At 41.4% G+C, this 144179-nt stretch overlaps 3 protein-coding genes across 7 annotated transcripts; 2 read left to right on the top strand and 1 right to left on the bottom strand.

Annotated features, from left to right (window-relative positions):
• Positions 1-75079: 75079 nt before the first annotated feature.
• Positions 75080-120092, bottom strand: BICRAL (BICRA like chromatin remodeling complex associated protein). 5 transcript variants are annotated; one of them, XM_058020460.1, is made up of 12 exons: positions 120077-120092; positions 95259-95307; positions 92397-92445; positions 92247-92315; positions 86617-88320; positions 84751-84850; positions 83407-83504; positions 81550-81611; positions 81295-81440; positions 81048-81142; positions 79764-79866; positions 75080-78968 (listed from the first exon to the last, which is right to left on the bottom strand). In XM_058020460.1, the coding sequence occupies exons 2-12, from the start codon at positions 95300-95302 to the stop codon at positions 78166-78168; spliced, it is 3273 nt and encodes a 1090-aa protein (XP_057876443.1). In that variant the 5' UTR covers positions 95303-95307; positions 120077-120092; the 3' UTR covers positions 75080-78165. The 5 variants fall into 5 exon arrangements, with proteins under 5 accessions (XP_057876443.1, XP_057876445.1, XP_057876441.1 ...); XM_058020462.1 differs by lacking the exon at positions 120077-120092 and adding an exon at positions 119563-119582; XM_058020458.1 differs by lacking the exon at positions 120077-120092 and adding an exon at positions 110374-110464.
• A 162-nt stretch (positions 120093-120254) lies between these two features.
• On the top strand, positions 120255-122829 carry TBCC (tubulin folding cofactor C). The gene has a single exon (XM_058020613.1). It carries the CDS (start codon positions 120255-120257, stop codon positions 121287-121289), a length of 1035 nt encoding a protein of 344 aa, XP_057876596.1. The 3' UTR covers positions 121290-122829.
• Positions 122830-129238: 6409 nt separating this feature from the next.
• PRPH2 (peripherin 2) lies at positions 129239-138129 on the top strand. Its single transcript, XM_058021228.1, has 3 exons — positions 129239-129819; positions 132527-132773; positions 137893-138129. The coding sequence occupies exons 1-3, from the start codon at positions 129239-129241 to the stop codon at positions 138127-138129; spliced, it is 1065 nt and encodes a 354-aa protein (XP_057877211.1).
• Positions 138130-144179: the final 6050 nt, after the last annotated feature.

Raw genomic sequence — 144179 nt, 5'->3', positions numbered from 1 at the left:
TTAACACAACTGGCACAATTCCAGAAAATCTATTCAATATGAAAATTCCCAGTCTTTTTACCCCCTTGTTTTCATTCTCCCCCACTCCAACATCCTAGGTGGAACATACACTGTAAGGATGCTCCTCAAACAGCAGGACTCCCTTGCCCACATCTTGCACATCAGGGGAAATTAATTTCAATGCAGCCAAATTCAAGGGCAGGCCACAATCCACAGATACCCTTAATAAGTGCAGAGGACAAACACAGCCCTGAGGTCCCTGATAACCCCAATCTGCAGGGCCTTTGCTGGCCACACCACCAGTCTTATTCACCACCAGAATAAAGACTATGAATTCTTCCTGCCAAGGACAAGGATGTGAATACTCAATACACAAATCAGCAACTCCCATCTCTGCTCTTTTCTGTCTTCTCATTAGATATCTCAGCAGGACTTTTCCGAAGCACTCAGAGAAGTTTCCAAATTTTTTTTCAATACACTGTATTCTAATAACTGGGTTCTAATAACTTTTTTCCTCTTAAAAAAAAGAAAAAAAAAAAACAAAAAACCACCTTAATTCTGATTTCTGGGTGGTAAAAGAGAATACGTAAATTTAAAATGTTTTGGAGATCCTATGGGAAAACTCTTTATATTTGTGTGTGGTCCTGCACTTTTGTCAGTTGTCTGACATTTTAATTTCCTGTTCTTCTCTTATGGTGAGATTCTGATTTCTGCTCTCTCTTTCTCCTTTCTCCATTACAGAAACCTAACAAGCATCTCCAGTTCTGCCATCTGTTTCCTATTCACTTTTATAAATATTGAAACAAATAATTAATTTGGTGAACAGGCATGATGTAGCCTGGCTCATCTTCAGTCAATATATAACTTCTAGCAGCCCTTTGCAGTCTTTGAATCTCTTATAGATATTAGCTCCTTTGGACAGGACTATTCATGGTCTAACTGCTCAATGAAACAGGTCCAGCTTTAAATGCTCCAAGTTTTTGCATTAGAAAGAGCCATTCTAGGTACTGTGTGTCCCCACAAAATGTTGTGCCAACACAGACCACTTGCAAACCACTCTTTATAAACTTTCTCTATTTAGATAACATAAAATATGAAAGAACTATCCACTGAGTCTGATAAAACAGCCATGCTGAGCAAGGCACACTCTGTCCTCAGTGACCAAGTACACCCTCTGGCAGCAGGACTAGGATGCTACTAGGATGGGAAAAGAAAGATTGGGTCAATGTTTAAAGCAATCCAAGCTGATCAAACTGGTATCACCCACTGCCTGTCTATTCCTCTTCCACATGCCAATACAATTCCCTGTGTACTCAGGGAATCTCAACCTAGGAGATTCCTGCTGAATGTCCAATTGCCATTCCCACAGGGCAGAGATTATCCTTTCCTTCTGTGGGTGGCTATGGCTTGTGTCAGTGCGATGGTAAACTGTGACACAGCTGTTCAGTGTCCGTGCATCAAGTACAAGCCCTAGCACAGTACCCAGGAGTACTCCTATTGCTGCAGGAGCACACATGTCCTTCATGCCATTTTAATAGGTTTTGATTTTTCTTTACCCCTCTGAAATGCTAAATCCTGCCTCTCAATCTACCAGAAAAGATTTCCTGTGAAAGATCATGCTAAACCTTGCTAGTCAGAGATATTACAAAAAAACAAACCCCAAACCTCCTTTGTGTTGCAAAATACCAAAATCCCTTGAGGATGATTCACTTAATCCTCCATGTCCAAACCTGAGGAGGAATTATGGTAGCCCCAGGAGCTCAGGGCCCAGCTGTCCTTTTGGCAGTCAGTCCATCCTGGCTGGCACTCCCCTGGATCAGGGCTGTGTTGCCTTGTCCCCCAGTGCTACCAGGCATTGTGTCCCTCCTCTGCTTCTACAAACAGCCATGTGGAGAAGCCAGACTAAGTCAGGCACTCACCTTTATCTCAGTGGCCACCAAGGAGCTCAGCAAACCTTGCCCAGACCAACCTTTCTCTCCTCAGACTTGTGACCATGACTCTGAATTAATCTTCTGGATGTTTTCTCAGATGAACATGCCTGTAACTTCTCCTTGGGGCTTAGAAAAACACTTTCCAATGCATTTTTCCATATCATCACACTCTGCCCCAGAGATGTCTCTCAGGAATATACATGGTGAGGTTACACATTCCTAGTCCTCACTGGGAATGGGGCTGCATAAGAACATTCCAATTATTTTAGGTTATGGAAAAAGTAATCAAGTATTTCACTCACCACTAAAATGTCATCATTTTATGCATTTCACAAAGAATTCTCTCATTATGTTAGATAGGCCTGGAGAGACTCCAGTCTCTGTGAGTTGCACGCATTCCCCCATTCTGTTCGGAAATTAAAAGCCTTACTCTGTTTTTCAAGAAAAAAAGTCACTTGGTGCCCTGCTACTGACCCAAAACTTGATGGCAACATACCTGATTTCTCTTTCAAACTGATCCGGCCCTTTCTGAATTCGCTCCTAACACAGCCGTGTGCACAGCATTTCCTCACATGCTTTGTTAAAAAAAATATTTGCACATGAAGAAAAAGAAAGCCCATGATAATAACAACATCAGCAAACACTTGAGAAATATTAATGAGTGCTACCAACAGCACAGCCATTCACTGGCACTGAATAAAGACAGTGAGTCTATAAGGCCATTAATGTTCCAATTTTTAATTTAACTAAATATTTTTATTATTATTTTGTCACAACGATGCAACAGTACATAAGCATTATACAAACATTTTAGCAACAGCAAGAAAGCCCAGCCTTTGAGCAAAAGAGTGTGTTAACAGCACAGACTTCATGAATGCAAGTAATTCTCACTGTAGGAGAGAGGCAAAGTGTTTCCTTACCTCTGACTCTCTTCCACATCGCCACAGACCCTGCAAGGCCAGAGAGTGACTGGTCCTGGGACTGGGCACTGGGCAAGCACATGAAAGGATGGTTCCAAACCCATATGTTATAGAAATACAGCTCCAGGGCTTCAACAGCTGCTTGAAATCCAGTGGCATGGCAGAGAAAGTTTGAGTAAGAAATGCCTGCACTGAGAAACACAATGGTTGTGCAGTCCAGTTGCTTTAATGTGAGCTCCTACTTTACTGGGTTTTATGTAGCAGAAGGCATCTACTGCAAAGCTGCTCATATTCAGCAGGATTTTTATAAAATATCTTTCTTCAAAATCAGGAAAGCTGAAGAGAAAATCTATTCCAGGAACAAGCAGAGCACATGTTCTACATTACCTGAAGGGCCAGGGTAAGGACTGACCTGATTGCATCTTAGTAAAAAATGTCAGAGATTTCTTTTGAAATGCCATAATTTCTTTTGAAAATACATACATATTGTTGGGACAACACACTTTGGGGAGCACTAAAGTTCCCCTTCAGGATGGATAACTGTAAGCAGTTCTTAGTGCAGGCACTGGTGCTTTGTTCCAGTGAACCCAGGATGACAAGAGAAAGTAACAGATATTACATCTGGTCCTACAGACTCCTCTCATATGAGCAAATCTCACTGCACTGGCAGGTCACACCCCTGTGCATAACTCCCAGAACAAAAGGTGTGCATAACTGAGAGCAGTTTCTGAGCCCCTCTAAAGCTGCTTTTGCTGGGAAGGAGAGGAGGGAAGAAATTGTGAATTATTCACAATTTTCAGTTTATCCCTAATCCCTTAATTCTGTCATTCTGAGGGTAGAGACTTTTGCTTAATGGCAGTGCCAGAAACAACAAGCTAGAATTGCATGTTTATGAAATGGGGCCTTAGTTACTTATTAGGATCAACTGAGCTTGAATTAATGTTGGCTCACATTCAAGAGCACTGAGTGGACTGAATAAGCATCACAGTTTTAAAACTCATTAATGGTTGTTTGTTGTATATATTTAACATACTAGAAACATCAAGCACTATAAGAACTATACTTTTCTTATAAACATACAGATGTAGAAAAGTATGGTTAATACAGAATTACATTCTTTGGGCTTGTAGCTCTATTTACACCAGTGGTTGATATGTGAAAGACATGCTGAATTTAATAGGACATGTTATGCTCCCAAATCTGAGTTGGGCTGTGGTGGATAGACACATCACCCTGTTACCAACTGTGCTTTGATCTCAAAAGATAAGTGTATATTTTACAGGTGATAAGGCAAAACAGGGAAAAGGTATATGTAGAAATACAGGTGTAATGCAGGTGGAAAAGAATCCAGGCCAGGTAAAGACAGTTGCTGACACTGTAGATAGCATGGGGATGTGAAAAATTACTGCTGAAGGCTACTGAATATGGAAAAATAAATCCACATTTTGAACTGATGAAAATGCAAGATACTTGCTCCAGGTGACCTGAATGTGATCTGAAACATGGGGTGGACAACCATTCACATAGTTTTAATGTACTTTGAACATGAATTCTTAAAGTACTTAGGTTTTGATTTTGAGGGGGATTTTTTGTTTTGTTGGGGTTTTTTTGGGTTTTTTGTTTGTCTGGTTTTTTGGTTTTTTGTGGGTTTTTTTGGTTTTTCAGGGTTTTTTTGTTGTTTTTTTTAGATGTATAAAGGTCAAAAATGTGTAAGTTTGCCTGAGACCACAGGTACATTTCTGAAGATTTAAACATGCAAGGGATATTCACATAGAGGCCAATGTGTCAGATATCACTGACCACAAGAAATAAAGTGCAGTTCTACTAATTTTCTGTTTCAAATCAGGAGCAAGCTTTTGAAGCAAATGCCACCATCATCCCACTTACCATCCTTTGGTTTACAGAAGGGCAGTATTTTACCAAATCTGACCACCAAAAAAAAAAAAATTCAAATTATGGTCTCAAGGCAAAACATGCTTCTGAAAATAAAACCTAAACAAACTGAGAGATTTAACTGAAAACATTAGCACTAGCAACAACACATGGCAATAATAATAAAATAAACATTACAGGATATGATTTTTCATCAAAATATTCTAAACAATTTAAAACACTAATCTTGTCTGAGAAGAATTTTTTTCCAATTTTGCTTCGTTGGTTGGTTTTTGTGGGGTTTTTTTGTTAGGTCATGTTTCTTGTTAGGGTTTTAGAGGGTTTTTTTGAGAAAAAGAAGTCCCATTCTTTCATCCCCAAAGTAAAGGTAGGTAAGGCCAGACTTACCTCAAGATGAGACACATGTAGAATTAATGTGTCCATATAGGACACAGCCCTGTCATGCATACTCTTGACTATTTCCTACCAGAAGCAGAGGAAATTCTGCTTATTCCAGGCTGCATGGCCAGAAGCTTCAGAGAAAGCAGTGTCATCTTCCTCCTCTTCTGCAAAGAAGGGAAACTTGCTACCAAAGATGGTTTCATTAGCAAAAGCTATCAGTCAGCATCAAAAATCAGAAAAGGAGAGAAAGAACTAGTTTAAAACATCAAATAGATTTACTCCTATTCTATAAAAAACACTGATATGCAATGAAAATCAGGAGTCTGTGGTACCTTCCCAAACACAAATAATATTATGATTTGAAGGCTGTGCTGTCCCATTTTTCAGCTCAATGATTTTTCTTTTCTTCAAAGAAAACAAAAGTTTCTTGTTCTCCCCGCTATTCTTCTGCGTGCTTCAGAACTGTCACCTGAAGAGAACTGCAGAATGAAGACATTGAGAAGGATGGGGAAATGGGAAAAGCATCAAATTGCAAATATGAAAGAGTATAGTAGCTTTTAAACTAAAGCAGGTCTATCAAACCAAGTAAAATAAATGTTGCTGAAAAATCTGAAAAAGGTGATTTGGGTTGTTTTACGCAGCCAAAAAAAAACCCCAGCATCATTCAGATTTCTCATCAATTAAGAGACATGAAAACAACATAGAAGTGCATGCAGAAGATTGCACAGAACAATAAAAAAAAGCAAACATTGCCATCCTGAAAATCATTTAGAGACCTTAGGCTTTTTGGAATCAGAGTGGATGACTTATCCACTCTGCAACATCTGAGCAAAGAAGCAGATTTCTTGTGGTTTAAGGGTTTCAGAAAGGATTCGTCAGACCCGGCATCATTTTGCAATCCCCCATAACATTGATTTCTTCATAAACTCATTTTGATTCCCTCGTGGTTCTGGCAGTAATAAATCACAGCAGTTTAAAAGAAGGTCATGTACACATTTTCATATTTCATACATGATCCTGTTGCACAAAACAAATGATCTGGGGTAATTTGCTTGAGGGTTGTAAAGTCATCAGTTCACTTTGGATTGACTTTAATATGTCTCCTTGGAATACTCTCATCCTTTTCTCCTTCAGAAGGACTCTGTATACTCATTTGTTCCCTAACTACTTTCAGTAAGGCCCAAAACTTATCCAAAATTTCACAGACCACAAAACTTTCTCTTACAGGCAAGCATTTTACATGAGATCGCAGGGTCCCCCTCACTGCTCACTCTCAAGTGACATCTCTAAGCCTCCTTTTTCAGGTACCTCAGGTACCCATGTAGTTTGTGAGGAGGTAAAAGCACCCAGGTATAGGACACAAATGCCTAGTACCTGCATCTAGCTGGAATCCTTCTGATCTCCAGCATTATCCCCTGGGGTTTTCATCCCACTGCTTCAGCATGATACAGCCCAGCAAATCCAGCCCTTGGGTGCTCAAAAAGGCTGCTCGGGTTATTATTATTTTGTAAGACCAGCACAAGGCAGAGAAACAGGAAATAGGGTGAGCAGGGACCTCATAATCTCAAAGTGACCAGGTTATGCTCAGCAGGGCTCATGTTGGACAAGAGTGAAGAGTTTCAGCTGTGTCAGACCTGGCTCCACGCTAAGTCAGCTCAATACTTTTGCTCCCCTTGTGCCCTAGGGAATCTCTGTTATTCTGGTTTTCCCATCAACCGTGGCACATCAGTGCTTTATTAGGGAGAGCTATGTCTGGTACTGCACACACAGAAATATGTCAGGTGTTGTAAGGCAGCTACACAAGACCACTCCAGCATAGAGCCTGAACGTTAGCATTCTGCCCCTGAAGTATTTTCATTCCTTTTTGAGTTTAGATTTAGCTTTTGATCTCCAGGTGTCGGGATCTCTCGCTGGTCAGAGTGACCCCAAGATGCATTAGAAAGTCTCTTTTCCCAGCCCAGTGCTTGAAAAAGGAGTCAGAGTTCTTCAGTTCTCGGTCTCAGGGTTGTTTATTGTTCCTTATCTATAAAATTCTTTCTCCCGCCCTGCCAAGGCCTGCTCAGCAGGACAGTCAGAGGCACTCTCTGCCTGCCTTCAGGGCGGTGTTATCTTTTTATCTAAAAACTACATGTACAATATTTACAATAACTTTCCAATAACCATCACCTATGTTAGACAGTGAGCTTCTAGTCTAAACCAGTCTGTAAGTGCCAACATCACAGCAGAGGATGGAGGCCAAGAAGAAGAAGGAGAAAGGCTGGACATGTCCAGATCCCTCCATCTTGCCCCCTGAACCCCCATTCTAGAAACCCCAAAATCTGCCTTCTCACCTTGTGATAAATTCACTATCACTCCACTTAATTTGTCATGGCTTGCAGGTCTTTATACAAGGTTGGTAATTTGCTCCATGGGTCATAATCAAAACCACAGGCATCTTGGGCTCTGTGCCAGGGTCTCTGAGCCCCCTGGCAGGGGTCTTGGCTGCTCAGGACAGCCAGAGGGATCCTGACAGCCTGGGTCCTGACATCCAGGTTCTGTAATTGATAATCAGAGGATATTACTCTGTGACTTGCCATTTACTAAAAATTTTGTACAATCTCTTACAATTATTACTGGTTTTGTTTGGAAATATGGATACTTATAAATTATCAACTTCTGCATAATATAAAATACAAAACCAATTTCTGCATTTCAGGAGCTTTTTTTGTGTGTGTTTGTGTTATCATATAAACACATCTGCTTATATTTTTATTACATTTTTAGGTCCACAAGAAAATCAAACTCAAAACAATACCAAAAATGAACACCAGTACATAGGATAGATACCATTTTAAAAAAGAGGTTTGGATTTCATAATTCAAGTGCTTTTTTTTTTCTTTTTTGCCAGACCAAAATACTTTACATGCTACTAACTTGAGCTACAACTTTTATTGTGGTTGAAATCCTGACCCCTCCTTGCAGCAAAACTGTCACGGTCCATGCTATAAGCCCCAGAGCTAGCAAGAGATTAGGGGCCAAGGGGATTGCTCCAGACCCCATTTTCATGCTCCAGAGAGGAGTTATTGTACTATTTCTGCTACTGCTGTCTCCCTGCTTCACACATGGTCGAGAACCCTCGCTGCTCCCACTCTCTCACGCCTCCAGCCAGTCAACAACTTGTAATAAAAAGCTGATGCCAAAAATTAGAATCATAACCATATATTGAAACACTCCTCTGAAGTGCTTACATCCCCAAACCCATATGGACCCAGCAAAGGATCTCAGAGAGAGACAGAGAGGGGAGGAGAGAGAGACGAGAGCGTCTAGCTGAGAAGCACGTGGATTCATGCTAGCAGCAGCCCAGCAAGCTGCTGGAACTGATTTACCACTAAAGCTGTTAAGCAATGACTGACTTCTTCCAATTATTGGTTTCACAAACAATAATCAGGTTAAAATTAGTCATCTGGATGTAAAACTTTGCTTGAAGGATAGGGAGTGCTGTCCTGTGGGAGTAAGGGGAGAGGGAAAGCTCAGAAAGGGGAGACATGAGAAAGCATCCTAGAGGTGGGAAATGTGTTTTGCATCAGGACAGAGCTGCAGGACACCGTACAGCACACTTTCAGCTCACTCTCTCACCTCAGGGACTGCCAAATGCCACTGTGGTGACAGCAGGGATGAGCTGGATGCCAGAGTATGAGGTCTGGGGGACATGTGCACACAAGAGAGGGAGAGAAAGAGACACACAGAGATGGAAATTTAAAGGCAGACATTAAAGTCTCAAACATATACTCCTGTTTTGCATGACTTTTCCTACTCCAGTCTCAGTTTGCAATTACAGACCAAAATTAACGACCTCCTTTACCATCTGCACATTTATTTCTTTAGATTTAACCACTGCACTGCAAGCAGCCAGTCTGTTTTAAGAAATATAGCATTATTGAGAGCTGATGGATCAAGGAACAGAGGTACAGAGGTATGGGATAACATTTTCAATAGCAAGGGGGGCAGGTCCTGATTCTGGGGTGACCATCTAGTTTATCACAAACCAGACACTTTTTTGTCAAAGCTTTGGTTTTCGTGACTGTAGCCAAATAACAAGAGAGAAAACTGGAGCCTGAGCACAAATTTCTGGCTCCTATCCTTTTCTTGGACCACCATGCTGGATTACCACCACTGCTAACAGCACTTCCACTGAGAATTGGCAGCTGGGCCCCCTGACAAAATATGGAGATATGCCGATGGGCTTTGAGCTGAAAACACTGAAGTATTTGCTCCATTTAATAAAGAAAAGCATCTAAATCTTTTAAGTTGAAAGTTCTACTGGGAAATAAGCAATAGGCATTGCTGTGTTCCAAATGTCAAGACTTCCATCCTTCTATAAATCGTAGTCAGGGCTCAAGCACGAGGGGGGAAATTCCCAGCACAATCCTGCACACTGCACATACCACAGCTCTGGAAAAGGACAGCACTGAGCAACTGCATTATCCATACAGTTTTCCAGCATTTTCACATGCCCAAAGAGAAGAAAGCCCACCCCGGGAAAGGAAGTGAGATACGAATTATGGAGAATAATTGTACAAGAAGAGTTCAGCTTCCTACCCAATTGGAAATATGACCGAGTAGGAAACAATAATAGTAGCTGTTCAGAGACTGCACCACCCCTCCCTAATAACTCTGTGTTTCTTTCAGTCTGCATGATTCTGTATAATTTTGAAGCCTATTAGAGGTGAAGGAAGTGAGGACCACTGGCTATAAAACACAAAGGTCAAGACACAACCCCTGCCCTGGGAAGTCCCTCCACTGCAGATTAACAGCTGTTTTGACAGTTTAACAATTAAAGCATTACTCGAACAGTACTCTGATTTTACACATCTTCTCAGCACATCCACAATGGAGCATTGCATCCTGGACCAAAATAAAGGGGGTGTTGGTATTTGTCTCAGCCATTCTTGAAATTTTGAGTCATACATATTTTTGCTTTTAGTCATATTTTCTTCCTTTTTCAGCAAGTAAAAACTTCTAAGCAGGCAAGAAACAAGAATTTTACAGCCATTATTTTAAAAAGGATATAGGAAATGAGGTTCTAAAATCCACATTTATGTAATGAATGACTCCTAAACAGAGGAAGTCCTAGTAAGATTCCCTGACTCCTAAACAGAGGAAGTGCTAGTAAGATTCCCTGATGTGCTGAAAGACAAAGATAAGCAGCACCAGGACTGCCAGGCTGACTTATACTGATCTCAGACAAGAGATTTTCACATGAGGCTTCTTGCCCACAGTGTCACCACTTCCTGCTCCTCTTCGTTCCACAATATAGGAGACTTCATTAGATTTACAACCTCAAACTCATTTCCATGGCAACTCACGGCACAACAAAACACAAGACATTAAGCACAATACTCCGATTTCATCAGGAGAGAAGGAACCGGGCTGACAGAATTGTACAACTCAAAATAAATAAGTGCAGCAAAAGAAATCAAGTGTCGCAGCATGCTAAAGCGCCCTGGGGATAAAGGGGATCCAAACCATGCTGCACAGATCCCCATCCAGATCAGGATCTTAGGATCTTCAAGAGTCAGTGCTTCAACCTGCGGCATTGGGTCTCAGGGAAGAATCTGTTCTCCAGAGAGAGGATCAGACCTAAGTCACAATGAGGCTCAGGGTCAACTCACTCAGAGTTCAACCAACCCAATTATTTCTCCTAATTGCACCTCTACTGGAAATGTTTCCTTATCTGAAGCCCCTGCTGAAAGATGTATTTTGAGGGCATGTGAAAGAAACTGCTTATTCTTATGCTTCACTCCTTTGAATGTTTTCATTTCCACTGATAATACCATTTTTATTACCTGGCCTTTCTCTCCCTCTGAGAGAAATCTGCATCAGCACTAGAATCTTACTGATGATGGTGTCCTACTTTCATGTTGGACTTCTCTTTACAACATTTTCAGAGTAAAAGACATTGCAAGACTCACATCTAAGTATTTTTTGCAAGGATTCAGGTTTGTAAACTTGCCTCCAATGTTCTGGTTTCAAAAGAAAATCATAACCATTTTTTGGATGGCAAAACAAATATCTATATAAGACAGAAGTAGAGGAACAATACCTATTTAGATAAACCAGAAAGGTTTCAGACACTGAACATTTGAATCAATTTTACACCTACGGCTTGAGCTAAGACTAAGAATTCAATCTGTGGGAAAAGCCCCAAAGCAGTCTTTAATCACAAAAAATTCACTGTGCTATATTGTTCAAGTAAGTATAATTCCCCTGGTTCAGATCTCCTCGGACCTCGTGTATAGAAGCTCATTTTCTTTGATCTGCCGTAAAAACACAGTTGCACATTTGGGGTTAAATACATCTAGGAGGTATTCCTGCATCCTGCTGGCATGGACATTTCTAAGCCATTCCCTACAGAGGATTTGTTCATTAACACATTTCTCTCACTTGTGTTCCACTGCATTGGCTTCAATGGGAGGAAAAAAATCCCAATTTTTTCTGATAGGATGTTCCTAGAAGCTGAATGAGGTTTAGACAGTTTTTTTTTCAAGCATACTCTCCAGAAGGCATTCTTTTAGAAAGGATGAGTGCAATGTAAACCAAGGTAAGCCAGGCTGGAAGACTCCATTCACAAGGACTGCTGAAAATCAGTCCTTAAGTACCGCTTTCAGAACTTTATATCTATGAACCTTATGCCTGCATACTCAGAAAAAAACAGAGAGATAGCAAAATTTCAAAAATCTGGGAATCCCATAAAATCATTGAATCCTGCACAGCTTCTGTTCAAAAGTATAAAGTTACTGCAATTTGTTTGAGAGTCCTGTCAAAATCTGTGAACAAGTCTAGTCTGAACTTAGCAAGAGATACTTCCTGTGCCTGAAGGACCTTTGAAGTTTGGAAACAGGAACCCTTGAAGTTTGGAAAATGCCTCAGCATGCAGCTGCTCCGTGGAGAGGAGCTGATGAGAGCAGCATAGCCCTGCTGAATGCCAAGTCCTGTGGAAAACCCGGGAGCTCAAACACAGCTCTGATGATTTCCAAATTCCCTTGAAAAATAAAATGAGATCTTCTGAATTTCCCCTGCAGTGACAGGCAGCTCCAGAGCCACAAATGGTTGCTGATGTGGTAAGAAAGTCACAGTGATTTCACAAATGCTAGAGGCATGGCTTGAGAATGCATTTGGGAAGCAAGCTTTAGCATAAAGCACACTGCCTCTCCAGACTTCCATCCAGAGCACCTGCCTGCCAGCTCCCCACATGAAAATTGCACTTTTCTAGCAATTCATTCTCTTGCATCTGGAAGGACACTGTAATACTATATACACCCTGTTTTTATCACATCTGTGTGTCAGTGTGTGCAAGAGCACTGTTATTCCTGACACAGTCTCACAAGGACAGAAGACATGAGAGCTAGAGCAGTGCAGCAACTTCTGTGTCTTTTCAGACTGGACATGTAACACAAGCGTACAAATTTGACCCAGTGGTAATTGTTGAGGATGATGGGATATGTGTGGATAGTTTGACAAAGTGGAGGGAAATCCTGACTCCATTCCTCACTCTGCTGTGGGCTTCCTACATTAACTTCTACTAGAAAAATCATGCAGCAAGAAAAATCAGCTGGTGCCTTGCCTTTGACATCAAGAAAGGTATGGTGTTATCTTTGGTATTATAGAAAATTCTTTTCTGTAGAATAGAGATTATAATAACGTGCTCCTCTGTTTCCCAGAGGTCTCCACAGATAAATATCCAGAACTCAGATACTGGGATTATGCAGTCAGACAAGGAAAATGTAACTATAGACACTTCTTAAAACTTGACAGAATGAACACTACACATTAACCTACGTTTTTTTTTAATTTTTTTTTCTTTTTATGGTTTTGCCTATTGTAGTTCAGTAATTTTGTTTCCAGTGCATTTTCCCTAAGTTATCTTCATGTGGCACGAAAGATATCACTAAAGACAATGCCAGGCTGGAAACAGTCATCTGTTTTCTAGCTAAATCCTCCTACAAAGACTGCAACCAGGGTGTATAGCAGCTGAAACCCTAATGGTGCATACAATGTTTAATTGTGCATATGTGATACACACTATTTAGCTTTCTCATTGTTCCATGCAGCACAAGGAAATTCTCAGGAGGCTGAGAAGGGTCATATCCATGGCTGAATGAGAAAATAATCATTTAAAATTATCATTATAGGCCTTCCTCCCTCTGACTTAGCTGGGTGAACCCTAGGAGATTTAGAGTTCAGGTTCAGTTCAGATAAACATCCAAAAGTTCACAGGTTTACCCAAACTATCTGAATCTCTAGAGCCCTGAAATAAGCTGGAAATCTCCAGAACTGCCTTTCTTGAGGGATTTCCTGCACTTCCAGTTTTGGACAAAAATCAGAAATGAAAAAAAATAAAAACCACAATGTGAACCAAATATTGCAGAATCTCAGCAAAACTCAGGTTACACTTTGAAAATCATTGTCTATTCACATCGATCTATTACGTGTTTTGATGAATTTTTTTTAATATCAGTTTATATGGCTAGATCAGAGCATATTTACTTTTTTGCTTGACTTCTCCCAGTCTATGCTACTCATTTTTACCATCAGATTTTTGTGAGTGGAATCCAGAGCAAGTTGTAAAGGGAGGTTCTATTCTTCCACACATTTATGGTACATCTACACAGCACATTTAGGTTTTTCACAGACTATCTCTCCATCTAAAATATTTATTAAAGCAGAGACTAAGAGGTAAAGAGAAGAGACAAGAGACAAGGAGTATAGTGAAGCAGTTTACAAAGTACTGACATTGGTAACAGATATCCCTGCCACTGGCACATGAGCTTCTGGTTTCCCTCTTTGACACCGATATGGAAAAAACATCAGCAGCCCCACTATCAGAAAGAACATGACCCTCTGATCAGCTGCTGTACACTTTCCCAGAGCAGACTTCTGTCTCCCAAATTAGCTGTGGCCAGTCATTTTCTCTGGTGTAAAGATGTGGTTTGGATCACCTAAGACAGATCATCTGTATCAAACAAAGAGCACATTGCTTGGCAGCACTTTCCATCATCCTCTCCAATGGCCCGCCAGAGAGGAACATGGGCACCCTTGCCACACACCTGGTGCCCCTGGCAGGCTGTGCAGAGCCTTCCTCCCCACCCAGCATCCTCCCCATTCACTCAGTGATGTGTTGTATCACTTGTACCAGGCCAACAAGAAGCAATTTCTAATCCTACCTAGTAGGGAAAAAACATCTCTCATAATTTGGCACTACCATCTGAGCCAATCAAAGGCCTACAGAGTTCGGTCTAAAAATGCCTATAAGACAAAGGGGGATGTACAGAGCAATTCTTTCCCTGCTGTATCCATCCAGCTCCCAGGAAGGTACCAGCCTAGAGACTTCCTGAACTGAGAGTTGGCACCTGCACCATCATGTTGGGTAGGAACTCACAAACCCATCCTCCCATAATTTGCCTGATCCCTTTCTGAACCTGCTGATGCTTTTGTCCAGGACAAGATGTGCCACAACTTCATTGCACTTCTTTTTGCTTGTTCATAGTCCTTGTTTAGTGAGGAACAATGAATATATAAATAGTTCCTTATTTAATTTCTCTATCCTTCATTCACTCATAGCTTTTAAAAATAACTATCATCTTTCCCCCACAGTCACTCTTTTCCAGCCTAGAAAATCCATCAAGCCCTTTGTCATGTAGAAGTCATTCCATACCATCTTTATGATCCATATTTTTGGGGCTTTTTTTCTGAAAATGCTTAGGATTTTTAAATTAAATATTTTCAAAGTTTCACATAGAAGATCAGGTGTGAATGTGGCAGGATGCTCTTGTTCTATACTTTGATTTCCATTCCCCTTCTACCAAATTCTAGCATTCTAGATGACTCTGCCATCATTTTGAGGTGACGTTCTCAGAGACAGCCATAATGACACGTGAGATGTGGGAGTAGCTATTTCCTGTTAGTCATGGCATATGTATAGCTTATGCTTGTTTCATCACTCTTCATTTATTCATATTAGAAAATAAGCTGAGAAAAGAGATTCAGTCATTCAGCATCCTAGTAGTATCTATAGTTCTCCAGAGTTGGTTTGAGTTTAAGTTTTCCTGAATAGTTTTGTAAAATTTGCAAATCTTGTCCTTTTACTGCTTGTCCCCATTTTTAGATCAGGAATAATTTTATTAACATGGAACGGATTTTTGTCACTAACCTTCCACTCCTGTGGTTGCCATTCCTTCTATTGCATCATTGTGATGTTCTAGATAATTGGGGAAGTGTTGTCTACATTGTTTTCACCCATTTATTGGAGACTTTCCACATCCATCCCCATGAAAGCATGAAATACCTCTTAACTGACATAAGTTTTGAGTTAGAAGAGCAATTTCTTTCTCCTTCTTACCTCTTGCTTGGTGTCCATCAATGCTATGATAAATCAGCTCTTTTAAAAAGGACCTGTTATAGGAAGCTCAGCTTCCTATACATATTTTGTTTATCTTGGTTGTTTATTTTTGTTTGGGTTTGGTTTTGGATGTTTGTTTTTTTTTCCAGACAAGTTCAGTGTTGATCTCAGGCCTGCCTCCTACCAGTATTAGCTCAAATGCCTGAAATTATCCAACATCCCAAAAATGTTCTTGGGTTTTTGGTCCTGTCTCTCTGCCTGCACAACAAACCTTGAGGCTGCTAAAACTTCACACCCTCCTGAGAAAACCTCCCAGTCAATCAGGCAGCTGAAGGTGCTGTGTGCTCTGGAGACACATCGCTCCAGAGCAATGTGTCTCACGGGGTGTGTGCAGCCCCTGATGGAAGGAAGGCAGCGGGTTTAAGCATGAAATCAATCCCCGGCGGCCGTGGCAGCAGGTGGGAGTGGCTGTGCCGGTGTGCTGGTGCTGGGGAGCGGGGGGGGGCACACCACACATGAATAGCCAGGCACACACGGGACATCTTCTCACCAGATGGTGCATCAGACCTGCTGGAGCTCAGCTCCTAATTAAACTGAGAACTAAGGGCCCCACTCAGTCACAGCATCGGTTTCCTCCCAACCAGATGTCGGCAAGACACCACAAAAATTGCATTCAGTGCAAGCCCAAGCCCAGGCTGAGGGTGGCCACTGCCCAGGCCTCACGTACCATCTCCGTCAGGATAAGAGGTTTTCTCCAGCAGCACAATGACAGCCCCTTTGTTCTGGGTCATCAGGCCCTGAAAGCCCCCTCTCTCCTCCATGGCAAACCTGAAACCAACACTCCTGCAGCACAGCACTCTTGCTAAGCAGGAAAACAGCCTGAAGTAGAGCAGGAAATTGTCCGTAGGGTTTACTCAAAGCTTCCCAAAGCACCCAGCTACATTAATTTTTCCTAGTAGATCATCACATTGACCAAGATAACCTCTGAGCTGAAATCCCAGAGGTGCACCTGGCTAAGGGCAAACTGGCAGCAGGTGTCACAACGGATAACCTTCCTAGGCATTTGGAAAATACGGATAAATCTGTGAAGCCTTCAAAACCTCTGGATAGCATTTTCAGTAATCAATGGACAGAAATTAAAGGAGAGACCCAGGCCAAGCTGCATGTCAGCCCTACATCTTTGCCTCTGGATTGCCTTCAATGCAATACAATGATTTTAGGGAAGGGAGGTCCATAAGGCCCCAAAGAAGCAATAATGATTTAATTTATTTGGGTAAGACCTGAAGCCAGCAGCCTATCTGCAATTTTATTTGTTAAGCAATGGTTACAGAGTAGTACAGATTTTTATATCCCGGGCATTGACTCAGTATCAAATATTTAATGAAAAAAAACCCAATAAAAATAAAAAGTAACTGATCCAAGGACTGGCAGTGACTGTACTCAAGGATCCAATCCCTCTCTTACCTCCAGTCCCCTCCTCTCACTTCACCCCAACTTTTCCCTCCCCCTCTGCCTTTCTCACTTGGAAGATGTTATTGTTTAACATGGCACATTCCCAAGCTGCTAGACCAGGACAGTAAAATTATTCACTGACTTTACTGTACTCTTCCACCAGTCACTCATTTTTTAAGCTTTCAGCTCTCCTTCCCTCCACCCCCACCTCCTCCATTCCCCAATGAAATTTGCTTTTTCGCTTCTCTCCCTCCCTTTTTGCTAGGCAGAATCTGGAAAAAAGAAATCAAGGCCAAACTCAACAAAACTACTGCTGCGTAAGAGCAGTCCTTTTTCACACACAGATGGTCGCTCCGAAGAATGAGCGCTTTATGAGACAGACATCGTGCTGCTCTTTGCAATCCTGTTCCCCTGGACCTCAGCAGGAGTTTTTCATCACCAAAGTGGATAATAACTCTGTCAGACACCTCATACACACAGGTATTAATAAAAAAAAGAGAAAAAAAAAGAAAATACTGCAGTGATTGATTTTACAAGAAACTGGGAATCTTAACGCGATGGCCAAAAATCGCGCACCATGATTACGCACAACCAATAGCTGTGTCAACAGGGGTTTATTGCAGGTTGCTAATCAGCATCCTGATTAATCAGCAGGGAATGCCCTTATGCATACAGCCATGGTTTTGCACTTTATGGACAGCATTTCTGTGGCCAAAGTCCATGTACCGTTGCACGGCCATAAACATGCAGACGTTGTGTGCTTGTAAACACCCAAGTGTCCATAAGTTTCTCTGTGTTTGCATGTGGAAACCCCATTTTCATGGGTAACAGCAGCTTACAGCATCACTGCTGGGTGCCCTACAAGGTGCCAGAAGGTAGTCATGCCTTAATTTCTCAAATTTGGCTTAATCTAAAAATGAGTTTAAACATATTATTTTAAAGAAAAATTTATTTTTCCCCAGACTAAGATTTGATGACAAACAAGGTAGATTCCCATCATTGTTACTCAGATTCCAGACCCTCAGCTTTTCTTGTGATAGATCCAGAGTGTCAAGACCACATCTGAAAGAAACAGACAGCATCAGCATTGGCTAGCTCAGAAAAACAGCTCCCTTTGTTTAAAACAGAAAAATATTTTCAGAATCTCTATATTTCATTACAACAAAAGAAGCAACACTAGAGAAAATCCCTGCAGGAAGCTTGAAGTAGGAACTCTGTTCTAACAGTTATCTTTCTTCCACAAATGGAAATTCATAACACTTTTGTAACCCAGCATTTCCAAATTCAAATAGAATGAAATTATGCGTGAACTCTTGCCCTCTTGCTTCATTAGTCATCTCTTTCATTAGTCAAATGAGAAGGGGCAGCAGTTCATGCTTCTGCTCATGACAGAAGTTCTCACAACAACATATTTGAGAGCTATTCTGACATTAAAGTTAAAAAATGTGCTCTGCATTTTGTCTGATTCAATGAAGGCAGAGAAGAGAAATGCTGTCATCTCAGAAGCTTTAAGGTGGTTGCGTTCCCAAACAGGAGTTAATGTGTGACATCCTTGTGTCACCAGCAGACCACTGCTCAGGAAGCACTGAACAGTCATAGTGCACATGGAAGCACAAATCCCTGCTAAGGATCTGTGCTTTCCACAGGTTAACCAGCACCCAGTCTTCAAGCTCCCATCTCCATTCTTCCTTGAACACAGTGGTGGGAAATACCCTCTTTTCCTACTCTGACTACCCTATTTTTCCCATTCCTCCCTTCACCAGTCTCTGTTTCAGAACCATTTCTTTGCACTACTAAAGTTTCTGAGAAATAAACACCATGAACAACAACATGCTGATGATTTGTACTCTCCCCTGGGTGCAAAATTAATTCAGGATTTTGTTCAGGAGCTGCCAAAGATCAGCACATTACTTACCATTAGAGAGATGCACAGACAAAGCTACGAGTGAAGATAGCCAAGAAATGGGCTTTGCTCTGCCCACCTCAGTTTGCTGCTGTCAAGCCTTCAGATTTGTTTCCCAAACATAATGAAACAAATTAAGTCAGCCTTTTCAGTATCAATCTCATCCATCATAAATTAATTTTTAGGGGCATTTTCCCATGGATTCAATCCAAGTGACCTGGATTCCATGCTTCTCTTCTACACCAATCATAAAAATTAACAATAAGTGTTCAAAATGAGATCTCATACCTATGGAGCATAGAATAAGATTTAGAAAAGTAAGGTTAAAAGTGTTGAGAGACTTGGGGAAAAAGTTTAAACAGCAAGTCTTTCAAAGTAACAAAATTGTTTGAAACAATTTTTTATTAACACAGCACAAATAGATTAGCTATTAACTCTGAATGCACACAAATCACAAATAGTCCTGTTTTCAATCAGTCTTTTCAAACATGTAGACACTATTTTTTAATTATTATTAATGACAAGTGCTCAGACTGCACCGCAACAGCAAAACTTTTATTAAAGAGGGTGAGAGGAAAGGAGAAACCATAAAGACAGGTTTTTCAGCGACACATATCTCAGTCACTCCCAGTACCTTCTCTGGCATGGATGGTGCTGACCTCTGTGAAATAGAAGATAGGATTGGTCTGGGGAGGAGGTTAACAGGCCAGTTCCTACAGTAAACAAACTTTTTAATTGAGGATCTTAAACAGGGCAAGAAAAAAATAAAAATCAAACAAACAAAAACCCAATAACAATTTTTCCTCTACAGGAAAACACATGGTGCAAAGGAAAATGTGTATTTCAATGTATTTTCTCACTTTCTTTCTCCACATGCCTCAGTCTGACAATCTGAGTTTCCCTTCCTAAGAGCATCAGCTGCAGTGATTATCACGACCGCAATTTGTTGATGGCTAAAGGGGAGGAAAGCCTAAAAACAGATAGGGTGATCCATCCTCAATCTACCACATTTATCAAGCCAACTTTAGAGAATTTTGTAATGCAAGATGAGCTCCAGAGTATTCAACAGGGACTTCTGTGTTTTCTTTGAGAATTTCACTTTTGCCGGGTTGGGTTTCAAAATGTTTCCATCTTAGCATGAAAACAGGGGAGGGTATAAACCAGCCCTGCAGTGCCCTGGCAACCTTGTGCAAGTCAGAAATGTTCATCTGTGAATGATCTGACAGGGGCTGAAACCCCAGGCTTGTAAAACCAACCAACAGACTTCAGTGCTCTCAGTGGAGGCAGGATTGATCCCTGGCAATCCAGGATTATCAGGGCTGTGTTTTTTCAAGCAGAACAGGGAATGTATTTCAGCTGGATTTTAACTCAAGAAAACTCTCTGATTGTAATGGCATTACTACCTTTCTAGCTTCCCCCTTGCTCCCTCCCTGCTTAGTTCCCCTGCCAGCAGCTCCCCACCTTGTCCTCCAGCACACAAAGCTGTTTCTCCATCTCAGCCTCAGTCACATAAATTGCTCTGAAAGGCAGAATCCCCAGGCTCTCACGAAGCTCCTGCTGAAATTAATGAGACTTGGCACCAGATCATCTTATAGAGAATTATTTGCAAGAGCAACACCTTACTTACTATTGGAGACAACACAAAAATCACTTCTCCACTGACAGTTTTCATCCTCAGCTTTAACTTCTACCCAAGTCAGGAATATTTTTTGCTTTATATCTGACTTGACAGTTACTAATACTACTGTGAGAACACACCACCTGACTTTATATGATTTAGGAAGAGGAGAGAGCAAAGATAATAGTTTCATTATAAGTTTTAAGTCTCTGTAAATCTCTCTACATTGAACCATTCCTGATCTCCCAAGAGGGACTTTCCAAACACTGAAGCCATGCCTATTTGGCAAGAACTACAGACAGGGATTTCTTTTTTAGTCTCCTTCGTCTCTACAGAGGGCAAAAATCTTGGACAGAAAACTTTGGCCCAGAAGCCTTTTTCTTTACTTGCAGCAGTTAGAGGCACAGTGATGGTTTTAATAGAGTCCTGTAATGACTCTATTGCTACTTTTTATGACTATTTTTTGGAGCAATAAAGTGGCAGAGGCAATGATATTGAATGACTAACTTTTCTACAGTGAAGAAGAGAGCATAATTAGTTCATGAAGTCATTTTCATTCAAAGAGCAAATGCATTTCTAACTCCCTCAAAACACAGTAAAAATTCTTTTTCACCTGTGTGCTCCCCTAGCCAATATCAGAAGGTGAACTTATGTTGCCCAGGTACTTTAGGAGTAACTTGAAATGTCCCCTTGACTTCTATTTTGTGATATTCCTGCAACTGTTCCTCAGAGGGCCTGGGACAGAGCCTAGCAATGCTCCCTGGACCACCCCAGGATCTCATACCCTCCAGAGAACCACAGCATTAATGGGCAGCTCCACAGCCCTGCTTCTCCCACCTGGGCAAGTACAAGGCAGCTCCGTCCTGAACCACATCCAGAGATAAATCAGGTCCCAGGTGGGATAAATTGCCCCCTCTCTCTTCACTGGCCTTGGAAAGGGTTAAGGCTACTGACATAGGTGCTTTGATTTGGTGACAAAAGCAGGAGAGGATGTTCTGCTCATGCAGTAGTTTTTCTAATGACATGGACTTTGCAACATAAAGGGAATACTTTTTCACCATGAATCCTTATAAAGATGCAGTCTGAGACTGAGAGACCCTCACAAGGGCTGCAGGGTGAAACTCAAGTTCCACTGAAGGAAACTGATAGTTTTTACCAAAGATTTCAATGGCACTGGAATTTCTCCTACTTGTGTCCAGACAGCTAGGTTTATAAGCATGAGATCCCCCTATCTATTAAATAGAATATTTATTAACTTTACTTTTAGTGTATCTAAAATCACTATCTAAACCAATCACAGCTGAATGTGATGATTCTCATTAACCAAAACCAAATGAGTTTCCCCTACAGTTGAGCTCTTGCTGCAGCTGTAGCTGTGACGTGGTTCTGTGTTATGCTGTTCTCTAGTAAGGCATGTCAAAAACACAAACCAAAGGGGAAAATTATTTCATTTCCAAAATAAATAAATGCCTTTGACCAGTACTAATACATGAAAGGCAGGTATTAAAAGTTAAGGGACATGTGGGAAATTGGTTCCTCACAAAGCTTCAATTAGCTTTCAAATTATCTCTCACACAGCGTGTACAAATACTCCGAACAAAACTTCACTGAAAAATGGATTCTCAATACGTTTATTTACCTAATAGTTAACACAAGGATAACAACACACATGCAAATGTAAAATAAAAACATATGTGGGGATCTTTTGCCCCAAATAAGAATTTGAAACAGATGTGCTCTTTTAACTGTATTTCTTCACCCAAAGCTTTTCTCTTCACTGTTTGTATCTTTAATGTATTTTTTTTCCAAAGGTACATAATAATTTATTCCCCCTTTTATCTGACAAGCATGGTTTGCAAATAACATATTCTATCTTTATTTCTTGCTGGCATAACTCATCCATATCAATTGGTGTTTTGCACAAAGGGAGCTGACTGCAGTTCAACTGTAAGCTGGGATACTATTTTCATTAGAACTGCATTTAAAAATCAACATAACAATGTTGTAGGATGAAAACATTATGATATTCAACATTGTTTCTGCAAGTTTTTTATTCTTAAATCTTCCATTAAACTCATGTTTTTATTGGACACTTCCATTCCACTTCTCTCCGCCTGTTTTCAATAGCAGTGTGTAATGTTTAAAGGGATAAATTAGCTGCAGCAGCTTTTCAGTCCCAGAAACAGAAAATATTGGAAAATATATCTGATGTCTCTTTTCTCCTCAAAACTTTAATTGTAGCTTTTGCAGAAAAGCATTAAAAATTTAGTAAAGCAAAATTCCCTGGAGCAGGGAAACACAAGTCAGCTCTCTACCCAGTGGACCAAATCTGAATGAGCTCTGCAGGACTCAGATTTCAGGCTATGCTCACCTACACTGAAGGTAGGAAATGCTGCTAAATTTTTGCTGGACCTAAATGGCAGGGTACGGGTAGCAAGGAAATGCAGGGACTGTGTTTGCAGGAGGTCCAGGGCTGGTGTCCTGCTTATTCCAGCATCACTGTTGAGCCCCTCAAAACTGAAGCTTATTAGAAGAGCACCACAATTGAACCAGTAATTAAAATTTTGTGTTAATTTGCACTAAATCAATACAACCAAAATTCCCCATGTCAAGGTGGTTTACCCATTAAAAACTCATTAACAAAATCTTTATCTGTCCTTTCCCAGTGTTTTCATTCAGTCCTTCCAATGTGCTTGTTACATGACAGGATCATCAACTGCATGGCTGCTGGCATCTTTCACCACTGGACCCTGTCACATCCACCATGAGTCATCTAACCATGAGTGAAGGGAAAGTGTCTTCATGTTCATGTGATACTGGGCCTCTTTTCTTTTCCTTTCTTTTTTACCATCCTTACTTAAAATTTTCCAGATATCAGAACTGGGAGTTGACTTCTTAATATTCAACAGTACTGGTAGCTTCAAAAGATTATATCCAAAAGCATTTTAAAATATAGTATCAAAGAAGACATGACCGTGGTAACAGCTGAGCACAGCAGACATTTTCAGCACCCAGAAAATGTCAATGCTTCATATAATACAGACTTTATAAGCTAAAATATTTTTTTAAATAATTCAATTCAGGTTTCTCAAAAAAGTGATAATTTCATCAAAAAAGATTCTTCAAGGCAGTTGTCAAAAGACATATTTCTGGCCCAATTGCTCAAACCTCTGGCTTTTTCAGGTATCTGATTCAAAATGTGTGGCTATAAATACTTTTATATCTTTTTAATGGTAAAGAATTAAAATATAAATGAAACGGGGTACTTTTTCTCCTTTTCATTACTGTGAAAAATGTTAGAATGTGGTGCTGTATTTTTTGGACCAAGCAAACACATTCTGCTTGATGCAGACACCTGACAAAATTTAAAGCTACAATTTAAAGTCTGACAAAGCCAAAGTGCCTAAAAAGGGGGTCTTATTTAACAGTGTCTTATAAAAATAGTTTTATGGAAGGGGAGAGAAGAGACAGGCAAATTCAGTAACTGGGGAACTTAAAGAACCATGATTACCAAAGAGTAAATTAACATATTTTGGGAGCTTTGGCACACTTGCTCCCAAAATGCAGTTACACAACAATCAGACTGAAAGGGAAAAAAAGTATTGCCATCCTGCAGACCTGGCACATCTCACTGAAAGCTCACAAGAGAAAACCAAGCTGCAATAGCCCTACAGCAATCAAGAAAACCTACGAAGACTGAGACAGGGAGATGGCACTATAAAAATCATAATCAGACTCAGGAACCAGACTGAGTGAATTACATGTTGGCCTTTGAGAAGCAAATGAAAACAATCAGCAGAGAAATCCAAGCAGCATTTGTACACTGACCATTGGAAATTAAGAGCAGCGTCAATTCTCCGAGTTTTCCTTTTTTTTTCAAAGTGAACTCAAGCAAAGCTAGTAAAACTTAGCAATTGTTAACATACCACCATAACTACAGGTTAATAATGTCCCATAAACTTTAAGAATTTCTAATTCATTGCTACAGAGCCACTTATACATTCATTTTTGCAACAAACCCATTTTCACACTCAAAGACATCAGAAAAACAGATTAAAGTTTATTTTTCTTTTGATAAAGAAGTTAAGCAGATTTTGGCAGCTTGCCATCAATTTGACCCGATCTCCCAACTTCCCCCCTGCCCAAATACTATAAATTATTCTTACAGTGGTTGAGGGGGAAAAAACCTGAAAAACTTCAAACATTCAAGTCCTTTGGCTGAACCTCTCAGGGGCATATCCCATGGTGACAATCGTTGATAGTGCCAAGTGGCTCCTACAATCTACCAGCAGGAACCTGAACTGGTGAGTTTTGTTTACCGGGATGTTGTGTTGTGTCTGTAGAAGTCGGACTGTTCTGTTCCCCCCTATCTTGTAATGGTTTTACCCTGGTTCTTCCTTCCCTCCTTTATGCTGCCAGTTATCCCAATTCCTCCCCAGTTGCCTTGGAGATAATTGTACCCTTTCTCAAATCCCTCCCCAGCGCCCTGTCCGTCACTCAGAGTTCCCACCCTTCTCTCTGGAACTCTCTAGAAACTTCTAAATAGAGCATCAAGTGATTGGCTCAGGGGCTGGGGCTCCACCCTCAAGTTGTCCCCATTGATGTTCTCCCTAAGTCAATCATTTGTATCCCACTCCCCTCTGAAACCCTATTTGTCCAAGGACTGACTCCTCCCTTGTTTCCCTTCTTATAAGCTGTTGTAACTTCCTATTCTTTTTCTTTGGCTGTGGTTTTCCTGTGGGTGTCAATGAACTTGCGTTCACTACAGCTGGAGAGCGCTCTCTTATTTCTGCTGACTGTAGCCATAAGCCCAGCTACGTCCTACCACAAGGTAAAGCTGCTGTCATAGCACAGAGCGTTTGCCTTAGGTGCTGTGCTGAGCCATGGAGATTGGGATAGCACCCCCTGGACTGCTAGCAGTGCTGGAACACTGGCCAGGACGTCTGAGAAGGACCATTCTTCCCCAGCTGGACCGCTTCACCGGGGAAAAGGGGTGGCGTTTGTGTGTGGGGGCCTGTGGCCCGGAGTGGCCGGCTGGCTGCTGAAATTCTGCATTGTACATGATGCCTCCCAGAACCAAGCCGGCACCAGTACCAACTCAGGCTGGTTTGGCAGTGCCAAATGGCTCCTGTAATCTGCCATCAGGAACCTGGATTGGTGACTTTTGTTTCCCAGGGTAAAGGGCCAGCATTTGTGTTTAGGGGGCTGTGGCCTGGAGTGGGCAGCACGCTCCTGAAATTCCACATTGCGCAGGATGCCTCCCAGACCCAAGCTGGCACCAGCGCAAACTCAGGCTGCTTTCACAGTGCCAAGTGGCTCCTGCAATCTGCCATGTCCTGTTGATGTAATTGGGGAATGAGCTTATGAGTAAATGCCAGTAAATGTGGCATCTGAGGGTGAGTATATCTGTGATTTCCTAAGCATTTATATCCCATTGGGAAACTTTCAGACAAAAAAATCCCTAAAAAGCTTCCTATTGCCAAAGGTTCAAATACCGTATTTAAAAGGGGCTTTCTCCAGGTTCCTAAAGGCAGCTGATCAAAGCCTGGCATTGTGCAGAGAGCACAATGCACTTCACTTGTGCCCAAAGGCAGTTGCTCCCCTGTGGCAGCAGCGTGGCTGAGTGCAGGCTGGTGCTTCCCGCTCCTCTTCCCTGAACAAGCAGCTCTCAGCTGCTCTCTGGCCAGGCTGCTTTTAGGGAAGCTTAGTGTTAAGAGTGGGATTGCATTATAGCTATGTGGAATGAAGTGCCAAGGTTTTTTTGAGTGCTTGTAATGCTAAGTTGTAAATTAATTTCTAGCAGGCTCCAAAGGCAGAAGTTCTGACCTGTCAGTCCAGGGGCTGGGACTCCTGTTGGACATCCTCTACCGAGCTCTGACATTGCATGCAAATATCTTGCTTGGAGCAAGAGGGGCTGTGCTCTAATGGCAGCTTTTGGCTGGGATCTGAAACCCAAATTTTCACAGATTTGAAGCAGCCACAGCTCCTGCTAGGATCAACAGGAGATGCAGGTGCCGGTATTGTGAATAGCAAGACTTAATCCAAGTTGGATACTCTTGGTTTCTACTTGCAGTCGAAAATGGTGCTTCTATTGTCTCTTGATGGTGTGGGATGCTGTCAGGCTTGGCTGGCTGATATTTTCCAGCATTTTCAAGACCCCTCAGAAGTTTAAACAACTGTACATTACTATTGTTATTAACAATCATAAGGTATTTATTTTATTATGACTTGGGCAGTATTTCATTCAGAGAAGCTCAACTCATCTTCTAATATTTATGAGTTATGGTTTGGTTCCTTGCCAGTCATGTTTCCAAAAACTAGTTGCTCTCAATCTTATTTTGTTCAGTGAGACAGTCTGAGCTTTTCTGGCTCTGGAAGCAGTGGATGTAAACATGTGACATTTCATCTCACAAATGGCATCATTTTTACAGTGCCAGGGTCTGGTTCATTTCTGTTTTTCAGGTTATGCTGCCATAACCCCATTTATTTGAAAACAGCTGATCTGCACTAATGCAGCTGAAAGTCAAAGAAGCTGGCCAAAATGCCTGTAGGCCACTACAAATGATAAAAAGTAATACAGAAATGTGACTCAGCTTCTCAGATGGCAAAAACTCCTTTGCTGCATTAAAGTTACGTGACTGGGATACTGCGATCTGTCTTCATTTCTTGCATATTTGTTTAAAATGATGATTAAGGGAGAGTTGGAGAGTAAGGTAGAAAATACAGAATGCTTGACTCGTTAAGAGACAGAAGAGATTCATTAAAATGTGCTGTGTAGCCCCAAACCCATTTCTTAACCATTCTACAGAAACACAAGCTGCAGTTTCTTTAAAACCCACTGTCAAGAGGACAAAGTGTTGCTTTCTTTTGCTCCCCCCCCCCCCCCCATACTTTCACTCTCTGATTAGTCCTGTTATTTCTTTTTGAACAAACCTGACTACATATCCATCCTCAACACTTTCGGGCCTCATCCACCAAACAAATGCTGTTTAGTTTCTTCTGATTTCTTTTCCTGGTGAACTTCTTTGTTGTCTGTGTTGTTACAGACAGAATTCAATTCAAGTTTATTTCCCAATTTCTTTTCAAAATAGAATCAGGAAGATGAGTTATTACTTGTATCATTTCAGGCCCTAACAGCCCTTTCCTGGGCTCTTACTCAGTTGTTCCAGGAGCTGTATAAAACCAGAACAAAGGCAATGTGTGTGCTATTGCATGCTTTTAAACATATTCTTATAGAAAGGCAGAATTGCTCCTTAACTATGAGACAAATTCTGTTTGTCTGAACTCCATTAGCTGTATACCAGGATTGAAAAATCTGACCATTATCATTTAATCATAGATGCTCTTCATGCTGGCCTTGATAACTGCAGTGGGAAGGAATGAGAGCTTGCAAGAGGTTGTACTTCAGAGGATAACTTGATATTCAATTTTTCATGAAAAGGACACTTTTCATGTCTTAGTTATTTCCCTTGTAGCAAATCTGGGTTCATCAAAGCCTCATGTCCCACTTATGTAAGTTCATCATTCTCAGGAGACTGAAAGTCTGGGCATTGGGGTGTCCCAAGAAGATTTTGAAGGGGCTTAAACAGGATCCAGTTTAGTAAATATTATTTGTACTTTTGACACCTAGTTTTCTAAGGCATAATTACTTTTTAAACTTGCCACTCTTGCTTGTGTAGAACTTCCCAGTTATTTGGAAGCCTTTACTGCTAATAATTTTTTATGCCAATATATAAAAACAAATACTGGAAGACAGCAGAGCTCCTAGAGAGCCATCTTGCTTATATAGCTGCGGCTTCCCTGGGTATCTGCCACTGCCTCCAGGGAGCAGGATGCAATGAAACTGTAGACGCTCCTTTGAGGGATTCTCACTGAGCTGTTGACAAGTTCTTCATGGGCTGTGGACAATATACCACTATGCACTTGTGTCACACCACAGGGCCTCCCATTGACGCTTATCCTTCTCGTTTGGCCTCTGACCTCCACTGCTTGCCACTTAGGGAAGCAGCAGTTCAGAAAAGAAAGCAAAAGTCAGACCAAAGTAGCTTTCATCTACCTTGGACAGCCTCGCTTGTACTTCTCGCTGTTTTTCAAATTGCTCGGAATTAATGCAGGTCCTGTATTTTCCCCCCATTTTGAAATGAAGTCCATTTTTGAGTATAAATGGACAAAAAAGCATTTTCACTGCTTCCCACATGTGTGAATTTTCACCTTGATGTAATTTTTTAAAAAATTTTTTTTTCATATCAGCAGTAATCCAGAACTACCCCCAGAGAATTAAAAAATGTGCAAATGCAAATTCACAGGTTTAGTCTCTCTGCAGTGTCTGACTTTCACGTGTTAGTGATCTGTGCTTGGGCTTGCTGAACTGAAGGCCAGATGTAATATAAAAGTACAGTTTAGACAATCCATGCAACAATGATTTTGAATGTGCTCTTCTCATTCATCTGGGCAGCTAAAACATTCCCTTACAATTGGTCACTATATGAATGCCAGTATTTAAGTTTGGACTGGAAGTAATTATATTACTCTGCATCCTGACTGTAGAGCTACAGCCCCCCAGCTCTTCACTTGGTGATGCCAAATAATGACTTCAGTAGCCTCCAAGTCCATTAATAGAATTACAGGAGTGCTGAAAAGCCTGTCTTTTTCTGGGGTTCTGTGGTGTTGAGGTGTTGTACAAAATCAGAATGAAAAACCACCTTTTATGATGTGTGGGTTGGAAAACAACCCACGAAGCCTCCTCCATTTCTCTGCTCAATCCCCAGTAGCTGCTTTCCCCCTCCCACTGGTTCTGGAAGTGGTCATCAAATGAAAGGGTAGAGCTAGAAGGAGGGAAGAGGGTGATTTAATTAGAGATCTAAGGGGTTATTTTTTTCCCCAGCATGTAGTATTGTTGTAACTCAGCACTCATTGATGTGTGATGGTTACAGACAGCCAAGAAACTGGCCTACACACACTCTCCTAGACTTATGGTGGCAGGCACAGAACCCTTTGATTTCAAGAATGAATAGTTTACCCTCTTTTTTTTACGGTTAAACTGATCTAGAGGAAAAATTCAATTAAAATAAACTTAGATGACAAATACAGGAAGGATAGCCTGGAAAACAAAGCAAATGTTAAAAATTGGCAGTGGTCATTTACAAAAAGGACAGAGCTTTGTTGAAAATATATCCAAGAGATTCAGGAGCATAGATTTTATCAAAAGTCAGCAGGATTTAAATTCTAAGCCACATATAGCATTTGTAGTATTTTCTCTGGTATTTATGCTTCGGTTTAACAAAGATAAAAATAATTTAAAATGTTTAGTTTTGAATTTTAAGATGCAGAACTTTAGGAAATGACTGATTTAAAGATGTTTACTTACCAAATCTTCGGTTTTGATTAGAGGTTTCACAGTTTTAGCTGGTGGTCTTCAGATGTTACTTGCAAAACTATGTTTTCATTCCTTCAAGAAAGAAAATAGTTTCTGACCCTTAATAGGCTGAAAGAGCTCATGTTTAGAAACTATCTTGTAAATGAAAGTGGAGGGATTAATCAATGATTAATGGATAATCAACAGTTATATGAATATATTTTAATACTTGCTTTTGGCAGGAGCAATACATTAAGTGAGAATCAAACCCAAAGTTTCTCAGTGATGATTAAGCATTGAGACACTAGTGGTGAAAGGAAGCTACTGGATATCCTAATGGTGTAAGTCACTGCTGTAATCGAGTTACCTTCTTTTGCTGCTTCATTTCATGAGGCTAGGAACAGTGGAGTGCAGCTGAACATTTTAATCCTTTTCCCCTGCCCCACAATGAATTAAGAAGATGGTCCCTGCTTAAAATAGATGGACAATTATCAGACCACTAAGGCAGCCAGTTGTAGCTTCATTCACACTGGTTCTCCCTGGATGCCAAGTGTTTGCAGGATCGAGGCCAGTATTTATAACTCCAATCTACTGCATAGCTCTTTTTCAGTTCTTGATTCTTAACAGGTGCTCTCCTCCTGCCCAGTCTCTGCTGACTGTGAAAGCAATTGAAGGTATTATGGTTAGACACTAAATATATCACAAAGATTAACTTGATAAATTATCAATTCTGGCCTCATGCTTGAAATTTAAGTCAATTGTCTGGATGAAATGTGTAAATCCCTGTATAACAGACATTTATCTCTCTCCAGACTTTTCAGTGCTCTGCACAAGATGAAAGCCAGTGAGTGGATAATTTTTTCTGGAGGTGATGCTGTATTTTTTTCTTCCACTAGGAATAATTTCCTGGGATGTGGTGTCCAACTGTGTGTATGGATGATATAGTGAAGGGACACGGCTACTTTGGAGAGAGCTTCCAGTGGTGAAGCTCTGAATGGCCTGAGATCTGATAGAAATCCCAGATGAAATACAAAATGGGATCTTGCCTTCCAGGCATTGTCCCCAGTGTCCTTCTGGTCACACCCCTGTTCTTAGGGCTTGCCCCTAACAAGAGAAATGGGAGTATTTATTCTCCATAATAGCCTGCAGGCATTGTGCTGCAGTTGCTTTAGTGGGAATAATTTCTTTTTCTCTTACATCTTTCCCTTCCTTTCTCTCTTGATCCTGGCTTCTCCCCTTCTTTCACCTTTTCTGGATGGGCTGTACATTTTCAGAGTTTAACACTTTATTTTTTTCCTGTTGTTCCCTAAGTGGCACGGCTGAAGTGTTACAGGCCAGTCATCAAAGTGCCTTTAAAAAGGGAATTGTCAGGGACTCACATATGTTTGAACTATATGTGTTTGCATAGTGATTTTCAGGGGTTATCAGAGGAAAATATGAGTTGCTTTGACAGTGGTCCCATCACAAGTCCTTATCTTCAGGAATTCAACCTCCTACTTTTACAGCCTATTCATAGTCCCTTTGGAAGTTTTAAGCACAGCATGTTAGGATGTTGGTTAACAGCAAATAAACCTGTGTGCTGACCTGCCCATGTGCTAATAATAAGTCATGAGTCTGTTTTTTTAGAAACTCTGTCACAAATGGTGGTTGAAAAAATAAATGAAAGGCCAGATTTCCTACAGATAAGACCATCCAGATGGAACTGCTGGGGGATAGGTTAATGAGTTGGCTCTGTAGCCTTGACAGTCTTCTTTCAAAAAAAAAGGGGCACGTGTTGTTCAGACAAGCCCATACCTCTGTTTTCCAAAAGTGAAATTTACCATGGAGTGAAGGGCCAGCGAAAGGTCTCTGCTTTGAGCTCACATGGGATTGGAAGAACAGATAAGGTTTGTGCTGGTGAACCTCAATTCTAGGGAGAAAACCGGCTCTTTTGGGGAGTTCCTGAAGAGTAATTGAGCCTAGGCATGAACATTTTGTGAGGGCTTTTGATACACTCCTGGTCCTTCAGGGTTTACAGAGAGACCTGCATTTATGGGTCAGGGAGATTCGTGGTTATCTTGCTCATACCTTTAACTGAGTTCCACAGAGCCTGCATATGAGGGAAATATGCCATTATTTTTTGCAAGAATTGAATGGTTTTAATTTTTAACTTCATCTTTTCTTTTTGTTATATCACTAGAATAGTTAGTTCCACTTCTCCATAATACTAATCAGTTCAGCATTTTCTGAAAGGACTTTTTGTATTGCAGAAATTACTTCCATTTACATGGAATGTTGGATTTGCCTAAAGTAAGAAATTATGGTTTTTGCCAATAGACATCCCAGACATTTGGTACATTTTTTGGGGTGTTGGAAGGTGGTTAGAGGATAACACTAAAAAACCCCAGTTATATGCAGCTATTGTATCTTTTGCAACAACATTTCAGTTTTTGGTATGTGGTGGCTGTTGCTTTATTTTTGGACAAAACCAGCTTGGCTAGCAACAGCTAAACTCCTTGGTCTGGGAGTTGCTTCCTCTTTTGGCTGATGGACAATTTACAGAGCTAGTTCCATGATTTCTAGTGTCTCAAGAGTGCTTTAGAGTTTCACAGCAGGAGATTTGTAAAAGGGAAAGGAATGGTGTACAGGGAATTAAAAGGTCTGTAAAACTAGAGGCTCACTCTCCTGTGAGGAGTGATCTTGTCTAAATCAATAAATGTCCATGGTCTGTGTTTTTCAGCTCTGATTGTTAGGATTGTGTGTTCAGTCAATGCATGCAGAACAGAGCCAATATTGACTTAATCATACCAAAAAATGTACTTACAGCTATTTGTCCAAATTCTGAATAACTGTTCCTTTTGTTCTCTGTCCTTTGCTATTCCCAAACCATAATGCAAACAGATTTTGGCTCTGAGTCCAGTGAAGTATTTCTAAGCATGCTTAACTCCAGGCACATGACTACTCCAGCAAATATTTGGAAGACTTTCTGCAGGCTTAAAGGTAAGCACACACTTAAAGAGTTTGCTAACTGCAAGTTTTGTTTTTCCTGAGTATTTAGGAGAACAATATTTTTAATAAATATTGTGTCATGCACAATAAAAGAAGCTCCTGAATAAAGATCAGTATTACCTGTCATTCATTTTCCATTATTCTATAGTCAGCATTATCTGTGTTTCTGCTGAATTGTTAATCTGGAATAAAATATTGCAGTTAAGGGGCATCTGTGAAGAGTTGCACTCTGATACACAAGTGGTCAGAAAAAATGGCTGAGCAAAAAATCTTAGGCATCCAAGATTTCTTTTGCAGAAATGCTATGTAAATACATGGGAAAAAGAAAGAAGGAAATATTGCTAATGAATAAGAAAGGAGGAATGAAGTGGCTCTCTGTATATATTTTTACTGCTAAAGGGTATCTTTTTACTGCAGCTGAACTGGTGCCTGCTAAGTCTTGCCCTGCAGACACCCCATGGTAGCTGAGCAGGCTCATCTCTCTCACACACAGCCCTGGCTGCCTTTGCCCACTCTGATCTCCTAGAAAAACTGCAGTTCTGCTAAGGGGGATAGCTAACATTTAATACTATAAAGTTATGCAACTACCAGAGTAGCATTGTCAGTGAACGAAAAAAACCTATTTGCATTTATAATGATTATGGTTCTAATTCCAGGGTAGCAATTAGGGAAATGGAATTCAGAGGCATTAGGCAAAGATTCAGTCCCAGTTGAATTTTTAATTTTTAAAAGTTGGAACATGAAACTGAAAACCAACTGTCTGGTTATGAGGAGGACATGTTCTTTATGAGCTGTTCGCTTACATTTTCTGATGATTCATCTCGTGTGGAAATCCTTTGCCATGCCTTATAGACTAAAATATCATTCTGAAGATAGAGGCAGGATTCAAGCAGTACCATTCTCCCCAGATATCTTCTGATGAGGTGTCAGCTTCCTTTTGGCAGAGTCTGCAGGATAGATAAGGGACTGTGGCTGCAGGCACAAAGGGCTTTTATGACAGGGTGAGAAAGAGAAAGTTTCAGATTAGCAGGAATTTGTATCTTTATTGTGCTTTTAACTTCAGTTTCAAATCTTAAAACAGATTTTTGCTGCTACATGAACTCAGTGAACTGATGTCCTATTGCATTTTAATTTCATCACTCTGAGTCTCTGACTTCAAAGCCTGCTCCAAGTCTAGAGAAAAGTTTGCAATCTGCTTGATTTGGCCATAGAAATGTGGATTTCTTGTATGTGGTTACAAAACAGGGGGTGCTCTTGAAATTCACCAGCCATGACTAAAAAAATTCTACTATGTGTTTGAGAAGATCCATTGTATTTGCACCTGGATGAAGAATAATCTTACCCAGATCTTTCCTGTTGAAGTGAGGATTACTAATTTTTAAGGAAACAAATAGAAGAAGCCTCAGAGATAGACTAATTGAAAATAAAGTGAAGTATAACAGTAAAACAAATATAAAAACCCATGCAGGATGTATTTCTTTTTTCTCTCTGCCTTTCTCTCATATTTTGTCTTATTTAGTGCTTTTACTCATACAAAAACTTTTTAGATTTGCAAATCTCACCCACATATTCATGTTTTGGAGCTTTAAAATTATGACCTGTCAGAGTTCACTCTAAGCCTGAGGGATAGATCACATTCCATAAAATTGTTAAGACTGTCTGTCAGATCAGATGGAAATCTAGTATCTCACCACTTAGGAGTCTCACTCAGCATTTTGTGTGGTCATCCTTTGAGATAAAAGTCGGTGGTGTGTGAATTCAATTATTTCACATACATAAAACTTTCCAAATCTCTCCTGAGTTCACATGTTTTAGATATACCCATATCTGTTATGTTACTTCAGGGAGTGTCAACTATACTTTGACTTTGTGGGAAATTAGATCAAAAAGAAATAATATTTGGTTCATTGGAAAAGGACAGTTAGAGGGAGTAGCTGGTGAAAATTAAGGAGGGTGGGTTTTAAATTCTCTAGGCTGTTGAAATAATCCACGTAGACCAAGAAAATGGTGTTATTTCTAGCATTGCACTGTACAGAAACTGCAGAACAGAAATCAGCAAAGGATATTCAGACCTCAGGTTTTGGCCTGAACATTTCTCAGAAGGTGATAAGAAACTCAGGTCGCATTCATCTTCACGAGAAACTGGATGTGTCCAAATGTAGCTCCTGATGCGTCAGATGTAGCACTTGATTCAGGTTATAAGCTAAGTGCAATTATTGTTCTTGTGGTGGCCCATCAGATCTATCAGTCCATTCTCATTTCCAGGGGTTCTCTGGCTAGTAACCATAATTTGACCTCTGGTGCTCTGGGAGAACTTTCACAACAAGGCAGGTAGTGGGCAATACTGAACGTTCCTGAACTCTGGTTCTGGATATTCATACCAGTCCGCAGACCCATCTCCATCAGAATCCACAAAGGTACATCAGTGATGTCATGCTAAAAGTTGCCACTTCTCTTTGTGGTCCAGGAGGACTGCTGGGTACTCAAGTGTTTTTGAAAGGAAGACATTTAAAAACATAAAAATAGATGCGGTACCTAACTTTAGGAGCTTATCTCAAAAGTCCTGGTGGTCCATATTTGGGCAAAGCAAGTATCAAGGTCTTTGCAGTTTTGGTGATGTGAAGGCTGCTGGATAGGCATGTGGCTCCTTTTCCCTTACTCAACAGCAATTTGTTTATGTCTGCTCTATCTCACTACAGTCATCCAATGGCAGGTGAGTATATAAACAATCCTGGGTTGGTCTAAACCAACAACATCTATCAGGAGTCTGGCCCTGTCTGCTCACTGGCGCTCTGAATTTCTCTAACTTTTCCTTTTCTGTGTACTACATGAAGTCTCTTCTCATATCTGTGGAAGCAGATTTATTTGGCAGTAAAAATGTCCATTTAAATTGAAAGTGCAGTTATTTACTTTCAAGAAGTGAATAGTCTTCAATAAATCAGTCTTTCTTTCTCTTTCCTATAATTATTTATTGTTTACATCCCTGTAACAGACATATCTCCTGTAAAGCTTTTCAGCTTTAATCCACCAAAGCAGGGAAAATGTGATGTTGAAGTCCAACTGAGGCAAAGGAGCAGCCAGACCTCTGAATTTTATTTCCTACTGTTGGGTAAGGGGCTGCCCTGTATGATGTCATCTATCAGAAAAGGCAGTTTTCACTTGCTTTTTTGAGGCAAGAATTATTGTCTGTTTTTCAAGGGGTTCTGAGGGCCTAGGAGAGAAGGACAAGGGTCCCTGAGAGGGATGCGTGGCTGCTGCCACTGAGACAGTGGCACATAGTAGGCAGTGTGCTGCAGTAAAAATGCTCTATAAACCTCCTAGATGGTAAGGAATATCTTGCGTAAAAACCCAAATGCCCAACTGTAACCCAGGTACCTTTGTGTTTTTAAAACATGAAGTGTTTTAAATCTTCTGGGAGGAAGATTTAGGTCCTTGGCCACAGCTGAATACCCTGTCCCTTGGAGTGCATCTGTGGGGATGATGAATCCCATTAACTCAGGGAGAATTTGTGGCCCTCAGGTAGAATGTGGATTACATTTATCTTGTGTGATTTCTTATTTGTACATTGGAGGTGATAACTCTGTGCCAATATAGGCATTTACGATGTGATTAAGGTGCCTTCTCATTTAACCCTATTGGGTGACTTCATCCCTTCTGTAGATGTTTCACCTCTTTGTCTACATTTATTTACTGCTTCCTCTGCTGAAAATCATTCAAGTACGCCACTGACTGAAAGCCCTTGACTAAACATTTTCTAAAGAAAAGCAGGATAAATCTGTAACACTGGCTCGAAATGTACTTATCAGCGTGTGCTGTGGTATGGTAGGTACTCTGTGTCACATGTGGCAAGAATCCCTGCTCTGTCCCTGCAGCTCTTCCTTATGTTGAAATTGCTTTCAAATCCAATACTATTTCTGTCTTTACTTTTGGCAGCAGGGTTGGCAAGTTTAAATTTTGAGAGTTGGGGAATGAGAGAGTCATGGAACTGATTCTTGAGGGGGTCGGAAAGGACAGGCTAGCTGGAAGCAGTCAGGACTGCTGGTGGGGCAGAGGAAGGTGAAATCCTACATGGAGCCCAGATGTCCCTGCCCACACTTTCATCTCCCCCACCCTATAAGCTTCGTGTCAAAGCCGACCTCTTCCTGCTGGAGGACGGCTGAGGCGATTCCTTTCAGGGGCTGTCAGCGCTCCTCCCGTGACTGCCCTGTGGAGATGCTGTTGAGTGACACGAAACACTTTTTCTCCTGACAGGATTAGCGAGCCATCTCTCCACACTGCCCAGCTCCCCCTCCGCCTCCACCAGCTCTCTCCATGTGGCCAAAGAGGTATGCTTGTGTCATGGATAACCAAATAGCATTGGGTCACTTCTCCCACATATGCTCCTGACAGAGGAACTTAGAGAAAACTTTCACCCTTCACACACAGCTCCATTTTTGGAACAAGAACAGGAACTGTTAGTCTATGTCTGTTTCTTTTATGCCTCTCCCTTTCTATCTTGTGGAAGCATAGGGATTGTCCAATGTTATGGCCCTTCCAGATGCACTCCTGCTCTGTCCAGTCGTCTTCTCAGGTGTTCTGTAGGAGTGAAAAGATGATCCTGGTGGTTAGCCCATCCCAGCGGAAATACCATGACTAATCTCTGCTAATTGAAAACTTTCCTCTTTCTGGGAAGATGTATGATGAAACTTTCCCAATGGAATTTGCAGAATGAGGATTTTTATTCTGGCTGTTCATTTTCACACCCCAGGTAACAGTGCAAGACAGCCAGAGAGCTGTTTTTCAGGCACTCCAGTGCATGATGAGTCTCACCATTTGCTGGGGGGCAGGGGGAATCAAGACACTAGTAGTAACTTGCCTCTCCCAAGCTGATGTTTGGTGGTTATCCCATCCTTTTGTTCATTGTCCCCTGACTGGTTTGTCTTTGTTGGGTGACTCAAGCAGATCTTTTTGATTCACTGCTTTCCCCTCATCAAAAAGCTCACTGTAGCTCTTTTGGAATGGCTGTGCTTTTGTTAACCCACATTAACTAAAGCATGCCAGCCAGGTCTTAATCTTGCCCTGAATTTATAAGTATACTTTACTAATTGCAAAAATATTGATACAAATATGTATGAAAAAATACTTTTTCTCCTCCAATTTCATAAATTAAAGAAAAAAAAGGAGCACAATTTTTCTTCATTCCATATGTAGTGTTGTTAGTATGTACTCAAACAATTCATTCAGATTGCAGTAAGCATGTGTATTGAAATCAGTGTTGGGTCTCCTTATGGGTTGAATCTGGTTCTGCACATTTACTGCATTATATTACTACATTATAATATGCTGTCATGTTCAAATCTCTAAATTTATTAAGCAGAATGTAATGTGCCAGATCTTTACAAATTTCTCAGTGTTTTGATACTTGTTGTTGGCAGTATTATCATTAGCATAGTCAATGCAGGGAACTAATTTCAGTTTATCTCAAATTATTCTCCTTTCAGATGGTTATTCAATCCTTGAAGTATGGGACGATCTATATTCACATTATCCCAAGGGAAGCTCTTTGAAAGAACTGTGACCTCTTTGCACTTGAAGGTTAGAGGAAAGCATTTTCTTCCAGCTCTTTACAACTCTCCTTCTATACGTTGCCAACTCTACTAATCTTTTTGCCAAGGAAATCTTTTTGCCCTGTTGCTTTCTTTCTTATTCTACCCCTATTTTGCCTTGTTTAGGGTTATTTCTGGGGAAGAGGACTTTTTTTCTCTAAAGGAATCTTTCCTTGCAGCAGCCACTCAAGTATTATGGTCTTACCATGACTTGATCCTTTTGGAAACACTGAAATGTGAAAAGGGGCACTTGGATCCCATGGTGATGAGCAGGCATAAAAACACTTAGGTAGATGAAAAAGACTGAGTGGCTGAGTTTTGTGGCTTCTATTTGGATTTTTTATTTCGTTTAACCTGCAGTGTCAACAGAGCCAAAACTCTGAAAGGCATTCCAGACTGGAAGCGCCAGCAGGGAAATGATGTGAATCTGTTTTTGCACCATTCTTTAAAAGTGAGTCTTTTTATTGTCTCCAAGGCACTGGCTACAGGCAAATATAGCTGTGCTGTTATTAGCTGGTGCCGTGCTGAGGATTTCTACTGAATAGTGTCGTTTCATGTAAAACTAGAAAATCCCAGAAAACTCTCATTTCAGACTTGAAGTTTTGGTTTTCCTATGGCAGGAATTTGTTGTGTCACAGGGACTTTTCATCAGACACTTGAAATCAATTTTGAAGCATGCTGAAAGGCCTTTGTGTTCTTCAGAGAATCGTGATTATTTTCCTGACACAAGCTTCCTATACTGTCTAACCAGCATCACTAAGAAAGATGGAACAAATGTCTGCTATGCAACAATATTGCCATAAAAAGGAATGAGAAAGGCAAAAGCATTATAAGCCTACAAAGAAAACCACATGTAGAATGACCTCTCTTGATCTTTTCTATCAAGGCACCAAGTATGTGTCTTAATGTCCAAATCTAGCTAAATTTAATCTATATGCTGTCTACAATAATCCCTCTAGGGAATGCAATGCCAAGCGAGCACACAGCGTTCTCACACTAAAATCTTCCATCGGCATTGCTGTGGGTTGTCAGGCAGTCTCTTTGCTGCTCTAGCCTAAAAAAGAGGCCAAAGTTCAAAAGTTTTGTTAATTCCTTCAGGAAGAGAGGAAAGCAAAAACATGTATTTTCATTGATTGTCCATGTTTCATAGTTTGTCCAGACATCCAGCTCACTTGGTTGTCTCTTCCTTTTGCTTCTTCCCCTCTTTTCCCCTTCTAGAAATAAAGGCTTATAGAATTTTAATATCAGAAATGAAGATACTTAAATCATTTCATACTCAAGATTTTGCTTTAAACTTTTTGTCCTTCATTCATTTATCTGATAGTAATTTTTAGGCATAAGCCCTTTATTTGATTGTGGTTCTTTATCCACTGAAATTTTACTAATTTTCTTTTCCTAGTAGTCACTGAACAATGACTGTTTCAGGAATACTGACTGCTTTGCAGAGCCCTAGCTGTATGAGATAGCTCCTTCCCTCTCAGAAAATGCAGCCTCACATAGCATGGAGCAATTAAACTGTTGGGAAATCTGAGAAACCCTGTGGTCACAGGAGATGCAATCCTACATTGACTGCGAAACTCCCTGCCAGATGAAATAAAAACAGCTATTAATTTCACTGTGTTATGAGCTAGAAGCGCATACAGGAGCCAAGCTCCAAAGCCATCCCTTTGTATGGGCTTTCTCTGAAATGTAAATGCAGTCATGCTGTCAAATAAAAACAGAGGCAATGATATTAATACTAGACAGTGCTGTCACACTTTCAAAATCTGGAAAAAATGCTTTGTCTGAGGCTAATATGTACCAGTTTGAGAACCCCACTGGAAACTCAGAGATCACATTCCCTGTGCTAATTCATAGCTCACCCTTACAAATGCACACAAGTTATGGCATCGAGGCCAAAGAGATGAAAGAAAGGCTGGACTGGAATATGGAGGAGAGCAATAGATTACCTTGGTTAACTTGGTAGTTCAGGAGTTCATGAGAAGTTTGTGACTGCTGTTCTTTGTTTTTCTTATGCAGAGTAATTTCCCCTGTCCTCTTCCGCCTCTTTCATGTTATTTATTTTCTAGTAACATCGACCTTCTGCACTGAAGGACTCTCCTACGTGAAAGGATTTTTCTTCAGCTCACATTTTGCAAATATATTTTCTCATAATTTTTTATGGCTTGTGCATGAAACTGTATTTTACAGTTAAGTAAATTCTTTAAAAGTGCCTTACTTGAAAATGTACATTCCCTCATTTTCATTAAGATCTGAATTAGTCTCTTAAATCAGATTCAAAAATAAAGCTGAGCCTTATAAGTCACTTAGGTGCTCTTCAGACTTACTTTTAGGGTAAATCTTGCTAGTATTTTTTTCCCTGTGTATTGTTTACAATGATAATCTAATGTTTACCCAATGCTTGGCTGTGGAACAACAGAGAGTTGTGAGATGACCAAGCTCATTTCCTGAGCTGCATCTTTTTGTTTTCATAAGAGCTCTTGATTTAACATTTCATTTAAGCCTTGTGAACTATCTCTTGATTAGATTCTGTGTATTTCCTGCCACTTGCATGAACTGAGAAATGTAGCCTTAAAGCCAGAGCCAAAATAAATATTTTTTTATAGAGTGATGTAACAACCAGCTTTCTGTTTCATGAAATTCAGATTTTCCTCCATTTTTGGGAGGGAAGTTCTGAAAAATCATTTCAGTAGGTTGCTTATCTAAGTGAAGAAGCCAGGGATTTAGCATTGTAGAAAAATACTGCAGAGACACTATCAGAAAATAAGTGGTTAACTTTTCTGGAGGAAGATTGGGATATCAATGTTCTTAGCAATATGTTAAAAAATGGCCTAGGAAAACCTGTGTACACTTCACTGAACTGTCTGTAGAGTGAGAGTCCCCTTTGTTCACTCTTACATATTCACAGATAGGCAAACAAGTGATAAAAACCTTCCTCTAATCTGCATTAAATTTTCCCTCCCTGAAAAATTTTTGGATTTATTACTGATTTGTGGGTCTCAGTTTGTAGGCCCATAAACTGCTCTTAGGATTCATAGTGGAAATCTGGACAGACTTCAAATGAGTGAGGTTATTCTGCAAATGTCCTTGTATGAGACCAGCAGTTAGTCCAGAGGAAGAGTGTCATGGTAGGCATTTCAAGAGAAGATGAAAAAGAAATTGTGCATCATGGTAACATCTAGACCAAGAGAAGAAAATGGAAATTTGTGCTATAGGCACAAATAGCATTGGGGAAGAGGCCAGGTGAGATAGTCAAAACTAAATCTGGTAGCCCCCAAACACCAATGCCGGCGCTTTTCCTTGGGAAACAAAACTCACCAGCATAGGTTCCTGATGGCAGATTGCAGGAGCCACTTGGCACTGTCAAACAAGCCTGACTTGGGACTGGTACCAGCTTGGGTCTGGGAGGCATCCTGCGCAATGCGGAACTTCAGAAGGCAGAGGGCCGCTCCAACCCTCAGCCCCCTGAACACCAACGCCAGCCCTTTTCCTTGGCAAACAAAGCTCACCAGCTCAGATTCCTGAGGGCAGATTGCAGGAGCCACTTGGAACTGCCAAACCAGCTCAAGTTTCGAGGTGTCCCAGCTTGGGTTTGGGAGGCATCCGGCGCAATGTGAAATTTCAGGAGCCAGCCGGCCACTCCAGGCCACAGGCCCCCGAACACCAACACCGGCCATTTTCCCTAGGAAACAGCACTCAGGACTGCAGATTCCTGATGGCAGATGGCAGTGGCAGTGCCACTTGGCACTGTCAAAACCAGCCCAAGTTGGCACTGGTGCCAGCTAGGTCTGGGAGGCATCCTGCACAATGAGGAATTTCAGGAGCCAGCCTACCACTCCAGGCCACAGGTCCCCAAACACAAACACAGGCAATTTTCCCTGGCAAACAAAATTCACCAGCCCAGATTCCTGATGGCAGACTGCAGGAGCCACTTGGAACTGCCAAACCAACTCGAGTTTCAAGGTGTCCCAGCTTGGGTCTGGAAGGCATCCTGCGCAATGCAGAATTTCAGCAGCCAGCCAGCCACTCTGGGCCAAAGCCCCTGAACACCAACACAGCCATTTTCCCTGGCAAACAAAACTCACCAGCCCAGGAGTGGGGAAACTGAAGACCTTAAGCAATCACTCTACTTCTCATCTCTTAAGGCTACGTGCTGTAAAACAGAAGGGTGTCCAAATTATCTAGACAGAGCTTTCAAATCCACTTTCAAAACTCACCGGTTCTGTTCCCTCCACCCCCTTTGAAGTCACAATTGGCTTCCACTTGTGCAAGGAGAATCAGGCTGTTTGTCCTTCTTTACAAGGAGAGGATCAGCCCTAAATATGAGTAGTGTCCCCTGGCTACCGCAACTCACCAGCAAGTGATCATTTCTTACAGGTTGTGGTTCTGAACAGAGCTGTACTCACTCCCTGGGATATTCAGTGTTAACGGAAGGAAGGAGAAGGAAATTGGAATCTTGCCTCTGCAAATCCCACAAAGTATTCTATAGGATTTTCAGAAATGGTAGGAAAAGTCACTCACAAACCTCATCAACTGTTAAAGAATCACAACACAAAAACAATAAACTCTTCAGAGTTCTTTGTGGAACATGGATGAGAAGAGTCTTTTGAACAAAAGCATAATAATTTGACCTCTGAACATGGGAGGTTGGCTGACTTCAGAGAAAAACCAGGCGGCTTAAAGAGGCTGCTAAACTTCTTCTCCTCTGTCCAGCCAAGACTGTCCTGCAAAAAGCCAATCCTGCAATAACAACAGGCAACTTGACTTCATTGGATGATGAGCACTGTAAGGAGATGCAGAACAGAGAAAAGATAAGCAGAAAGAAACCAAAATTTACGTGACTTCTATTCACAAACCCACCAATCCTTGGAAAAACAATAGTGTAGAATATGCACTGACCTTTAAGAATGAGAACTATGTTGAAAGGACTAAATATCACTGTAGAGTTAAAAGATAAACAGAATCCTTCCCTTCAACGGTACCAGTACTATGTGACTTTTAATAAATTATGTGAAAACAGATTTACAGGCTCATGCCCTAAGCTTATGCCTCCTTTGATTAGAAAACATGCAAACATAATGATCTAGAGAAGCAAATTAAATTCCCAGGACTGGATCATATTCAGAATAAAAACAAAGAGGTTCTTCAAAAGCTAATCTCTCAGAAGTCTCAGCACAACATGATACTCTCTTAAGGTGCAGATTTCTCTACCTTGCTGCTTAAGTATGCTTTACTATGCAGAGCACAACAATAAAGAGCTTTTTTTAAATTCAGTTAAAAGGTAACAAATTATCTTAAATGACAAAAGAAGAGAAACAAGACCCTAAACCTGAAATAAGAAGCTGTAGGAATCAGATTCTCACACAGAGATGTCACTTTGCTTATTGGCGATTAGACTTATTTATTTTACTAAAATCTATCATAGTGTTTTCTTTATCAGCTATGTCAGGCATTTCTGAACAAACATATTCAGATATCCAAAGTAACACCTGCAATGAAAGGAAGTGAACTTTCTCATTACACTGACCTGTAAACAAAGCCAAATGCCAAGGGTGTTCACCCTGGTGAAACTGGAGCTGGCAGTTGCCTTCCTACTAATTTCTCAAAATCCAAAATATGAACCTACAGGATGTATAGACCTCTCCCTCTCCAAAGCCTTCCCACTCACGCTCTTTCCCAAAGACTTTGCCTGTAGAAAGGACCAGCACCACAAAATGGGAAGCACACCCTATTGCAAGAGGGTGCCTGTGGAGGCTGAGGTCTGGTCCAGTTAAAGTTGCCATCATGGAAACGCTGAACAGGAGCCCCACTGGCAACAAATTTGCTGACTGGTCTTCATTCAGGTTGGGACTTCAGGGCTGGTGTTGAAGACAGAGCTGTGGATGTCTTAGGTTCAAATAAACCAAAGGAGCTCCAGTTTCATATCCCTCTGTAGGGTAATTTGCGTGGCACAGCAAGTGAGCACAAGAGCTGCTATGGAGCAGAGGAGATCTCTAGGATTACATGGAGCTGAGCTCCCCTCCTGAGTGTTGCCAGAAATCCAGACCCAACACCTCAGGGCAGCAAGGAGACCCCATTTTTCTGTAACTTTGGTTCATAATTTGTACTTCTGTATTGGCAGGATCAAGGACAGAGCCAAAAGCCCTGACTCCAAATCTTCAGCTTCACAATGATGCCTTTTCTTTCTACATTTATCTTCCTGATGATCAATCTGACAATGTAACACCACCCCAACCACTGTTCCCTAAGCACAGCTGGGGAAAAGATGGAGCACAGTATCCTTCAAACCTCTTCCATGGGGTCTAGCTTGACAAATGATGAGGACACAGACGGAGCACTGCCTGTGCATGGACCAGTCCTGCCCTGCTGGCCCGTGCTGATGGGATGTCCTGCACACAGCTGATGTCAGAGCAGGCAGGCAGCTCCCTCAGCCAGAGCCTGCACACACAAGGCAGATACAACAGTTAGGTACAGACTTCAACTGATAGCTCCTTCCCTCCTGCAGCGACCACCCCTTCAAAATCCCTGCAGAACTACAACTCCAGAGGGATGGGAGGAGTAAGATATTGCATATTTACTGTACCACTTCTGTGATCTTTGGTGCAAATTTTACCCACCTTTTGCCTCTCAGTTACCACCTGTCACAGTTAAGGACCAACCTTATGAATGCTGAGATTATTAAATGCCTTTCAGCCAGGTTCATCAAGCATTCATTGAGAAGAGGGACTGTCCTGGAAGCCTCTTGACTCAAGATCTAAACACACAGTTTATTGCCTTTCCCACAGTGTTTATTTGAATCATCTAATATTGTCTCCAAAAGGCCACAACAGAAGATTTATAAAAGAAAATACTAAATATCTGGTTCCCAGACTAGCTTTTTCCTACAAGCTTTTCTGCAGAGCAAACCCAATTTTTGAATCAGCAAGGAAGATTTATACAGGCATATCTTGCCTTCTAGAGGCATCAGGTCAAGCACATGACTGATCTTACTCCAGCTGGTCACTTCAGACCAGTTACAAAAGCACTGACAAAGTTTACTTTAACAAGTAAGATCTTCTACAGATTAGAAGCACACATCTTTATCACACTCACATTCTCTTCTGTTGAACCTGAGGAAAACTTAAGGATATGTAAAATACCTGCAGGCTGATATCCCAATAGGTCACACAGCTCCTGGTTTTTCCATATTCAGATTGGTCTTCAGGCTGTAATCACTAATAATTGAGTGTTCATATTACAAAACCTGGATAATTGGTTAAAAGCATGAATCTAAAAATTGTTAAATTCTTTACTGTGTTCTGCTATTTGTATAGATATGGGGCTTCATAGCGGACTCTTAGGTTTACTTTAATTTTTTTAAAGAAAGATCATTTTCTCACATCAAGTCCCTTATATGTGCATGTCCCAAAACTTTCTCTGTCTGGGAGGACACTGAGGACTGTTCTTCAACTCACCTGCAAAAGTTAAAACTGGGTTTTGGCATTTTGTATTTAACTAGGGCATTCAGTGGTAATAGTCCTGCATTGTTCTGAGGAAAATCTCAAATAATCAAACATGACTGAAAAAAAAACTAACATTGCTTTTATTGCTTTAAAATCAAACATGCATACGCATGATGCAAAAACTATATTAAGTAATCCGGAGTAATCTGGATAATTATTTTAAATGCATACTCTAAACCCCCTAATGTGTCAGCCTACAAGTCCACTTCCTATGTTTTTCTATCTGCAAGATCTGCAAGTAATTTACTCTTGTTTTCACAAAGCACAAAGACATTCCATTTGTTTACACTGGAGACAAATTTTACTCAATTGACGCAATTCCATTGATTAAATAATGGCTTTCTTCCTCATTTCAGACAATTTTAGCCTTATATCACGACATAAAAGAGGTAAGTGATTGTCATCTGTGCTCATATTATGTGACGGGCAGACGATCAGGTATGAGGCTCACTGCCCAGTGACAGGACCCTTTCAAGGACTGATTTCACTCTGAATGCTCATACCCTGCTCTGAAAACCAGCAGATGGTTAAATAAGTCAACAAAGGGTCAACTATAGGCCAACTGCAGGTGATTTAACTGGTAGGTCAAGTGAAATAAAGTAGATATAATTTGTCCAACTTCTGCATTAAAAATACTGTTGAAGGCCAGCTTCTGTATATCTGCCATCTTTGTGACATCCCTTTTTTAACAAGATTATTGGACATTCAGATCCTCTTTACAGACAAAATTCTGCATAAGCCATATCAGCATGGAGTTTTGCCTCAGAATCAAATGCAGAATTAGCTGTTGCCTTTGAAAGATAAGGAAAAGAAAATCCTTAGCAGTCCTGATGAATAGAGCAGTGTTGAAACGCTTTTACAAAGAGAAATGTGAAAAATGGCCATGTTTTGTCCAAATGTGCATGCACGGTGCTCATCCCAAAAGCATTCCTGTACCTGTCCGCAGGCTCTTCAAAACCTCAGCATATAACAGAGTCCAGTTTTCAAGCCTTAAGCTTGTGGGAGGAATTAGCCAGCACACCATAAGCCCAGGAAGGCTCTGTTCCTTGGGTCAGTACAGGATGCCGGGTGGAGTGGGAGGCACCACAGCCCTTGCACAGGAGTGGAGCCGAGAAGGGCACAAGCACAGGGATGATGGCTGCTTGCACTTCATCCCTTTTTAGCTACCCACCAGAAAAGGCTGTTTAAATCTTATTTCAGCGAAGTACCAGTGACATCTAGTGGGCAGCTCTTCTGCAGGCGCACATCTAATGGGGCAAACCCGGTTACTTCTCCAATTTCTTTGAGGGAGGCTACAGAGCAAGGCTGAGACTGAGAATGACAAATTTTAGAGGAAACTTCAAAGTTTTTCTACTCCATTTCGCTGCTCTAATGCAGAACCAACTACAGCATGAGATAGGGATAAGTCAAGGAGCTTTACACTGAAAGAGGGTAGGTTTAGATTAGAGATTAGGAAGAAGCTCATCATTATGAGGGCAGCAAGACACTGGAACAGGTTGCCCATCCCTGGACATGTTCAAGGCCAGGTTGGATGGGGCTTTGAGCAACCTGGTCTAGTGGAAGGTGTCCCTGCCCATAGCAGGCGGTTGCAACTAAATCTTTAAGGTCCCTTTCAATCCAGGCTATTCTGTGATTCTCTAATACTTGCTTTGGTCTGAACAAAAACTCACAAAAACGGGTCTTAAAACTTTTCTGTGATGTAGCCACAGCCACAATGACCACATTTCCTCCTGAGCACTCCAGCAACAAGCTGGGCAGTGAATCACTTTCTGCACTATGACACTCTTTCCTTCCCCTCTTGCCCTGCTCATGACAGACATGAAGAATGGGAAGAAATGCTTATAACTCACCTATTTACCTGGATGAGCAATTGCAGTGGCAGGATATAGAAATGCCCAGACAGGTTAGTCACGTGCCTAGCCAGTCAGCTCTGCAAGACACACATCCCCACTTTCTCACAAATGCATTGTGGCTTGTCCAAACCTGGGTGAAATTTCACAGATGCAACAAACAAACAAACAAACAAGGGCATGCCTAATGACCCAATCAAATTGAAATTCTTCATTCCAAAAGGAAAAGCACAACCTCTCATTTCTTATTTTCAGCAATAGTTTCAAAACCAGCCTGCTCAAAGTGCTGTGCTCACACTGAAGATCTTGGGTCCACAAGCTAGAGTTTAGAACATGTGTAACAGCAGCAGGGATTTTAGAAGGGACAAAACCAGGCAGCTGTAGCTCTAAGTAGGACTTATCTGCATTTGCCTGTATATAATGTATCAGCAGCCAATCCTTTCCTAAATAACACTGCCCAAATGATATTTCATTTCTTAAAACATGGTACAGACTTGTGAGGTTTCAGCAGTAATTCCAAACACTAAAACCAGCTAAAAGCTATAAAAACAACAGTATTTTTTTTTTCTGAATAAGATTCTACATAAGCACTTTATAGACACTCCTGAAACTTGCTTGAACAACACAAAGATTTTTTCTTCCTAAGCCTGTATCCAGACCTTGCTGGTTTCAGCTGCTGTGTGTGCTTCACACCACGCAGCAACATCTGCTAGCAGTTAATTTGGAAAATGGGAGACTGTCACCACAAAATGTAGACCTTTTAAAATAAACACAAGAAAAATATTACCAAGCAAAAATAAAACTCCATAATAAATATAAGTGGGTGGTAGCTACACACTGGTAGAGAGGATTTTATAATACATCAAACAAATCACCAGATTGAAACTGCCCTTCAAAGTACCAGTTTCAAGAGACTAATGTTGTCAGGCTGAGATCTGGAATGCTCTCTCATCTTTCTTTGCCATTTCTCCCCCTGAGGAAAAAAAAGAAAAAGTCCTAATCATCTATTTACTTTCAAGTTATGTTAATATTAAAAATAGAAACCTCCAAACCTAAATTTCCAAAGTACTCTGTCAGCAAGAAAAGCTTGGTCTTTCTTTTTTATGAGCTCTAACTTACAGAGGAGCAATGGAGTACACTCCCTCCCAGCATCAGATGAAATATGGCTTAAAAACAAAGTCAGCACTCAGTTACTAGACCTTGGTGAAAGTGTTGTTCTCAAATGGACAAAATTGTTTTTATCAAATAATGAGTGTTGGGAAAAAAAGCAAAGTTTTTTCTTATGTTGGTAAATTCTTCAGTATTGACAAATTTATAATAATTCTACAATCTTCAAAAAGAAAAAATACTGTGAATATTTAATTTTAAAATGTAGGGGTGAAAAATTCAGTGGTCCAGGAGGTATCAGCTGACAGAGGTCATTGTGTGAGCCTTTCCAAGTGGGGCTTAGTAGATTTTACAGTCAGGATCATATTGAAAGAAATGTCCTTCTCTCCTATGCCACTAACCCTCAGTCAGGAGCCACAAGCCCTCCTTTGTTTCCATTTGACTGGGCAGCCCATTGGCAAAAGGAAATTTTCAGCTGCAGCTATTGATGGAATCTCCTGTGCTGGCTTTTCTCCCAGCCTGGTGCCCTCAGGGAGCCTCCCCCAAGTTCTCACAAAGAGTGCAGCATCTTTTGTCACGGGGTGCATTGTCTCACACAGACAGGCTTGTGCTGGGCTCCAGCTCCTCAGAGCTTTCACCGATCACAGGGGAGTCCTACACTCAAATGCTTAGGGAGAAGGGCTTTGTGCAAAACTTCCCAGCAATCACACCAAAAGGTACAATCCTTAAAGTTGGAGCATTAACACTCTCAGCTGGGGCACTCAGAGTGTTTGGGTGTATAGGACAACTTGGATTTGGCCTGTAGGTTTGATAAAGCTGCAACTGAAGATACTGGGGGGGCAAAAAACAAACTTGTACTGTCAGTGGGGCAGAATACAATCTCTCTTGAAAATCGACACTGCTGGGGAGGGGGGGTGAAATTTAGACAAAGAGGCGAGCAAAACTCAAGGAGATCAACTACCTATTTCCCATACACAGATATTTACACCTCTGTTGCTTTTTTTCCTCACTCTGCCTTTTTTTTCTGGGAAGAAAGGCAAAGAGTAAGTACAGAGAGAGCCACTTCCGTGGCTCCCACATGAATGCTGTTCTCAGCAATTCAGGTTTACTCTTGCAAAGGGCAATACTTCCAGGGGACTCCAGGCAGTCCAGGCAGTGCCAGTTCCCCACACATGTCACCAGCTCTGGGAGTGTCACCTGGAGGTGAGAGTCTAAACCAGATTTGTTTACATTGCTAATCTCTCACAAAACCAGCTGAAATTTTTGGAGACTCTTGACATCCCTGCTGCAATCTAAAATCCCATCTACCACTGGTTTGGCCCATTTTCACCCCTCACAGGGGCAGAGTAAAAATTAATTCATGGATACAAAAGCCTCAGGTAACTTCACAATCAGCACCATTAAAAGTCCACAAAAAAGAAAGTTTTATAAGTAAAAGATGCTTTGGAAACACATAGGACCTAAAAAAGCCAGCAAAAAACACAGGATAATGATTCTGAATAACTGTCCCTTCATGGAGTGCTGTCCATCCCGTCCCCTGTGCAAGGCTGAGCAGTTCCTAAGGTACAAGCTATGTACAGGTACAAACTCTGCTGTAGCTGAAAAAGGCATTTTGGACACTCTCGAAGGGAGAGTGCTGCGCAGTGATTTTTCTGGCCCCTCAGGTCTGCCAGGAGCTACAGGAAATGGTATTCCCTACAGCAAAAAGCTGGCTTTTGTAGACAACTGGATGTGCTGCAACTGATAGTACTCAGGTCAGATGTCAGAGGAGTTGTGGTGCCAGAAGGGTGATATATGGCTGGCACAAAGGGGATGGGGCGTCACCATCACCTTCTATCTGAAAATATCAAAGACACAGTTGGACATGAACAGATAACATCCACTCAACACTTGGGGAAACAGGAATTCCAGTGCTTCCAAATATTTCTGTCCCCAAGGTAGTCCCAATGAGTTAACCCCTGTAAAACTTGTAAGTATGCAAGGATATATGGTTATCAAGATAGAAAGAGAAACAGGAAGAAAATCTTTCAACAAGCAATTTCAGGTGTGCCAAGTGACTGATTTTGCTGTTTGATCTCAAGATGTGTATTAGCCTGTGGTTCCTCTTCCTTCAGGATGGATATATCCAGTGGACAAAGCCATATTTGCTATGGGGAGTGAAAGCTGTTATTGCCACCCTGAGGCTGTCTGTACTCCCCAGGCAGCCCTTGGCTAAGCAAGCCTGGTTAACCACATCAGGTCTAGGCTGCTTTTCCCCCTCTTCTGTTGCCATGAATCCAGCTACTCATTCTTCTCCACCCTTTTGCTCTCAGTGGGGTGAGGTCAGCACACAGCACTGGAAATGATTCCACGCAGGAATCAATCTCAGCTGTCAAACCAAACCTAACTAGAGCTTGCCTGTTGGACAGTCCTGTCCTGTGTGTTTCACAGTGGTGATTGTGAAACTGGACCTGTTCACATGGGAAATATGCTGTGTGCTGGCCGTGACTTCACCCATAAGCCATAGGAATCACAGATTGGGAATAGCACATCATCTGACACTTTTACTGGAGGTTCTCACTACCCTTTTATTACTGCAATATAAAGATACAGTCTGGCATTTAACTTTAATGACCTAATTATAATTGTCTGAGGGGCTCAGCTCTTTCTCACTGCATGTTCTCACATCCGTACTGAGGACCAGGAATCTTCCCAGTATGGTACAAGAGAATCCCTGGTGGCTTATCTGCCTTAGAGGCTTTTACAGCTGAGATCTCCATATCCCTGTGTTGCAATCATTGTTTCTCCAGGAACTGCACTGCCCATTTCACAGTTGTAAGTTATGGTTCTTCAGAGCAGCCAGTTCTCCCAAGAAGCATTTACAGTTCTCCACTGACACAGCCTGGTTTGAAACTGGCAGGCGACCATGAAGACCCATATAAGTCAGAGCAGCCTTTGCTCACACACTGGATTTGCTGTTGGGATTCCAGAGCTGGATTTTACGTCTGTCACAGGGTGTCTGTCATCACTTCTCTTCAGAAGCCCAGCAGGGTATCCCAAACAATACCAGCTTTGCAACAGGGAAGAAGGTTCCTTTCTTCCCAAGGTTTTAGTGGTAAAATCTGAAACAACAGAGTGAAGCAGTGTGTGTCAGAGCCCAAACTGGAAAAATAAAACCAAACCAAGCAAAAAAAATAAAAAAGCTTTTCCGCCCACCCATATTTCCTGTGAGCCCAAACTCTCCCTGACTCATGGCAAGCACCCTGGAAAATATAAGATTTTTCCAAATTAGAAGAACATATGTCCCAACCACAGTTCCTTTCCAGGGAAAATCATAGAAAGTCCTTCTGCATTTATAGTCTTCTCCAGTGGGAACCAGAAAGCATTGCTTACCCTTTCTCCTGGGATGCTCTGGGAAGAATGAACAAGGAATGGTGTCAAGGAGGACTTTGTGGTTCTAAGGTCCAGACATCACCAGTACCACTAATTTATAAACAGATGCCTTGGAATTGGTTACACTCTGCTACCTTCTCTCTGCAAAAAGAAAAGAAAACAAAAGGTTTTTCTTGGTTTCAGACTATGCTCTCAGCTCAGGACATGCACCACCATACTTTTGGTGACCTGTCCATCTGATGCTCTTGTCCCAGCTGTGTCCCCTCTGTTACAGCCATCCCAGCATCCCAAGAACCAGAGGGCCACAGGCACCCATATCCTCAGCACACAGCTGTGGGCACAGGACCAGCTGAACATCAGCTGAGCCTGCACATCAACCACTTCCTTCAGCCTCCTTTCATCCATCAGATCCTACTGGTGGGACCTGTCCCAAGACAAAAATAAAAACAATAGTGCAGTTATCAAAAGGCCACCACATGGGCCAGAGGACACAGGATCCACAAGCAGGTGTTTCCCCAGGCCACCAGTGCACACTCCAGCCAAGGATCACGCTGAGATCCCTTCTCTGAGAGCCACAGCACTCCTTCACCCCCTCTGCTGCAACTCTGGGAGTAAGATACAGGTCACTCCTAAAAGCTGTTCTCCTTCTCTCAGAAACCTGACCCAGATGCAAGACCCTTCCCAAAGCTTTTTCAATCAGCTCCCCATGTAGGGTCCCTTTAAAGTCCCCTTTTACCATTCCTTAATCACACCAAATATGTGCTGCATTGTGCTTGGGAATTGTATTCTGATTTCTAATTTTTCTTTGCAGTGATTTGAGGCTGTCCTGCCAAAGCTTTTTTTTTTTCCAGGGAGATTGAAGAACATCATATTCATCTGGGGGCTCCTAATCCCTTCAGAGTAAAGACTGCTTTAAAAAGTTCTTTTCAAATTACTTTCAGCTTCTTTGGTTAGATCTTACAGGAAAGAATCCACAGAAGATCTTATCTGTACCCTGACATGCAATGACCTCTTTGCTCCATTTCATCACTGGTTCTACAGTCATGTTATTAGGGATAATACTGGGAATTATAGGATTATCTCAGTCTTTTAGATACATTTTACATTGACTAATTTATTCTGTCTGTCCTTTCATGAATGTCTGATGTAATATCTGAGACAGAGGGTTCATAAGACTAAAGGTATTTGGCTTTCACCTTATCTCTGCTGTTTGTGGTCGTATGGAACCTCAGCCTGATCTGCAGCTGGCGCAGCCAGTGTGTGACCCCAGCCATGTGATGGTACATTAGAAGTGCAATTAAAGTATCTGGTTAGCATATCCATGGGTGGAAAGCTAATAACTGGTGCTCTGTGTGCACTGCTGTGAGTGTGAGCCATATCTGGCTGCCATGTGTGCCCAGAAGCCCTTCTTTCTCAGGGGATGCTGAAAAGCTCTGTCACCACAAGTCAGGCACACCCTTGATGCTTTTCATAAGTCTCCAGAGGAAATTAGCGTTGGATCTTCCAGGTTATAGCATTTATATGATTAAAAACCCTACACCAACTGTATCATATGGAAAACAGAAAGGGATCACAACACAGATAGGTAACATAATCCACATGAAACTGAGAATTCAAGTACCAGCCTGATATTCAGCTCCTGACAGAACAAAGGATGAGACCAGAGCTGTTTCCTTCCTTAAAACATGCAATATCAGTGGGAGAAATACAAGCAACACCAAAATGTGCTGCTTGATTGTGACAGAAGGTGAGCTGTAAAAAGGGAATAATCATTATTGAAAGTGACCTTTCAGTCTGTAGTTAAGTCCCCAGTAACTTCAGCATGCTTTGGGCTAGGACATATGGGACCAACCTCCAGGTATCAGATTTTCTGTATTCCACCAAGCTCTGAATGATTCAGTCCTGAAGAGTCCTTGCTAGTGTTCCCTGGTTTATGCACAGGACCAAAGGCACTCAGTTTATAAGGAGACTGGATGCTTAATAAATGCCTTGATGAGACACAGAGATAAAAAGCTCAGAGGTCGCTCCCATGGTGATACATCAATATAAAACTGGAATAATGCAGCAGTGAGTCAAACCAAGGACATACCTCTATCAACCAATTTGAGGGCTCATTTCCTGACACGCTGCATGTGAGATACGGGAGATCTTCAAAGCAAACCCTCCAGACAGCATTTTGGGTGAACTGTCCCTTCTCCCATTTAGTTACTCATTTGCAGACCCTTTTTGCAGAATAAGGAAAGGCCATTTACACATATAGAGACAAGCTGTGTTTTATGGAACAGAGGAGGTGTGCTCACAGTGAAACACATCTTATGCCCAAAACACAGCACCAAATTTTTCAGTAATTGTCTGTACTAGTAGCTTGTTAAGGCACCCTTTACATCTTAGCTCAAATCTTAAAAATATGTGAGTACAGCTGCACAGAACGTGACATTGTCCACACAAAAATTCCTCTTCATAATCCATAAGTACTCCTGGATCCTAATTTGCTGTTTTCACTATCTCTGGATTTGCCTCATCAGAAGAATTCTTCTTTTAAACTAGTTCCATATCAAAGCAAGGTCTGTCTTCATTAACACACAACTTATCACAGAGAGGATGAAGATTTACGTCTTTTCTGCCTGAAACATGAAACAGTCTACCAATGCAGCTCAGCATGTCTGCAGCTGCAAAGTCACTGGAGCTCACTGTCCACTGGCAGGAGATCTTGGTTACAGAGAGGGTCCCACACTTTGTCAAATTTATAAACCTTAGAAGTCTAATTTTTGCATGGCTGAGCTGCTTCACCCATACAAAACTAAGGCCTTGAACCGGGGCTCCATTAATTAATTGTAGTTCTTAGATACCACAGCAACAGCACCTGACTTGCTATGTCAAAGGCAGGTAACAAAATTTAAATCCCCATTCTTTTGATTTTGGGCTGTTTGCTGTCACTCAGTGCATTCCAGCTTGAACCTTCTTCCACAGGCATGACACAAATAACCCAACTTGGGTCAAAGGAGACCCAGACAAACAGCATTTGCCTTTCACCAGATTGCTGTGCAGGCAGGTCCTCAGTGCCAAAGCAGAAACCAGTTCCTTTTTCTTTCCCATTCCTGTTCCTTTCTCTGCTGAGCAAAGGAAAAGGTAGAACTAAAAAAAAAACATATCAGATTTATGCCTGGCCTGATGCATGCTTTCCTAGCTTGTAAATGCATTACATGTGGCATCTAGGAATAAAGTGTTCAGCCTCAAAAAGGAAGGGGAAATACACAGGAATGAAACCTGATGTGGGAACAGTCACTGCTGCCCTGCCCTGCTTAGCAGGCTGAAAATGCCCTGCTTCAGCTGGGGCTATGTTTTCTCAACTTTCTCTGCACTATGACCTCAGATGACCCAGCCTGCTGTGGATCTGGCCACTGTACATTTGATCCAGAACACTGAACAACTGGTGTCATTTTCAGTCAGTGCTTAATCCAATCTGACCTGGATTGAAAAGCCCTTACATCCCACCTCTAATCCCTTCGGTTCCATCCAAGCAGTGAGGCCTATAAGCTAACACAGCACATGAACTTTAAGAAAAGCAGGCAAACAAATCAAGTTTCACAGAAATCCAAAAACCCAGACTTCAGGAAATCAACCTCAGTAAAACTCTCCATATTCTGCAGAACAGTATTTCTCTGTATTGCTCACTTTCAGACCATTCTGTGACAGTAAATAGATTTTGTCTTTCTTCAGTCTCTCTCTCTCTGTAAGACCAGACTGAAGCAACACAATATTGATTACCTCTTTCTGGCCTTCCATAAAGGTATATCTTGCATGAATCTTGCAGGAAGCTAAAAAAATAGTTACAATTTTAAAACATTTTGCTTCAACATGCCAAACATTCCATTTCACATTTTTCCCGTAAAATCACAATTCTCAGCCACAGTCACTTCATCAGTATAGAAATAGCTGATTTTCCCACAGTCTCTCCAACAAGTCAGACAGCAAACCTGCACTAAGATGGTTCAATTTCATTGGAGTCAGCACCTACTGAGCAATGTGGTTTTGGTTTCTTTTAGGAATTCAAGAACTTTCCTCATAACAATGCCAGATGGCCTTGCAATCAAAACCTTTGCCTTCAGCCTGTCACCTCCAAACTCACTGCCGATAGTCTATGGACTTGAATTTGAATACAAATACACAGAAGCTGTTTCAGATTTATTTTTTGGAAAAAACCAAATTACCTCTGGAATGACAAATCTTCCAACTGCACTTATCTGTTCTCTGGCTTTCACATGCCTTTCCAAACACGATGTGAAAAAATGAGAAAGAGGGAAGTGAAAGAAAAAATTCTTGACTACCACCACAAAAGAAATTGTTCCTTAATTACAACCAGGACACCCTTAAGCTGAGAAGTGAAGAGGAGGGCAATCCATATGACCTTTCCCCATCATTCCACTTTGAAATATGAGGTAGGCAGAACCAATTGATGTGAGCAGATTCAGCAAGGTAAATACCAGTGGCAACTTTTTATATTTAACAACATCAGGCCTTCTCCAGGACAAAGACTAAGAACGAGAACACCCATTATGTATGTAGTCTTGCAAGATGTACTGTGTATTTAAAAAGAAAATATTTGCTTATCAGTTGTTGCTGTATAATGTCAAACATACGGAAGCTACATGATATTTTAACCTTACCCCCAAGCTACAAGGAAATTGAGTAGATAGTTGGTTTTCTAGTGTCTTTAAAGTAACTAAACATGAAAGGTCAGACTTAGGGAGAACAGTAGATAAGCTGCCCAACAAGGCCAGCAGAGCTGAGGAAACATGCTCATGTGCAATGGCTATCCCAATGTTTGTTTAGAAATATGTCATAAATGTGACGTTTAGTGATGGTTTAGAGCACCGCACATGAATAAGTAGTGGAATTTACACAGGAAAAGAAAGGACAACAAAGACCTGATTCAGAGAGTGGGAAGATGGCTGTGTGAACACTCTTAGACCAATGTCAATTAACCTTATGATATACTACCATAGTCACTGGCCTTGTGATCATGCACCATAGGTAATCATATTTCCCACAGATGGCCTGCACTGAGACACTCAGACTCAGAGCAGTGTCTTGCACATAATTTTTGCCACAGTGTATTAGCCCTCTGTGATGACAAAATGATAAAATGCAAAAAATTACAAAAAATGTGCCGGGACCTGGCTGGGAATGACCCTGTCCCCGGTCATGCTCCAAAGTTCTGACACTTTTCCATGTGCCATCTCAGTCAGACAGCATTCACAGGGACACAGGAATGGGATTCATGGGACAAAAACATCTTGTGCCTGCTTTGGCCATCGTCCTGAGCTAAAGCTTGGGCTACACTTCAAACAAACTGGTGAGTGGATGCTGTAAAATCACTGCCTTAAAGGAGGTGCAAGTGCCAATTTGAATGAACCCTGTTTCATCTGATATTCCCTCACTGCAGACCTGCAATATACTTTGCCCTAATTTTTATGAAATTTTGTTTAACTGAAGTTTTGAGTGTTCCCCCTGACTTCCATAAGTTTGGGGTTTATTGTGCACCAGTCAGTTCTCTCACACACAGCATACAGCGCCCAAAAATTTCAGGTTAATTAACTCACATCTGGTTTTCCACAAACAGAAACACTATGTTCTGCTGCCAACTGCTATTGCTAGCTAAAGTGCTTTGTGCTCTCTCTTGTTTGGGGATGAAACCAGTGCATCTTTGATTTTTAAATCTATATTCTGCACGTCTGATACCTTGTTAGAAAGCCAAGGGTTATTAATTTCAAAAACAGAAGGTAGAGTTTAATGAATAATGAATAGCAGCTGTTGGAAGCAAACCTTTGCAGCCCTGGGACCGTCTTTCCCTATGTTACAATTACACTTTGATTGACCTCAACAATAACTAACAAGCATGCCCAGCTGGATCATAAACCAAGTATATACTATGTCCAGATATGGTGTAAAATTTCACATCAATGAAACACTCACTGTCAGTCTAGCTTCGTCCCATCATATGTCAATCAGACTTACAAATAAACTTACTAGAGCTGGGACATGGCATTTTCCGAGGGAAAAAAAAAAAAGTTCTTTAATGGCAATGAATGAACAGTTTAGAAAAATCACAATTACATTGGGATGGCTCGACAGCTGAAGAAAAGCCTTTTGCCATGACAGACATGTGGGGCTTGTTCACTGTGCAAATATTTAGGGCTTTAAGGAGAGGCAGGCTTCCAGGCTGCCTGAAAGAGCTATATCCCCATAGCTGGGAGGCTGAAAGCAGAAAAAGGTGAAGTTTGGGCTGATCAAGCAGCTGGAATATTTTCTCTATGAAGGAATGGGCTGCACTGGGATCTGGTGCTTCCAGGGGTCTGTGGGTGGGAGGCCCATGGGGTTCACTGGGGATACAGCACCTCTCACCTGTGGATAACCACATAGTGCTACACCTAAATTTGGGGTCTGTCTAAACAAATGGGAATATAAATCCAGGGACAAGCTGTTTACACACAAAACCAGAAAAATCTGGCCTGTGCTGTTTGGTGGATGAATTACTCAGAGTTTTACATCCTGTCTTGTCAGATAGGAACTTTGGTCTATAGCCAAGCAATATTAGGGATGAGCCACTGGTGAATAAAACACTGCAGCCTCTGGATTTATATATACTCTCAGCTTTCTAACACTTTATTCTCCCTCTTCTGACAGTTCCTGGTGAAATGGAAAAGCAACAGATCTTTCATTAAGTAAGTGGATTCTCCACTTAGAACAGTTATATCTTATTATTTGTACTATTATTTATACAGCTAAACAAAAAAAATTGTCATAATTTCTTCCTGTCCATGAGCTACATTATTACAGACACAAAAATCTTGTTACAGGCCCTTTCTCAGAGGGCACAGCACAGCTATGCAGAATCACTCAGATACCCAAATATCCCAGGTTTGGTTTCCCATTTTAATTCCCTTAATGCACTCTCTGAGACCGTGTCATGGCACCTGATACAATCTGCACTGAGGAAGAGTCAGCTAAGCTTGCACATGGTGTTTTCTGTACTGCAGAGCTGAAACAACTGCACATCCTGCCTCTCTCCATCAGAAATCAAGGTCAAGCACATCCCACCTCTTGCAGCTTCCCCTCTTTGCACCTGGTTTCACCAGCTCAGAGTAAAGCAGATCCCATAACAAACACCAACACGGATTTTGCCTCTCCTTACACTGTTGTCTTTGCTTTGCATTCTCCAGCTGATATTTCTGCTCCATAATGGCTCATCACTGTTCTCAGCCTTAAAGAGAAGCCCTGTAATCAGGGTTTCCTCTTTATAGATTCATATCTGACCTCATATGTTTTGCTTAGGAGAATAAATCCTACCATAGCAGGGATAGATTGCATACACCCACTGATTTCGATGGAACAGAAATGTAATTAATTGAAAGGCACCTGGCAATGCCTTGGTTCCAGCCATGGGGTTGCAGGTATAGAGTGTAGCTCTGGTTTCATTTCAAAAAGCAATATACTGGGGTTTTTGGCAGAAGAAAGGGAAACAAAAAAAGAGAACAAAGTACTCACCAGCAGGTAAAATTGCACACCACCACCAGGAGGAAGCAAATCCCCAGGACCTCACACCATCCCCTACCAGGTCATCAGGCACAACAGGCTGAGCTTGCGGCACACACTAAGTTTGGACAGACCCCAGCCCAGGAGGGTGGATGTGGGACGTGAATTCCAAAGCGCAGCTCGGGTGTCTCTGGCTGATTCCAGGTACGAGTGCTGTGCTGCAGGAAGGGAAGCAGCCTCCTGGGTAACCATTTGGGGCTTTATAGCGTCCAACTAACACCTTGAACTCTTCCCAGGAACTTATTAACAGCAAGCAAGGCTGGTCTCAGGTGTTCCTGGCATGGAGCTCCACACTGTGCACCAGCTCCAGTTTCCAGGATCTCAGCACATGGCTCCATATGGAGTGCAGGGCGATAACATAATCCAGCGTCAAGGTGTCAGAGGCATGGAGAGCTGGGACAAGGTTCTCCAGTGGACATAAAAGACCCATTTTTCTTAATAGTAGCATAAGGGGAGTAAAGACATGGATATTTTGTCAAAGACTTTTCTCAGAGTGTTTTTATGCCCTGGACACCACTAATCTTGGAGCCCTTATAAAAGATTGATTATCGACTTGGTCTGTGCTTTGAGAATTTCCTGACCTCACCCTGGCAAAGTTAATGAAGTTACCTATGTGTGAAAGCAGCATGGGGGGCCACAGCAGCCCCAAAACTCCTCAGGCGTGAAGATTAACTAGGATATACTTGGGAAATTTTGGTGGATAAAATGTCTGTCTCTGTTCTCCAAGAGCTTGTTTCAGCCATGCCCCACTGAAGGTTTAGTCAGTTAATTTCTTCACATTCTCAGTTCAGGACTGAGCTGTACCAAGCAGCTTTTTGGGTTTGTTTTTTTTTTTTAAATCTATTTAAAGTCATGTATAGCTGAGCTGATTTTCTGCACATTCCTTATTTTGTCATTTGCTTTCTGACTGTAATTACACAAACAATTCAAAGTACTTTAGGACTGGAGGAAAATCTAAATACTTCCCTTGGTTCTAAAAGACTTGCTGGACCAAAACCAGAAATAAACAAATACTGCTGAGTAGATTCCTACACACATAATGGCAATTTGGATTTCAGATAGTCTAGCTACAAATATCCAGCACAAGACTGGGGACAAAAGCACAAATTTTTCTCTGTCACCAATTTAATAGCAATAACATGAAGCAGGGGTGCAAATTATTCTGGAGCAAATAAGTCAATTAAATAAAATTACTAGACACGCAAAGCAAAGAGCTATTTTAGTTTCTTGCCCAGTCTGAAGATCTATAACAATTTCCTCTATGATTGAATTGGCACAGCACCTTTTAGGCCCAGGCTCTGTGCAGAATTACCAAGGATGCATCAGGGTATTTGCAGTTAATTATCTTCCTCATAAGTGATGAGTCAACAACACAAGGCTCCTGGGCCGAGTAACAAAGCTGGCTGAAAAGTGGACATCAAAAGAGCACTTCAGTTAAAAAGCTTTCTAAGAGAAAGGGGTCACAGAAGCCATCTAGGGAGACACACTGACAGAAAGAATCTTTCCCACTCCCTAATCTTTCACTCACTCTTTCTCCACAATATCATGAACAGCAAGTATTGAGGAAAATTCAAAGATTCTGATACCTTTAAATAAACAGCAAACCAACTTGTTGCTGAAGCAAAAGAATTTTAAAGTAACCATATCTTCAAAAATATATATTTAAAAGCCATTTACTCTACACTGCTTGGCTAGAAGAGGACTTCAGATCACTCTCCTCCTCTTGAAAGCAGAAAAATTAATTAAAGTTCTGAACTGTTCCCACAGAAATGGTTGTACTTAGAGCTAGACACACCAATGAAATTATCTGAATTCCAGAAAAATGCATTATTAGGGGGTTCTCCCATGATTTTTCCCTTGCCTGGAAAGCAATATGAGTTGGAGCCCATCTTCAAGCCCTTGTTCTCTCTGAATTTTCAATCCGAAGAGAAATTCTGGACAAGGAGAACTGTGAAATGGGACTGTGCAAGGCAAAAGAAAAAGCCAACATGTTAATTTAGAACTGGTAATTTCAAACAGTATCAATCATATTCACAAGTTTCCAGAGTCTCAGCTCAGAGGCTTTGCAGGCCTGAGGATGGGGACAGAGAAACTGCCACAAAATAGCATCATTCAATGATATTTTAGCAAAGGTATCATGCTTCATGTGGTATGAACATTACTCCAGGCAGAAAATCTGCAGACAGACCATCCTTAAAAAGGTGAATGCTCAGATTCTACTAAAGTGAGCTCTAGCTCTATGAAAATTATAGTCAGAGTACTGAAGAACTTTAAAAAGCTCACCACTATCCACTCTCAAAATCTCTGCACAGAGGTAATAATTTATTTAGAGCTTCACTCTGAGACAAATAATTTTAGTACTCACCTGAAAACCCTATGAATATAGAAAAGCAAAGATTTTCCCATTACCAAGGCAGAATTCACTCAGATATTGGGAAACAAGAGGTGCCTACGAGTATCACAACCAAACCTTACGAAACACACACAGAATTTAAAATAAATACATCTATGAATCTGAATGTCCTTATCTTAAGACTTTTTCCACTTGTATTGTCACAGGAAAGAACTTGTTCCGGAGTTTATTTTTACTTTGGGGTTTCCTAAACCATAGGACCCCTCATCTTTGTCAACAAATGTTGAGACAATGTAAATAAAAATCCTCTATCCTGTAAATTGTAATGTGTCTTGTATGCTGCACCAATTGTACTAGGACATACTCTACCTCCATCATAGGAAGAAAACATACAGCTATTTGGATTGGATTTGGCAGGACTGAAAATAAACCATAAAAACACTACAGAGACTAACCAGTCACACAGCCCTGGAATCCAGAAACACCGATCCAACCAGAAAAGTTTCCATTTAACAAAGAACTCTCTGTATCAAACCCTGTTGAGATGTACCTTACAGACACAGTCACAGTAAAAATGCACGTGGATGTTAATTTTGTAATTACAGCTCCATTTCAGACTGACCCTGATTTTAACTGGGACTGACAGAAGCCCAGAACAGGGAGGAGTAAGAAATACTGCTATGAAGTTGAAATCTTTCCTCCACTCCAACAGCAAATATTTTTATATTAGGTCACCACTTCAGACTGTTTGAGCACCAAATCAAAACAGGTTTTTCTTTTGCAGAGGTGTTAGATAACCTATCTTTAAAGCAGCAAAAGACAACATACAGAATTTGAGAAGGTGCTTTCAGTATTCATGGACTTCTCAAAAATACTACTATTTACTCCAGTCACAAGAAAAAAAAATTTAAAAAACTGTTGGAAACACAACATCATACTACTGAAATATCTTGAAAGTATTCTTGAAATTTAAAAAAATTCAGAACTCTTACCAACTATCTCCATGTTAAAAGAAATCAGAGGTCAGATGTGAATCTAAAGAATAGCAAGTTAATAAAGTGTCCTCCTCTGAGCTTCCAGGAGAAGAAAAACAGAAGGGGGTGTTAAATCTTTGAGTAAATCTCCAGTAAAGACAGCCAAAAATTATGCTGCCTTTAGCCACATGAAAGAGAATAGAAGGATTTCTCTTTTTAAATTACTCTTTATTGTCTGCTTCGTAAATCGTGATCACATGTGGTATTTATTACAATGAAATTTTCTTGTTGCTGTAGCCCTCTTGCTTGAATTTAGTGCTTTCTGTTTATTCTAAAAAGAAAAATGTCCAGCAATCCTTCAGTTCTGTGACTGAAATTTTGTGGTGGTGTACAAGCCAGAGGGTCACAGTGACAACCAAGGAGCCTGTGTAAAATATAACACACACGTTTTTAAGTTGAGATTCAAAGCAGTAGGAAAGAGTCTAGATCCCATTACCCCATCTCTCCACTTCATCCTCACACAGACCTCTTTTTATAGGTAGGATGAGAATTGAAGCCTAACAAGATTTTTCTGTGCCTGTGTAACTTCAGGGCTTGCACTCCTTATTCTAAAGCCCACCAGAATCATCCCATTAGGAACAATTATTTAAGACCTTCTACAACTGACTTTACAAACTTGCCAAACAGGCAAAGCCAATTCACAGATTGACACAAATTCACCTCCCCACAGAGGCCATGAATCACCACATATATTAAACTAAAGAGAGACACTGATATGACCACGGATAAACACATTCCTAGCATTTTTTTTTTTCCAGTGGAAATTGACCCACGTTTGGTTTGAATTAAAGATTCATCGCGCTGAAACAAATAACTAAATGGAAAGATATGAGTCCCTTTGAAGAGCGTGCAAATCAAATTTAGGTGATAATTAGCAGCAGACAATTGAAACCTACTGTTTATTTGCACAGAACCTGATGTTACTGAAACACGGCTTGAATTCAGGCACACTGTGAACTGAGCGAGTGAGTTTTCAGGAATTAATTTAAGTTTTGTAGCTGAGGTAGAAACAACCATGCTCTGAACAAAAAGAGACAAAATGACATTTGCTCAGACCCCTCACTCCAGCTACCGTCCCTTCCTGTACAGTTACTGCTCTTCCAAGGTTTTATATGCTGGAATTTGTTTTTCCCCAGAATACTTCTCCTCCTCTTGGGAAAGCCATGCATGGGGATGCCATAATTGGGAAGAAGAATAAGCAGCTCATAGCTGAGTTATAATGAAGTATTACCTCCTATAATGTCTGCCCAACTTAGTCCCTGTTTGTTTAACTTAGTTTGCCAGGGAGCATAAATATACGTGTCATCAGCTGCATGTTTGGCAAACCAAGCAGTTTTTTCTCAGGATGTGCTTGGCCTCAGCCTAAGAGGAAGCACAGTTTTGCAGCACAGTGAAGAAGATAAAAATGTCTCTCCAGCACAGAGCAGGCTAGAGTAGCAACTCCCATAAGATAGATTTGGCCAGAGCATTGAAGTGAAATTTTGGTGTATTTTTCACTTCACCACATGTTTTATAGATTGGTTTTTTTCCCAGTCGGCCTGAGCTACCACCAAATAGAAGGAGGACGATAAAGATTTTTAAAATATTGGAAATCATATAAATTTTATGATAAAGGAAAACAGTTATCAGATTAATGAATTCCACAGGAAAAAACCCTGCAATTCTCAAGACAGAGATCTCCCTGTGTCAGGAAACTGGTCCCAGTTTGAGCTACTAAAGCCTTCATTCCAAAAGGAAGAGACATTGCACACTCACTTGTATCTGCTGGAGGTAAGACCTGTGACAGTAAAATTTGATTCCTGGAGATTGTTATTGCCTCCTTTTAGAGAAATTCTCCATGACAACAGGAGACAGGGATGGAGGGATGGCCAGGAGTGGGCAGGGAAGGGAGCCCCTTGCCCTGGCAGGCCCACCAGCAAGGGAGCAAGAGCAGCACCCCAGGCTGAGCAGGATGCTGGGCCATTTCAGGAAGCAGCAAGGGCCCCTCCTGGATTGTTGTTTCCAGCCCTGAGCATGGACCAGCAAGGGGCCATCCCTCACCAGGGAGAGCCCCTTGGGCTGGTCCTTGCTCCAGCCCAACCCAGTAAGGAAGCCACAGAGCTTTCTCTGCAGCTCCTGGCTGGGTTTTGCTCTGAATCTGCTGCTGCTAGAGAACTTAAGACAGTCCCTCTCCTCATCACTCGGAGAGAAAACTTCAGCTTAAGAGTGAAGCTTTAAGGAGTCTGCTGTCCCACCCTGCTTCCCATAGAGGTATTGCCCAACTTGAGTCCTGTGTCAAAAATAAAACAGCAAAGCCAACATGCTTTCAAGGACTCAGGAGATAAGTTTTGCCTCTTTGGGGACAGATAGCTCTCATAATTTAGAACAGCTCCAGAGATCAGCTATCTCTGGCCAAGTTTACATCCTTCAGAATAAATGTGGGTTTTCTTCAAGTCAAGAAGGTGTTCCCATACACCTACCCCTCCACCCAGAGAAAGCATATAACCATTAAATTTGCACATTACCAAAGCAGAATAATTTCTATTGTAGCTAAGATTCTACTAATCATAAGCATGGTCACCTGAATTTTAAGCCTCTCAAGAGGAATTGGGGCCTGGTCATCTGACTGCTTTACCACACTAACAGACTGCCACTAAATCAAGTCCTCAGTAACAAAACACATTCTTTTAGCTGTCACAGAAACTGGCAAAGCTTGATCCTATAAACCTTTTTCAGAAGTTTATGTTAACATTATTTAGCTTGTCATAAAGTAACATATATGAAGGAAGAGGGACCAAACTTCACCTGAAGTACAGATCATATATCCAAATTTGTTAGAAATTTCCAAGTCCTGCCTGTGAGCTAGATGAGTTACTATCATAGGTGCATCAGTCAGAGGCAAGAAGAAATTATGGCTCTAACTGGCAAGGCTATGCAGGAAGAAGTCCTCATGTATTTTGGCCAAAAGAAAAAAAAAAAATCTGTATTTCCTTTAAGGAAGTGGCCCAAATAATACCAGTAAAGGAAAAAGAAAAGAAATTTAAAAAAAGAAAAACCAAGCATCAATTCAACCAACCAACAATTTGCCCTTCCCTCTGGAAAAGAAAAGCTTTGGGACACAATGGAATACATTCCTTCTCACATTTAATAACATCTTCATGGATATTTCCCCTGATACAACATTATTTATGAAGTCCACACCTTCCTCACATCCCAGTTCTTTTTAACCTCACACTGCAGCTTTCAGATGCTTCATCTATGGCAACACAATGCTTGTGGGAACACAGAGGCAAGCAGGTGGTAGAAAATGTTTGGGCTAAAAGGAAGCAAAAGGAGCTTTTGTGCAAGCTCACAAGAGCAACCTTCACCAGGCCTCTGCCAAGAAAAGGACAGGCTCGGGGGATCAGGTATGAAGGATGAAATGGCTCCTCAGCACCCCTTTCCAGCCTTCTTTCCAAGCAATTCACCATCTCAGTCTGCAGTTCTGCTCTTGTGATCGCTAATGGCACATCACCTTGATAACACCCCTTTCCAGTGATTTTTTATCTGGATACAACCGAGTTAGGCCTGCAATGCTGAAACAACCTTAGCATGGCTGCAAACACATTTTAATGCCTTGAAAAGTAAGTCAAGTGATCTGCCATAAGATGATCAGGTAAAACACAGGCATTATTGTGTCATTCACATAAGAGTATTAACAGGTATTTTGTTTTCAACAGAAATGCACTGAATCAAATTTTAAAACTAGTATTTTCTATTTTGGGCTTGACATGCTTCATCACAGGCAAAAATAAAAATCGGTTGGGTGAGGGCTTTAGACAGGGAAAGAAAATTACAAATTGAATGGAGTTTGATGTTTAAGAGCTGAAAGACTGAAAACACAGGACTCTGGATAACTGTGCAAGATAAGTCTTTCTAAATCTCACCACAGTCAACAGAAAACCTGAAACACTGCTCACAAATCAGAGCCTTTAGCAGTAGTCTAGTATAGGTTACAGCATTTTTAATTACAGACACCAGCTGTTATTTTCTCTACTTGTACTTTATCCATAAAGAAGAGCAGTTTTTCAGTGAAGCAGCCCTGCAGCACTGAGCACACTGCAGCACAGCAAATCTCAGAGAAGCTGGTTTATCCACCAGCCCTGGCTGGCTGAATGACCAAGAGCAGGCAGCACAGCAAATCTCAGAGAACCAGATTTACCCACCAGCCCTGGCTATATGACCACAGACAAGCAGCACAGCAAATCTCAGAGAAGATGTTTTATCCACCAAATCTCAGAGAAGCTGGGTTACCCACCAGCCCTGGCTGTGTGACCACGGACAGGCAGCACACAGCTGTGGCACCAGCTTCTCCCATCACACTCGGCATGCTCCATGCTCGGACAGGGCTCTCAGGCACATCCTTGGGGATGCCCTGTGCAGGACCACGAGCTGGATTTCACCGATCTTGTGAGTCCCTTTCAACTCAGCACATTCCTGTGCAGCCCTTCAAGACCTCCTGGTGAATCACGACTCTGAAGTCCCCGTTATGGTTTTTAGAGGAGGAAGCGAGCAAGGAACGCTTCCGAGCCCTTCCCTGGGTGCTCCCTCCTGGAGCGGAGCTGTGGTGCTGGGGAAGGAGCGCAGCCGGAGCCCTGCGCCGCCCCGCACCCCCTAGCACAAGCCGCTTCCTCCACCTCGTGGAGAATCGTGAGAATGATCTGCAAACCAAAGACTCCAAAAATTGATAAAATACACAGTATTTAAAAAAAAAAAATTCTTTTCCGGGCCCAGAGTGTTCCAGAATTTTTGGAAATACCTTCCTGTTCCATCTGATCTCTCCTAAGTGCTTAAAATCTTCCCTTTCTCTTATTAGTGAAAAACATCATTAAATAAACAAGAGATTCAGAGAAGCAACTTAGAGATCACTACTGAGAAGGAATGGTCAGATCTTAAGCTACTTGGAAAGTTGTAACATTTATGAATTGCTCCATCATTAGAAAGTGGGGACAATCTCTTCAATCAGGGTGAGTTTCTTCATCTCACCGTGCTCCAAAGTTTGTACCAGTAAATATTATTGTTACTACACAAGACAACGACTCTGTTACTACTATTCTGGAACTGTTACATTCTTAATAAAAGTGGGTTTATTTCATTGGTGCTTATCTTTGTTTCATCAGCTGTCTTATTCTCCTTTATGTCAAGTTTACATGACAGTATCAGATTAATCTTCTCCTGATCAGCCCATTTGTCAGGTTCTACTTTACTTGATACCTTTAAAAACTGTTTTTGTGGATTTAAAATTTCCCTTATCTCAACTCTACTTTTGCTGGGTTTTTGTTTGTTTGTTTAAGTTGTTTTGGGGGCGGGGCTTAGGGGGGTAGATGGGGCTTTTGGGCTGGGCTTTTTTTTTTGTGTAAGAGTAATTAATACTTCATTCAAATATATTTTGATAGAATTTAAATATCACCAGTTTTCCTGTTATATCCTTGCTTTCATTTCCTCAAATTTGGTTCACTCTTTGCTCACTTACCTAACAAAGATGTTTTGATTGAAGTATCCACAATGACACCCACCCCAACACAAAGTACAGGACCACACATCTGAACTAACCCAATGTATTCACTGTGTGCTAATTGCATTGCAAGCAGCAGTGAAATTAGGTTTTAAAATCAGCACTCCATTAAGACAGCTGGAAGAAATTCACACTTTGCAGTGCTATTGTGTCTGTCTGCCTACAGAATCTATACATACTATTCTTTCTGAAAGGTAGTCAAAATGTAGAATAAAAATGCTCTGCAGGGCAAATTTCAGCTTTAACACAGATTTTAGTGTTTACCAGCCCTCCATTCCTTCTTCCTCTCCTGAGGGGAAAAAAAGGAAAGTTGAGAAAACCTCAACAAAACAAATCAAACCCCACACTCCCAAAAGCTCTTTATCCAGAGATCCCAGTGATTTCAGCCTAAACCCACTCACCTGAGGGCAAAGGAGGTCAGAGCCCTGTGTTAGGCTCAGTGCTGCCAGGGCAGCTCTGACATCCACACCCAGCCAGTGCTGCATGTCCCTGGTTTGTGAGGGCTCTGTCCCGGAGCGTCCTTCCATTCTCACATGCAAGAGAGGAAACAGGAGTGCACAACCCCAAATACAAATTTTAGCAAGTACATGTACCCAAAGCCTCTGCCCCTGTAAATGGCTGTTACCAATTACCAGGGCCAGCAACACTTTCACTGCCACCTTCACGGGCAGCAGCTCCCAGCTGGATTTACCCTTTTCCCTGCTGTGGCTGCTCCCTGCCCAGCCAGCTGCATGGCACATTGCCCCCTGGCTGCATCCACCACACCACAAAGGCACTAAATAAGTAATCGTGTTTTTATCACAAGGGACACATTCCAAAGGACAGAAGCAGCAGAGGCTCAAGTGTCTGCACAAGGACTGGCTAAGTTTGCCATCTGCGCTCAGAGAGCAGCTGCCAGCTCTGCTGTCACCATGAGCTGAAGGGAGAGATTGAGACTGGAGGGGGGAGCTGGCAGCTACTGCAGCAGTGGGTAACAGACCAGGCAAAACAGATTGTGGATGAGGATGGACATAGAATATTTTTAACAGTGAAAAGAGACATGTTAAAACGGAGAGCATTCACTGCATGCAGTGAACATTTTCTGAATGACTGCCTGGAGTTAGAGCTACAGCATGTAGGAGACTCCCCAGCAGAGCATCAGTAGCTGCTGGTGTTTGGTGAATGTTCAGTCACAAGACAGCTCTGCTGAAGATGATGCCTACTTTTCTGACAGTTGTTATTTTCTGTAAAATACTAACCATTTGACTGGTAACAATCTTTGAACATCTTTCTCACAGTAAATTCTAAGTCATAAAAAGCAAAAATTAATGCATTTTTCAATACATACCATCATTTGTTTATTTGCACAGAACCAGAAGTTACTGAGCTACCTCTGGAATGGACAAATAGAGCTGCATATTCTGCTTTCCACCCTGCTTCTCATTTTTAAACCTCTTATAGAACATTGTCAAAGCTCCTGCAATCTTGTTAAGTAAATGAGGGGACAAAGGAAGCAAGTGAAAATACTTTTTTTTCTGTTCTTAAAATCAATAGACCTTTAAAATTTACATCTGCTCCGTCTCCTCTTCCTCTCCATACATACAATACTGGATTTCAAGTACCATCACTTGTGTGATCCCATAAACTTCAATTGAAAACTGTAGCCAGTACTGCACACTTAAATAACCTTTCTCCACAATGTTAACTGAATATTATTAGCATAGAGTTGTTAAGAATGAATAGGATGACTGGAGGTCAACTTGTCTAAGGCTCCTGCTCATGCAGGGTCACCTGGAGCATGTTTCCCAGCACAGTGTCCACATGACAGTACTGCAGGATTTCCACAGCACTGCTTGATCTCCTTAGTCAATCACTCCATCAGACATGTCTTAAATTGCCTCATTTCTTCCCTAGGCTTATAGTTTTCAGTAGGTGCTTTTGGCGAAGGGAGGAGGATTGTTTCAATGCCCTCAGAGATTGTTGGCTGCACCACTACAGACAGAGGAATAAATACAGTCTGTCTATAAAGATTAAAAGGATAATTACTGCAGCACAAAAAAAGTCTGTGTGAAAGACCAACTGGCTCGATGCTGTGTAAGAGAAATAATATCTGGGGAGAAAAGTCTTCACAATGAGTCTTGGTTACATCTGTGTAACATTAAAACTTCCTCTCATTACTCAGAGCCCACCAGAACCACCCCTTTTGGTGCAATTATTGAAGACCTTCTACAGCTGACCAAGCCCTTTACAAACTTGCCAAGCAAGCAAAGCCAATTCACAGATTGACACAAATTCACCTCCCCACTGAGGCTGTGAATCACCACATACATTAAACTAAAATTAAACTGATATGACTGTGGATAAATACATTCCTTGCAATTTTTTTTTCCAGTAGGAAATTGACCCACGTTTGGTTTGAATTAAACTCACTTATTGCACTGAAACAAATAACTAAATGGAAATATATGAGTCCCTTTGAAGAGAGTGCAAATCAAATTTGGGTGATAATTAGCAGCAGATAATTGAAACCTACTGTTTATTTGAACAGAACCTGAAGTTACTGAGCTACCTCTGGAATGGACAAATAGAGCTGCATATTCTGCTTTCCACCCTGCTTCTCATTTCAAAGCTCCTGCAATCTTCTTAAGTAACTGAGGGGACAAAGGAGCAAGTGAAAATACTCTTTTTTCTGTTCTAAAAATCAACAGACCTATAACAATTTACATCTGCTCCTTCTCCTCTTCCTCTCCATACACACAACACCACTGGATTTCAAGGTAAATCTTGCTTTTGGACTGCAGTACAAACAAACAGCTCTGTATTTGAGTATAAGGTTCTAAGGCTCCTGGTCACACCATTTGTGGCATGGTTTAATCCCATCTTCAGTCTCAAATTCTTTCAATGAATTCAGAGCCATAAAACTACTAACACCTTCAAGTCTGAAAAAGCATGGCAAATAAAAAAAAAATTAAATAAATCCAGTTTTCCCTGCCATCAATAATCTTGCCCTGGAATTTATTTCTACCACCCAGCCAGGTAAGGAAGAAAATACCTTCACTCTGACTGGGGTAAATGCTAAACACATCTGCATGCAAATAGCAGAGGGGGTCTCTTAGCTAGAGAGTTTACAAATTGAAGACATAAACCTTAATTCCTCCAAAAGTAACAGAAAATCTATGGAAAATGGGAGAGCATGTAAAAGATGACAATTTTTTGTAGGATCCTGCTTTATCAAAATTCTTCTGAAACAAACCATGCAGCCTCTGATGGAACACTGCTGAAGAAACAGGCCAAAGTGACTTTAGACTAGAACTATCCAGGAATGATTTTTTACTTAAATCATTATTAAATGTGATTAAAATGTGATTGCCAAAGGATAAAACAAAATAAAATCAGAGTGGGGTGGTATATCCCTTTAAGCTTTAACAAAATCATATGTGTTAATATTTCACTTTAAAAAAAGCAGTTCTCAACTTCCAGGGAAGTGAGACTTGACCCTCAGACTGGTTGTCACCGGACTAAAACTGCCCTTCTCAATAGAGGAGAGTAACATAATGCATTGTCATAAAGAGAATTCTAATTACCACAGATATGTTGTATGTTGTTTTCACTAAAAACTCAAAATTAATCACATTTAACCTCAGAAAAAAACCCAGTATAGTAGCAAATAGATTCCATACCTTCCTTACCTCTTTAATAAAGACTTACATTGTCAATGACACTCATTCAGTAGCATGAAAATACCTCCCCCATTCCACAATACTTTGGAACTGACTCAGTTTTCAGTAATGTTCTTGCTCAAATTAACATCAAATCTTGCATATTAGATATGCTCTTTCACAAATGGCTTTCAAACTGTGTGTGAGCCAATCCTCGCAACTGTTAAGACACACAAATCCTCATCTGAGTAAAATATTCACTAAATCCATTCTTCACCCAGGTGCAAAGGCAAAAAGAACAGTGTGTTTAATATTATTATGTTATCTAATACATAAAGAGATACAGTACTGTAAAATTTCCTGTATCTACAATATATCCTGTGTTATTAAAATCGAGTTTAAGTAATTTAAATCTCAGATCCCCAAAACATTCACCCTGCACACACCTACTCACCTTCCTGCTCATCTCTTCCAAACTCTGGAGCGTCATCTCCTTCAGCCTCATGTGAATTTCCCTCTGGGGACACAAAGGTTTCCAAGTCCCTGTTCCTGAGCACTCTGTAGAGCACCTTCCACTGGCACAGCAGATTTGCCCCGGCTAACAGAGGCTTCCAAAATTCCTGATTCATTTTGCCATGAAAGCAACATGAAATTGTTCAACCTCAATAACATTAAATCCATGCATTTTTATGCTGTTGGCCATTTGTCAGCCCCAGATACACCCAGCAATGCCTCGCTGTGACATGAGCTATAGCAGGTTTCCAGTGATGGTTACTCCACTCCCTTGGGCAGGCCATTCCAGTGATGGACAACCCTTTCAGTGAAGAAATTCCTGTTATATCCAGCCTGGCAGAGATTTGAGGCTTTGTTCTGTCACTAGCTGCCTGGGAGAAGAGGTCAATCTCCACCCTCCATATATATATATACATATATACATATGTATGTGTGTATATATAACATGTGTGTGTGTGTGTGAAATACAAAGAGCCTTAAAATTCTGATGCAGCTAGCTCCTTCATTTATAGAACACTTTTGCCCCACAAGGTAAGATATAAACTGTATAAAAAAATAAAATGGGGTTTATCCTCAGCACACAGCAGGGCAACTTTAAAGGTTTGTTCTTTACACCAAAAATATTGGTTCAGCTGGACACTCTGTGTCCTTTGCAGGTTTTCTCCCCTAGCACAGGAGGCTCCCTCAAGCTTACTTGTTGTTTACCATTGTAACTCATTATTATGCACACTTTTTTCCATGTCCAATATGATGACCAGTTGCAAGATTAGCAGCACTCACAAATGCCACCCCATAAATCACAAATAACTCAGTACACCCACCACTACTCATATGAAATCTGTGCATGCATTGCATCTGTGCACCAGAGCTGCCATGAGCAGATCTTCAGACCTTCTTTTCTCCAGTGATTTTCTTCAGCCAAAAGAGAGCTGACCTCTGGTCACAAAGACAATTTCTCCCATTTCTTGAAGCTGTCTTGACAAATGCATTGTTGTGAAACCTTCAAGGAAACGTGTGTATGATTTGAAAGGAAAAATTCAAAGGCTTATTAAAAAAAGAAGGGAGGAATTCCTCTAAGTTTTAAAATTGTTTACACTTACCTTTCCTTGTGCCAATCTGCTCCTGGCTTTTTTTTTCCTTCATTCAGATCCTCAAAATGAACAGTGTTTTGACTTTCTTAAATCAGCTATGCATTAACACACACACAAAAATTTTCAGGAATTCTGCCCCATAAGTTGGAATAAACATAACAAGCCCAGGTATAAGAATATTATTGAAAAGCAATAAAAAAATACACCATAAATTCTTATAAGAAAGATATTCTCAGGTGAAGACACCTGCACAGTAGATTTCACATAAAATGTTGAGGAATACAAAAGGTTTGCCTGGTGATTCCACAGGGAAATGACAAAAACAAAACAAAACAAAAACCAAGCCCAAGATGCTTAGCCATCCTAACTCAAAAAGATATTAAAATAGCATATAACTGGTTTTATTAATTTTGTTGCTGTCTGAATCCATGTGGGAAGCATTAAAAGGGCATATTTATTTTGTCTCACTGACAAAATAACAAATACTAACCATGAAGATCTCTACCTTTCAACAGTGCAGGCCCTACTCCAAGATGAGAGGCACTGCCCTTCACCAATGCTCCACTTCCACAGCCTCCAAAAACAAACTGAGGAAGTTCCAGGCATAAGAGCTTTACTAGACCAGTCTCAGCATACTCTCTGAAAAATTCAATCACAGTAAGAAAAGCTTCATCACCCCTCTAATAAAAGTAGGAAGATTCCCTGTAGCACCTGCAATTGCAACATTGTCTCACAAAATACCCAAACACAGGCATCTATAACCAAATCCAGCTGACATGAGTTAAACCTGCAGTGTGGATGCAGTGACCACTTCATCCAAAAGCCTTCTCATCTTCCATCTCCCTGAGGCACCAGGAAGATGATGCCTCTACCTTGTGAAAATACACCAGAGAAGGAGAGCAAGCAAGAACCTTGCTGTGGCAAGACTCCTAATACCAGTAAGGCAGGACCATTTGCTCTCTTGTAATTTGGAGATTAACATTAGTGAATGTAGTTGTAATGCCTCATGAACCAAATCCTAGTAGTGTGTATGTTCAGAAAGATGCATAAGGAGCATGGAAAGTTGGCCTACTAAGTATATTACAACAGAGCTGCATCATGAAAAGAAGAGGAGCAAGACTTAAAACTGACACCAATCATCTTTTGGAAATGTGAATATTCAACTTGGTTAAATCAAGACAATCACAGATAGACATTTTTTCCCAAATCTTTGGCTGTATTGCAATGGTTGTTTCAATTTGTAATCTCCAACTAAACATTTCCTATCCATGGATTAACAATATATTTACTGACTTGTGTCTTTTAACAGTATTTATCCAACATAACAAAATAAACTGCAATTTGTTATACTTTTTTTTTTTACAAAACATTTTATAAATATTTTTACAAAATGTATACAAAGCAATTTCAAGTGAGACATACTTTACAAATGAAGGTATTTAAGCAAATAAAGTCCATACCACGCTGACAATAAGTGACACATCCTCTTTAAGTGAAGTCAGTCTGTAAGGCCTCCCTACTCTAACAGATAAATTATACCAAAATCTTCAAAATGAACATAGTTTTCTTAATTGCCAGTTTAAAATTTGTTTTAATATTAGGCAGTATTAAATAACATTGAAATCACAATGCTGATCCAGCAAAATAATGAAAACATGTTTAAAGTCATGCATATTCACAATACTTTGCTGGACTTGAGCCCATATGATTAATAAACTTTTTTTAAGCACCACAAAAATACAATTATTTAATTTACTGCTTCACCACGTACCAGAATTCCTTTAGAATTGAATTCAAAGGAGTGAACAACAGAACATTAACAATCTAAGATCAATCTTACTAGGATTGTTGAAGGGGTTCCTCTCATCAGCAGTTCAGAGAAATGTGTCTGACCAAATCAATCACGATTACTTTTTGCAATTTGGCATATAAAACTTTTTTATATGCCATTGTCCCCCCTTCCCAATGAGACCCAATAGAAGACACACAACCAGTTATGTATTTGCTGTAGAGAGGCTGGAAACCCCATACCCATTTCGAGGTGGCACAACAAGCAAGGGGACTGATGAATGTGCAACTTCACTTTTTTTTTCCTCAAAAGAAAAATTTAACTAGTTATCATACAGCTGTGTAACTTACTGCTCTCCTTCCTAAATAGTTCAGAATGATAAATTAATTACACTTCCAAAATGATAAAATATGCATCAGAATACACAGCCATGAGAATATTATTAAATCTAAAAAGGCAATAGGTGAAGACTATCTTGTCAGTTTTGCCAATAAGAAAACAACTAACTGCCTGAGAGTCTACTCTGTGGACACCCAACCAAAAATTTAAAACTGGCAATACTTATTAATATTACATACAACACTTGGGAATGTTGGGTTTTTACAAACATGTACTTTAAAATTGGCACATTTTTTTAAATGGCAATTAGTAACATATAAAACCAGTACTTCCATTCGTGTTGAAGGGGAAATGAATTTTAAGGAAGTTCATCTCTCTCTCATTGCTTTCTAGATTTGGTTTCCTTTAGTGGTCAGACAGTGGACTGCAGCTCAGTACTGAGCTGACTGTAATGTTCTACTATCCCAAGGATCTAATTCTGCTTCCTTCCGTGCCGTTCAGATGGACTGAGTTATACACCAGCAAAACCTTTTGGTTTCTCTCCTGGCAATCTGACAGACAACCACAGCTTGTCACAATGAGCCTCTTACACCGTGAAAATCAAAATCAGCAAGTGTGGAAAAGGGCTGGTAATGTTTCTGAGAAACGGTGGAGAAGTTCTGGGGGAGCACATGAGCATACCTTAGAAACCACAAAAGCTGTATCCTCCTGAGCAGACATATGTACTACACACACGTGACCAACGTCAGCGCGCTTATGTGCACAGAAGCACTCATGACCAAAGTAAACTAGAACAAAGCAGCATGGGCAGCAAAAAAAAGTCATAGATTAAAATAAATAAATAAAATAATAAGATTCTATCTTAACAACATGACAGCAAGCCAAATGCAAACCATGCAATGGTTTCACTTGGCTTTACAATATGAATTAATAATTACACATTTTTTTGATATGTTTAAACAATGGGATTGCTGATCAACTTTGGTCTGTACATATCTTGATAATAATGACTGCTACGGTGGATGATTTAACATTCTCTGACAGCAAAAAGCAAAAAGAATCAAAAATAAACACTGGCCTTTAAATTTACTCAGAGTAAGGCTAACATCCTCTTAAAATATAAGCTACAAATACAGTTTTCAAATCAAAGTGCTTTTGACACTTGGTCTAAAAAAAAAACAAACCAACAAATAAAAAAAAACATTTATACCACTTCAGAAAGACTCAAGGCTGACTACATCCAATTATAAAATGCAAAATCTTTTCCGCAAGAGATAACATATATATGTATTATATATATAAATTCATGGCTCTATCATGGCCTCATCCTGTACACTTTGCTATTTACTGGCTTCCGTTCTACCTTCCTTAGTCAAGCATTTATTACTTCATATCATGCCACTGTGACTAAGATCATATAATATCATCCAACAGACTAAAGTTACCCACTACAAATATATCAAGTACTAGTTTCTGCTCAGAAAGCAATAGAAAAGCACTTAAAGTTTAAATTATGAAGCCTTGTAAACACACTGATGATTTCCTTCCAACTTAAGAATCCTAGAATACAGATTCAGTAACAAAGCAAATAATCACTTCTGAATAGAGGTACAGTGGGTTTTCCAGAAAAACTAAAATTTTGATGATTTGTGAAGAGAAGGGTAGGGGAGAATTGTTGCTTCCATCACTCTTTAAAAACATTTTCTTAATAAATATATCCTTTCAAATGACTGTGATTGTCAGTATATTACCGTATTATGTAGGGCCTAACAACCTGCAACCCTGTTACGTTGCAGTACTGCTCAATAATCAAAAGCACTATCATAATAATACTTGAAACAGTAAGGCCCTAACAGACTGCATTCTAACAAGGATTAACTTTACTTGGATATCTCACTGTAACCACAATGAGTATTGCTCTCAAACACAGAACAGAATCTAGTTTAGAAAGGTTAACCTTAAATGCATGTCAGGCTGTACTTGTGGTGTCATTCACATTTGCTTCTGCTAAGAGAAACATAACTTGTCCATGGTACTGTAACTATTAACACTCTAAGATACTATTTACAGCTGCTTCTAAAATAGAGTCAGTTTCTACAACACTTTCACTGTGGTCTGGAATAAATTTTTCCAGGCAGTTCTCTTGTGAAGCGATAGGTGAAAAATTAGGGAACTCTAATTCAACGGAGCCACTACTTGCTGCCTCATTTTGTGGCTGCCTCCCAGCTTTTTTAAGTTCCAAGATGTTTTTAAATGTAGTTTCTAAACTCTTACTGAGCAGTAAGTCTTCCTGGGGTTCATCAGAGCTTTTCCTGTTAGCAGGATGCAAAACTTCATTCTTTGGAGAGCTCCTCAGAGTTTTGTCTTGAAGTGAATTATTACACGTTACCTTGGAGAAAGACTGAACTGCATTCCTTGATATTTTATTGTGTGTTCCATGACTGCCTCTTGACACTATTTTTGACAAGTCTTCAGAACTCGAAGAATTCTCAGTGGACTTGGCAAGATCTTTCCTACTCATCCTTTCTTCAGAAAGGGCCACATATTGGCTCTCAGAAGAACAATTAGCTTTTTCAAACTTTAAAGCTTTAGTGAGGCTCTCGGATTTTTTAGTAGAAGCTTTTCCTTCTTGTGGTGTCAGAATGTTGTTAGGCACTATAGGAAGTTTACTGTGATTTGTGGACTCTGCTGAGCTGGATTTTGGTCGGTCTCTGGCTTGGGGTTTGGTGGTTTGACTTCGAGAAGGTAATGTTTTGCTAGACTGATGGTCACTTTTGCTGGACTGAGCTTCTTCAGCTGCTTTCTCAAATTGTTTGGCAGAACAACAAAAATCGGCCTGATAACCATCTGAAAATTAAGTAGCAACATTTTACTAAAATCACCTACACATCCAAATAACTGACAACACAGTTTCTGTGCACTGAAATTCAAATAACATCCACAGCTTACAGATCTGGGTCTTTAAGAGATGTTCATATGCTTATGTGTTCTGCTGCATACAGTGCAGGAGATTAGCACTAAATTAATCAGCACACTGCTCACGCATGTGCGCTGTAAAACCAGATTAAGGGCACTTCCCAGCATTCTAAATATGCAAATATGGTCTCTGAAGATTAATACTTTCTACAACACAACCTGTGAATATCTTTTAAAATATGCAGATCATGCAGAACCTTTAAACAAATCGTAACTGTAATCATACACAATTAACGTGCATCCAGGTGCTATGTTTAACAACATCCCAGTTAAAAACAGTGCCATTTAAATGGCCATGGCACTCCAAGAGCAACACTTCATTAAGATGAACAAGAGTGTTCATGCTTCAAACAGTGCTGGTCTTTCTGGCTGCAAGTAAACTCAGATTCCTCCCTGCTAGGATGGAGGCACTATAGAAGTCATGACTGTTGTCAATAGAAACTTGAACATTTCTCTGCCAAACAGATAACTCTTTTTTTCCCCCACAAATAACTGCTTCAACCCTACAATGTCTCTGGATTGTTCAGTTCTGGAGTTATAAAAGGTTATCTTGCAAATGCTAATTCAGTATTTCACTAACTGGAATCCACAGCAATCACTGCCTCACTGTGGCCACAACTATTTTTAAACACTCCACACTTTATTTTGAAGTTAAGCATTACTTACCAGGATCCACAAGTGCAAGACGCTTTTCCCGGGTCAGAGATGCTCTTTCCTCCTGGTTAAACATCCTATCAATCATAACCATTTCTGCAGAGGGATTTATCCGCTGGAGGAAAAGGAAAAACACAACCCATCTCTAGAGTGACTCATATGTTGGTATCAAATCAAAACCTTGACAGCTTAGTTAAATTTCAGAGAAAAGAAACTTCCTTTACTATGTATTTGCAAAGAATATTCACAATTCAACAATCCTGTCTCTGACCCAAACACTACTGAAACTCAGTCATGAAGTATTACTCACATTGTACTGCAAATTTTATTTGGGAAAGATTTTAAAAAAGAGAATTGCTATTCCAGTTGTATGAGTTGTACTTTTTAAGGACTGAGTATGCTTACTATTGTATACCACAATTTTTTTAATTCAGTATCCTTCTCTTTTAGGGGATCAACCAGCAAAAATCTTGAACTGGGACCATCCTGTCATCTTCCCTGCACTTCTCTCCTATCCTTGTAACTAGCTGGTCAGAGCTACATTTTATTGACAATGCCTTCAAGCCACTTTGATTCATCCATCACAGAAAATGGTCACTGCACTAGGCCATAACACAGACAACTAGTTTCAAACCTGAATGCTATGTGAAACAAACCTTTCAAAATTACTAAATGGGATTTGCCATACAACATACCAGATGCTAAAAGAACAAATCTCAACCTCCATCCTCTCTTTGCATCTGCAAATACTTAATGGCTAGGATCTATTACAATGCAACTGCTAGTTGTAGAATCATATTAATTCTAACAGATGCATTATGTATCCCTGTCTCTAAATATTTAAATGCCTATTACACTCAAATTCAAAACTTTTCCAGGTATGAAAACTAGCATATCTGAGGTCACATTGGCATTTCCTGATCCTTGTAAAACACATTCTTTAACTTTGTCCGTTTTATTTTGCCTCATACCTGGGATTGTGAAAGCACTTTAATCAGAAGCACTTCTGATGAAGTTCCACCCAGCTTTTAAGGACAATGATTTCCTAAACTGTAATATGATTTGGCTCTAATTATAATATGGCTGGAGGCCTCGGAATGGACAACATCAACACTACTTCAGGTTCCATCATCCACAGAAATACACAGAAATCACCCTCCTGACTATCACAGCCTGTTCAGTGTAAGAGCAAAGCAGAAGCAGAGAACAGAAGTTCATGCACCTGTTCTGTAGACTTTGTTTCAACAGATTTAACCCCATCCCTTAAACAAAGTGTACCTGGGTTCTACACCTTACCATTGCATCTTCTATAAGCAAACATCTGTATTTGTTCAGCATAGCCTGTGTCCTCTTCAGAAGTTGTGTAGCAACAGATTCAAATTCACTGTCCACTAGAAAGACAAAGTACACTTTCAAACACTGTTCTTCAATAATCTGTACAAATTTTTAAATGATCCTTTTCTTATTGCTCGAATTTACATTAAGAATTCTCTCAATACAAACTGATTACAAACTTACTGCCAAATTTGAAAAAGAAAATTACCTTTTCTTAAATCTTCTTCTGTTGGCAGCGATCCCTGGCACACATGGTAAGAAAGGAGTCTCTGAACTGCATCATTTAATGATCTGAACCGACTTTTATCTGGTGTCACAGCATGTACCTGATCCTTCTGTAATTGCTGCAGAATACTACAAAAAAATTAATGGTATATACTTAACGTACTGTACAGAGTTTTTACACTGACAAAAGTAAAAATTAAAGTTTCTGCAACAAAATTAAAACGAAATAGTGACTTACAAAGCTCCTTTAGTTAACTGTTTAGCAGCAGGCCTTTTCTGTCCAACTAAATGACCATCGACCTACGTTTAAAATAAAAGACAAATTACAATACAATCCCTCATTTGCAAAGCCTAAGTTTCAGGAGTTGTTTCTGTCAATTAGGTACATCACCAATACTAACTGTAACCACCACATAAGTATAAACACTTTCAACTATCTCCTGTTTTCACAGGGCGCTGTGTACCCACAAAATAGGGAAGTGACATAAACCAAAGGTCTGAAATGCTGTTTGTAGACAAATTCCACTGTTTTGCATTATACATACTTCACTAAGAAAGAGAACATCAAAGTTAGCAGGTACAAAGAAGGAAAGATACAACTAAAAGCTTTTACAAATAAATCTGCTCATACAAACCCTCTCTGCATTTCTCAGAAGATGTCATCTTGCCTGACATTAATGGATTAGAGTATCTATGAGGAAAGCAGGCTAAGGTTGGGCACTTCAATTCTCAAAAGCCACAGGATGGGGGGTATTGTAAAAGTCATTCTAGGAATTCTATTTCAGTGTCAATGCTACAGATATGCCCATCAGGTAGCAATCCAAGTCATTTTTTCCTTTGCTTAGACATTTAATGAAATCAAGATTTTCCTGGGAACACTCTCCTAAGACCAGAGGCTCTCTGAGGGGGTAAAGATTCATGGCAGAGACACTGGAAGAGTATTTGCCTCAAAAAGCCTCCAACTTCAGATCACAAAAAGTAGTCACCACCAAGCAGAATGAACATCTGACCAACTATTACACATCCAGGCTGACCTCCTAACTGAGCACTATTGTACCTTCTGTTCTACCTGTACATCAATATGACATAGAAAAACATTCCTGTCCTACTGCATTGACAAATACACTTACTAACAAAAATTTTAAGTCAGATCCTCTCAAAAAAAACCTCATTTTGGACAGTGTTTTTGTACATACTTGCATTATGTGGGAGAACTTTTGATGGTAAAAGAAGAAGACTGCAGTAAGGAATAAAACAGACAAAGACCAGGTGGAACTGTTGTGCTGCTTCTCACAAACCACTGTCTCCCAATCAGCCAGAGAACAGCTGAGTTTGTAAGAAATAATGAGAAGAGTAAGTCAAACTATTGGCCAACTCAATGAAGAATTGTTATGTCATACAAAATTATCTTCAGGGAACAATACAGTCAGACTCCACTTAATGAACTAAATCTCAAAGCAGCATTCAGTGTATCAATTTGCAAAATAATCAACATTTACTATGCCAAGGTAGAATTTGTCAAGTTTGAGGGAGTTCATATACTCTACAAATAAACCTACAATGATTCTTGTTTGTTTACTCATTACCTCCCCTCAGCCCAGTGGAGAAGCGAATTAGGAAAAAGTAAACCTCATGGGTTCAAAAGAACAGTTTAAAAACAGAAACAAAATAAAACAATATAATAATGATAGTTATTACAAAGTTGTAATGAAAAAGAGCAAAAGGGGGAATTAAACCCAGGAGAAACAAGTGATGCCCAAAGCAATTGCTCAGCACCCTCTGAACAATGCCCACCCCATTCCTGAGCAGCCATCAGTGGCTCACAGGCAATTAGTTCGTACATTTCCACCCAGAACACCCTGGGATGTTCCAGAGAATGGGACACTCCTCTGGCAGTTTGGGCCAGCTGTCCTGTGTGTCCTGGTGACTTGCAGAGTAAGCACTGCCCAATAACTAAAACACTGGTGTGTTTCCAATGTTATCCACAGCCAAATCCAAAACTCAGCACTGTACCACCTACTAAGATGAAAATTAGCTCTATCCCAGAAAAAAAAACAGGATAGACAGGGAAACATATAAATAGAGGTGTTCTTACCTGTATACTCTGCTGAACTGATGATGATCCTATCACTTTTTCTTGTGGCTGTGCTGTTCCTAGAGATTGTTGTATGATTTTTCCTCCAGAGTCCTGTCCTATAAAAAAAAGTTGAAAAGATTCTTGTCATCCTAAGCAAGAGGGGAATAATTTTGTATCCCTATCCTGATAATTTCACCTGAGTTTCTAGGAAAGCTGTATCTTATGCTTAAAAGCACTAGTGCAACTATCCTGTGGAGAAACCAGCTCATAAAAATTAAACAGGACTGATATTTTGCCTGAAAACAATAAAAATCCTCAGATATAAATCACACCATGGTACTGCAACATAAGAAGAAATTCAAGTGCTGTAAGTTTAGTGTCCTAACAATTTACCTAAAATCATACAGTAAATTTTAGCAAACTTTTCAATACCAATCCTCCCTCAAGTGATTACCCAAATTTTTCTAGAGCTCCTGGAAGTACTCTTCCAGGACGACAAGCACATTTCTTCCCCTAGATTTTTTCAGTTAGGCAGACTTCCTCCAATTGCCTTGCTTCATAATCCAAACAGCATCTTATCAGTCATGCTACCTTACAACCAAAACAAGTAAGAGTTTATTGGGTTTTATTTCCCCAAAGACACCCAGCATACTGTGCAGATTGTACAGAATTGCCTGGACAACTTATACATAACAGTACACAAGGGGGGGAAAAAAAAAGCAAGGCAGAGTGTAGGACCTTATTCAAAAGGTTACTTATGTACACAGAGAACAGGAAAGTTACTGCATTTTTCTGCTTGCCTTGATTGTACTGGTTTTGTTCTTTCAGTAGCATGGTGCTGCTTGAAAAGCTGCTGTTTTGCCATGAACAATGCATGAACTATTCTAACTGAAAGGGACCCATTCAAGAATAAAGTGAGTGATGACAGCCTGCACATAACCTTGTAATACCTATCTCTGTAACTGAAGCAGCCACCACATGCAACATTCTAGAACTTTCATGGAATTTTAGCAGATGCCTATTTTGAAAATTGAATATTTCTATTTTCCTAAGCTGAAAAAAAAAAAAAAAAAAGAAAAATGAAAGAAGGTATAATTTTGGATTTTATAGAGGAGAGAAATAATTGCTAATTGCGGAGATTCAACTCTTCTCTCTACAAAATGAAGTGCCATGGTTGAGAAAAATTAAAGCACACGTTCAATACTGAAAAATATAGCTTCAATTCTTCTAAAAATAAAATTCCAACCACCTTTAGAACTCTATGAGCATGAGGCACCTATGTAAGTCTGACACACTGAAGTAGAACGAGTCTCGGTTGCTGCAGAAAATTAAGAAAATTTTGTTAAAAAGACCTTAGTTGACCTGATAGTGTGTTGCTCAGAAGATTTGTTAGCTGAGGCTGCCTCAAATTGTCCTGTGTCTTCGATGCAGAAACTGGTGATGTCTGGTTCACAGCCTTTTTCTGTGGCACATACATAAAATAAAGAACAATTTTTTTAAAAATCACAGTGAAATATTTACTGAAAGCTTTAAGAAAAACAAGGAAAAGGCACCTAAATTTCATCTCCATGGATACTTTTTTAACTTCAAACTCATCAGTGGTGAAATTTCACACATCTCAATCCCTCCAAATTCAAGAACTTTATAAAGTAAATCAGAGGGGAACAGAAATTACACTAACAGCACAAATACATACCAGTTGCATTCTACAAGATCACTCATTTCCCACTACAAGTGGCCCTCAGAAAACACAGCTTCTCACAGTTCCAAAACTGCAAGATGATGAAGTTGCTTCTCCAACCAAAAAAAACTCACAGTGGAACAAACACTCCACTGCTTAGCAAGTGAATGATACATGGTTTAGTATATAAAGTACAATGTTTAGAAGTACAAACAAACTAAAAAGATTCTGGTAAATAGTGCCATTTGTTCTCTAAAAGTTCCCAATTACAGCTCTGAATTCCAGCACAAGAACAAAATGATCTTTTATAGCAATAAGAAATAATCTGCTTCTATAACTGCTGAAACTCACTGACCCAGCACATGACCTGCAAATAGGAAGATGCAGACACATGAAGAGAAATCAGGCAGGCCTCAAGTTACTCATCTGCAAACAAAATGTTACAACCTGAACCAGAATCTTGGCAAAGATTACAAATGTGTTCCTACAACATGTTCATAACTGATTTTTTAAATAATGCACATTATTTTCTAAGACATTGTTTCACTGCAGATTTGAGTTTGGTTAAAAAAAAAATCCATCAGGCCTTTGGAAAAAGAAAGATCTAAGTAAAAGAGAAAAGAGAAAGATCTAATCAGTGCAAATGCATTCTGAGAGATTGACCAGTATTTCAAAATTACCAATTAAAATAAAAGTTTAAAAAGTGACAGAAATTGAATAGCTTGTTGTTAATTGTGTGAAAAATCACTGAGTTAAAATTAGCTCTGTAACTTTATGAATTTTTTTCTTTTAAACTTTTGACTGCTTATAAGTTTGCTTATGAAAACAGAAAAATCTGAGTTGAATATATACTGCAAGTGTATCTACTGGACAAAATAAACAACATCAAACCTTAAAAGTGAATTCTGAATTTTTTTTTTAGGTACTAGCTTGACTTCTTAGAGGATTATTTTTAATGTTATACTTTTACAAACTGCTTTAAAAGGTATTTATTTTTAAGGATTCTAAGAAGCATTTCCTGTCTTTGCATCAAATTTGAAAGCTTCTAACTTCTGCAGAAACACATAACAAAAGCACCAATATAATAAATAACAAAAGAAAGCCCAAGAAGCCTTTTCATCTCTAATTTCATTAAGTCAGACTTTGAAAATGCATAGGTTTTAGGGAGGTCAAAAGATTTTTAAGTGCTAAGAATGAACCTGAGCCTTTACATCCAGCCTATGGTAAGGTTTACAGGAGAGCCTGCAATTGTATAAACTTACAATGCCCACTCCTTTAAACAGGAGCAGACATAAATTAATGCCAAGCACTTCTGAAAATAATACTATAAATCACCAACAAAATCTTTGGGATTAATCAAAGTGGCAGAGTTGTTCACTGATTTAGAAAATACCATGTGAAATGACAAATCTGGGTTACACTAACTTTTAGCAGCTCCACAGTATTTGTAACAATACAAACCAGCAAAATTACCATTCTGTGTATTAGCCAATTTTAGCACAGCTTAGAAGCCTTTCTTTGGCTACATTCTCAGGCAGCTTTCCTACCTGACCAAAGGCAAACTGTTGCTGTGTTACTCCCACAGACGTGTGACTGAAGGTGCTGACAGACTTGGAGGAGGATGCTGGAAGACGATGCGACGCGCTGACGGCAACCTGAGCTCTGTTCTGGCCCAGCTGATCCCCCGTGAAGTTCCCTCCCGACGCGACAGACTGAACGGATGCTCCCAGGCTGGGGAGCACGGAACCAGAAGAACTGGCAGCAGCAAATCGACCAGAAGCTGGCATACTTGAGGCTGTGGACTGCCCAGGTGACATGGTGGTGAAACTCGACCTGCCTTGGGAAACGTTCGCTTGGCTGGGTGACAAATGCAACACCGTTGGCGACGCCTGCTGCAGTGGCACCTGTCCACCAACAATTTGGGAAGTTCCATGATTTACTATAACTTGGTTTCCAGGAGCTGTGAATGTCTGGCCAGAAACAAGCTGAACAGCTGTGTTCTGATTATTCAGCATCTGTCCTGAATACGATTGGTTGGCTCTTAGCATGTTTGTAGAGTTCCTGTTGAGCATGACGTGCTCAGCAGACACTTGGCCGGGAACCAGCTGGGAAGGCTGAGTCTGAAGAAGTTGTCCATTTATGGCCTGGACATGATGAACTGAATTAGAATTAACAGACAAACTTGTAGGTATGAGAAACTGGTTTTGAGGTGCGTGAGGCTGTCCCATAGGAGAATGGATAACAATACTACCTCCAGCATTGCTAACTGTCTGAGGTGTAACTGATTTTCTTGTATTTTGTTGTTGATTAACAATATTAACAGACATATGAGGACCAACTACTGAACTTTGAGGTGAGTTTGCAGAAGCAAATGGAATCCCTTGCTGTACATGATGTTGCTGTATTCCCAAGTTATTCACATTGTAAGCAGTCTGCTGACCCATCTGAATAGGCTTTGGTTGGATATTAATAGGAACTTTGTTAGAGTTTGGTGCCAAACCCCTTTGAATGATGATATTATGGACAGGCAATGAAGTCTGAAAATTTGTGCTGTTAAATGGAACAGTTACAGGTTGTGCTACGGGACTTGAATTTGAGTTACTGAACAGCGAGTTCCCATTTGGAGTTTGTCTATGGACCAAGAGGCCACTGCTCATGTTTGCAGGTGTTTGCTGACCATTGCCTTTCAGTATTATCTGAGATCCATCGAGGTTATTGATGGTCATCATGGAAGGTTGATTACTAAATGAACCAATCAGCTGTATCTGCCCAGAACCACTAATCTGGCTGCTATTAGACAAATGCTGGCCAGGAACACTAATTCCGACGTGTTGCATAAAGCCATGTTGCACACCAACTGTATTGCTTGCAAAAGATGCTCCAACAGGTTGCTGTACCACTTGAGTAACTCCTATAGGTTGCAACGTCTGACCTGAGTAATTAGAAACATTAGAAGCCTGAGTAAAGGATGCTGATGAGGAAGGATGAAGCTGAGCTTGTGCAAACTGTTGGCTAGAACCTACACTGGCATCCAAATATGCCTCTTCTGCCAAAGTCTGTTCAGTAATATTGGCCTCCTGCAAGGACTTCTGAAGAATATCAAAAGGCTGATCCTCAGTAAGATCAGGTAAAGGAGAAGACACAAGTTCATCTTCAAGAAACTGAAGGCTACTGGACAGCTGCAGTCCATCACTAGGCCCCTCTCCAAGCTGACCACTTACACCTTTTACAGACGACTTAGGATCAGTGTTCTGAAAAGCAAAACAAGAAGTAAATCACTTTCAGAAACTCCAGTATTTGCCTTGTTTCCTCATTAGTTATTTTTTCATGCAAGCAAACTTTTTACACAGAATTATACAGGATGATGTTGATCCCATACAGTGAGCCAGCACAAACATGTCATGGATACCCCACTCACACCCTCAGACTGCTGGAGAGGCTTCTCTCCTTTCCCTTCTCAAATCTCTCAATACACAGCACTTAGCTCTCCAGCTGCACTGTTTCAAGAGGACATGAAACGCTCTCTAAGTGCCATTTTCCCTTCCTCAAGCTGAGCACTCTACTGACAAAAGGATAAAAGAAACGAGGAGGGAAAACACCTCCACTCTAATTCGGTTTAGGGCAAGGCTTCAGTAGCAACAGTAGAAGCAGAGAAAAGGCAGAAGAAAGCTTTTCTTCCACCGACTTCTACCAAACAAGATTCGCCTCCAAAATCCTATCAGCATTTCTATAATCACTTGGGGCAAACCAGTGACCATTTCATAATGTTAAGGCATTATGCAAATTCCTTGTTTAAAAAAATTTTAGAAACAAGGGAGTAAAAAAAAAAGTGTCACAGACTGTGGTTTATGCTCATAAAAAGATTACTGAGAACTATAAACATTGGAACTACCACAAGTATTAAATGGCACCTTTAACAAAAAAATCCGCATCCATTAACACCGTGATAAGGAAAATCAAAACCTATTTACTCTGGCCTACTGTCAAGATTTTCCTAAAACAAAGTTCTGTCCAGAAACTCTAGATAACAAAAGCATCATGTTTCTGAAGATGGAATGACAAATTTAAATGCATAATAATACTCATGATAGTTTTAAGTTAGGCAAAGTACAACTTTCTAAACTGCATGATCACATCTCAGCTATTCAGAAGCAACAACCAGTTTCTTTGTAGGTCAGGATAAATGGAAACTGTGGGTGTGCAATTATCAGTTACGCTCATACTCTGAGCCTTCACTCCTTGAAGGTCACAGACGCTTGTTTTCACCTCATGTAAACTGTGTGAAGATGCTGCAAGCCGTAATTATCACATGCAATGAGGTCCCCACCCTAACTTCAGTTCCCCAAGCATACTTATTCAGAATTTTACCCCAATCTGTTTCTCAAAAAAAAAAAAAACAGTGTATTTTCTGAAACTTCAGTCATGTTTTAAAATATTAAAATATTTTTCTTAAGATTAGATAAAATATTGTCAAGTTACAACTATTTAACTACAGCAAGCTTTAAACATTTATGTTAATAGAGGAATTAAACCACTGTTCAAATGTCTCAGTGTCTGAACCTCAGGAACACCTAAAGCTACAAATCATGTTCTCAACTGTACCTAGCTCCCACTGGGCAGAGTAAAAAGGAATCACTAATTAGGCCAACCAAACTGAAATGTTTTACAACTGTGTAACCTAAACAGTCTAACCTAAACAGCCCCAGTAATGCTATTCCAGTTAGTACAAACAATACAACTATTACTACTACCAATAATAACACTAATAATATGATTAATAGCTTAAAACTCTGCCACTGGAACAGAGAATCCCAAGTTTCATTCCCTGCTCCCAGGACTATTTAACATTAGAAAATAATTTTATATGCAAAAACTGTAACCTTCCAAGTTAACATCTGAATCATTACTGTCCAGATTGAGAAGAGCCATGCAGAATGCCACGCTAATTTCAAGAAGAAACCAAAGCCTCTGCAGCTTCATGAATGTGCTTCCCAAGAAGAAGAGTCTTATTCTCACTGGCTCCATGAATATCCTGCTCTCTTATGCTGTCCTATTTTACTGTAACAGGAGAATGGAAGCAGCCACCCAGTACAAGCCAGGTAACAGGGCAACGGCAGGGGAAGCCTCTCATGAAAACAGCCAGAGGAAACCAACCTGGAATCAGCAGAGGTGGTACAGACTCAACTCGGGGAAGGTTGGGATGGGGCATGGGGGCCAGTGAAAGGGAGTGGGAAGAGTGCTTTCTTTTCCTTCAGTCAGCAGGAACTTCATCTTGCTTGTGTTAGGTGTTGGCTGAGCCTGCTTACCCACTGAGGCACTGAACCTCAACACTGAATTTGTGAACTCTGCCACTGAAAGGCTGAGACAGGCAGCAAGACAGTCAATCCTACTTCATGGCAGCAATTCTGAATATATACAAAGACAGAACTTTCAGCATCTGCAAAAACTTTAATGGCAAAAGCCTCAGAAGCATCTAACTTTTCAGGTGTCCCATTTTATAAGCATGGACTATGAAACCATCTGTTTATGGTAACACTTGGTCCTTCCCAATGAACTGTAAGAATCTGTATTTGTAATCAAGTCATTCTTCACCGACATCAGCACAGGGCTCTCACAGGAGGGAGGAGGGAAGACAAGAGGGCATTGGTGCTCCTTGTGAGATATAAAAGGATGAGGACAGAGCATGCTGTATGTCATCCAAGGAACATGTACTAGGAATCCCCACTCCTCTGATCACCTGCCTTCTAGATTACTTACCCCAAATTTCACACACCAGAAAGCTCTTAGCTTTCACCAAGTATTTTATTGCTTCCAACTGCTATTCCCACCTTGTCCAGAATCTCCCACTGCCCCTCAAAATTACTCAAGGAAACTCACTTTCTGAAAATACACCTGAAACACCTGACTCCTGCCCACCTAGTCATGCTCATCAGAAGGATGCCTACAAGGAACAACTAGGAAGTCTAGGCTATGACAAATGCATGTCATGTCACCCTTTTTCCCCCAAACCAGTTTTTTTAATTGGATAAGTAAGAAACCCCACCTCTGCCAGTGCTACATACAGACAGTCTGCTAATGGCCACAACCTGGTACCAAGTGAAAGCCACTGATCCCCAACAGCTGAAAATTGGGCATGCCCTGTTCCTCTGGGTACCCTACTCCCTCACCATTATCTCAACCAGCTTGTCTTACACTACTGTGCCTACAGGAAAGTCACTACTTCTCCACACACAGATCAACAGTTTTCAGAATTTCTGCATGCCAATTATTTAAGTCTACAAGTGTATCCAGGTATCTGTTATGAAAATGAGGTAAACAGATAAGGTAACAGTACCACAGAAAGAGGAATTACCAAGAAAATCCTATTCTATGTATTCAAATAACTTAATTGTGGGATTAACAATTCAGTTGTTTTTAAAAACACACAAATGAAACCAAAGAAATGTGAATCTGAAGGGATCTCTTAAGTCCTCCAGTCCAATGTTCAATCAAAGCATGACTCCCACCCACACTAGAGCCTTGGATTTATCACCAAGGATTGGGATTCCACAACCTCATTGTGTGAAACGTGGTCCAGGGCTGCACAACATTCCTGGCAAGAAGGAACACTGAAGACCTCTTGCAACACCTAATGAATTTAAAGCAACTTCCCTAACACTGAAGTTACAGGAAGGACACATCCAAAGTTACCTCCTGAGTCTAAAAAAAAAATTACAAAAAGCAAAAAAAAAACTAAAAACCAACTCACTCATTAATTTAAAGAAAACCTGTCAGCTCAGAATCTGCATAAACTAAGAAACAAAAGGGATTCTAACATACACAGAGAGCATATGAATGACTAACTTTCAAGGTCTATCTTTGAGCACTACTACTCCTACATTCACTAAAGCCATAAATGCAGTTTACTGAAGAATTACACCAGAGAGCATTTTCACTGCTCAGCAAGTTGCTTTACATATTTACAAAACACATCCCAACAGTGCAGTATTTTTCAATTAATTCCCCACTGAAATACTTAAAATATTAACAGCACAAGGTAGATTCTATGTCAGTATTCAGAGCTTTCACATGAAAAAGCTGAAACCCACATCTGCTTCATTCAGTTTTATGAAGCCAAGCAAAGCCATACAAAGCATGCAATCTCAATACTAATGTCATTTATCTCCTGAGCACTTACATTGGAGTTGGCGAAAATTGAATTTGAGTTGGCTACAGAATATTCTGCATTAGTCAAGTCTTCATTGCTCTGGTAAAAGACAAAAATAATGTTTAGAACTAATACAGTCAATTAAGTTTATCTATGTCTAATACACAGCAATGTACTTACAGATTTACTACTAGGTCCATGTAGAAAATAATTCAGCGCTTGTGGGTCCCTGAAGGGGGGAAAAAAATAAAGACATTAACACTTTTTGGAAGTCCTTTTTACTAATGAGGCTAATTTAATTAAGCCACATACTATACTCATGTAAATCAGGGTTCTAGTAAAAACACATCTTTCATTGAATCCAATGCAAAGCTGAAAGTTTGTGTCATCTGGGGCTCTGTGTTTCTGTATCAGCACAACCTCCAGATGCTGATCATTTATGCTGCCATTGTAACAAGGCATTTCAAGCAAATAAACTATGTTGATCACAAAATTTTAGCTGCACTCTACTATATTTCCCTTTATGAGGGTGATACTCATATTCTCTTGAAAAACATGGTATTTTATGACAGCACACAGTACAAAAACTAAGGAATATACTACCACCAAATAATGTGAGAACTAAAACAGGTACCACCTCTTCTACAGCTAAACTGTAATGCCTTGTTTAGCTAGCATCTAGTAGGGTATTTACAAACCTGATTCTCTGATGGGTTTTCTGTCACCTTTGACACAAGTTAATAAAAATTTATGATTGCCAGAGTAACAGTCCCCTTATGAAGAAAAAGTGGCACCTCTTCCAAGTGAAACCAACCATAGAAATAATTGACTAAATATTATGAATTTCAGTGTATTTAATTAACTTAGCACTACCACTAAACAAAACTCATATTAAAAATGTAGTTGGATAGAATGAGTGTCAGAAATTCAAACAAATACAAATACATTAATTTAGCTGTATGCATAGACCAAGTAAAAAGAATACAAGGCCGTGTTACATGGGATTATTATAATGCAATAATTATACAGCATTTCCCTTAGCATAAGGAGTAAATTGACATGGGTTTCTCTGATTTTTAAAACATGTTCATTGATTAACAAGTAATAATGAAACATTTTTTAGAAGCAGGAGATTATCATGTAAAAAAGCAGTAACTAAAAATGTCTCCTTCTTGCCTGATGGTCCTAGAAAATAAAGATGCATAAAGTCAAAGATCTTTCAAGCTCACAACTACTCTCCTAGAAGGACAAACACACCTCTACTCCCTTTTTTTTCTGAAAAAAAAAAAAACTGTGTTCATGGGTTTACAAAAGACATGACAGTACTTGGCAGGAACTTTATTGTACTATTATGCTTACAATATTGAAGTGGTTACATATATTTTGAAACAAATGTCACTTTCATAGTAGATTTCACAGAATTTCAAAAATTAAGGAGCACAGAACTTATGATCTCATATAGGGTTGTATTATGCTCATGAATTTTATCAGTAAAACAACCAGGCCATTAATACTAATCACCCTCACTGTCCTCCAATCGTGCAAAATGCAATTAAAAATTAAGAACACTTCATAACCTTAAATATTGTCTTTAGTAAGGACAGAATTTTAAATGGCACTTACCAAATCACAGATCAGATTAAAAAAAAAAAAGTTTCCTATTCTTCTAGATGCTTAAGACAATAATTGCTGCCAGGAGCAGCAAGAACACTGTAATTTTCACACAAACACTCATCTGTATAGAGAGCACTTCATTTTCTGGACCACCTGTGATCTTGTAGCAGGATCCTCATGATTCAAGCTCATGACAGAGCACTTAATTGTCCCATGATCATCTTTATGCTCATGTTCCAAGCAGGAAGAGTTTTCACATGACCACAATCAGTAACCTCTCACAACAGTTACCCCACAGAATGTAACTGAGCCTTCACTGGCACTGCTTCTGCTACTGCATCCAGAGCAACCCTCAAACTACAGCAGCCACTCTGAGGCTGTTTTGGTCTTTCTGAAGTTACAGCTCTCACTGGTTTCCCTGGAAGTTTTCAGGTGTGTAAGAAAGGTAAAAAGCCTAATTATTTCCTACACTTAGTAAAAAATTCTCGTGTGAACTGGGAATGATCTTTTAGCAGGAGCTATGGGATTGATATTGGTCTAATTTCTAGCAGAGTTTGAACAAAGTACTGGGCATGAAAAGTTCAATTCTCTTCTTGTGTTTTATATGCATTTATAGCATATTATCTGTTCCTGAATACTGACACAAATGATAGCCAAAGGAAGGCAACTTGTCACATATACAATCCACACAAAACTTGTTCAAGCTTCAGCTATCCCAATTACTTTTGGAGATTGCCACATAGAACTATATAACTCCATATAAATCTGTTATGGAAATAAGGGGAGGGGGCCACAAAAAACCCACCAACAACACATATGTCCATTCAAAGTCCATGATTCTATTAAAATCAACCATCTTTGACCAAAATGCTGGTAAATTCTTTGTTGTGAAGAGGAAACAGTACAGAGAGCTATTCTTTTTCCCTAACATTTAGATGCCAATGTGTATTGCTAGTAGAAATGAAATATTTAAGTATTCCAAATTCAGGAAAAAATAATTTTACTCTTCCCTTAAAATACAAGCCTAGTATTAAAAAATTATCTAGTCCCTATGACTCAAAAAAATTGACATCTTTGGGGATTTGTTTAAAAAAAGTTATTTGCTATGAAGTTTGCAGTAGCAGTAACATGCATCAACACTGATCTGGTATTAGCACTACCTGAGAAGAGAATCCATTCTCCAAGAACACACATTCCTTAGCCTCTCCTGAGGAGAATGTCAGCAAGTGGACTGTCAGCTAGCATCCACTGGCATTAAAGGCTTTGCACTCCACACATCTCCACGTGGAAGACATGAAGCATGTCGGCTCATTTCACTGCAAGTCACCTCATCTTTAGACAATACCAAGACAGAATCACCTTCTAGAAGATGATTTTGCAAAATTATGATTCACAACTTTTCTGCAACAACTCTTGTGGAAAACTTACCCAATAAGATCAAGGAGACAGGATTCATCATCATCATCATCCATGACAACTAGAATAAAGGAGAAGGTGGATATTTGATATGTATCACACAAAAGTTTGTTTTCAACAACAAAACCAATTTGGAATATCTCAGTATTTTTATTAAACAATTTAAGAAGTTGACAGTTGTCTACTATTGACAAAGTTTTTAAGTACTACAGATGTCTGCTGATTTATATCAAAATCAAATTCAGTTACATGCAAAGATTTACAAAATGCAATGTTTTACCATCCAGGGGGTTTTTAGAATTTGAAATCAGAGAAAGACAAATGATTAACCAAACTGATTAAAAATAACTTCTACAACTTAAAGAAGTAAAAATATCAACACTGAATGCAATATAAGACTCCAATTAAAATGCTTCTATAGGAATTTATTCCCAGCTAATCCCAGAGAGGGAATAACTAAGCACTACAGAGCCTACAAAAACTGTTACAAATTAGTGGCTGTAGTCATTAATTTGAGCAGCCAAAAAGGTAAACAAACTTAGGTCAATGTCACAAGGATGCTGCTACAGTCTAGAATCAAAACCATAGCCAAAACATGACTAAGCGTTAAAACAAACACTGTTTTCTAACAGACCTTTCTTAGCAATAGCTAAGTGTCAGTGTGGCCGCTTCCAGTTTCTCCTCAGCAATATTCAGGAGAGCACTTAAACTCGAGTTTAACAGTACAGAGGTCTGACAGCCCCTTTAACAATGGGTTAAAGGGAGGGAATTCATGTGCCCTGCCCAACCTGAGGGCAACTATCGAATGCAGAGCACTTTAAACCTCACAGTGTCACAACCACCAACTCCTCACACACTGCCCACTCCATCAGGGACTGCTGCATCACAAAGTCTCACACTCACTCTCCCCTCCAACTGCTGCTCCTTCAAAGCTTCTGTTTGCATATTCTGGGCTCTCCTATTCATCCCAGACTATCATCCCCCTTGCTCCTAACTGTGAGAATCCCATCTAATCCGCCAGTTCAAATACCAACTGATGTTATTGTTACCAAAACTTCTTGGTACCCCAGCTTCCTTTAAGTTATCCAATCTCATATTTAGCATATTTTCTACTCACATCAAGTTGATCATTGCATTCCATGCTTGTTTCTTTCTCAAATTCCCTTAAAAGTTGTGCTGTCATACTTATCACTCAAATGTTATAACACAGTTTTGGCTTTAATTCGTTCTGCTCTCTCTCTTACTTCTCGACAAATAGAAACTTACTGTCCCTGACCAGATCCACATGAGTCATTCCTCATCCTGATCTCCATAATGATTAAACACTGAAGGGACTGAAGCACCTGCTATACAAGAGACTGAGAGCACCAGGACTGTTCTGCTTGAGGAACAGAAAACCATGGGGGAATCCTTATCTTGTACATAAATACCTGGTGGGGGAGTGTTAAGAATACAGAGACAAATATTTCTCAGTGATACCCAGGCAATGAACAAGAGGCAAAGGGCACAAATCAAAACAAAATAAACCAAAAAGTCCATGTAGACAAAAGAAAAAACTTTTTTAAAACTCTGAGGGTAGCCAAATACTGGCACAAGTTTTTCAGCAAGGTAATGGAGTCTCCATCCTTGGAGATACCCAGGGCACAGCTGGACCACAGCCTTGACCTGCGTGCTCTGACCCTGAGCAGCCTGCTCTGGTTGAGTCTGCTCTCAGCAGGACAGGGGATAACGTGATCTCCACATATTCATTCCCACCTTGGCTGTCCTGTGATTCTGTAACGTCTTTCCTGAAGGTTTTCTACACTCTACTGGTTCTGAAAATAGCTTATATTGTACACTAGCAGAGGTACTGTGTCCTCTATACTGCAGAGCCTTATCTGGATTTTGTCTGTCTCTGTGCTTTAGCTTACAGTGATGGTGAAGCAGAAATGGAGTGCATGTCAGTGTGAGGATTATTCAGTATCATCTCTCAGGGAGGACAGAAAAACAAAGCATATTAAAGAGAACTACCTCAATGTTGACAAAAATCAGCATTCAGGAGGTGACTATGCACATTAAGAAAAGCAATTTCTCCCATGATTCAGCAACCCAGCTGCTTACTCTTGTATAGAGCCACCAGCTTGAGCACTGATATTGCAATTCAATGCTAAGCAAATGGCATGACATAGTATGATGTCAGGAAATTTAAATATAAATGTGTACTACTAAGAATAAATTAATAAGCAATTAGCATTCTGTTTTAACTGTAGTGATAGTACTACTTACAGAAAGCTGTTATTTCCTCTAACTGCTGAAAGCATACCCATGTCTCAAGAACAAGGTTCCAAAGTCTCCTAGCTAACCAAAAGCAAAACTTTATACAAAAATACCCTTATTTTCACACTGCAAACCTACTTTTGTATATCCCAACCCATGTGTGGAAATACTGACAGCATTATTTAAACATCATAAAATGTCTTTCCTTTACATAACCAAATATTATCCATGATTTTATCATAATAAGGGTTCACTATTAGCTGAAGTGATACCACAGAGCTTTCTTCAATTAATACTCTGGAGGTATTAAAACAACTGACACAAATTAAGATAAACTTGTTAAATTCACTGAATTCTTCAAAATTTGCATAGAATGATCAGAAGGAAAATAAAATGCATGTACACACTAGTGTCAGAAAATCCTAACAGCAATACATAATCTTCACTATTACACCCACTACTGAGCATACACTTGGCTTTACTAGCTAAACGTGATACAAGAAAAATCTACCCAACATACTGCAAACTCCTACAAGTTTATCCCAGATAATAAAGTTTTATTGTTCCACATGATGCCATATGGTGTGGGACATCCCTTTGGTCAGCTGGGGTCTGATCTGCTGACTATCTTCCTCCCAGCTTCTTTCACACCTCCAATCTCCTCACTGGTGGGATGCTGTGAGAAGCTGAGAAGACCCTGACTTGGTGCAAACACTGCTCAGCAACAACTAAAACATCAGTGTGTTACCAACTTTATTCTCATCCTAAATCCAAAACACAGCTGCTAGAAAGAAAAGTAACTCTACCCCAGTCAAAACCAAGACAATATCCACCCCTTATTCTATTCCAATGTCATCATGTCCCGGTCCCACACTTTCCATTGCATCCCACAAAATCACAACCACCTTTCCTGCTTTTTGCCATATATGCAGGCATACAGGCCCATAATCTATGGGCCACCCCTCTAAGATGTCCACTGAGTTCATTTAGTCCAGGACTTTGGGCTCCATCTGTCATATCATTCCTTCAAAGTGACAGAGATGGTAAATGCTGTTGGGATGATTACATGCTGAAATCTGGTTCATCACTGCTGTGCTTGTCTGGTTCCATCATTGCTGCTGCACTTTGCTCAGTTTCATCAGCACTCACTCTTCATGAATCTTACAGCAATACCATTGCCACGGCATAAAGCAACCAGTGAGGAAATACAGCATTATACAGCACTTAACATCCTCATTGGTTGTTCTACCCCAAAATCAAATCCCCTTGAGTACACACCAGACTTCATCCCTCTGCATTACCCACTAAGTGCACCCAGGTCCTTGAGCAAATCCAATCCCATGGATGGGTCTACCTTTACCTGAGACAGGAAAAACCCAGACTGCCTTGCACAACACCATTTTCTGTGTGCACTATAGGAACTTTATCTACTTCTACAGGATGTTAAAGTTTTGATTGGGCAGGGCCAGCCCTTTTAGCAGATCCCCTATCCCAATGTCTGTATGTCCCAGTACCCCTTGCTCTCAGAGTGGCCTTGAACAGTCCATTGTGTTGTTGGATTTTCCCAGAGGCTGATGCATGATAGGGAAGAAGATATATCCAATTTTTATGCCTAGGAGTCCATGAGTTTGCTGTGAAAATGAGTCCTGTATGTCCTGTGGCTTCCATGTGCCAAATCCACAGTCCAATAAACCTGGTAGTCCTCTTCCTTCACCCAGGTGGAGGCAGGGCCCCTCCAGTCCTGGTCACAGGATTTATTATTACAAACACAAATCAGCCCCCACACAGGCAGGGCAGCATGAGAAGCTGAAAAGGCCTTGGCTTAGTGCAAGCACTGCTTTGCAACAACTAAAACATCAGTGTGTTATTCTCAACCTAAAGCCAAAACACAGCACTGTTCCAGCCACTAGGAAGAAAATAACTTTGCTCCAGCAAAAACCAGGACACTGCACGTTTAAATCTTTTTAACTAATGCCTATTTTCAACAAGGATTACCAAACGATTAGTGCCCTGTTAATTGCAGGAGAGCAACAGAGGCAGCAGCAAACAATCAGACAGAGTACTTGCATGCCCAAAACCAAATTCACCCAATAGTAGTCAGTCTACTTTGAAAAGTGGAATTTGAGCACCATGTGACCTTGACACAGATGATCATTTAAAAGTGTGTTAACAAAAGCAAGGCTGTCCTGAGGAATTTTCCTAAAACCTTTCCTATGGCACAAATGACAGAAAAGTTTGTCACTTTTCTTGCCAACTATCTTTTCTAGTTTTGTGTCCTCCTCACTGTTTGTTAACATACAGTGGGCCACAGCAATGAGTGATGTATGAAGTGGGTAAAAACCGTATTAAGCCATGAGAATTTGAAAATAAAATCTGCTACAATGAGTGAAGTTAAAGAGTTATGAAGCCTGAACCAGTGGTCTTCAAAGCAGGATGTGTGCAAGAAAATCCAGTGGGGTGCAAGAAGAAATTATTAAAACTTCACTGGTATATGAAGTTGTAATATACACAAATATACTTGTGTATGCAAATTAAAATAAATATATTGGGGACACATGCTCAAAAATCTTGCCAATAGGAGTGTGCAATCACAAACATCTGGAGACCATTGGCCTAGACCCTTAAACATTGACTCACTTCTATATTTGAATCAGTCTCTGGAGACTTCAGCCAGTGGAGGCTCTCGGTGAGGCTTGGCTGGGCCACTGGGACCCAACAATGCATCCAGGGCCCTGCCAAGAGCCCACACTAGAGAAAGCTGTGGAAAATACACTTTGGGAAGAGTCACACAAACTGCTGGAGCACTGTTACAATGCAGCCTAGCAAATATCTAATTATCAATACTACAGTGTCCTAAAAAAAAGGCACCAAAAAAAATCTGCTTATAAGAAGTAGGCCAAATTCAGCCCTGCTGGTGCATCCAACTAATTTACAAAGGGCAATCCTCACTAATTAGTCACAACCCAGCACAGATATTCCCTGTAGCTTATTAGCAAAGCCCCTACCATTTTATTTCATATTTCTACCACACTGGTGAATACAGGATCTATTTCAACTTGGATAACATGTACTTGTGCAAGAAGCCCTGCCTATCCCTTCTGGGAAATAACCACAGTGCCCTTTATCACACGTTCCCGAACGGAACATAAGAGAAGTTGAAAGTAATAAAACTGACAAGGAAATCCCAGCTATGCAAGCCAATCCTCTGGGAGACTCTTATTACTTGGCCTTAAAGCCTCTGCCTTCATTTCAACACTCTGACCTACTACAGAGCAAAGAGCAATAGAAGATGAATAGAGCAGTCCTGCCCTCCTCTCATCCACCTTCCCTGGGTCAGCTCAAGGCTTTGAAGAGTCGTCTGGAACAAAAACTGATCTGATAAAATACATTGATCTGTTTCAACTTAGGATGAGCTCCTTGATTGGCTCTGGCTTGCCACAGGGCTACAGCAGCACTAGTGCCAGCACAGGAGAGGGAATGAGGGAGGTGGAGAGTTAAACACAGGGGAAGGCAGCAGTGCTTCAGTCAGCTTAAAGCACATGTGGGGCTGGAGCACACACTGAATGCACACATCACCACAGCACAAGCAGTGGGCCAGGGGAGCGATTATTCCCTGCTGGGCTTTCACACACAGACACTGCTCTTAAGAATACAAAACAATGTGAAGGAGTCCAACAGAGTGCAAGTAAAATCATGTGCTCACATGAAGGAACTGCTTTCTTAGGCCTGGACAACAGAAGGCAAACCCAGGTGCTACCTGCAGCCTGCTAAAAGGGAGACTAAGATGAGCCAAGCAGGTTGCCTCTCATCAGCACACAGCAAGGCACAAAGCAAGAGCCAAAACATGGAACACAAAAAATCCCAACCAGATGCAAGGAAAAACATTCACAAGCAAGAATGTTCAAGCAAGGGGTTGGAATCATCCTCTTTGGAAATTTTCAAAACACAAATGGCCCTGACCAACCTGCTCTAACTGTGAAGCTTGTTCTGCTTACAGCAGGGGGCAGGGCCAGGTAACCCCCAGGTAACCATCTTAAATTTTTTACCAACATGCTACACAATCCACAGTATCATGTAACACATGCAGGGCCTACAACCTGCAGTGCCATTAAAACCAGATTTGCCCAGAAGCAGTCCAACTATTCACACACTCTTCAGATACTATCCATATTCTAAGAGCTGCAAACACTGGATTTTAAATTTACTCAAGTTATATTCCAGCTTGCAACAACAGAATTATTCTTCTTTCTCAAAGTCACTTATAATTTCATACAGCCTTAACAGATTGTTTCAGATACAAAGCAATAAACCTGTTCTCACTTCCTGTAAAAAGCCCAAGCTAATGGAAAGCTTAGAAGAGCAACATCTAGAACAATAATTTCCAAAAAGTGTGATATAATCCACATCAAACCTTGATAAGACACACATAAATAAATCTATCTGCAAAACTGTTGGAAAAATCTAGACTCAAGAGTTTTGTGCAAATACATGAGATCAATTCCTGATTGGCAGCATGACTCCTTGGAGTGAACAGTGACCTTTGGAAATCGATGCTTTAGAGCAAGGTAATGACTGCTGTAGCTAAACCTTTATACTGGGAGATAATCAAACTGCACACAGGAACATCCCCAGCACCTGAAGCAATTACTGCTGGAGTTATGACATACACCCACTGATCCTCACAACTTCAGTATGCCTTTGTACACATCCTGTCAGCAGGAATTCTGACAAGATCTCTCTTGTGCTTTATAATGAACCTGTCCTAAAAGATCTTTTAAATTGTTCTGTTGCTCTATATCATTCTCCATTCAGAATTTTAATGTACAATCCCAACACAAGTATTGAATACCTGAAGAAATGCATTGCCACTGGAAAAACAATCAGCACAAGAACAAAACCAGAACAAATCAGTTACTGCAACAGTCGCTGCAGAGAATGGTACTGCTGTGAATTGAGTGTGCTACATCAAATTCGTGGCGTTTTCATCCCTCACAACCTTTCTGAGCACGGAGTAAGATAACTGTTTAACCCAATCCATCCCTTGCTAAATTACAAAAAAGGATTGCAGCAGCATTAAGTGACTCCACACTGACTGCAGAGACCAAACACCCAGAAACGAAGTCCTTCCCTCACACAGATTTCCACCAAAACCCTCATTAATTTCCACAGCGCTAATATTTTGCTCTGTGTGCTTCTGAACTACGGGGAAAAACCCCAAGCTGTTTCATCATCCCCTGGGTAATGTATCATCCTAGTGTGCACTTCAGATTGCCAAGGTGCTGTTACCACTGCCTGCCTTACCCTGTCAGTTCTCCCTCAGGTTCCTATCCAACAGGCAGCCTCGGATTCAGTGAAGGAAACTCCTAGACAGGAACAACCAGACCTCATTTGCATTCTCTGCAACACAGAAGTGTAAGAAAAAAGTATAAACTCAAATCCTTATCATCATATCATTTATTCTTAAATTTCACGTCAATACTACTTTTGAGCAATCTAGTATCTTGCAAAGTGAATTTCAGATTCTTGTAAGTAACCAAAACTCCATCTTATAATCAACTTAAGAGCTGCTTACCATGTCAAGCTCTCTGTTTTCAAGAAATTGATTTTTACACGGACAGAATACAAAAATTGGTATTAAGAGGTATTTCCACTTCTCCCTCCCATTACTGTAAAAAATTATGTGCTGCAGAACAATGAAAAGTACTCAATGGAAAAGAAGTAAATATTGAAAAATTAATTGCAAATTAAAACCTCACTCGGAAGTCATAATTATCCAAACATGGTCATTTCAAGACAACAGGACTAAGGAAAAATAATCCTTTTAAAATGCACTTTGTGAAACACAAAGATTTACTATTCACTCATAAACTAAGTATGCTGTACTTGTATCCTACAATATGGAATTACTCCTTACAAACATTTCTTTTCCAGAGTAATCAAAAGTTACTACACTGTTGCAAAATCTACCAGGAACTGTGCTATAAAATACAGCTAAAAAACTAAGAAATTTTGAATTCTAATCCAGTAATACAGTGTATTATGCAAGCATTACCTTCTTAATATTAAAAAATAAGTTTTCATTCCAAGAATCTAAATCTGAATAGTACTTCTAAGATAAATTTGCGACGCTTGAAATTAGCTGTAGAACTGATTTAATCGTCAGCATTTCAGACATCTGTATGCAACAAAGTATGAGAAGAAGTTGGTAATTTTAAATATTCAAAAGAATGATGAAAAACCTTTCCAAGAAAAACTACTCTAAAAAATAGAAACAATTCAGGAATCAGAAAAACAGCAACAAGAAAAGAAACACAAAAGTGCTTCCTCTCAGGAATTGCTAGGCACAACATTATGCCTCTTCGTGGTTTTTAAGATCTGGCAGAGGTGCTTACACATCCAGCTCCACACACAGACAAATAAAAACCACAGACAACCTACAATAGGCTGTTCATCCAACTCCTACATTCCCCTTTAGTACACCATTAAAAAATACTGATTTGAGTTTGCCAAATGTGGTAACTCAGCAAACTTCCAAGAACTACAGTGACATTTTAGTATGTTAGGGGAAAGAAAGGAAATGCGCATTTCAATTAACAGTATGTATGATAGTAATGGCTAATCCAGCTACAGGCAACACTCCAGGTACACAAGTGAACACCCTGCGTGGCTGTCTCCAGTCATTTCCCTGAGATACCCATGTTCAGCACACCATTTCTGATTTATTCAATACAATTTTTTTTCTACTGCATCCACGGCTGCTCTTGGCAATATCAAAACCTTAACAAGACTTTTATCAGGAAATAAGATTTCTTTTTAAATCACATAGAGAAAATCCAGAGTAACCTCAGCCTGAAGGTCAGGCTGCTGCCTTATCCCATGGGATCTCCCAGGCTAAAGGCTGGGCTCAGACTTTCCTCCAGTAGTGACTATGCTCATCACTACCCTATGGCCTGTTGTGGGCTCTGTCCTCCCAGCTGCTCCACCACACACACGATTCCTCAGGAATTTCAATATTCATAAAACATTCTGAAAGGTCCCAGTTCTATCCTACAAGACACACAGGAGGCAGGATCTCAGCAGTTCCTTAGGAAGGAAACATTCACCTGCCCAGAAGATATGAGGTGCCCTTAAGCATTTCTACAAACTACTGTATGCTATAGTGCAGACTGCTAGCGTATGTTCTTTGTGCAAAACAATACTCCAAGAAATGTTCAGTCAGTCCCTCAGATGGTTTTCCCCTTGTTTCTACTTGAGAATACTCAAGTTTCATACTTCTTATTGTGAGATATAGTTTTCAGAGATGTTGAAAAAATATTCTGCAGGCCCATAACTTCTTTATGAATGAACATTTCTCAGTTCATTTATAAACCAATGCCCAATTAATATACCTTTTCATTGCCACTCTAGTCCAAACTAGTTTAAAAACCAAACTTTGCACAAGCATGGTTCAGATGAGCTAGTTAGTATCTGCTACCAACTGCCAATAATTAGCTGAACAGCCATTTATACTCCTTTCAGTTATTATGTTTGGGGAAACTACTGAGAAGTGAATAGGATTAATTGACAGATGTGTAACTACTTCAGCAGTGCAGTCCTTATCAACGCCCCAAATCCAAGCTGAAAATCCTCCACGCTGTCCTTCTTGAAGCCAATGCCTCGCTGACTGCCAACTGCCAATAGAAATTTCACCACCTATTTCAGGGGGGCCAAGAGAACTTCTGTAGTTGACTTATCTCAATAAATTCAAGCTCCAACACCAGGTCTTGAAACTCCACGCTTGGATCAAGTTCACAGTAAAACAAGTTCCACCTGAGACAAGGCATAAGATCAGACCTTACAAAAATAATCAATCAGTCTCTTGCAATGAAGTTAAATCCTCCTCTCCAGACCTTCCCTTCCCATTTCACCACCCCTTCTCAATACCTTCAATGAGAGAAAGGTTACTGTGTTAGGTTTTTACAGATTTTGCCTGCTTTCTTTCTATATCTTTTGGTAAGGATTCCCTTAGCCCTAGAACATTTTTAAACTAGTGCAAGAAAATAAAAGAATAATAATAAAAAAGAAACTTGATAGTCTCTCTGTGCTAGTTAATGATGGTAATCTTTATTTTGTCTAAAGCCTCAAATAAAGCAAAAGATTACAGAGTAGTTGGGGATTTTTTCCAACTATGAAATCAGGAACAAATTAACACTTGAAAAAAAATACACATATTCGTTTAACTATGTGATGACCTGAAAAAAACCTCAGTTCAGATTCGTGCTTATGCATTTATGGTGGTGTTAACAAGGGCCCTCCCAAAACTGCTCACTCTTTCACATTAAAACAGTGGCAGGTCACAATGAATGTTAGAACAGTTTATTATTGTCACTGCTTTTCCTCTACCATAAGAAAGGAAAACACACTTGTTTTTGTAGACAATCCCCATGTCTGTATGGCAATAAAAAAAACCTTTCAAGTACAGATGCGGCTTATTCCAGCAGAAGCACTGCAAGGAATTCTGCCAACTCTCTGAACAGTGACTACATTATCAAAGAGGCTCTTATGCCTGCTCTGCAGCCAGTACTCAGCCAGCAATGACACACTGACGCTGGCTGCTACACCTCCCCTAAAAAGCAGCAGCCATTAGATTTACCACGAGCCTAATACAGCATGAGGAGGCACGATCATTGACCATTAGAGCCTCAGTGTGAAACCCGACTGCAGCTATACAGCTACAACTTCTCTGGAAACCATGTGAAGTGCACCAGCAAAACTCTGCAAAGGCAGCAGGCACCACACCCAGGCACCCTAGAGCTCTTCAGCTCCAGCCATGGGCTTCCCTCTGCTGGAAAACTCCGTGCACACAGAAAGGGACCTTGGAGCAAACTGGATATGCAGGTCTTACTAGCACAACTTTGGGCCTTTCCTCTCAGTAGAACTAAAATACATCAACTGTACTGGGAAAGGACATGAGAGGGAGCTGGGGCAGGAAAGCTGCACATTCATAAAGTGATGTAAATACTTAGCTACAGTAAAACCATCTCTGTAGCTGAGCCCACATATTTAGTGAGAGCACTGTCAACCCCAGGATACAGGTATTGCACACAAAGCAAGCACTCCAAGTATGCCCAAAACAAGCACACACCGGAAGACCCAGGTGAGCACACACCAGTGAGTAAGCCAAGGGGTATCAATGGAAGCACTACCAGGCTACTGTATCAACATGGTGAGCAAGCTCTGCATTCCTCCAGCAGTGTAAACAAGTGACACCCAAAGCAAAGCGCTGCTTGCAACAACAGCCACAAACTTTTAAGCTCGGAGAGACAAAAACACATCTAAAAAGAACAGATCTGGAATATTTAAGTAGTAACCAACCAAGATCTCAATGCAAGATGAGAATATGGTGTGCTTTAATGCAAGCAGGCAGCTGTGCAGATTATATATAGTCATTTGGCAAGTACTAGGCCCTGAGAGAATATAGTCATTTTTATCCCGTTTCTGCCATTTCTTCACTATTTTCACAAATTAATGAAGAAAATCACACACAGTCTCCTAGACATTCAAGGCATAAGAGAGAAATTGTATTATTTATAGATATGCCACCATTAAAAAAATAATTCACCACCTTGATCCCAAGATTCCTGTTAATGAAGATAATCACTTCAAGAAGCAGTGAATTTAATGATATAAGAGTTCTGAAATATGTGAACAAATACTGTATTCTACATTCAAAATCTCTGTAAATAAGTTTCATAGCTGGTGTTTTATTCAAAGCTAAAATGCCAACAAGTCCCCAGGAAATCTTTTAAAAAGACAGTTTATATCCAGACAATTTTTTGTATATTCCAAGCAGTAAGTGTATTTCACAGAAATGTTGTTTAAAACCCTTCAACAGGCAAAAAAATTTAAACATTTAAATAATTAAAAACATCTTAAGATTATTTCTGAATTTTAAAAAATCTCCCACTTCTATCAGGAATGAGCAATGAGAATGGAGAAGCTGATCTCTGATGTGAGAAAAAACAGAAATCCAAGAATTACAAAAGCGTTCCACACTCCTTAGCGGGCACAGCATAAGCTGGCTTGGCAGCACACCTTCCTCTTCCCAGGTACAGGTGATGTTGGTATTAAGCTGAAGTCTCATGAGCTCTGAGCAATCATACAGAAATATTTTTTAAAAAGGTGATTTTGAAAAAAAAAGGTATTTGAAGTGCTCGTCCTAAAAACAGCACCAAAACAAAACTTTAAAAATATATTAAGGTGGAGCTGTCAAATTAAGTAATTTGGAAATAGCAGCTTCCCCTTAGACATAAAGGAGCAATAAAAACTTGAAAATATCCTAGTCCCCTCCCTACATCAAAATATTACTACGACAGTAACAGCAACAAAACAAGCAACCTACCCACCAAAAAAATTACCTATGCTTTTTTTTTTTACAAGCACTACCGAAACCTCTTCAATGAAGAATACCTTGCCCTATGGACTACACCGGACCATTTTTTAAAGGTGGATTTCCTTTTTAATGTCACGTTTTATTTTTCGGCCATCGTTCAGAAAAAAATGTTCTTTCAAATCTTTTATTAATTCCTATACGTTGAATGACAAGAAACGCGTATTTCAGAGGTAAAGAAAACAAGCTTGTAAGGACTCTTGGCGGGATCGAAGCTGCGCGCACGGGCCCGGGCGAGCCAAGGCTGTTAAAGCGCTCCTCAAGACGGTGACCCAGGATTAGGAAAGGAGTGAGGGGGTGCGGGAGGGAAGCAAGGCTTTGAGGATTTCGGGGAGATCTCGGTTCCCAAAGCCCAAAGCAGAAATGCTTCCCAGACAAGACACAGAAATATGGCCCGAGCTGGGCGCGACGGCACCGCCCCACACGGCGCGGCGACAGCAGAAAGGACCTTAAAATGGCGCCCGTGGGGGAGGAGAGCGGGTGAAACTGCGCAACAAACGCTGGCAGGGAGCCAGGCAGCGCCATCTTCCCGCTCCCCCGCGCAGCCGGGGCTGCCTGCCCGCCGAACCCGGGCACGGCCGGGGCTGCCGCTGGAGCCGCTCTCCTCTCTGCCCGGCAGTCCTCGGCCACCCCGCGCTGCCGAGCCCGGGGAAGGAGAGGAGCGGCGAGCACGGAATGGCGAAAGGCAGAGGCCTCCACATCTCATTCCTCCCCACAGTGATTAGCAACAGCTCTAAGGAAATACATGCGTGCCCTCTACGCGTCGTTCGATTTTGCCCGGCTTTTAACGTCTCTATACCTATTTTCTGCCATCATCTATAACTGAATTTTGTAATAAATACTAGAAAACAAAATATAATTTACATAATTGAATACCGCCCATGACTCAATAAATGTGAACAGTGACCATTTTAGAAAACCCCCTTCACAACCTACTACTCTCTCTAAGCCACAAGTTAAAAAATCTATTTACAAAATATTGCTTCTTTTGCGCAAAATAATCCCAGCAGCACAAAGGATCGGGTTTACATCCACTCTACACCGAAGCCAAAGGGGGTCACTCCAGAAAGAGACGCTTTATTGTGTTTTAAAGAGGCGTTACAATTAAATATTTTCTGTCTCCGAAAGAAAAATAAAAAATTAAATAAATAAAATAAAAGGAACATCGAAAAACTCGATCCCGAAAAGGCGAAAAAAAAAAATCGCATTAGCCCAAACCTACCGCCCGAGCATTTCGCGCACCCACAAAAAGCGGCACCGTTTCCATTCCTCGGTTAAAAGCAGGAGGCACGGAGCGATTCGGAGGAAATTGCAAATAAAAAACCAAACAAATCAAATCAAATCTAGTGGCGACACCGAAAACGAGGAAATTAGTGAAAAATAAATCCCCAGCAGGTACAACTCTGAGACACAAGCTCAAAGAAAAGACAAGATTAGGGTGGTGGCGAGTGGAAGGGGGAAAGAAAAAAATCAAGCCATGAGCGAAAAAGGAAAAAAGAAAAGAAAAATCCTTCCCAGCTGCACAGCCAGGAGAGAGACGAAGTGTCTCCATTTTCCCGACGAGGAGGAAGAAAAGACTGTTTCACAGACCACAGAGCTTTAGAGAAAAGCAAAGAAACGAGGGGGGAAAAAAAAGAGGGAGGAGATTTGAAAAGATTATTTTTCTTTCTCCCTCACACACTCTCTCTATCCCCCTCTCTCCCTCTCACTCTCTCACACTCACACATACACACACACTCTCTCTCCCTCCTCTCCTCTTTCCATCCCTCTCTTGATGGCCATCAAGGGGGCGGAAAAAAAAAAAAAAAGACAACAACAACAACTAATTTTAAACCGGCTCAATCAATGAGTCATTAAAAGAGATTTTTCTTCCCTCCTCTCCTGAATTTGCATGGCATCAGCAAGAAAAAAAAAAAACCAAAAAAAAAACCCACCCCAAACCTCTCCCCTCTCTGCAGCTATCAGCCTGGACCTGAAACCTTATCTCTCCCTTCAACCCCCCCCCCCCCCCCCCCCCGCGCCTTTATTTTAAGAAACAACTTTTTTTTTAAGTGCCCTCAGCAGCCACCACCACCATCCTCGCGGAAAAAAAAAAATTAATATATATAGTTCATTTCCATGTGAATCCACATCTGCCCAAACAACAGCCACCCACAAAATATCCCTCTTCTTCCTCCTCGTCTCCCCTCTCGCTCGCTCTCTCTCTAGATATATATTTATATACATAGCCCCAGAGCCAATAGCTCTCTGGGCTGAAACCTAATATCCTGGTTTTGGCAACTCCTGGTTGTTAATTTGCTCCTCTTTCTTTTCTGTCTGTCTGGAGATAGATTTCCCCCCTCTCTTTTCCCTCCCCGAAGGAAGGGAGGAAGGAGGTTGTGTGTTTTTTTTTTCCTTGAAATTTTTATCACAAAATTATAATACACTCAAAGGGAAACTCACCGTCATGAAAAAGCAGTGCCTTGTCAACGGGGTTTCTTCGCCATCACATCAGGGGCTGGCAGTGTAGGAGAGAGAGAGGGAGAGCGAGAGAGCGAGGGAGGGAGGGGGGAGAGCGAGCGGGAGAGGGAGCGAGCGAGAGAGGGGGAAAGAGAAAGCGAGCGGGAGGAGAGCGCGGCTCCGCTCGGCTCCGCTCCGCGCCCGCACCGCCGCCGCCACCGGCACCGCACCGCCGGGCCCGGCACGGCACGGCCGCGCAGCTCCGCCGGGACACAACGCCGCAGACCGGCGCCCGGGCACACGCACCGCCGCCCTGGCATGATGAGTCCCCAGCCCCGGCGCGATCCTCGCTCCGCGTTTAAAGCCAGGCCCTTTAAAAACTTCGGCTCCTTTTTTTGGGGGGTTGTGTTTTTCAGAAACCCGTAGGTCTGGAGACCTAGCCTAGGCTGCTGGCTTTAGATTAAAAGTTGGGGTTTGTTTGGGGTTACAGGGAAGTAAAACAAAGTTTTTATCCTATTAAAATTAACCTTGATGTTAACAATTTGGCTGATTTCCTTCATATTAAAGCTGTAAATCACTATAAGTTTGGTGGGTGGGAGGGGGTCCCCAGAAAAATAAATGCAAGTGCAGGGGGCTCCCCGGAAAAATAAATGCAGGGTCACCTTGAAAAATATAATATTTGATCCCCTGGCAAGCTATACTATTTTAAGTATTTTTAGATATGTTCTTATCAGCCTTGCTGGAAACAAAATTCAAGAACTTCAACTACTTTAAAAAGTTTTGGGTAACCTAAAATTGTTAATTTGAAGTCAAAGGTTATAGCACTGAGAGTTCATTAATGCTATTCTACAGTTTACTTCAGCTAAAAGCATTAATAACTTTGTTCAAAGCTTTTTTGTTATAGAAAGCTTCCAATTTCCACCATTCACTTCATTCACTGATTGAGAACAATTTAATTCTAAAAAATTAATTAATTTTGCAGATAATTCAGAGAAGCCTGGTTTATTAAAAAAACCATTTTGATTGAAAGCAGATTTTTAGCATGCAGATATATGTACGGTAATGCTTTTAAAAACAACAACAAAAAATATCTTTAAGACCCTTTTTCTGCTAGTTATGGTAATTCCCAAGGACTTTACTATTTTATTCCTAAGTAACTTTGTTAAAACTCCTTAGAGACAAGGATTTGAAGACTTTATTTAGTAGCACATCCTTCTTTATTAGCTTCACACAGCTCAAAAAAACCCTCTCACAATGCTTTAGGTTTTTTGAGCAACTATATCAAAATGGTTAAGGGCGGTGTACTAAGTGAACCTTCTTAAAGAACTTGGCCAGACTGCTTATCTTAAAAAAAATCTCAGCACCTCAGCATTGTTTTCCAATTAGAATCTGGTTATATTATTTTTTTAATTAATCAGCCAATTCCAAACTTTTGCCAAAGCCAAGACTCGCCTACAATCCTTGTTTACATGCACACCCCCAGTAGAAAAGTGAGGTGAAGTTTCAGATCACTCCCAAAGTGGAAGGGTTGGGCCCAAGCAAAGAAACCTTAGCAGGAATCCAGCAGATCCTTTGTGCAGCCCAGACCGAACCTGCCCGTGGCTGTGCCTTGGCCATCAGCCAGATTATCAACTGCACTTTCCTGACTGCAGCAAGGACCCCAACAGCCACGGCACGGACACAAACACCGCGTGCCAGAGAGCTCTGCAGGAGCTGTAAGCCCGTACTCCTGACACCAGCATTAGAAAATCCAAAAGGCCAACATTTAAAGGTTCCTAACTTCAGTAAATGTTTCAAGGCCAAACTGCCCTGAATTCAAACCTGCTCAGCTTCACTGGCTTTAGAGAATATTGCCCAAGTGAGAACTAATATGGAGGAACGCCACCAGCATTCTTATTTGGTTAACAGGAAGGAACTTTGTTTCAGAGGTTACAAGGCCGAGCATCTGATCAGTATGTTATTATTATTATTACTCTCCTAGTCCTACAGAAACCACAAATAGGAAGCAGGCAATACGATACAAACAAGGAACTGGAGAAAGGAAGGCAAGTGATTTTGAATGGATTCTGTTACCATAAGAAACACAAGGAATCCTACATAAGTTTTCCATGATGGTACTATAACTTACTTTCCCTAAAGGATGTTTCAAGGCAGCATTGACAAGAGCATTACTAAGCAGGTACAGTACAAAAAGGGAAGGAGAACTAACATCATCTATACAATGAAGCACCCTGCAGTAACTAGATTTCTCCATATCTACACACCTTTGCTATATTTGTTCACAGGTAGAAATGGTTACCAAAAAAAAAAATCAAGGGTTGGATGTAACTTTATAGGTCATATTGAAGTACACACTTAATGTTACCTTCAATACTAAGAGGTCTGAATGCAGCCATCAGCTGTAATGTTACCACTTTCAGGTGTACTACAGAATTTCTCAGACCATGTTTGTAAAGAACGACTGCTTTTTCCTGGCAGGTACTCATGCTGTTTTAAGAGCATCACGTGGTGTTTCAGAACTGGGTGTCACTGCCCCGAGAGGTTGCCCCTCTTCTCACTGCCTTACTGCCTGAATACAAAAGACCCTTGTATGTCAACATTCTTCTACCTCAAGGTCACCTGCTCAGAGCTGTCATCTTCAACCAGAGTCCTATGTACAATGCACAATCAGTTGCTGCCCTTCTTTAGCTTCCACCATCACATTAATACATTTTCTTTCCTGTAGCAGCTTTATAAGGAGCAAGGGGAAATAAGCACAAGAGAGGAAAGACCAGTGTCAGAAGGAAGAAGAGAAATCTTTGGAAGACTGAGAGACGTTGGCGTAAAAACAGCGACTGGGAACGTCACGTGCACTCATCACACAACAAACTACTTGGCTGTATTTTGACACCAGCTGTCAAACTGTGACCATGCTGTTTAACAAATACCACTCTCATAGGTGTGCAAAGACACCAAATGACATTTGGAGTGATCCAATACCTTGCCCTGAAATGACAGACTGTGAAGAACTGAAAACTATGCCTAGATATTGAGAGGGAGAAAATAAGGGGGTACAAAACATCCTTATTCTTTCTGTCTCCAGGTTTCTGCTACATCAAGTCACTTTGCTGATATTCAGACCATTTTTTCAGGTCTGCATCACATGCACTCCAATTCTTCTTCAATCATAAATTAGTACCCCAAAAGAAGGTAAGGCAGCAATAGATTCATAATGAAGAATGTAAGGACTAAACTAGTGCATTAAAGGAATTAATTCCACAGGCATTCCAAGGTTTTTGCATTAATAGATGGTTGTAACCTCAACTCACTGCATCCTTTCAGAGATATATTGCAAGGAAAAGAATGCCATTTGCTTCACTGCAGCCTTGCTTCCTCAGCCTGAATCCTTCAGCTCTATTGATGACACTTCTTCCTCCCATGCTTTTTCTTTCCATTCATTAATGTGTTTCTTATGTCAGCTCATCACCAGTCACACCTTTTACTTATCTACACATGGCTTAATTAATTATTTAAATTTTAAAAAATAGCTAAGCTTGAAGGCACAGAAACAAATAGGTCATCATTAAAGGGCACAGGCAATAGAGAGGTAGAGGTCACTTGACAAGTAGGGCACCCAAATACAGCGGCATGAAAACAGACAAGGACTTTAACTTGGAACATAAACCTAACATACCACACAAAAAATTCAGTTCAATATCCACCAAATTCTGAACAATTACCACCACTATTTTGATGACTCACCCATAAAAGTTACCTAAACATTACAATGTTCAGCTTGATACCATGCCTTCCTTATCCAAAACAGTACTTACAAAACCTGGGTCATAACTGCATGATGTAATTTGTAAAGCTGCATGACTCCAGTATCAATCATCACACCAAAGGCAGGACTGCTTAACCAAAGGTATCTTAAGGGGTGACTGGTCAGGACATAGGCAGTGAGAGGGGGTAATGAAGAGTGAACCTCAGAACAAGAGATTTCCACCAATACCAGAAGACAGACAGGTTTCTGTGACTGGACAGTGTGTGAAGGCCAACAGGGCTGGTCTATGATGAATCTAAAAAGCAGATTTTGGAGAACTGTGCTTCTCTGAGATGGGGATCTGACACACAGCAACAATTAAGTAAAGCCAAAGAAAACATGGTGACTGGAGGTTCCATTTAAACAAATTGCAATTCAAAATGATTACTGGAACAGATCAAGAATTACTATATCATTCTCTAGGTTATTTAAATATAGTCTCATATTCTTCAGCCTAAAGTACCCTAAAATGGAGAATTAAGTTCGAAAGATTAATAGCTCTCACTTCCAAGTTAGAATAATCTTAAGATATTCAGCCACTGAAATGTATCAGAAAAAAATAAAAATACCCTCACCTCTGGAGACAGAGCTTTATTGCAGAAATAATGGAGAAGTAATCTTGCCCAACTAACACTGCCAAAACTGATGGAAGAATTTAAACTAAAAATGATAGCAGAAATTGGGACAACCTTCTATCACATTCATAGTTAATGTGGCTAGCACAAATTAATGGAAAAAAATCAGCGAAGTAAGGATAAAGAAATACAGATGAGTATATTAATGAATAGTTGGACACAAGGATTTGGGTGTTGGTTTGGTTTTTTTTTAAAACATAGTACCAATTAAAAACAGCAGCCTGTCAATGAAACTAACAAGAGAAGCATTCCTAATACAATTGTGGTATTGTGGATGTTGTTAAAAAAAAAATAAAACCAAACAAAAATGGGAGGGATTTAACCAAAAAAAAGGAGGCCTAAAACATGAAATAGGGATACAGAAACACAGTGGAATAGTAAATTATACCAAAGCCGTTTGTGTTCTTGAAAGAAACACAGACCTGCTAAGCTACACTTGTATAAGGACAAGACAAAATGGACAAACAGAAGGGACATTATGAATAAAGCACCACCTAAGTCAGAACTTTTGAGACAGAATAGTTTTACTTGGACATTTTTGAGTTCCTGCTATGAAATCAACTGGGTAAGATTTGGATATGAATGAAGATTGCTGTAAAAGAAATCTTTATATTATGACTAGAATGGGTATCAGTATGAATGGAATTTATTCTCAGATTTAGACTGGAGAACAAATGCTAATAATAGGAGGAGGAAGCCCTCATTCAAAATTATAGCTGACAGACTTTTTCCTAAGATGAATAAATGGCAAAAAGAATACAAGTATAGTTTTATCCACTAGGGAATATACTGCAGGAGAGCTAATAGGAAAACTTGGATATGACTTGGAGTTAATTCTATTTAAATCACTCAAAGATAAATGGAATATGTTTCCAAGTAAGATTCACAATTCTAAAATAGAAAACTTTGATATGCTATTGAACCTAGGTGGTCCATTGAACTGGCTAGTCCAATAACCACAGTTTTCTGAAATCCATTTTAAAAAATAACTGTAAAAGTATCTGAAATGTAAAGCAAGGCAATGAAAAAAACTCTCAGAAACTCCATAACTAATAGAATAATTGCCTCAGAGGGAGAGTCCATAAAGCAGTAACTGTAGCTTACATACCCAGTCTCCAGAATTTACCTACAGTCAATTAGCAAGCTAGGATTCTATATAGCAGTCAGCAGCTAGACCTGGACCAAACCTAAGTCACTTCCTGCTCTTGAGGTCTTGTGTTTAGCATATTTGGGCCTTGCTTTGTTAATCTGAAAGTACCTTTTGTCATCAAGTGCTATGCTTTGAAGCCTGTCCCTGGTTTTGAAGGATAACTCATTTTTGTTGAAATCTGTTTCTCCACCTTTGGCATTGGAAACACCATGTTCTCAGAAGGGACCAGCTCAGACTACTTTCAAAACAAGTGCACCTTGACTGGTTGGAATATAATTAGTATCTTAAGCATTCCCAAGGATTACATTCAAAGCTTTGGCATTACTCACAGCAATTAAGTTGCACCAAGTAAGTCTCATAGTTTTAGCTTTAACACTCAATAAGTGATTTAAAAACACATGTATTTTACATTGTCCTGGCTTTCCATATGGCCAGATATATATAAAGCACAACATTTTAGTGCAAACAAAAGCTTAAAAAAAAAAAAAAATCAATCAGTATGCCAAACGTAACGTTCAAAGAATTTCTTTTTTCCAAATGAACTGAGATACAGTAACTCAACATTCACTTTTAATGAAGCCCCATTGCACCGTGACAAATGTGCAGCCTACAGTATCTTAAATGAATCATAATATGGCTTACATCTTTAATGCCTGATCACAGAGCCAGAGGAGTTCAAAGAGCCCTTACTAAAACCATCAGTGGAAACGCTGGTTGCACAAGGCACTGAAGTACCTACTTTGTAGCCAGAAGTAATTACGCTGCTCTGCTAATCTCTGCTGCAGAAACTCAATCTAGCAGACACAGATCACATCTAGCAGATAAGGGCTCCATGCAAGGCACAGAGGCTGCTGCTTTTCTTGAAAACACGCACAGCATTTTTGTGTGATGGTGCAACACACATGCATAACACCCTTTGGAATAAAAATTGTCAGTGTTGGGAATACATACTGATGAGAAGGAATAACTCTACTTCCTTCCTTCCCTCCTCTGCTTGAGAGACTGCAAATCTACACCTTGAGATCACGCCACATCTATGAGGTCCCTGACTTTTACAAGCACAGGAACCTCAGGTGTAAGAATCCATTATTATGAGGCTGAGCACACAGTTGCCTCTGTGGATCTCCCCTTTATTCCCCACTCTTCTTAAAATAATGATGGAACGAGACAGGATCTTGAACCTTCAGCTGAACTGCACAATACATCTCACTTAAAAGGCTATGAGGTAATGCTGTTGAGCTATAACAAATCAGTAGGAAATATTTCAGGCAGATAGCATTCATGACTGATAACCATGGGACACAGATTTAAACCTGGAAGCACACACGGAGCTCGTATTTCCAGACTTTCACAGCACTAGATCAAAGTAAACAAGTGCAACCTGCACCTCCACATAAAATAATGGAAACTGTAGAGTTCAAACAATGGCACAAGGCCTTACTGAAATGACTGCTATCTACCTTCAAACCAGAAAGGAACAAAAGCACAGGCAAGAGGGAAAAAATAGGAAAAAATATAACACAGAGAATTATGTACCTTAGTTTTTCTCATATCCTCAAACAGCCAAACTACTTGTTACAGCTTACCCAAGTGACTCCAAGCCTGAGCTAGAAAGCTTACATTTTATTCAGATGGTTACTGTCTGGCACACACAGCAGCCTCAAAACATAGAAGTTGCTGCCAGCAAAGTCAGGAGGAAAATTGTCAGTCTTTGTATGACCACAAAAAAAAAAAAAAAAAAAAAAAAGCACATGCCAATATAAATTATACAAAACCTCAAATTGTAAGTGTGGAAAGTAATTTTGGAACATCAGGATGAAACAGTTGGAAGAATTTTTCATTATGGTCATACATTTTACCTTCTTGTCTCTGGGTATACTTTTGCTTTTTGACCAAAATAACAATTGTGCACGTTAGCAAGGTGAAAAGTTTCCAGTCTCTCCCAGACACTCATATTCACAAGGGTATTTGGTCCTCGTTAATTTAAACCTCCAATCACCTATAGAAAAAACAATTCAGAATACCTAGCATCCTAAGTGCCCAGATACAATAAGGAGTAATTACAGTACAGCATAAAATAATTAACATTTATTCTGTGCTGTGCACGCTAAGGTTTGCTTGCAATCATTCCAACATGAAGTTCTTTTACCCAGTGCGGTTCATCCACAGGCTCACATCTGCATTAACGAATATTTGTGCATATGAAAAACAGCAAAAACCTTTTTCTGTCAATACCCTCACGTACAGGATAAGCACTTCCATCACTGTTACCACCTGTATTAGCTAGACTCAAGGGAGCATAAGGCAAACAGAGCCTCCTAGCTAAAATGAAACATTCACATTTTTCAACAACATGGAAATAAGGATTTTTTTTTTTCTTGTGGAAAATTAATTGCAGCATATTCCTGCCTAATGGAACATTGCTGGAATAACTACAGGAGTGGATTTACTATTTATTAGAAAAAAAATACCTAATGATACTACTAAATGTATCATTTAAACACATTGCTAGGAAAAAATATCAAGTGAGAATATTTCAAAACCCTTCCTTTTTCATGTCTGAGCACAATGCTATTCTACAGCATAAGAGGTTTTACTTTTTAAGACTCAATCTAATTCTTCAAAACTAAAATTCTGAACACTGCAGTAGTGCAACAGACGTAATGCTGCATTAAGAGCTGTAATGCATCCAACACTTCACCTATCCCACTGCCCATCCAGCCTGCTCCAAAGTGCTACTGTTACATAAGGATCCCGGACAATCCCCTCAGTTTATATGCTAACGCTGTTAGGGAAAGAATATTCTCTATTTTAGTGTGAGTCTTTTGCAAGGACTAAAGGCATTTCAATGCCTTTCCTCTGTCATCCAAACTGGACTGACGTTATTGCATGTAAGGTTCAGGTACTCCATACATTCTAACAACATTATATCATATCTAACACAGAAATTAAACCACATTCTCAGAAAACAACAACTACTTTGAAGCTAAAGGTACTTTTAAATGCTAACCTTAAGGGACATAACAATCTATACTTCCAAACAGGAACATAAGGTAAAAAACTCATGCTATTGCCAAACAGAAGACAGAAAAGTCAGATTATCTACTTTGGGTTTCCCACCTTTTTGTTTCAATGGACAGTCTTAGGTCCTGTCAATTTGTTACAAGTGACTTCAGAATGACAAGGGGAAGAAGATGGTATTTGTAGAAATAGACAGGAGTTAGAGTTTTTTCCATATTACTAAAAGAGTGCTTAGTGTTAACTTTCTTTGCACAAATTAAAATCCAAATAATCGAAAAAACCTCAAATGAATACAGCAAAACAATGGTCACTTTTTTACTTTACAGACAGTGTACTTAATTTCTGGTTCCTGGTGCAAATTTACTTTAATACACATCTCCTAATTATAAAAGCCTTCCTTCCCATGTTTCCATATAGGCCTCTGTGGATTGCTCATACAGCCCTCCCTCAGGGGCACAGCAATCCACTGGCACTGCTCCCACTTTTCCCTCAAGAACCGAGCTCTCTTCTGGAGCAAAACACTCCAGAAACCAAATTAGCAGCGAGGAAGAGCTCGATCCACCTGGCAGCACCTTTGCAGTTACCTGCAAGGCTCAGCAGCCTTTTCCTCGGCCACTTCACTGGGGAGAGGGAGGCAGCAGGGAAGGCTTACTAGAGCACGGAGCCTCCCGAAGGCGCCGGCCGTGTGAGGCAGCCGGGGGCCCCCACCCGGGCACGGGGCCGCGACCGCCCGGCGCCTCCGGAGAGCACGGGGCGGCGCGGGGCGCCTCGGGGCGGCCCCGAGCCCGCCCGGGAGGGCAGGTGGAGCTCCGGGCTGCGGCCCCTCCGCCTCCCGCCCGAGCCCGCACCGAGCCCAGCCGCCCCTTCCCGAGCCCGCCCGGCCCCGCCGCTCGCGGGAGCCCCCGTGCCCAGGGCCGGCGGCGACGGGCGCGGCCCGGGAGGGGAGGGGAGGTGTGGGTGTAAGCACAGCAGCGGGGAGAAGCGGGCAGCTCCGCGCGGACACAGCGGGGCAGCGGGGCGGGGGCTCATTTATATCCCGGGAGCTAATTTGGGAAGCGGGATAACCCGCCCCGCGCGGCACCTGCCGCCAGCACTCACCCCATCCCGCGGAGAGGCGGCGGCCCCTTTAAGACCGCGGGGGACCCCTCCCTCCGGCCCTCCCGCCCTCCCCCGCCGCGCGCCTCCCGGGCCGCCAATCGGCGGCGGCGACGCAGCCAGGGCTGCGGGCAGCCAATCCGCGCGCCGCTTGGTGACCGCAGGGGAGGCGAGCGGCAAGATGGCGGCGCCGGCAGAGGCAGCGGCCGTGGCGGCTCCCTCGCAGCCCGAGGTGGCCGCGGGCTCGGCCGCCTCCGCCGTGGTGCTGCCGGAGCGGCTGCAGCGGCGGGAAGCGGAGCGGCAGCAGGGCGTGGAGCGGCAGCGGCAGAAGAAGGAGGCGCAGGTAGTGAAGGAGGAGCAGAGCGAGTTCTTCCTGGCCGCCTTCGCCCGGGAGCGGGAGGCCGTGGAGGCGCTGCTGGCGGCGGGGACGCTGGAGGAGGCGGCCGCCCGCCTGCAGGCGCTGCAGAAGCTGCTGACGGGCAGCGTGCGGTTCCTGGCGCCCTACGAGGTGCGGCAGGGGCAGGAGACCGTGGCGCGGCTGCAGGGGGACTTGGCGGCGCGGCGGCAGCAGCTGCAGCCCAAGAAGAAATTCGCCTTCCGCGCCCTCAAGAAGGAAGCGGCCCCGGGCAGCGCCCCGCGCCCCGCCGAGCCCGCCCCGCCGGACCCCGCCGCGCCCGAGCTCGGCCCCGGCATCGCCGAGGGCGAGTCGGGCGGGCCGCCGCTGTGCGGATTCAGCGGCGCCCAGGACGCGGAGCTGGAGCTCGGCCCCGCGGAGCTGCTGCAGCGGGACGTGCTGCTGGCGGAGCTGCGCGGCTGCCGGGTGCGGCTCCGCGGCAACCCCAACACGCTGCGGGTGCGCGACTGCAGCGGCTGCACCGTGCTCTGCGGGCCCGTGTCCACCTCCGTGCTGGTGGACGGCTGCAGCGACTGCCTGCTGGCGCTGGCCTGCCAGCAGCTCCGCACCCACCGCACCCGCCACTGCCGCGTCTACGTGCAGGTGACCAGCCGCGCCGTGATCGAGACCTGCTCCGAGGTCTCCTTCGCCCCCTACTCCTGGAGCTACCCCGGGATCGAGCGAGATTTCGAGTCGTCTGGGCTGGACAGAAACAGTAACAACTGGAACCTGGTGGATGACTTTGACTGGCTGGCGACTGACAGGCCCTCGCCCAACTGGAGCCTGATTCCCGAGCAGGAGAGAATCACTAGCTGGGACTGACTGCGGAGATCCTCGTGTAAACGCACTGATCCACAAACTGTGGGACTTAATCCCCGATGTGCCATTAAATTATCCCATTCTGTATTCAAATTTCGAATTACAATGTATGGCTGGGTTTCTTAGTTGAAGCATACCAGTCAAATAGAGTTTACTGTTCTTGCACAAGTTGCTGCTGTAATCTGTATGTATCACTGTGGGATTTGCCAATTTCTGAAGTACCTCATTGTGAGTTAAAACTTATTAAGGTGGGACAAAGGCCACTGATACACAAACCACAATGAGGCTCTGTTAGAGCTGTTGTGTTGCTTTCATTCACCTATGCAGACTCTGAAATAGCTGCAAGTAGTGCAAACTGTACTGGAATGAAAAGATCAAATACCAAATTTCCCATCTTGTGTGGCTCTCATGTTCTGATGGCAGCACAGTGTCTCTTGGGGGAATGCAGGTCAGTACTGCTGTGAGGTAATGGGGTGAAAAAGGTTCATTTAAAGGGAGAGTTTGTAACTGCACAGTGCAGCAGACTGAGAGGCATCCTAGGCTATGGTACTACGATGAGCCAGTTTCTGTTAGACTGGTTTAAATCTCTTAGTTGGCTTTAGGCTTTTCTTTCAAGTGAGAGAAGTCTAAAGGAAAAAGGTGTTCCAATAAATATCTAATGCTCTCCTAATATACTGATTACTCAAAATTCAGAAACCTATGGAGTCTGTATAAATACTAAAGGTTACGATCTGTAAATGCCATGTGAAAGGATGCTGCTTCTGTAAGCAGCTGGAGGCATCCAGCAAGTGCTGATGAACATCACAGAAGCTGAGTTAACTGTTCCTCTGCAAGCTGAAGCTTCAGGGCAGAGATGTTCAGGGATGTCCCATTAATTTTCCAGACAACGGGCTTTGTGTGCTCTGATCCTGATTTGCAGCACTGTGCTGCTGCATGTGTGCAGTGCTGGCAGAGAGAGTCAGCAAAACAGAAAGAAGAGGTGCTATATTCCAATTCCAGATTTGCATGTTGCATAAAGTGCAGAATAATTTAAGTCTCTTCACTCCTGCTACATAGTAATAAAGTAGCAGCACTGGAATGCAATGTCTTTACCGTGCCCTGTTAGTGGTGCTGAAGTGACCACTGTCCATATATAAAGTATACATAGCAGTTTTAGGTTTCTGAAACCCCTCCTTAACTTGTGACATTTTTCAATAAATAATTGTTTATCTTGCCTTAGCTTAAAGCTTTATTGTAAAACTTAAAATTCTTTATGCTGTGCAGCCATCATCTATGTGCCTCTGACAGACACTAAATCCTAGCTGAACTATCAAAAACTGCATCACTCACAGGAGAAGTACCTGAAACTTCACTTAGGTGCTTGTCTGGTCTTGAGCAGAAAATGTTTTTCTATAAGTTGTTTTCAGCATATTTAATTTAAAGGGGGAGGGCAAAAAGGATTTTTTTTATATTCCTGACAATTTTCAGTTTTGTTTACTTCTGTTAATGTATATTTTTTGACTGAATTGGATTTTGCATTTCAAATATACTTGTTTTGAATTATTTTAGTTGTTCCTTTACTAGTGAGCCTTCTTTGCACTGACAGCATCATAAAATGATTTAAAGAATACACCCTCAGTCTTACTTTAATGTAATCATTTATATCCTTTGTTAGAGGGATGTGATCAGTTGTGGCTGTCAAGTTATTTTAACACATCCCTCTTGGTACAGAATCTGATTTTGTAGTTAATTGTTCTCCAGATCAATCCTGTTAGCATCCTCTAGCCTTGAGATTGCAAAATGTTCAGCCTGCAAGAATTACAGTAATGCCTTTGTTCTGCTTGCCCTGAGCTCTGAACATTGACACCTCCTTCCTGTGGTGGTGGATCCTGGCAGATCCAGACAGGGAAAGAGACCCCAGGCAGTACCAGGGGTGCACTGAGGCTTCCCAGCCTTCCTCCCATGGAAGTGCCATGTCCTGTTCCAGCTCCTGGCCCATGGCATGCAGTTCTGCCTGAATAAACAACAGGAGTCAAAACATGGAAGCTTGAACTTCAGTTTCTCTCTGAAATTACTTCCTTGGGGATGTTTTTCACAAACCAGTTATTGACATCCTAGCTCCTACTGTTTTCCTTCCTCCAAACACTTGACTTTGGTCAAACCACAGTTGGCAGGTAATAGTTTCCAGGAACTTGGTGCCAGGCAATTACCCTAAAGACTTGGCATTACCTTTGTAATACAGAACACATAACTGGCTCTTGCACAGGCATGGTGTGAAACAAGATTCAATCTGACAACAGTAAGTCCAGAAAAATTTGGTCAGGCAATTACCTAAATGTGATTTATAGTTCTAAACATACAATGTCATATATATATATAAATATATATACATACACACACACACTCACACAGAGTTGCACATGTTTCCAAACACTTTTTTTGAATTGTACTTCCCTGATACAGAATCATAACAGAAATTCAAGACTGTTTTGAAACAACAGTCTGTTAATGCTGTATGAGAATTTAAGCACTAGTAAAGGTTTACTAGCATGCTCATGGGCTATTCAGTATAGAAATTGCAACATTTTTGGGTCCCTAAGGAAGAGAAGGCAAACTCCTAAGTATTTCTAATCAGCTGGCAATCACCCTGCATAATGTACAACTGAAGTGAACAAAGTCTCTTCAAGAACTCTAGCTCTGGTTTGCATCACAGTACCACCAGTTCCACCAGGAGCTTCTTTAAAAATAATGTACTTTAAAGAAATTAATGATGCTAGACATCACAAGGGGCTGCAAAACAAATGCCTGCTGGAGGCATGGGATAACAGAACATCAGCACCACAAACCTTGTGCAAATTTGCCCTGAAGAGAAGCTACAGGCAGAAAGTTTATAAAAATAGTGGGGGGCACTGAGCTGCAGAACCATTTTCCATGAGGAGTCAGGAAAGCAGTCCTGTGTCAAACATTTTTGAAAGACAGCCTAGTTGGACAGGCCTCCTCCAGCCTGTGGCCTCACCAAAATCTTTAAGGCCAGTGAAAGTTCCTTAGCCCACCACAGGGCTGTTACTCAGTGTTGTAAAGCTCCTGTGTGTGTCTGTGGGGGGAATAAAACAGTTGTATGCAAAGACACACAACGCTGAGCCCGCCGGAGAAAACTGAGGCAGTTTTCACTCAAAACAGAGCTTTGAGTGTTGCCATTGTTGAGGCTCTGAGGGGTGGCACAGACCAAAGCTTGCATCCAGAGAAGCAGCTGGAGCTTTGCTGCTGCTTCCATGGGGGCATCCCCTCACCCGAGGTCTGTCCTGAGAGGGATCAACCCCCCCTGGGTTCCCTTTGGATTCCAGGCTTTTCATCTGTCTGCCCCTGCTTCTCTGAGTATCAGAACAGAAATGGAGTTACTATATTCTCTCTTTAGCCAGCTCTCTTTCATTTAAATAGATTCTGATGTGAGCTGTAGTAGAATTGTTTCGTGAAAAAAAACAGGTAAGAAATACATGCATAAGACAATTTCCTACACACTTCTATGCATTATATATTTGAAGGCTTGGATTTTTTTTTTTTTTTTTTGAAGTTTCTTATTTAAGCAATAGCTGCATGTAGACAAGGTTCAAATCTCGGTGATTTTACCTGGAATTGCTTCAGGTTTTACTAAACAGCTAATTTCATCACATACAAGGAAAGACAGGAATAGCAAGAAGAAGAATCTATGCAACTTGGGGAAATTTCAGCATTTCCATTCACATCATGATCTGATTTATCTGACTGACTGGGGGACCCACCTGTTGTTCTGAGATGTTTTCCAGCAGTAATGACTATAATGAGCTTTTTGTAAGCTTCTTTTAATTCCCAGCATATTTCTTTCCTGTTTCTGCAAATACAAATTTTGATTTCTAACTCTTATTTTTTCAGCAGTGAATGCTACACCCCAGGCATCACAGTAATACATACAAATACTCCTAATAACCATCTTGGAAGTCAAAAAAAAGCTGTGTTTTCTGAGCACGTTACACACCACCATATGAATGATGGCTGAAATTCTGGGAATTACCCAGAGCAAAACCACACCAAAACCCCCACAGTGTGCCCCAGCAAAGTGCAGGAGCCACAGAGTACAGCAGGTCAAGTCACTCTTCCCAGGATTTGCAGCAATCCCAGCAGTGAATTTAGAACTTGCCTCTGTTTCCAGCCGCAGAACCTGCAGTCGCCTCACATGCCACAAAAATAGTAGCCTACCAAGTTTCCTGTGTAAGGAGGTAAAAAGAAAGTCATAAATCAGACTTTTCTCCCCCTGATAATCGTACAGTGAGGTACAGCATTTTTATCACATTGTTCCTCGAGTGTCCCTGTTCCCACCACCGAGTTACAATTGAAAGCAAAACCATAGCTGAGGGTACATGAGCAAACCCCTCTACACAACAGCTTCCCATCAAAGGTAAAGCTAGACATCATTATTCCTGCAGTGAAATATAGCCACTCTTAGGGAAAGGAGAAAAAAAGCCTCAGAAAGGCACACATTTCATATCACAGAGCAGTGAAAGAAAGATTGGGCCGGGAAATTATTCTTTTTACCGAGGGCACTTCCACAGTTTAGGCATGTATGTATTTTATATCTTACACCCCTGAAGATGGAAAGACTAAGATTGGTCCAGGGCCGAGCACCAGACTGTTTAACAAACACCAGATTAAATTGTTTATGTTCCTCTCTCTTAATTGATAAATTTGTACCTTATATGTAGGTTAGCAGGCATAGCTTTTTGAAAAGGTATCAATATTGTATTGGTCTACACACATATTATAATTTTTAACTAGATTTTGAATTTGAACAGATTCATGGTGAGATCAATAATAATTTGAATATTTTATTCTACCATTTTTTCTCCAATATTGGCATATGAATTATACAGTTGAATTTAATAGACAACCTCTGAGGAGACCATTAACTCAAACATTCTTGCAGCAATTAGCTTTTATCTGCTATGGATCAATTTCAGCATACTCTATTTGAAGAGGTAGTAAGTGCCAAACTAAAGACAAATAGCAGCCAAGGAAAAGCTTTTTAAGAAAAGCAGATGCCAGGCAAAAAAAAAACTTTCTTTTTTAATCTATCCCCACCCCAAAATGCTTCTCGATGATCTCCCATCACCTTCCTCTCCCTCCAGGCTGCTCTGCCAGAGACAGCCCTTGGCTGCCCGGTTCGTGCCGATGCTTGCACAGGGGTTTGTCTGTTCCAGGCCTGGGACAATATGGAAGCATTCATTCCTGCTTAAAAAGTGTTACCCAATCCCCTTTAAAACCCCCAAGCAGGGCAAGTCAAGTTGATAGGTGGGGTAGTTTTTGCCACTCGAAGTCCCCAGCTGTTGAAAACTACTTAAATAAACAGCGCTTTTCCTGATCCACATTGTTCTGGTGGTGCTGATTGCTGTCCCTGATGATTTTAGAGGGACCACCCGAAGTCTCAAAGGTCTAATTAGTAGGTGAGTGTCCCTTCCTGAACATCAGGTCCAGGATTTTTACTGATCATCTCCCAGCTAACAATTTAGCAGTGATTTATGAGGACCTCTCCTGTTTCCTTTGTTTATAGGCAGAAAAGTCAATCTGGAGGGATCAGTGAGCCCTGAAGCATGTCCTGCATGTTCTACTTCACTGCTTTGATTCCTGAATTACAGGAAACACTGTAGTGTATACACTTCCATGATTTTGCTGCATCAGATTTATCATGGGTATCTAAATGTTAAATTATTGAACTGACAGTTATTCAGATTCACCTGTGCTCCTGAATACAAAATTACCCATACCCAGAGCAGCACCAGGCTTTCATCTGCTGTGGGCAGGAAGTATTTCACTGTATATCCTCATGACCTGCAGACCTGGTGCAGAATTCTTTTCCACTTTAATTACAGTTTCACTGTCATCACTGACAAGAAAGGAAATGGTTTCAAGTTCCTTTATCTAGAATTAACTCCAGGCTGTCAGATAAATACATTTTCCAAACTCAAGTCTCTTAGCTGAGCCCTGAAAGAGTCAGTGAAACACAATATGTGCTACAATGGTTATGGGATATTTTGCCAGGAGAGATGCTATTTCAGAGCCATTTCTTATTGCACAAAAACATGAATAGGCTCTCTCAAGAAACAGCACTTCCCATCCTCTTCACGGCAAGAGGAGAGAATAGTCCCTGATGCATAATCACCTTGCCTCTCATCTTACACACTCACTCTTCGCCAGCAAAGGCAGCAGCAATGCAAACCACCAGGCTTGCTTTAGAAAAATCCCAGTGACCAGCTGCTCTCCAGCTCAGTGCAATAGCGCCAGGATGGGCTGGGAAAGGTCCACCACAAACATCTTCTATTAGGACAGGAAGAAGTTGTGAGTTGCCAGCCTTTGTCCTTCCTGAAGGAACCCTCAGCGTTCCAGGATCTCAAATGGCAACTGAGAAGCATCCACGGTACCACAGAGCTGCAGACCATCAAAACGTTATTTTTTTCAGTGCTTGGGCTTTTTAATTATTTGTGTTACTATTTCTCACACTTGGCGTCACCCTGGCACACTCCTTCCCCTCTCTGTCGCCGGGGGCTGGTGGCCATGCTGCTGGCAGCCACTAGAGGATGCCCCCAGGGATTCGGGTGGTGGCAGCAGCAGGTCTGGTTGGCAGGCGGGAGAGAATCCTCCCAGTCCTGCCCTCACACACCTGCAGGGATATTTTCCATTGCTGGGGGTAGCCTGAGGTTAATTTTGCATTGTGATGACAGGGGCGAGGCAGCGCAGGAGTTTCCCAGCAGCTCCAAACCCTTGTGTGGCGAGTGGGAGATGATGTTTCAAAGTGAGCAGAACTCCTGGAGCAGTGGGGCGGGTGGAAGAAGCCGGGCACCGCTGAGTGCCGCAAGGAGGAGGCGGCAGCCGCAGGAGGGCTCGGACCCTCTCTGTGCCCCCACAGCACAGCCGGCTGCAGGTCCTTGTGCAGAGCCGGAGCACCCCGGGATGCCTCCCCTGCCCTCAGATACAGCATCCCCAGGGTCCCTTTTCAGCTGCTGAGGTGGATTCCTCCCTGATCTCCCTGATAGAAGCTCCCGGGTGGGTCTCCTTGGGCAGCCCTGCTCCCCTCCCGGCCCGGTGATTATCCAGTAAGCTGCTCATGCCAGCTCACTTTTTATGAAAGCACCTCTAGATTTCAGCCCAGGGTTTATTTGTTGAGTTTCTCTGCGCTTTTCCTTTCTCCTGCCAAGACCCAGAGATGGTGCAAGCCTTGGAAGTAAATAGAAAATGCCAAGCTTAGTTTTTTAGGTCACTGTAAACTACACGCTTATCTCCTTTCAGAATACATAAGCCACAGGATGTCATCTCAAGCCAGCACAGAAGGATAAGGACTCGAACGTAGGTCTGGCTGTAGATATGAATATGTTGGGATCACAGTGAGGAAGTGTATGTTTGTATACAAGCAGCCTTTTTAAGTCCAGAGCCTTCTTCCTTTTTCCTCAAAGGTTCCATATTCTTCTGGCAACAAAGATCTTTTTATATCTCTGGGGTTTCATATTCCACCCAATAGCCTATCATAAGAGAGCACAAATCTACTAAATAGTAAAATGAGGGATTACTTCCACTCATCTGTTGACAGACATTTCTCCAAATTGGATCAAATGATTAAAGGTATTAGAATGACGTCTTGCAGATCCAGATCAAATCATTTGAAACCTTGAGAGTGTTTCTCCTTTGCTTGGAAGAAACCACCAGAAATAGTTGTAGGTGCTAATTGCCCATTATTCTCACTAATGTGAAATTGTTAATTGGGACCTTTAAATATTTTACTCATTTGAATCCTAACCAGAGGTCTTCAAGATGGAAGGACTGTGCAGCGGCTTGCTTCCCGACGTGCCCTTCGGGATCTCTTCCGACGCCTGAATGGTTCTTCCTCGAGTTGCTTACGCTGAGAAGAGGGGTCCAGGCTGTGAAGTCTTCCAACATCTCCCACTACAAAGATGGCACTGCTGAAAGTCAAATTCAATCAGAAGAAACGGGTAAAGCTAGCGCAGGGACTATGGCTCATGAACTGGTTTTCGGTGTTTGCTGGAATCCTTGTTTTTAGCATGGGATTGTTCCTCAAAATTGAGCTCCGGAAGCGAAGCGAGGTGATGGACAATTCTGAAAGCCACTTTGTGCCCAATTCTTTGATATTGATGGGTATATTATCCTGCGCCTTCAATGGTTTTGCTGGAAAAATTTGTTACGACTCTCTGGATCCCGCTAAATTTGCCAAGTGGAAGCCTTTGCTGAAACCTTACCTGGCTCTGTGCTGCGTCTTTAACATGCTCCTTTTCTTCGTGGCTCTGATTTGCTTTCTCATGCGGGGCTCCCTGGAGAGCACGCTGGCCCAGGGGCTGAAGAACGGCATGAAGTTCTACCGGGACACGGACACCCCCGGGAGGTGCTTCATGAAGAAGACCATCGACATGCTCCAGATCGAGTTCAAGTGCTGCGGCAACAACGGCTACAAAGATTGGTTCGAAATCCAGTGGATCAGCAACAGATATCTGGACTTCAGCTCCAAAGAAGTGAAAGAGTAAGTGACTCGGTGGGGTTTGTGTCACGTAGTGTCCATGTTGGTCAGTGCTGGCCTCGAGTGCCAACAGGCACTGGCTGGAAGGGGGTCTGTGTAAAATGGGGGCTTGTGTAATAAATCGTCCCAAATGACAGCTGGATTGCTTCCTCCCCTGACAAATTCCTCCAAAGTCGTCCATAACATAAAATAAAAAGCACCAAACTACAGTTCCCACTTTTACTCAGACAGGCTAAATAGTTTTTACTGTCTTCTACTGCTTTATAAACACATTACCTTGAGCCAGACTCCCAAAATCAACAGGAAAGTAGCAGAACTTTACTGATCCTTAAGCAGACAATGTGATTGATTAATTTCCTAAAAAAAGAATTCCCTGGAGATATACTGTTGATACCACTTTTAAAACTCCGCTCAGATATTGGCAGCTAATCATGGATGGAAATAAATAGAGGCAAAAACACTTTGCCAATAACTCTTGTCTTTTAGATCCTTAAGATTTAGAATTTTATTTTTGTATTCACTCAATGGACTGCTTCAGTGCTGTGATAATACCAAGCATCAATTGATGTTCTTAGCTTTACAAAGTGGCCCTTGTAGCCATATGTATTTTAAGTTCTGTCCTGTGCCTAATTTTTTGAAACCTCACATGAAAGCAGCGCTAGTTTATTGTTTCTGTACAAACCAGATCAGGTTGTTGACCAGAAACACCTTAATGGCTTTGATGTCAGTGCCCAAAGAGGCAGTAATCCTAAAATCAGGTTAGGTGCAGTAAGCTCAAGCAGAAAATAAGCATGAGAACAAAATGAACTTTTGAAATTAAAAAGTAGCATTAGGCATAAATACCCACAACCTTTTAAAAAATTAAGCACCAGGGAAAGAAATGGTTATTCCGGGTTCTTTGGGAACATCATTTGTCAACATTTATGCTCTGTGGTTGCATAATGGGTCCTGAAAACTGGAAGCAATCTGCCTTTTAAATATACTGCCTGTATTAAAAATGTCTGAAGTAATTTTGAAAAAAAGCTTTGTGTATCTCTTGGGATCTCTTGGGATCCCTGCCCGACTGTGTAAATGGTATTTATCTCGTGTGTGTCTCTCTGTGTGTTCCTTTGACTTGTTGGGTGGTCTGGTTGTTTTTGCAGTTCTGAATGAGGACTTTTTTTAGTGAAAACTGTTACAGATTTAACCCGTTGCACTGCAGGGTGTTATAACACATACATTCACTATTGGATAAGGGGATGTTCCCGTTGCAAAGGTATGCCCATGGGTATAAATAACTACTTGAAAAAACCTCACCAGCATTATATGGAGATTTGAGAGCTGTAGCTTAATCCAGCAGCAGTGGAAGGGCAAGGCAAAGGGGGAAAACAGGGTTATACTGTCCTTAATAACTCATGCCTTGTTTGGGACTGAGACTCAAGGTAATTTCTTTGTACTACTGAGGTGGGAACTAGGGCATTAAAAATCTACAAATGGGTTTTAGTGAGTTCAAGGTTTGTACTGTGTGGTGGTGCATAATCTCTGCTCCCATTCCTGGTGGGATAGTCTGGCCCCTTTGAAGCCAATAGTAAAGTTCTCCATAGTTCCAAGGAAGGTGGGAGTCTGTCCCTCACAGTGGGATTTTTATATTATTTGTAGAGCAAAGGCCTGATCCAATATCCAATCTCTCTGAAACTGGTGGAGCATTTACACATGAATGGGAATTAGACCCAATCCAGAGCACACTTTACATTTAGAGAGAAAATCTCAGCTGCATTTACTCTTTAGATATATTTAGGTCATGATTGCAAAGTGGAATTTCCCTTCACCAGGTTGTTGGAATCACTTCTCTCTCTATGACACAATTTAAAAATATCCATATAGAAAGCTACAAGGGACACTCAGATTTTTTTTCGCCTCTCTACACCATTGGGACTCTCCATTCTGTGATTTTCTAAGCAAAATGGCCTGTTTTAAAACTGCAGTCCTTTTATTATAGTCTTTCTGCAGAGTCAGTGGAACTATTTGCCTTCCAAGTTATCTTGCAACTAAACATCTCCTAAGACACCAGGCTAAATGACTGTTAACAGAGAACAACCAGAGTGTCAGATGAACAATAGATGGGGGAGCTCCTGCAAGGACTTTGGAAATTTTGAAATTTTGCAACATCCTGTTGCTGAAGCACATTTCATGTTTTCAATACTGGCTACCTTCCCACACCAAGAATAAATGCACAACCCCTCCTTGGAGATATTATCATCAAAAAGAAGCTATTACGTTTGCTGGATCAATAGATATAGTGGGTTCCAAGGCTGCTCTGGGTTCTTTTCCAAGCTCAGGTCAGCTCCAGCACCTCTCTTCCATCCTAACTATGCCGTGATTGCTCTTTTCTGACTGCCCTTCCTGAGTTCTCTCACCATTCACTTTTGTTAAAAATTAATTTCTTTGAAGAAGTGACCCAAGGGCGTGCATTTCCACCAGGAGGAGTTAATTACAGGCTCAGTGTAGCCTTGACATAGAAAAGGAGAGAAAGGACAGAGAGAGAGAGGACACCCTGGACAAACGCTGCTACGTGAACAGGGGAACACAGAGAAAAGGCATGGTGGAAAATCCTCCTTGCCTTTGCTTTCTGTCCTTGTGCAGATTTGCTCCTGGATATCTTTCTGTGTGTGTCTGTGTGTATGTCCGTGTCTGTGTGTGCACTCACGCTCCCTTCTGCCCTTGCCCGTAGCCGGATCAAAAGCAACGTGGACGGGCGGTACCTGGTGGACGGAGTCCCCTTCAGCTGCTGCAACCCCAGCTCCCCCAGGCCCTGCATCCAGTACCAGGTCACCAACAACTCTGCCCACTACAGCTACGACTACCAGACCGAGGAGCTGAACCTGTGGCGCCGCGGCTGCCGGGAAGCGCTGCTCAGCTACTACAGCAGCATGATGAGCTCCATGGGCGCCGTCATCCTCCTCGTCTGGCTCTTCGAGGTACCCCTTCCCCTCACACACACACTGCAGTCAAGTGCCAGCCCTGCAGGAGCAGGGGGGTTTTCTGAGTGAAAATCAAATCTGGTTAAAATAAATTTCCCCATTGTTTGGCCGAGAAAATATCTGATGGCTGAGTAAGGGCTGAAAGGTGCCAGGCTGGAAACAGAGGTGGAGAGGGTGTGGGATCACAGACGCCTCTTAGCAGGGGCCAGAGCCTTGAGTATCCTACAGCAAAAGGGGGAAAGGGAGTGATCTTCTGTCCAAGGCAAGGTGCTGAGCAGGGAAGAGAGTGCAAGGGCTCTGCTGTCCAGATGCATTAATTTTACATGTGTCCCCATTTGTGGGGAACGAGGAATACAAAAAAGCAGCACGTCAGAAAGACGTGACAGTAATTAGAGGGACAGAAAATGCAGTTAAAGGGTTGACACCCTGAAGAAAACAAGGCTTTAAGCCACACACAGTGGAAAGATTTCAAGGCAGCATGTGGATCTTCATCAGCTCCACCAAGGTATTTGATCAGAAAAAGTGGTTTAGGTGGAGCAAGTGGATTAAATTAATTTTATTCCGCTTCCTAAAACACGATGCAAATGCAAACAGGTGCCAGCACTGCCCAGGGCAGGTGTCTGTGGGCACCAAAGTGCAGCTTGGCTGATAAAATACTGTTCATCCAATGCAATGAATCCCCTGCCTCTGGGAGATGGCCAGTTCTCCAGCCAGGGTGTTTAATCAACACTAATGCTCGGGGAGCGTGGGCTGGCAGCGGCACGAGGGCTGGAACGTGAGGTGCTGGATGTGGAGATCAGGCAGGAGCTGCTGGTAAAAGGAAGGGTGCAGCTCCCTGGGGTGCAGCAGATCTTTTCCTATCCTTGGAATGGCTGCTGCAAATGGCATTGCCTATTTTAAATGATTCAGCTGCCTTTTAAAAAATTTAGATACGTGCAAATTAAAAAAAGATGAGTTACATTTTGATACAAGCGCTGGCCTACAGCCTTCCAGGAATGAAGATGCTTTTTAGAAAATAAACACCTACCTAAATCTGTGAACTAAAAAAAAATCATGAAGTTACTCCATGTTGTGTTGTTTTAAAAATAACTGCTCCAAGCTGCAGAGAAATGTATTACCTCTTTGCACTGTTATTCTGCTAAGAAAAGAAAGAGAAGGTCTTTATTTTAGCCTAGATCCAAGTGCAGAGCTCTTGAAGAGAGGGGAATTTCAACTGCGTTCAAAAGTCTAAGAAATTCAAAAACTCAGGGGAAAATGCACAAAAATACCAATGCCAGCTGCAGAAAATCATTACTAGGAACTTGTAACCTAGCTCTGCTAACTTGCAAGAGATTAATGACAGTGATATGTTAACATTAATAGCAGTGATAAAAATGCAGTATTTTATGCCTAACTCTTCAAAGTACACCTGGGTATTTTTTTCAGCCTGTGGCTTAATGAGAAATAAGATCTTCTTTTCTTTTCCTTGTCTTTTTCAAAATTGAAAGTGAGACTTTTTTTTCAGGCAATCAGAGGACTTTTAGGGCAAAACTTGAAAGAAACAATACGATCCTGGGTCACAATAACTTGCCCTCCTGAGTATTTATTACTTGCACAATATTCTACCATAAAGGGACCAGATTTGGGTTTGAAATTCCCTGTGAAGGGAGGAAGCAAAGCACGAAACTGACATGAATTTAGTCTGCCTTGAAATATAACAACTCCCTTTAAATTCCAGTCAGGATAGGAAACAATTTTATGCTGAGTAGGAGGGCAGCAGAGGTTCCAGCTCCTGGCCAAGGTAAGTGTGGGTCTGAGCAGGGTGAGCCCAGAGGCAGAGCTTGTGCTGGCTCTATGCTCCTCATTTCCACTTTGACTGAATTCTGGGAAGGCACAGAAAAGTGGAAAAGCAAAATCCTGGGTTGCTTTGCACCTGCAGCCACCATGGACTCAAACCAGGGGCTTCTCCAACCAAGCCCTTCTGGGGATCATGGACAACTCTTCCAGCTGGGTTGCTGGAATTGAGGTGTGGGAAGGGGGAGAGAACATGGAGGGGAAATACTAATGACAGCTGTTATTCTGAGCTGTAGGAAAAGGTAACATGCCAAACAGGCACAGGGACCTCAGGGAGGGCCATTCTATTTCACCTCTCTATACTAGGCACAAGGAAGGATGAACCTGTATTTTGAAACATCCAAACTTCTGTTTGAAAAGAATGCTAATATCTAGAAGCTGCTCCTCCTAACAAAAGCTGTAGGCTTCCCATGTGTGACAACCAGTCATGAGGATGACAAAAAAAGATCACACCCTGCTCTGGCTAAGCCGCCTCAGGCTAAACCCTGGCAAGCAGATGGGCTTCGCTGCAGAAGGTCAACAAGAGCAAGCCTGGATGTCTTCTTGACCTGCCTCAGCCAGCAAAGGGGAGAAGAGGGGCTCAAGGGTGCCCTGAATAAGGCATTTCAAAAGGAATAGAGAGCTGAGGCTGGTTCCTGAGATACTCCAGGACTTCCACTTGTGCAAACATGTGGATATCAATGGGTCACAGCTGCCACAGCAGCCACGACCCTGGGATTCACCTCCCTTGTGCCACAGACCGGACCCAGGCTGAGCTCCAGGAGAGCACTGAGACATTCACAGGAGCATGTTGCATGTTCTGTGTTGGAGAGCAACCTCTCTGATGCACTAACAGTAGGAGTGAACCCTGGGGGATCCACCAGCCCAGCCCTGCAGCCCTGGAGAAACACTGTGGCCACGTTCTTTCTGGCACTTTAAAGCTGCTGTAAAGTGACAAGAGTTTCCATGACAGGGAAATCATCCGTCAGCAGGACTGGCCTTGCTCTGGGGCTCTGACCCCGCAGCCTTCTGTGCTGGGTTGTGGTTAAGCTCAAACCTACAACTCACAAGCTGGGTAAGGCTGGAGGTTTAGCTGTGGGAAGAAGGATCACATTCCTCAGCCTGCTGGCAATTATTCCTCTAATGCAGCCAAGGATCCCATTTTCCCACTCTGCCACAAGGGCACATTGTTGGCTCAGGGACAGCTTGGTGTCACCCAGAGCACCAGGGCCCTTTGCTGCCAAGCTGCTGTCAGCCAGTCACCCCCAGCACATACTGGTGCCTGGGGTTATGCCTTCCCTGGTGCAAGACTTCAGATAAACCGGGGGTCCCAGACTCTCTGTGATCAAATAGGAGAGAGACTGATTTACCTGTCTCAAACTTCCTGGGCTCTCTTCTCATCTGGCAGAGAAGGCAGGCTCAGATCAGTGGGGGTAACAAGGAGACAGACATTTTGCATTGCTTTTAAGGAATCTCAGCTTCAGGGACTCAAAACCTTGCTTAGAAAGTTTTTTTTTCTCTCAGTCTTAAAGTGAGAGAAAATACCACAAAACCTCTTCCAAGGACAGGTCAGATGCTCAGTGCTGGACAAGCACCTTCATTTTTAAAAGCATGATAATATTTAGTGACTTAGAGCCATCCAGGAAGCCAGCCCACCTACCAGGCTGTCAAATAGTGGCACTTGGCAAGTCAATCACAAAACAAAGCTCCTGCTGACATGCAGCAAGGCAACACAAGTAAAGAGCAATGTGGAGGCCATTTCCTGCACTCAGCTCTGTTAACCTGCACTTGCAACAGCCTTTGATTTCAAAGATATCAGCCCCATGAGTGAGAGCAGCAAAACTGAGACTCAGAGTGGAAGGAAGATGTCAAAGGCTTTAAATCCCAAGACTAACATGATGGGATTTGTCACTTGTCGTGACTTTTATAGAATACTGCTTTAACTGATTTAAGTCATCATATTATTGGCTAGATGAGACTATTTCAGACTCAGAGCCACTAGAAACTTCCTTAGTGACCAAAGTGTGGCTAGTCATACATTCCTGTGTTAAGCAGTATCAACATTTGCCCTTGGATATAGAAGCATTGGATGAAACTTGTTTGTTTGACCAATGCTTTTCCCTTTCTGATCTTGAGTGAAGGCAGAGAAATGCGAACTTCTGGAAAGGCTGAGAGTAGACAAATGTAGTTTTAGTCTTCCAAGAATTTGGAGACACTGACCATATACAACTAGGGTGACCACAGCAGACAGGCTGATGGGTGGTCCATGGAAGCACATGCCTGGGCAGTGCCTCAAGCCCAAAAGCCAGATGGGAGTTCTGCCTCTGGCCTTGCCATGTGGCTGCATCCCTAACTCAAATCTGCCAGCCTCTTCAGCCATCAGGGCTGAGGAGGACCAAAGTAGCTCCTTGGGAAACTGGATAGTGTGACAGAGGCATTGTACTTCCCTCAGAGAACAAATCCTGTGAGGTCCTGACAGCAGTAGGTGTTCTCCAACTGAGTTTTACCCAGCACGTGAAGGACCAAACCCATCTTACTGCTGCCCCATCCCAACCACCAGCCCTACCATGTCAGCAAGCTGCCTCTTCTGGGAGCTGCTCTTCTGTCCTTCTCTACTTCTCTCATCAATCACTTTCTTCACATGCACCACAGGGGAGAGGTCAGATTGTTGTGAACGGTGTTAGAAGGCAGGAGACAGGCTGAAACCACACTTTCTCTCTGGAGGCAGGTGCAGGATGTTGCTAGTGTCAGCAGGGTTACACAGTGCAGTAGAAAAAGTCTCAGTCAGGGTTGCTGGGACTAGGTAATATTTAATCAGAAATATAAAATTTGTTTTAGGTGGAACCAGGGAGGGATCACCCACTCCCTTGGTTTCCTTATTTGCACATATACCTATATTAAAACAAAATCAGAATCTGAACCAGACAAACTAATGGCTCAAATCCTAACTCTGCTCCGTTCTGCAGAGACACTGATTCATTAATATCTCCTTGATCAGCTTAATATACTCACCAAGCATATTAAGGTCAATGCAAAGCCAAAATATTTAGCTAAAACTAAGCAGGTGGTGGCCAAGGACAGTGCTGCACATCCAAACTGCCTTGTGGACACCCTGTGCACAGCAGCCAGGGATGCATTAAAGCCTCCTGGGAAGGCACCAACACTGATGGGGCTTGTGGAGAGGCCCCTTGGGCACATGGCCCCTGGGAGCAGCATTCCAGGGTGCCCAGGCAGGCACAGGGAGGGTGGGATGGAGTGTCCAGGTCTGGCTGACGCTCTCTGCCTCTCCCGTTGCCCGGCACAGATGTCAGTGATGGTTGGCCTGCGCCTGCTGCACACCTCCCTGGAAAGCATTGCCAATCCTGAAGACCCTGAATGCGAGAGTGAAGGGTGGATCCTGGAGAACAGCCTGAAGGACACTTTCAAATCTGCGTTGGAGAACTTGAAAAAGCTGGGTAAGTTCAACCAGGTGGAAGCAGGAGCCGAAGGGGCCGAAGGAGAGGAAGGCGGGAAGACGCCAGCCATCACAACAGTCAGCTGAGCTGCTCGCTGAGGTGGACTTTTTCTCAGAGAAAAATAACAAAAACTGAGAATTGTGAATATATCTGAAAAGCTATGTATCAACCACCAGAATACACATTTCTACGCACGTTCGCTTTTGTACACGGGAGCATACAACATAGTGCACCTTGGGATAAAACACTTATCCACAATGTGAGTCCATCATATCCAGATCCTTTTGGGAATATGACCCCAACTAGGACTTGTAATATTCATATGTTCCCTTATCAGAGACAGTTAGTTTAAGAAAAAAAAAAAAAAAAAGAAAAAAAAAAGATTGCTGGCCTCACATGGCAATCCATTCCATCTTATTTTGAAATTAAAAGTGGAATTGGAAAATTTAATTTTTTTTTTTTTTGCTCAAGTTGTTTCATCAGCATACTTTCTGTACTTCAGCTTTTAAGGACAAACAGATTGGGTTTCTGGAGAGTAACATGATAGAATTCAGAGAGAGAAGGATTTCCAGAATTGTATATAACTTAGTATACAGGTATTTTGACAAACCTCTCATATGTGATTTTTGTTAATGTGCTAAGCAATGGTATTTTCTGCTGTATTTTTAAGACGTACATAGAACAAGATGCAAAATTATGCTGAAAGTTTGTGTTCTAAGCGAAAATTGTAATTTAATGAAGCAGCCAAGCATCATAAAAACAACATTCAGGTAAGACTGAGGGGGGTTATTTCTCAGGGTTTTTGCAGGCTGTATATCTTGAATGTATGTGTTGTAGACTTATGCTTCACCTTGTATTTAAATTCTTTGCAGAAGCTTAGAGGATTCATCTTTTAGTGGGTGGAATCCAGGCTATGAGCATGTGCCAGTTATGGTTACTCTGGACATTTTACAGAGTATGTCATCTCATAACTTGCTCCAGAATATTCAAGCCCAACTATTTTTAAGGCAAGAAAAAGACAAACCCAAATCCAGACCCAAATCCAGGCCAGTTAGAACTTACACTTTAAATGTTTTCCAGGGGCCTAAAAAGTGGACACCATTCATCCACAAGTACATCAAGCCTCACCCTTTCAGACCAGGGAAAACTGAGTTTAAATCAATCCCCAATGTGAAAATTTTACTTCATCAGTGATGGAGTACTTTAAATCAAAGGGAAGGCACATTTTGCATATGCTGCATCTCTCCAAACATAATGTCATAGCTGGAGGATCCTGTTCTCAAGTTGGAATAAAACATGGAAAGAGTTCGCTGTGGCGTACAGCCTCTAATAAGGGAACAGAGCATCATCTTGAGTTTATTTTGCCAGATAATTGCAGCTAAAGGGAAGGAAACCCTAAAGAACAAGCCCCAGCCCCCTGCACCAAGGATTGCAGCCCCTTCAGTCCCTCCCTGCAAGCCAGGCACCACACTTTGACCCTGGCTGTGCAAACCCTCTGCTTCTCAGGGTGTACCAGGGAGAGGTTTCTCGGTGGGTCCCTTCTCCCTGGCTGGTGGCCAGCCCTCAAAGGGAGCAGTGTCTGCAGCTGTGTCACCACTGCACAGCCCCCTGGCTTTCATTCTTAATCACCTGTGCACTTGCCCCAGCAGCACTCAGCTCCTCCAGCTCCTGCCCCAATTCCCTCTAGGATGGACAGATAGTTCAAGGCAGGACAAGTGGGATGTGTCCGTGCATCACGCCATAGTTTCCATCTCAGTGCCCAGGCTGTTTCAGGCCACCTCTACACAAGGCTTGATTTGACAGGTGTCTGTGGTGCCCTTTCACCTTCTCAAAGCTGGTCAAAGCTTTCAACTTTAGTTGTGGTCATGAATTTAGTTACAATAATGAATTAAAAAGTCACTCTCCTGTGCGTAAGACTAGGACAAGGGCACTGACAAAAGGCCAACTTGCTACTCACCACAGCCTATCGTCTCTTGCTCTGCTGAGGGACAGAACTGCACCAGCCAGAGCAGCTCCTCCCTGCTCAGCAGGACATCACTGGGGCCAGCTGCCCTCTCAGCTGGCCATTAGAGAAGAGCAGGATTGTGCATGGCACACAGTGTGGCCACATGTACCAGAGAAGAGCTTTTCAGAGGAGTCACATTTGGATAGGAGCTGCGATACAAGGATTAATTACAGTCTCTCCTTGGGAGGCTTCAGCGAGCTGTGATCTATACCAGTTATTTGACTAGACTGACTTTTCAAAGAGATCTAGATTTATTGCTGCCCTAGAAATCTGGCTTAGGTCACTAATTTAGACAGGACTCTCCAATTATTCGTGGTCTCTGTTTTTTATCAGATTATTGCTAAAGCAACATAATAAATTTTTAAGCCATTCTTTCAATGCCACACTGGAGAAGCCAGTTCCCAGAGCAATGGTATCAGGCAGGTAAAGAGACCATCTGAGACAGGTTTATGGAGAACAGTACTGGAACCAGGGAACAAAGAGTACATGGGCTAATGCTGTCTAAAATAAAGCCTCCTGGTTGATGAAGATCTTTGTGACATCTTATGATTACCACAAGATTGTAATATGACTGCTTTGTACAATATTACATGTAATATATCACTTGTCCAATCTTACACATACTTTCTTGTGATACTGCAAATGCTGTTCTAGATAAAGATATTTATGCTGACTGCAAATGTAAATTTAGGTATTAAAATGTTATTGCAAGTAAAGATCTCTTTAAAGAAAATGTTTAAATATATACGATTTAATACAGATTTCTTTAATTTGCATTACTGTTGACTTTTTCCTTCTGATTTCATTTTTTGGATCTGTTTTACATGTTCCTATATGTGGGAAGGTTTTCCCCACCTCTATATAATGCTCTGAGAGAAAGCAAACCTTCCTCTTTTCACAGCTAAGCTCAGGATGTGCAGGCAGACCCCTAAATCACCGATCTCCTACTAGAAACAAAATTTGCTGTGCTATTTTAATAGCATCCTCTTGTAGTAGACAGGAATTAGAACATCTTCACAGCCCTGAACGTGATGTTCTGGTCATGCTGAACCAGTGAAACCACTGGCATCCCCAGGGTCTTTGACAATCAGCTGGGTTTATAACCCCTTTTTCTCCCCGTTTAAATCTAACTTGCAATGGACATTCAAAAGAACATTGTTCTTATTTTAAATTTAAGTCTAAAGCTCACAAAGTCAAATCTCCCTGCAGCAATCCGACGACTTCCAGAGCCGTGCCCTGATTTTCAAACTAATAAACTTCAGAAGGATGTGAACTTAATTCATGCAAACCAGGCCACTTCTTTTTAGGTACCTCCATATGGATTAGCAGCTTAAATCCAAGTACCCAGACCTCAGAGTCAGCCCAAGGCCTTGAAGCGTCAACTCTGAACAAATATCACTTTTAAAAGAATGACAAAATGTACATTATTTTACCAATGACATTTATTTGAAGGGACACAGAACATTGACTAAAGTGCTTTAAAGGAGGAAATATAAACAGCTTCCTTAAAGCTATTAGTTCCTAAGTAGCCTTAATACAATTGATAAGATTAACCTCCATGCATTACATGGGCTTGGGCATTTGGTAATAGCACACAAACACAAGTGTGCAGCTTAGCAAAGAGCATGGGAATGCTATATCGGGCTCACAGGCACCACGGGCCTCCTGGATGATGGGCTGGGAAGATTTTCAAGGCTGATATAAAGAAAACAAAGCAAAACAGTTCCTGATTTACACCCAACTTGCTTGTTTCGTGAAAGAAGCCAACGCTGTTCTTAGCATAATCAATGGAAAAAGGGGACGGATCACAAATGCTTATTAAAAAAAAAAAAAAAAAAAGAAAGAGCATTATTAGAGATTAGTTAATTAAGAGATAAGGCCAGAAAAATAGAATGGAGCCATGTGATAATAGCCCCCTGTGGGGAAGGCATAGGCTTAGGGAAATTTATTTCTGGCAACAGCAATGCAGCTATCTCAAATCTGAAGTCATGCCTATGGGGACCCTTTTCTGATTTATATCAGACCTATAGTGTTCAGTGACTGACTGAAACACTGAAGTAGTAAAACACCTCTCTCAAAGCACCTGCATTTGCTGCTCCCATGTCATTTCACAGGTATTTCTGAATCCAAAGCACAGTTGTGAGGTGGGACAGCTGGAGGAAACCCTGGTCTGGAGCTCAGCTTTGCAGACTCTCCATCACAGTCTCTGCAGCACCCTGCCCTGGGGGATACCCCTTTTTACAGTTCCTCCCTAACACTTGGGAGGGTTCAACAGAGGAAGGCTGAGCGGGATTCCCACCTCCTATCCTCCCATCCCATCAGCTCCCCACGAAGCACATGCAAACAACTACTCCTGCCAGATTGTTTCTGCCCATAAACCACGAGGAAGTACATGTCCAGTTTGTTCTCACAGGTCTCCAGAGCAAAGGGTGCTGCAGGAATCAGAGAAACCAGTACAACAGTGAAACCAGGACCAAAGGGCAGGTCTGCAGCCTGCCACCAGACTGATGCACACTTCCTGCACCAGGCAGCCAAGCACCACATCCCCAGGCAAAACAGGGTCAAGCATTGCAAAGCAGAAGTGAGGAGACTTGGGCATGTGGAACTTGGAAAGGCACAACTGCAGCTGGACGGTGATGAAAGAAAGAGAGCAAAGCACTAAATCTCAGGCACACGATTCCCCACACTGATTCCCTTGGTAATAGGGTGAAAATGTTTAGTTCTTGAAAAAAAACCCCCACAGAAGTCACTTGAAGTCTGTGATGATGCAGAATTTAACAGCAGCACCAAAGACATGCTGTCCTTCCCAGCTGGAGATGCACAGAGCCCTCGCTCCAGCCAGGCAGCACTGTCAGGATACTCAGGCTGGCAGGAGACTCTGGCTGTGTTCATCAGTTCCAGGGCACACACAGTCCCCAAACACAAAGTTTTCCTCTTACAAATCACCTCCTGCCTCCCCAGCCACCCAAATAACCTGTCCAGAGGTGGCACAGCTCTGCCTTAGACAGATGGGTGTGAGTTTTCCCATTTACACACATATGTTTTCTCCAGCACAAATAATAAGCTAAGGTTAAAAATTACAAAAACACAGTGGGGACATATCAACAAGGACAAGGTGAATTCACAACTTTGTATGAATGAATCTTTCATTAATGACATAAATTAATCAAGAGCATAAGTAAAATTGATTCCGTAGTGTTGCTGTTGGCATATTTTAAGTAAATTCTGACAGCATTTCTTGTTTTCACCCCAGAATGTTAAATGTAATTAGGAATTAAAATTCAAATTTATTCTCTGCTTCTCTAAGTTGCTTTTTAAAATTATTTTAGAATATTTTAGATTATTTTTGAGATTAGGTAATATTAGAAATGGATCAAATACATTTCAGGAAACATTTTATTCAGGGAAAAACTTGCAGTGGTATGTTTATAGATTTCAAACAATTACTACCGCACCATATCCCTGACTCCAGTGGAGAAAACAACTTTCTGTCCCCTCCCTCCCTCTTTGCAAGGTGGCACTCGAGCAGGAGTGCTGCTTACACAGGTAGACATTCCCAGTGCCACACACCCTCCTCAAACCTCTCAGCCAGGTCCAGGTCTCTGCCACTGGTGAAGGCTTACAAGTAGATCCCAAATCACTGAGAGCAGGATTCAACCCCTTCCTTGCCTCACCACAACCACTGCTGCTGCAGCCCTGGAAGCCACGTGCACCTCAGCAGCCATGCCTGGAGCAGGGTGAGCACCCACTGTGCTCCTGCTGTGCTCCAGGGCAGTGAAGCACCCACATGTGGTCTTGGGTTTGCTGTCCTAAATGGATGTGACACCTTTCAGTGCCTGGACACCAGCTCTTCCACATCTGCCCAATGATTTGAAATGCTGCCCACACAGAAATGTTTGTCTCACACATGTTGGCATTAGAAGCAGTTACCCCCAGCCTCCCAGTTAAACACTGTACTACTGCACGCTCCAAGGGATACACATGTTGCTAGTGTAGAGCATTTACCATTCCATTAAAAAAAAACCAACTCAAAATTCCTTGTTTTCAGCTCCATCCTGTTCAAGCTGACAGACTGGATCTTAAAGACTGCATTACAAAGTAGTACACAGAAAAAAATCCCACAAAGTTCTT

The sequence above is a fragment of the Melospiza georgiana genome, chromosome 3, assembly GCF_028018845.1.
Source record: "Melospiza georgiana isolate bMelGeo1 chromosome 3, bMelGeo1.pri, whole genome shotgun sequence".
Lineage (NCBI taxonomy): Eukaryota > Metazoa > Chordata > Aves > Passeriformes > Passerellidae > Melospiza > Melospiza georgiana.
This window is presented reverse-complemented; position numbering and strand designations above follow the sequence as displayed.

Coding starts and splice junctions, on each gene's coding strand:
- BICRAL (XM_058020460.1), bottom strand. CDS start 95,302: ATGGATGATGATGATGATGAATCCTGTCTCCTTGATCTTATTGG. Junction 84,851..86,616: donor AACAGTTTGCCTTTGGTCAG/GTAGGAAAGCTG, acceptor TATGTGCCACAG/AAAAAGGCTGTGAACCAGAC. Junction 81,441..81,549: donor CAGTTAACTAAAGGAGCTTT/GTAAGTCACTAT, acceptor ATTTTTTTGTAG/TATTCTGCAGCAATTACAGA.
- TBCC (XM_058020613.1), top strand. CDS start 120,255: ATGGCGGCGCCGGCAGAGGCAGCGGCCGTGGCGGCTCCCTCGCAGCCC.
- PRPH2 (XM_058021228.1), top strand. CDS start 129,239: ATGGCACTGCTGAAAGTCAAATTCAATCAGAAGAAACGGGTAAAGCTA. Junction 129,820..132,526: donor AGCTCCAAAGAAGTGAAAGA/GTAAGTGACTCG, acceptor CCTTGCCCGTAG/CCGGATCAAAAGCAACGTGG. Junction 132,774..137,892: donor TCCTCGTCTGGCTCTTCGAG/GTACCCCTTCCC, acceptor TGCCCGGCACAG/ATGTCAGTGATGGTTGGCCT.